Source organism: Meles meles, chromosome 1, assembly GCF_922984935.1.
Source record: "Meles meles chromosome 1, mMelMel3.1 paternal haplotype, whole genome shotgun sequence".
Taxonomy (NCBI): domain Eukaryota; kingdom Metazoa; phylum Chordata; class Mammalia; order Carnivora; family Mustelidae; genus Meles; species Meles meles.
Window position 1 is genome coordinate 188,025,670 of NC_060066.1, and position 139,215 is coordinate 188,164,884.

Below are 139,215 nucleotides of genomic sequence, written 5' to 3' on the forward strand. Positions count from 1 at the left end.
AGAAGGACCTCACCTCTACTTCGTGATGGACAAGTCTCTATTAATTCTTCAAGAGTTGGCCCCAAGGAAACCTTCTTCATGACTCCTTCCTTCTTTTTTTTTCGGGTTCACTCTTGCTAGGTCTTGTGGCTGCCAGCATTTACTTATTTGCAGGTCTGCCTGCGTCACTGAAAGATCAGTTTGGAGTGGTCAGGCAAGCCTCCCTCCATGTCCCCAGTGCTCACCAGGCACAGGATACTTGGGAGGGGTGTGGGGAGTTTTGGTTAAACAAGTGATATCAAAGGGTTGAGACCCCGTGCTGGGGCTGGAGGTCACACTGCCTCAAAGGAAGGCCAGGGTTTCCCAAACTCAGCATCACTGACATGTTGAACCAGGCAGCTTGTCGTGGGTCCCCCACCCCATGCCTTGTAGGATGTTTACCAGTACCCCCAACCTGTCTTCCCCAGATGCCGGCAACAACCTCTTCCCCAGGATGACTATCAGAAGCATCTCTAGATGTTGCCAGATATCCCCTGGGGAGCAAAATCATTTCCGGTTGAGACCACTGTTCCAGACCCAAGTTATTCCAGTTGCCCTCCTGTGTCCGAGCAGACAATCTTTTTCTCAGATAGTTTAACCCGTTGTCCTTCTTGACCTTAAAACTTTCCCAAGGGTAAAAAAAATCCCCTCCTTCCATACCTGAGGCTGAGCTTTTCTTCTTCTCAGGAGGGCTGGGGAAGGTTCCAGGAAAGGTACAGCTTCAGGAACTCCTCAGGGAATGGCTAAGGAAGCCTGGAGAGTGAGTCAGTGTTGTGCCTGGAGCCGGGGCAGACATTTCCGAGGGATGGGGGGGTCTCTTGTTTCGGACATCTGTTCCCTTGAGGGATGATGCTGGGAGGCTTGTCAAGCAGCCTTACAAGGAGTGGACATGCTAGCCTGTACTCTCTGAAAAGCACATTTGTCGTGTAGGATGAAACTCCAGTCTACTCGCTTCCCACCCTCGTGGGAGCCTGGGAAAGATGGAGGTCTCTCCTACAGCCGCCTTCTTACCCCTCTTCCACCCTTGCAGTCAGTGCGGAGGGGAGCCAGGCCTGTGCCAAAGGTTGTGAGCTCTGCTCTGAGGTCAACGGCTGCCTGAAGTGCTCGCCCAAGCTGTTCATCCTGCTGGAGAGGAACGACATTCGCCAGGTGGGCGTCTGCTTGCCTTCCTGCCCCCCAGGATACTTCGATGCCCGCAACCCCGACATGAACAAGTGCATCAGTGAGTGTGGGGAGGGCTGGAGAAGACTCTGGACACTGGGGGAGGGTGCTTTGAATGGTTGGTGGCCGGCAGGAGGAGGAGAGAGGACATGGAGGAGGGAAGATGAGGCTCTGATTCAAGTATCCCACAGCCAGCCCAATGTCTCAGGGAGTCCCTCCACCTTCCCAGCTCCATGTGTCCATATCAGAGCCATATCTCCCGCCTCCAAACCTGTACCCACCTGCACTGTTGCGGTGTCCTGGGCCACTCATGCCATCAACCCGAGAGCCAGCCTGTCATTCATGTCATCTCCCATCCATCTAATGACCAGATCGTGTCTGCTGCCTCTTGTTTCTGTCCTTACTGCTGTAGTCTCACCCGGGGTTCCTACTGCCTCTCTTCTGGACTATCTTAGTAGCCTGCTTCTCTGTCCTCCAGCGTTCATCCAGTTCCCTTGAGCCCTCCCTCCGCATGACAGCCAGAAAGATGCTTCTGAGACACATGTCCTGTCCCATCACACTACTGTTTGAAAACCACCCCGGCCCCATGACCGCAGGGAAATTCAAGCCCCTGCCAGCTTGTCTGTTCCCCGCACCCTCCTGCCCCGCCCCTGTGTCCAAGTCTTCTTGCTGGCTGGGCTGAGCTCCCCCACGCCACTGTAGCTCCACATGTTCGAAGGCACATGCTGCCCCACCTCTGTTCAGGCTCACTGTGACATACTGGGGGGCAGGCAGGGAACACACTCCAGTGAACAATGCCAGTGCCCCTCCCATTCACTCAGGACCTGGGAGATTAGAAGGCATTTCCGGTGTGTCCGTTGAGCCTCACAACAGCCTTTGGAGGGAGATGGGACCTAAGTGACAGGTGCCCTTTTTTTGGAGGCTGATAGCAATGAGGCCTGCTGGGGAAATGGCTGACCCGAGATCAGCCTTGGGTTCTAAGCTTAATTCTGCTTCTTTCTCGTTGTATAACTTCGGGTGTCTTGCAGCCTCTCAAAGCCTCATGTCTGAAATGAGAGTGCTAGTTTTCATCCTAGGGCTGTTGCCAGAGGCATATAGAAAGCCCTTAGTGGCTACCCTTACTGTATGTCCCCTGCAACCAGACCCAGGAGTCTGAGAAAGGAGAGAGGAGTGGAGGAGAAGGAGCCTCCAGGAGGCACAGAGGAGGGGTCGGGTGCGGTGGGGTGGGAAGCCTTTGAGGATGGAGGGGGGACCCTGGGGCTGCCCTCTTGGTCCTCAGGGTGTTTGGGGTAGGAGTTCCTGACTGAGCCAGCTCCCGCAAAACTGGCAGCCCCAGCAGCAGGTGCCAGAGACTGGGAAGAAGTCAGCCTTGCCCACGGTCTGGGAAGGGAGAGGTTGTGAAAGACTCTGCCTGCTTCCAGCCGGGGCCCTGTGACCCTCCCTCCCCCAACTTCCCCAGAGGAGGGAGAGCTGGCAAGAGGGGATCAGGGAGGGACCCAGGAGTCCAACCAAGGTGGTTCCTGGAACTGGGCCTTGCAGAGGGAGAGGAATTTGCCCTGAGATCTCTCCTTCCCCCTCCAAGCAGATTCTTTTCTTAGGGCAGGAGGGGAACCAGGGTTTGGGGTGTCACGGATGCCCAGCTATGGTGAGAGGAAACCATACAGCTGTGAGCGGGGATCATTGTATTCCTCAGTTCAACTCTGATTAGGTGGTCCTCTGGTGTGCCATGATGCGCTGGGACCCTTCTCCCCCCCGCCCCCCAACGAATCCCAGAGGGTCCCTCCCTGCTGCTCTGAAACCAGTTCTTCTGTGCCGCACCTTGGTTCCAGGGCCTGGGGTTGGGTTTGGGGTGGTGTTAGCTGACGGGCCCAGCCAGCCCTGAAGAGTGACCCCTTTGGCTTCCTCTGCTCACCCTGCCCTTGCCTTCCCTCCCTGCCAGGACTCTCCTGCGGTCATGCAGCTCAGGGCAGGGTCCTGTCCTCAGGGTTGGGGGGGCTGCCCTCAGGGTGGAGGGGCCTTGGGGATGGGGGTGAGCCAGAGGCCCCCAATCTGGCCCTCTCCTCAGAGTGCAAGATTGAGCACTGTGAGGCCTGCTTCAGCCACAACTTCTGCACCAAGTGTAAGGAAAGCTTGTACCTGCATAAGGGCCGTTGCTATCCAGCCTGTCCCGAGGGCTCTGCGGCTGCCAACGGCACCATGGAGTGCAGCAGTCCTGGTGAGTTTGCGGGGGTGCTACGGGCCAAGGGGGTTGGGCCCCAGGGAAGGGGCAGCGAGAGCCTGCTTATCCCCCACCTGCAACCCCTCCCCCAACAGCCCCGTGGGGTTCGTCCCAAGGTTTTTCTGGCCTCTGGACCAAAGATGCTTCCAGCCTCAAGCTCAGGCAGAGAGCAGATGGGAGGGGCTCCCTGGGGCATTCTGGGGTACCCAGAGGTGACCCCCTCCTCCCCTTCTTTCTCTCCCTCTTCCCTCCTTTCCTGCCAGCACAATGTGAAATGAGCGAGTGGTCCCCGTGGGGGCCGTGCTCTAAGAAGAAGAGGCTCTGTGGCTTCCGGAGGGGCTCCGAGGAGCGGACTCGGAGGGTGCTCCATGCCCCTGGGGGGGACCACACTAACTGCTCGGACACCAAGGAGACCCGCAGGTGCACAGTGCGGAGGACACCCTGTCCCGAGGGTGAGCTGTGTGTGGCCTGTTCTTCCCCGGGGGGCTGGGAGCCGGGGACAGCCATGGAGGTTTGATGACTTCTGCCTCCTGCCTGTCACCAGGGGAAAGGGCTGCAGGCTGGGGCCAGATGGGAACCTCCAGTTCAAGATGCCATGCTGGGGGAACCAGTGCCGGGTTCTGGCAGAGAGCAGTCCCCAGAACTCCGTGTGGTGGGAGCTGGAAGCTTTGGTGTCTGTGTCTCCAGTTTCCCCATTTCCTCCGAACCAGCACCTGTTGGCATTAGAGGAACCCTCAGAGGTCTGAGGGGTGCCACAGAAGCAGGTGCTAAGACTCAGAGAGGTGTAGCAATGTGACCAAGGTCACACAGCCTGTAGTTGGCCATGAGGTGGCAGCTGCCCCCAGAGGCAGTGGAGTGGGGCAGAGGAGCTGGGGGTTTTCCTGCTTGTCCTGAGAGCTGCACCAAACATCTTGGCCCAGTGGGGTTCAAGGTCTGTGAGAGACACAAGCAAGAGGAGGGTGTCTGGTTCATCGAGGGATGGGGGGAAAGGCTCCTGGGACCCCCGTCTCCATAACCATGTTACAGGGTCCCCTGAAGTGGCCACGAGTCAGAAGAGGCCTTGAGGGGGACCGCCACAGCCTAAAGGCAGTAACTCCACACACCCCCCCCACCCCCGCCCAACTTCCTCCCCACTCACCTCCTCGAGCCCCGGGCCATGCCTGGGGCCTCCTCGCTTGCTGCAGGACGTCCTTTGTTGACTCTTCCTGCTGTTGGGGTTGCAGGGCAGAAGAGGAGGAAAGGGGGCCAGGGCCGGCGGGAGAACGCCAACAGGAACCCTAGCAGGAAGGAGAGCAAGGAGGCCGGCGCCGGCTCTCGGAGACGCAAGGGCCACCAACAGCCGCAGCACCAAGGAACAGTGGGGCTGGTCACGCCTGCAGGGCCCACCTAGGGATGATGGTCCCCTCCAGGCCCACGCAGGAAGAGTCCAGCGCTGCTCTGTGTGATGGAAGCTTTACCGAACTGGAGCGCTGGGGGCAAAGCGTGTACGCGCTCTCCATGCATATATGGACACACAGACACACACAGGGCCCACGTCCAAACATGCAACCACCATACACGTACGTGCACACGTGCGTGCATGCACACACACACACACACACACCCCCAGGGCCACCGGAAGACACTTCTATCTCTCGGACATCACCACAGGAATAGGGTGGGGAGGTAGAGGGGGCCCCTTTGCCTGGTAGAGGGCCCAGTGGCACAGACTTGGCTTGCGATGCTCCCAAGGGACATGTCAGAGGGACCATTTCCCAGCATCCAAGCCCAAAGAGAGTGGATCCTTCTGGAGGAGCTGATAGGATCGGCCCAGCATGGCAGACAGGAGCCAGAGCTTGAGGACTGTTCAGCATTTCCAGCTGTGTGACTTTATCCTTGGAGAGTACTGTTACACGCCCTCGATCCGTATCAGGGCTGCCCCGACTCTGAAAACTGTTCACAGGTTTATTTCAAATTAAAAACAAAACCAAATGACAATGGTAGCCGCAGGCACCACATTCCTTCACAGGGTACAAGGATTGGTGGGTTACCTGGGAGCAGGACGGGACAGGGCCGAATTTCGAAAGACCCCCTCATGGGCCCCTAGGCAGAAGGCCCAGAGCAGGAAGAAAACTTCGAGGCTACTCTGAGGGTGATAACCAGGTTCTCTGCAGCCTTATTTGTCACTCAAAGTGTGGTTTGTGGACCAGCATCCACGTTATCCCCGGGCAGTTTAGAAGGGAGAGTCTCAGGTCCCATCTCAGACCTGATGAACCAGAGTCTGCATTACAATGAGGTCCCGGGTCACTGGCACGCGAGTTCAAGTTTAAGAAGCTCTGCTCTGATCACATCTATGGAGGGAACCAAGGTCCTGGCCAGCTTGTCACACGAGGGACGCTGGTCCCCCTGTTAAGGAAGACTTCCCATCCGGGAGAGGTAGAATCTGAGTCTTAGAGCACTGTAGTGACACCCTAAGGGGAGGGAGTGCGCAGGCTCTCCGAGACGGTTGGGGACTGTTGGATCCAAGGACAGGACCGTGGACAGCATGGCCTTCTGTGGCATTCTCAAGTGTCCACTGGCAACCATATATGCCATATGGGCCCTGGACTGAGGGGTTTCTAGGGGGAACCAGGCATGGGCCTTGCTCTCCTGGAGTTAGAAGTTGGTCAGGGTAACAGGCATGAAAAAAAGGATCATCCCAATAAATGTGTAATTACCGATGGGTAGGGTTAAGACCAGGCAACTACTGGCACATACACAGAGCTATAAAAGTAAATAAAAATAAGGCTTTATCTCAGGGAAGCTTTTCAGAGGAGGTGGTATTTGAGCCAAGCCCTGAAGGATGAGTAGGAGTTAGGACAAAGAGAGGGGATGGTGTTCTAGACCTGTGCTGTCTGATAGAAATACCAGATGAGCCACTGACGTAATTTAAAATTTTTCTAGTAGCCACATCTAACGAGTAAAAAAGCAACAGGTGAAGTTCATTTTAATTATAGCCATTTATTTAATTTAATTACTATTACACCAAGTATATGCTCAAATATTCTTTTTAACATGTAATCAATATAAAAATTATTAACGACATCTTTCACATTCCTTTTTTTTTTTTTCAAACTAAGTCTTCAACATTCTGTGTATTTTCGTACTTCACAGCATATCTTAATTTGGACACTAAATTTTCTTGACTTGTATTTAGATTTCACAAAAATGGAAAAGTAGACTCACATACTGAATTCCTGCTTCAGGAAGAGTTAACAGTTTTCCAACAATTTGAATTGACTATATTATAAATTTTAAATTTAATCATTAAAATTAGGTAAATTAACAATTTGGCTCTTTGGTTGTACCAGCCATGTTTCAAGGGCTCACTAGCTACATGTGGCTAGTGGCTACTGTGTTGGACAGCAGAGCTCTGTATAGATGGCATTGCACATGCAAATGTCCTGGGGCAGAAGGGAGATTGGTATTCAATGAACTGAAAGAAGACCAATATAGCTGGAAGGTCTGGAGGACAAATGAGGTGAGATGATTCTAGAAAGGTCTCCTGGATTTGGGTCTTTTTTTAAAAATTTTATTTCTTTATTTGACAGAGATCACAAGTAGGCAGAGAGGCAGGCAGAGAGAGAGAGAGAAGCAGGCTCCCTGCTGAGCAGAGAGCCCAATGTGGGGCTCAATCCCAGAACCCTGGGATCATGATCTGAGCTGAAGGCAGAGGCAACCCACTGAGCCACCCAGGCGCCCCTGGATTTGGGCCTTTATTCTCAGAGCCAGAGGAAGCTGCTAAAGAGTTTTAAGCAGCAGGCCAAGATGAACAGATTTGTATTTTTCAAATACAAATACAAATTCTGATGGCTGTAGTGTACAAGGCAGATTGAAGGGAAGCTGCGTCAGGGGCTATTGCTGTCATCCAGGCGAGAGGTGTTGCAGACACGACTAGGGTGGAAATGGAGAGAAGTGGATAAAATCACAAGGCATTTGGAGAATAAAGTTGGCAGAGTTTAGTGATAAACTGGAAGTGGAAAGAAGGGGAGGGAAAGGTCAAGGACAAAATCTCCATTTCTGGCTTGAACACCCCCAGGGTGGTGGTTCAGTGTTCTGAGATGGGGAACTGCTCAGGAAGACTGGTTTGGGAAGACAAGGTTTTGATCATGTTGAGTGCGAGGTGCCTTTGAGACATCCTGGTGACCATGGCGAGTAGATTGTGTGTAGACACAAGCGAAGGTCTAGCCTGCACAGGGCAAGTTGGAGCTGGAGCATGAACTGATGTAGATAAGGTAGGTAATTGAGCGTTTGGAAGAGATAGCTTAAAATGAGAGCTGGAGGAAGAGAAGGTGGGGACTCAGCTGTACGACCCTCCAGGTACAAATTTCCGAAGATGGGGATCAATCAGCAGAGAAGGCAGAGCAGGAGAGAGATCACGAGGGCCTAAGGTGCTCAGGGACCAAGTAAACAAAGACTGGAAATTGTCCTTCAGACTTATAACTCGTGTGCCAATGGTAACCTCAACAGGAGCCATTCAGAGCAGGCACGGTGGCCAAAATCAGTACGCACCATTCCTTCAGGAAGTTTAGCTGAGAAATGGGGAGAAGCCCAACAGGGGCTGGAGAGATGAGAGTGGAGAGAGTCTGTTTTCCTTCCTTTCCCTTGTCTTCCCCTCCCTTCCCTTCACATCCCCTTCCTTCCCTTCCCTCCCCTCCCCTTCCCTTCCTTTCCCTTTCCTTCCCTTCTCTTTCCTTTCTTTCTTTTTTTTTTTAAGGTGGGAAAGACTTGAAAATGTTTAAAACCCATTGGGAAGCGTCCAGTTTAGAGAAAGAGGTTGAATCCACGAGAGAGGAAAAGGGAAATCAGTAGTGGAAGGCTTCCAGGGGGGGGACAGCTAGATGGGAGCTAGGAGAGGCTGGTGCAGGTGAGGGAAGGATGGAGGTTTGGAAGGTGGGGGATCTCAGGTGTGTGCACTTGACCCTCTTTGGGGCTCTTCCCACGCATACCAGATAGCCCCCTCACTGCAGACCAGGATTTGGAGGCTGAGCTATATCCTGGGGGTCCGGCTGCCCACAGCCCCCTCTCCCTGACCCTGGCACTATCTTTGCCATCTCTTTGGTCATCTGTCTTCCATCTCCAGTTTTGGTCTCTGCCTCTGCCCCTCCCTGTTTCTCTGACTCTGTCCTCGTCTGTCCCTCTTTTCGCCATTGTGTCTTTCTCTTTTCCTACCTCAGCCTCTGATTCTAGTCTTTCTGTTGTTCTGCCTCTCTTCTGGGCATCAGCCTCAGCCCCTCCGCATCTTGGCTGCCTCTGGCTCTGATGTACCCTAATGTCCCAGATCCCCTAGGTCCTGGATACTCAGAGTGTGGCCGTGGATCGGCAACCTCAGAGCTTAAAAGTCCAGAATCTCACTCCCCTCCTCAACCTAAAGACTCTGAATCTGCCTCAGGTCCCCAAGTCCTTCACATGCATGTTAAGCATTTGAGAAACATTGCCTTAAGCTTTCCTCTAAAACAACATCAAAGCAAAAAATCAGAATCTTAGAACCTGGAATGATTTGAATCCTCCTGCATCTCCTGAGTCACCTTGGTGACACTCTAAGGCATTCACTTTCTCTGCTTCATCTCCTCGTGCCTTCTAGAGCTGCTTGTGAAGGTCTAGGCCACTGAGCAAGGGAACATAACGTGGGCTTCTGTGGGTCCTGAGTTTCCACGCCTGCAGAATTACTGGTGGGAGGGTAGTCTCCTGATACCAATATGCTAGGTGCTTCCCGGTGGGACTCCAGTCCCTCCTTGAAAAGTTAGGCCACCCAGACCTGTCTCACTCACCCCTGTTTCACTCTTATCTTTTCAACACTAAGAATGGGTTGCTTTTTGTATTTGTTTTTGTTTTTTTTTGAGCTGGCGACGAGGTATATGTTTCACGATGGGGTTCAGTTACCTGCACACAGCCCCCAAAGCAGCTCACCTGGGACTGGAGACCATACGGGTTGACCAGAAGTCCCACCTGGTGAGTTTTAGAGTGAGCAGGTGCTGGAGAGAGAGGGAGTCCTGTCCAGATTCCTAACCCTACTCCCCGGTTTAGGCAAACACGGCCCATGATTCGTATGTGGCCATTATGTTCCCACATTGTCACTTGGGAAGTGTTAGCTTTGCCCTCAACAGGGTTGCCTTTCTGCCTGGACTAAGACATTTCCGGCCACCTTACCCAGTGCCAGCTCTGGTATGTTTCAGACCAAGTCTCTAGAGCATGGATTTGTTTTCCACTTCAGTATTTTGAGTGATGGAGTTGTTTTCTGGATTTGTTTTTTTTAAGTGGTTATTTTCCCCTCTCTGGTTTGTTTGGTTTGGTTTGGTTTGGTTTGGAAGGACTGAGAGAGAATTTAGGAAAAGGGTCAACTTCCTGGGCCCCATTCAATCCTTTGAGCCAGGGCCAGTCACAGAGGTGCCGCCTTCGTGCCTCGACTCCTCCAGCCATGGTCCAGACCGGACTTACGCAGGCCGCTGGTGAAAACCCTCCTGAAGGTGGTAAGGAAGCGGAAAAACCACCAGAGAGCACAAGTGCCATTTTGGAGGATTGAAGAGATTCACCGCAAAGGGGTGAGAGCCCTGTCTGGCTAGTACAAGTGAGCGGGAACAAAAGCCTTGTTCTAGGAGAGTAGAGGAGATCTAAAGATTAGCTTCCCCCCGGGGTTGCTGAGGCCGAGCATACCAGAGCCGGGCGCACCTGCTTTGGTACCTCCTGGCTCTCCCGAGGGAAAGAAACGACACGGGGTGAAAAATAAACAGGTTTTGGCTGGAGGCTTGGTTGAGGCTCCTTCAGCATGGCTGCAGAGACCCTGCACGAGAAGCCGCGGACGGGGAAGGTGGGAGACCTGCAGAACTGGGACCCCCTTTCTCTGGCACCTCCAGCCTGCCACCAGGTCGGTGGTAAGAAGGATAAAAGACCCGGGCCAGTGGCTAGAGAAGGTGGCTTGGGTCCTACCCTAGAGCCTTCCAGAACTTAAGTAGGAAATTGCGAAACAGAGCTACATTTTGAAAGAGAAAGTATGTGAAATATGGCTCCTCCCTTGCCTGTTCGCTCTCCCGGAGCTTGGTGCAGGGAGGTGGGTGAGATGGATTCCTGGCTAGACTCAGGCTGGTGTGGGAAAGAAGGCAGAGCCAAGCCCCCCAGGGCCCCTCGGGCCAGGACACACCAGCTGCCAGCCTTTGATTATTGATTATTGTGATTGGGATGTACTTTCACCATCTGTTGAGCATCAGCCTGGCCCATGGAGAAGGCCAGCTCCTTCCTCTGGCCGAAAAGGCTGGCTTCTGAGGGCTTCCTCTGCAACCCAATATGTACCATGGGCTGCTGATTAAATACTTGGAATGTGTTCAGGTCGAGCCAGGCCTATCCATAAAATGGGAGGCATTTTGGCAGTTCCGAGGCCCCTGGCACCCAGTCTTGGCACTAGCCCGGCTGTCTTCTTCAAGGAGCTGGGGTGGGCTTCCCGCCAGCATGCTTCCCTGGGAAACATCGAAGTGAGTTAAAGTCAACAATGAGTTCATCTCCAAAAGGAATAAGCCGGCAGCCTTCAGGGCAGGGGAACAGGATTGGGGGGGGGGATCAGGGATTGGGGGCAGTGGAGGGGGTTAAGTGATGCTGGAACAGCCAGACCAGATCCAAGCCTGTCAAACAAGCTGACAGCTCCAGGAACAAAGAAAAGTGCTTTCCCAGGCCAGCCCTGGAAAGCTCACTTGGCAAAGGTGGTCACAATAAGGATGTTACAATCCCAGGGACCATGAGAAGTGTCCCGTCAAGGATCGGGAGCTGCAGCAAGACACCGACATGGAAAGAGGCTCGGGCGGTGGGGTGGGTGGATCCGTGAGTTCTGGGTCTGCTGGCCCCGCGCCTGTCCTGGGGGCACACAAGGATGGACACTTGGGCCGTTGAACTCCACCGTCTCATGCTGGAGGATGGACGCAGGAGTGCCTAGGTGTGAAGGCCACGTGAAGAGCTGGCTCACAATTGCAGAACCTGGCATTTTATTTTATTTAAAGATTTTATTTATTTATTTGACAGAGAGAAATCACAAGTAGGCAGAGCAGCAGGCAGAGAGAGAGCAGGAAGCAGATTCCCTGCTGAGCAGAGAGCCGGTTGCGAGGCTCCATCCCAAGACCCTGAGATCATGACCTGAGCTGAAGGCAGAGGCTTAACCCACTGAGCCACCCAGGCACCCCAGAACCTGGCATTTTAATCTGAACATCTCTATCACTGCATTTGTTTATCTCTGAGAGCTTTGCATTTGGATGATGGTTCCTGAGCTGAGCCAGCGGCTGGCTTCTGTGCTCTTTACCGCCAGGGGCATGAGGAAACCACACCCTTAATGGCACTGGGCTGCTCTGGGGCTCCCTGGATCCAAGGCACTGTGGGACAGGGAAGCCCGTGACAGAGCAAAGGCCAAAGTGAGCCGCACTCTGGGACTGGACGGAAGCCAGGGCCACCTTCCTCCGGGCACTGAATGGCGTTAGGGCCTGCCGGGGCCACCTCAAGTGCTGGGCTCCAAGTGGAGGGTGGGGAGCAGCGCCTGGGACACAAAAGCCTAATGACTGCCCAGCAGCAGCAGCAGCCTGTGCCAGCGAGATACAGACAACCCATCCCATCCCAGCACTCCTGGGATCCGCCCCGGGGGCTGGGAGCCTGGCAACAACCACCTCAAATCTATACTTGGTTTTTCTCCCAGGGGCAGGACCGCTGCCGATAGACTATGTTTGAATTCTCTCCTGCACTCTCGCTTGCTCTCACAAGGTACTTTATTGTACGAGGTATTTCCCTGCCACGCATATTTTTAATTCTTTTCCTGCCACCAAACCAACCAAATGTCCCCAGACATTACGGCTCGATTTCTCACAAGCACATTCTCATCATCGCATTCCTATGGCTTGCCCTTTGCCTAGTTCCCTCTTTAAAAATAAAAAGGAAGAAGGAAAGAAAAAAGAAAGCACAAACCAAACAACCTGTTCAACTTTCTGGTCCTCCTGATTGCTCTTCATGTCAGCCGAGTGGGCATTTCCACTCTCCAGAGAGCTTTCCTGGGGCCCTTCCCACCTTTCCTTTTGATGTTCTTTCCAGCCCGTATTTCCCCTGCGTTTTCCACCAATTGCATTTGGCCTCGATGTTTGTTGAATGAATGAAAAAAAAAGTGAATGGATGGGAAGGTCCCCCTTAAGTGGGTTTGTTGTCCTCTTATCCCCGGAGAGCATAATTATTGATCATGACTACTATTTTTTCCTTCTGGGAGAAAAAGTAAGGCCAAAAGCAAAGTTCCTGAGGACTCTGAACCAAAAGAAACCTGACCTTGATCTTTTGGTCATTTGGCTACCACCAGTGGGGACAACCCAACTTGCCAGTCATCACCAGTCAGTCCATTCCGGCTCCTGTCTACTGATCTACTCAGAACTACTCAGTGGGGCTGTACAAATGAACTTTCAGAGTTTTTTGGTCTGTGCTGTTCCCTCCCCCTAAAATGTGCTTTCCCCTGCTCTTATCTGTGGATCTTCTACTTATATCTCATACCCGGACCGAAGAATTGTGCAAAGATGTTCCCCTTGCGTCTATCTCCTCCCCTCTCTGTATGAAACACACCTACGTTGATGCCCCCAGCCACATGCCAGGTCCTGAGAGCAGGGACTATGCGATTCCTTGCTGCATTCCCTGCTCTTACCCACGTCCCAGCAAGGTGTGTGTGCTATGGGAAGCATACTAGTAATAATCACAGCAAATGTTTAAACAGCTCTGACACTACTCTCCGCCTTTTACTTGCATTGCCTCACTTAATCCTCAGCCCAGCCCTGCCAGGTGAATTCTGTGATCACGCCCATTTTGCCGATGAGGACACCAAGACATAAACTGGTGAAGGTATGTGACCGAGGGCACGCAGCTGGTGAATGGTGGAGCCAGGACCAGAACACAGGAAGTCTGGCTGGACGACCGCCCCGCGGGGTGAAAACTCACATTTTTTGCACATGCTCTTCCTCATGCTGTGATTCCCAGCCTGTTCAGATCTCACTTGTTTGTTGGGAAGAGGAATAGGATCCAGGGAACGGATCCCATGAGCTCACCACTAATGCCAGAGGGGCCTCACAACCGTCCTGCCAGGCTCTGCCTCTCTCCTTCGGCCCCTCACCAGGGTCCATTGCTCGTGAAGCTGTTCAAGAATGCCTTAGCATGGCTGCCACCCTGGGGGCCAGCGTCGGGCCACGGGGATGGGGACTGCCTCATGACACTCTGTTCCTACAGTCGCCTGCCCTAAGAGCAGCTCCTGAAGATTCCCAGATTCCAGAGTCACTTCGGGCCAAACTGAGAGTCTCTTCTCTACCTGTGTTATACTTGGCCTCAAGGTCACCAAAGGTGGTCCCATAAAGACCCTGGGCAAAGGGGCTCTTTGGATTTCTGGTTGAAGCTTCATTCTCTTTGGGGTCCAGAAAAAAACCCCCAGGGATCTGCCAGGGGACTGATAGACCCGTGCTGCTCGACCCAGACCCCCTTTCCCCCACACAAGGCTCCCTCTGCCCTCTCCCCAGGAAATGTAAACCTCTGTAGCGAGCCCTCTGCTAATCCGCTAAGGTATCACCTGCATTGGGGGGTGTAGCCAACCCCCTTGTTGGAATCCCCTGGTTAAGAAAAAACAAACAAACCTAAATGTACCTTCACATGCGGACAGACAGGGTTCACTCTCAGAGGGCAGTGGCAACTGACAGCCCGCTAGAGTCAGGTACATTGCTGCTCAATGCACAGAGCATACACCAGACCCCTCGCACGGGGTATGGGCAAGCTTTTCCTACAAAGAGCCAAGAGCTACTTGTCTCTGTCTTTGTCATGCAAAAAAGCAGGTGTAGACCACATGTAAATCAATGGTGGCACTGTGTTCCCATAAAACTTCATGAACGCTGGAACTTGCATTTCATGTCATCTTCACGTGTCACAAAACTTTATGTTTTTTAAGGAGGCGCCGCACCCAACGTGGGGCCCAATGTGGGGCTTGAACTCATGACCCCGAGGTGGAGACCTGAGCTGATGATCAAGGGTCAGAGGCTTAACCAAGTGAGCCACCCAGTTGACCCAAGAAAACAATATTCCTATTTTGATTCTTTCAACTATTTAAAAATGGAAAGATTATTCCTAGCTCGTGGGCCATAGAAAAAAGGCAGCTGGTAGGATTTGGTGGGCAGGCTGTGGTTTGCCTACTCCTTGGCTTATGCCTGGTATACCCGTGGAGTGGGCCGGGATGAGGGAGAAACCTGAGTTCCCGGGTCCTGGGCACATCGTGTCCCGGCAATCTGGGGCATTTTCCCCGCTCTGTTAGGAAGCAAAATGATCAACTCTGAAGTCTCTCAAAGGGAACTTTAAAGCATTTGGAATTTTCCTCCAACCTGGTTTTACACTGAGTCAGAAGGATTGCTCCCCCCTCCACCCCACCAAGGTGGGGGAGTGGCAGACTTGTCATTTTCTAATCAAGCCTCTATAAAGTTCCATAAATCAAGATTTTGATCTGTTCTTCCTCTGCTGCTTGAAAAGGTATTCATCCTCACTTTCTTCCACACCTCAGCCTTCGTCTCTACTTCGGGAGGCAGATTTTGTTTCCAGTCTAGACTAGACCAGACAAGGGGGCAAAAGGGTTGCAGGAGGCCATGGAAAACCTTAGTGTCTTGCCGGGCAGAAGTCGCCTCTAGGGCAAGAATGACCTTCTGACAGACAGAGGTCCTCTGACACACTGGTTTCAGGAGTTGACTTTTCAGATTCTTTAAGGTGACATTATTCTTCTGGAAACAATCCAAGGGACCTGGTTAACATTTTTAGAAGTGTTTTCCTAAGGAAAAGAGGGGAGGGAGGCAGGAGAAGAGGGGGTAAAGAATTACACACAGATTTAGTCTAACGGCTTAAAAATCAAAAGGATCATTGGACAGATAGATATCGAGTGTAATAGGAAACACACTGATCCTGGGGAGATGACTTAATATGGACCCTTCAGTCTCTTCGGAGCTTAAACAATTACCTACGATTTGGAATTACACTTTAAATTCCCACATCAGTGTGTGTTCTGGATCCATTTTTCAGGACGCGGCCAGCAATCTCGAGTTATCTAAACTAGGCCGAAAATTAGAAGCCATTAATAGCCTCTCATAAAATTGCTTCTCAGATTTTCATAAGCAGAATCTGCTGAGGGCCACAGGGAATCAGCGATAGGAAGGACCAAAATGCTGCTAGTTATTTTTCTGAGGCTTAATCTAGGATCTTTTTGAAGAGCTCCTTGCCCAGCAAGACAATGAACGCCAAGACCAATACAGACCATGTTTCTCCCACTTAGAAGTGGTGACCAGATACATCGCTCATGTGGAGAAGCTTCCTGAAGTTCCCAGAGGTGAGTCCCTCGGCCTACCAGCTAGCTGGATTCTTGTCCCCAAACTTCCCAGGCATCCTAGACTGAAAATGGTGGTCAACCTAGCCTACAAAACTCAAAGTTAACACGCCTTCTTTTTCTTGTATTCCTTTAGGAACTGTTGCGGTTATAGACTGAGGACTCTTTTTGTTTTGTACAGATGATACAAAACAACGAAACCCTGAACCATATCTTCCGAGGGCTTCTCTGTTTTTCCAGAGTCTCAGAGCCTCTGCTGGGGTTGAGGGGTGGGGGTGGGGGGATGCAGGGCCCAAGAACTCTTTCACACTGAGCAGCAGCCAGATAGGGGCCCAAGCATTGGCCCCAGCCGGTGGGGGCAATTCATCAGGGACTTGCCAGAGGACAGACACAGGGGACTGAATAGAGAAGCCTCCTCTCAGTTCAACTGGGAAGGATAAACCAACAAGCTGGCATTAATTAAGAGCTAATGGCCTTACAATGGAGTGTTGCCAAAGGATAACGACCCTCGGGCTACAGCATAAATATCAAGGCATTTGGGGCAGAGCCAAGACATATATTTTCAGAGTGCATTAGACACTGCAGCAGCCTTCCTCACCCTGGCTTTGCAAGAAAAAAGGATTTAAGGCAGGTGGGGAAGCAGGGTGTTGTGCTCCTAGGGTTGCCTTCTGGTCAGCTGTCAGAAAGCCTCAGGGTGACTTTGGGGAAAGCAATTGCTTTTCAGATCTGCTGTGTACCAGAATTACCTGAGGAGCTCATTAAAATGCATATCCTACCCCACCCCACCCCCTTTCCAGGTCCAGTGAGTTTGATTTCGGTAGCTCTGGGGGAAAACCCAGGAGTCTGCATTTGTAATCAGCTCTCCCGTGTGGTTCTGATGCTGGTGGTCTTCAGACCACACTTTGAAAAATATTACTGAGGAAGCTGCTGTTGTTACTTGCCCGTTAGATCCTAAAGAAAACGTTTTTACAGAACAAAGAAGAACGTGAGGTCAAGGAAGATTCTCCAGTTCCTGTGAACACGGCCGCCCCGTCTTTCCTATCAGAACTTGGCACGAGGCTGTATCAGAAAGGTGGCATCTCCAGCCAGTTCCTGTTGTGATCTTCTCATTCAGATCAACCTGTGGTTCCTGGGAGCAAGCTTCCAGGGATCTGGAGGCTCCAGAGCCAGGAAAGGAAGATCTAACCATAGGTCTGGAGGAAAAGATCAGACACAGCCCATATGCATGATGTGTAGCATGTCTGTAATGCTTTCATATACCATAATTCATATGACCACACTGTAACCTTTCAGGGTAGTTAAATAAATACATCTGTTTAAAAGTTGAGGAATCAGGGCACCTGGGTGGCTCAGTGGGTTAAGCCTCTGCCTTCAGCTCAGGTCATGATCTCAGGGTCCTGGGATCGAGCCCCGCATCGGGCTCTCTGCTCAGCAGGAAGCCTGCTTCCCCCACTCTCTCTGCCTGCCTCTCTGCCTACTTGTGATCTCTCTCTCTCTGTCAAATAAATAAATAAGATCTTTAAAAAAAAAAAAAAAGTTGAGGAATCACAGGCCAGGAGGTGCATCTTGCCTCCTCTGGTGACCATGACAGGACGAAGGAGGGTGAAAAATAGTCAATGTATTACAACTACATGAGCAGGGAAGGCAAACCAAACCAACAACTTTGGCCTGACCTTCATAGATCAAACGTATTATTGGCCAGCTGAACTGAGGTTGGTTGTTGGGATCGGCAAATACTTGTAAAAGGATTGATGGGTCAGATTATAAAAATAGATGGGAAGTTCATACGATAAATGCAGCTGAGTATGAGAACAGGAGAGAAACAACCCACCATATCATCTGGGAAAATGAAACTCCTTGGCAAGACTTCACAACAGCCTGATTCAAAATTTCATAATGAAATTATGTCTCTGATCAAAGCCTGAATGAGCTCATGGGCTGATTTTTGCCATTCGTGTTTATTCTGGTTCGAACCAAACTGAGGCATCAGAAACACATTATCCTAGTCTTTTCTCCAGGAGTGGGCTATTACACCCAAGTTTGGGGGGGCAAAGGGACAGTGTGAGGAAGAGGGGGACATCTTTGGATCCTCACAGGGGATGAGGTTGTTTCTGACTGGCTCTCAAACACTCCCTTGGAACACCACGTCTGGGTCAGGGCCTTTGCAGCAGTTGTGTTTAATCTCATGATACTCGTCCTTGAAGCAGTAAAAGGGAATCTCAAGGAAAAGGTCTTTCCCACTGCCGTCCAGGACGTAACCTGCCTTTGCTCTCCAAAGAATGTTTTTTGGTTTGTTTCAGACTCAGAAAACAAAGACTCGATCATCCCTCCACCCCCACCCCACAGAGTACTCGATTTATACCAAGTTGTTTGTTTTTAGGGCCCAAACTACACCGCTGGTGGGAATTCACCTTCCTCCTGCCTAACCACCTCTTTTCTGGCCTATCTGCAAGGCACAGCAATGGGCACTTTCTGACAACTTGAAGGGCGAAAAACAGAGGGAGGCCTTCTTGGCTGAAACACAAGCATCTAGAGATTTTCCGTATTTTGGCTGTAGAAGTAGCAACTGCTGGGTCTTACCTTCAGGGCAAGAAGCATTCCCGTCTGCTATTGACTAAATGTTTGTGTTCTCCTAAAATTCATCCACTGAAGCTCTAATTCCCAACAACAGGGCGTTGGCTTGTGGGAAGTAATTAGGTTTAGATGAGGTCCTGAGGGTGGAGCCCCTGTGATGGGATTAGTGCCCTTCTAAGAAGGGGAAAAAAGACCAGAGTCCTCCCCACTCCACTCTAACGACACAGCGAGAAGACCCCTGTGTGCAAGCTGGGGAGAGAGTTCTAGGAATGCACCCATGCGGGCACTCTGACTTTGGATTTCCCAGCCTCCAGAACTGTGACAAATGAATGCTTGTTGTTTAAGGCACTCGGTCCATGGTATTTTGTTACAACAGGCTGAGCTAAAAACACCATCTATTCATTCCTTCATTCTGTGAATATTTATGAAGTCATTACTGTACGTCAAGTGCTATTCTAAGTATTGAAGTTACAGTAGTAAAGAAATTTACAAGGTCTCTGCTCTCAAGAAACTTACATTCTAGTTTTGGGGAAGCTCAGATAAACCTGTATATAACATAATTTCAGCTAGTGATAAATGCCATGAAATAAATAAAACAGAATAACTGCTGAAGGGCAGAAGATGGCTGATTTGAAAGGTCAGACAGGAAAGTCTTCTTCCAGTAGAAAGGACTGCCAGATAAAATCCTGGATGCCCAGGTAATTGTGAATTTCAGATACACTATTACTTTTTTTTTAAAAGTAAAATTATGTCCCAAATAATGCATGGGACGTACTTACACTAAACATTATTATTTATCTGAAATTCAAATTTAACTGGGTATCCTGTATTTTTCTTTGTGAAATCTTGCAACCCTACCAGTAGGTGACATCCCAGTCGAGAACAGAATGACCACAAGGAACTTGCTATGAAAGGTTCAAGGAAGAGTGACTCAGGGGGACGGATCCAGTGTAAATGTCAGAATAATCAGAGGGAGGGAGGTCCAAATGAGGTCGGATAAAAAGGCAGGGGCCAGATCCTGCAGAATTCTGTAGGGATGGCTAGGAGTTTTGAGCTTCTCTCTCTCTTTAAGTGTGATGATGCGCGACTGGAGTTTTAAGAAGGGTGATGAGGTATGACTGATATTTGGCTGCTATATGGTCAGCCACTTTTGGAAGGGTTACAGGACAACCTCAGGAGATAATTGAACTTAATCTTGTGCTATTGACCTGGGAAGTGGGGGGTGGACCCACTAGGAGCTCGGGGCAGCGCGTGCCGGGCACCGAGGCAGCGGCTGGGAGGAGCGGCTTGGCGGTTGCTAGGCAGCGAGAGGGGCGGAGGCTTCACGCAGGGTGACGGCTAAGCGACGGGGACGGGGGCGGAGTCAGGAGAGCGGCGGCGCGCGCCGCGCGTTCGCAGGAAGTCGCGCAGGGGAAGCTAGGGGCGCGCGAGCGGAAGTGACGTCACCCGCGCCCACGTGGTAAAGCGTGGTTCTCGGGGGTCGCTTACGGCACGGCCTGGGAAGTTAGGAGCTCGTGTACTCGTCCAAGACCTGGCCTGGCGCTCCGGTTCCGGTCCCGTCGGCAAGATGGTGAAGCCCAAGTACAAAGGACGGAGCACCATCAACCCCTCCAAGGCCAGCACAAACCCTGGTACAGGCGGCGGGGCTCGCGGAGGGTGGAGCTTGGAGGAAGCTTGGTGGGGAGGGCTCGGAGGAGGTCGAGGGGGAAGGAGGGACACCCGGGCGGCGTTGCTTGGAGTGGCCTCGAGCCGAGCGGCTACTGGGGATGAGAAGGGAGAAGGTGGCTTTTTTTCATTCGGAGGCACTGAGGAGTGCTGACGTCTTGAATGCTTCTCAGGGCCAGGTGCCAGGCACCCTTTCTAACGTCGGGAAAAGTGAACACTTAGGCCTGGCATCCTTGGGGTATCCAGTTGTGAGGTGCGGAGACTGGGAAGCTCTGCGTTGGAAGGGACAGTGATCTTGACCTCCTCTTGTGTTCCTGTAATGTCAGCCCCTCCTCCAGCGTATTTCAGTCTTGTATGATTCCAGTTTTCCAGCAGTAAATTAGGTAAAATCAGATTACAAGTAGGTCGACCCAGTTGGCGTTCCACACTTGACCACACTTGCCAGCCACTCTTGCTTGGATCATTTAAATGAGAAAGGGATCCTACGCTAGACTCTTGGAGTCATCCCACCTGGTAAAGGGCACAGAAAACCCTGCAGATAGATAACTAATGAACATTTCAGTAAAGATATTTTTAGAGATGTTTATGAGTTTTCCTGAGTTTCCACCTGCAGGATGAACAAGATAGTCTTTGGGGGAGTCCTTTCTGTTGGGTTTAGTTACTGGAACTTTGCTTTAAAATATGGTTTAAAGTTTTTGAGGACTTGAACAAATCCCATGGAATGTTTTCTCTGGATTGCTGATAAATTATTCAATTGGTGTAGACTGGAATCTTAGACTGTTAGACCCAAAAGGGCCCTGAGAAGTTACGATATAGGTGAAGAGGTGGGGCCAGAATTGGGAAGTGGCTTATCACCGTTGGCGCACTTGGTGAGCAATAGAAGCACCAGTGCTTGTATTTCAGCCTGTTTTCTACTGTATCACTTCAGGCGTAGACTGGTGACTTGAAGATATCCCCAAAAGGAAAAGCTAGGCTAATATCAGCATGCTTATTTGTCCTTCTCTTTCTCTCCAAAATGTAAGGCAAAAATCCCTTCTTAGCTGTTGATTAAACTAAAACATTAAGAAATTAAGAAACTGGTACATAAGGAACACTTAAGTATCAAAACTGTGGTCTCGGTGATGCCCTGCATGTAGCAGGCTCAGCTGAGACCCACAGTTAGAACATAGATGGCGATCGAATGTTTTTGTTCAAATTCTGGCTCTGCCATTAGGTAGCTGTGTGATCGTGGGCAAGATGCCTGGCCGCCTGTGCCTCAGTTTCTTAGCCTGCAGAATGAGGATAATGTATCTCTCTTTATAGGATTATTCCATGGATTACGTGAGGTGATGGCTGTAAATGTGGGTCCCACAGTGCCAAGTTAATACTCAAAATGATTAACTCGTACCAAACACAGTCATACTGAGGATCAAAGATCAGGTCAGCTTTGTCAGAGCAGGTAGCGCCCAGTGATAAGAATTCTGTTGGAATGATATAGGGAGAGAGTAGACATTTTGCAGCAAGCGGCAGCGTGCCTACTTTGAGTGAATTAGTTGGTGTGCTTGAGGCAGCGACCATACTTAAACGTGGTGATCAGATAGTTTGTGGTCTACTTCTGTCTTTCCTAGATCGAGTGCAGGGAGCAGGAGGCCAAAACATGAGGGACCGGGCCACAATCCGGCGCCTGAATATGTACCGGCAAAAGGAGCGCAGGTGAGTATTCCACACTGCCATCCTCTCCTTTCCCTTGTGCCCTGGATTCCTACCTCAGACCTAATCCCCACCCCCTCTTCCCCCAGATAGGAATAGCATATTTTCAAATATCGTCTTATGGGGGTGCTGTTAAGATAAATGGCGAATTTTCGGTTCAAGACGTGGGTAGCGGGTGGTGAAGGTAATGATTGTGTCACAACACTATACGACCAAAGGAGGTTTCATTTCTCAATGGCCTCAGCCTGCACGATAGCGCATTAAATCTCAAGTTAAATATCCCTCAAGTAGAAATTTGGTTTTCTTTAACAAAGCATATAGGACTGTAGTTATGAAAGCAGCCAGAAAACTCGTTCTTTTTTTAATGCGAAACTTTAGATCACAACATTGTGGCACTTGGAAACTCATCACAACTGTGAGTTCTGCTGAGGCAGCCTCTACCATGGGGACTTGCTGAGCCTGGCATTTTGCTAGCTGGTCTTAATTTGTTTGGTAATTAGATTCTTCATCCGTTCTGAAAGATGTGTCTAAAACACAAACGTCAATGAACTTAATCTGCCTTAGTCACCTACTCTTCTGTTTGTTTTAGAATTTTGAGTTCCAGCATAAATCAACCTCTACTTAAAATTCATTTAAACCAGTCTTCAGATAATTACCCAAAAAACTCAAGTATGTGGTTTTTTTTTAAGACAAATAAACAATAAACAGATTTTTAAACATCAGCATTATTTGTTATTCATCCAGCAGAAATCATTACGTGCTCTGTTGCAAGAGGTTAAATGACTTTTGAACAATCTGTTTCAAATATAGAAGTACTTTTTGTTTACTGAAGTCTGTGTTTCATGATCATATAAAAACCAAAAAAAGAAAAAAGTTCCTTTTGATGGAAAGGGTGTTCTGGAAACCAAGCTTTGCTCTTGCCTTTCTTCTGTCATCAACCAGAATCTGTTACTTCCTCAATTTAGGAACAGTCGTGGCAAAGTGATTAAGCCTCTGCAGTATCAGTCCATGGTAGCTTCCGGCACGGTGGCGAGAGTGGAGCCAAATATTAAGTGGTTTGGTGAGTATCGGCCTCTGTCACTTGTGCTCTATTGAACACGTGCTGTATGGATAAAGGTAGGCTTAAAAGGTGTCTAAAGGGCAGAAGTTTGGGGGTGAGTCGAACTGTCAAGGATTATATGAGAAAGGGCTGAGAAGTGCCCGGAGTGGGAAGAGTGCTGAGAAAAGCAGTAGGCGGTGGATCCCATAAGCAGGTTCTTTTTGTAGAGCGCTCATCATTGTTAATTGTAAGTGAACCCTCTAAAACAGATGAACCCATCCTTTACATGTTAGTGACCAGCCTTCCCAGACCAGAGAACCCTCATCTCTGCCTTTCTGGTGGCCTGGAGAGCGTGGCTGTTTGAGAGTGGTCTTGGAGATAAGTTGGTAACTTTAACTCGAAGTGTAAGTGCATTCGCTGGCCATGGCTTTGAAACGTTTCTTAGTGGGGATTTGGACTATTAGTGGAAGGGTATCATGTTGGTCTTTCCCAAGAAAAACAGAATGGGATCAGGGCTTCTTTCTGGGAAACTCCACCCACACCTCAGTCTGGGCTTTCCCATAGTCCCTGCAAGGTGCGTGGGCCAGTCAGATGGTCAGACCCCATCATTGGCCCAGTGCTTGGCCTCTGTGGTTGGTGGCAGATGGCAGCTACCTTTCAGTGTGTCTTACATCTGTTGACAGGATACCCTCTAGGAAACTGCAACTCAGGAAAGCGTCAAAGAAAACTTTTTAGAGAGATGTTTAGCATGGTGGCTGTATATGATGACTAGGTCTAGTTCCAGACCTTCTGAATGTGAATCCTAGTTCTGCCATTTCTGTGACTGAGGGCAAGTTATTATATCTCTCTGTTCACTGGTTTCCTGTCTGTAAAATGAGGATAAAAACAGTCTGTTTCTTGGAACACTGCTGTGGGGATTATGTGGGTGAGCCCGTGTGCGGTGCTCAGGGCCGTGCACAGCAGGCTGTGAGCCCTGTGTCATCGGCACAGGCATCGTAGCCCTCACCACCTTGGGTTCTGCATTTGTGCTCCAGCGTGCCGTTCCGTTGCGCATGTGTTTCGGGCCTCCTCACTTACAAATTATTCTCCAGGTAGTGTTACGTAGCTTTATTTGGTTTCCTTTGTGTGGATTTATTGGCTAATTTAATAGTCCTCTCAAACCCTTATAACCATAAAAAGCAGCAGCTGCGACGCGGGTTCTGGGCTTCAGGATTCTCTCCGTAGACTGATAGATCAGCTCTGGTTGGCTCCAGATTTCTTTGCCAGATGTAGCAGAAAGTGTCGGACATTTGTCAAATCTCTGTTCCATTCAGTGATGTTGATTTTTCGGTTTCATCCAGTCAGGAAATTGGGCTTGGAAAACTCTTGAAACGCTTTGTGTGTCTGGGTTGGTGGATTAGTTCATAGTCTATGAGTGCAGGAGAAGCAGTTTTTTTGTTTTTGTTTTTTTCTCCCCTCTTTTAAGTTTGAAAATGGATATATGGGATGGACGTAGCAGGTGTTTGGGTGAAGCCAGGGTAATTTGGAGTCTTGCTTTTCCCTGTGCCATTGGGAAGAAGGATACAGAAGCAAAAAGGAGTTCTTCATTAAAAGGCAACATTCTTCTGTAAAACAGGAAACACACGTGTGATTAAACAGTCATCATTACAAAAATTTCAAGAGGAAATGGGCACAGTTCTGAAGGATCCATACAAAGTTGTCATGAAGCAAAGCAAGTTGCCCATGTCTCTTCTCCATGATCGGATCCAGCCTCATGTAAGTTGGAGGATATCCCTGGCAATGGAATTTCTTAGGCACAGTTGATGCCAGTCCCTTTGTACCTTCTTTGTCTTTTGTTCTTCCATAGAGAAGAGTGGCTTTGATGCAGTCCTGATAAGCTTTCCCCTCTGTCGGGGGTCTCGCCTTAGTAGGAACCTCATCGTGTCAGGAAGGTGTGGTACCTTGTGGCTCAGGGCCTTGGGAGTCAGGCCTGACTTAGTCTTTGCTCTCCTCCGACCTCGAGCCTTCGTCGGTTTCTCCATGCACCTTCACTTCCGTGGCTGTAGAGTCAAGAAAACCCGCCTTCTTGGGTGATCAGATGCACATGAGGCATTTGGGATATAATGAGAACATAGCACACCGCCTGATAGCTAAATAGACTGTGGCGACTAATACTACTAATACTACTGATACAACTAATACTAGTTGTACGGTGGTTTTTGGTTAGGCAAACTAGTTTAAGTGGTGACTCCAGCAGACTTCAGGGACACGGAGGGTGGGGATTGGGTTGGTAGGAGGGAGGCCTTTGGTGCTGTGTACTTTCAGCTTCTGTGAGACCCTTGGAAGTCTTTCCAGCAAAGGAAAGGGTGCTGGTCATACTGGTTCTTAATGATCGCTGGAGTTGAAGGACAGTAAGGACTGAATCCAGATTGAAGTGGAATGAGTTTCACCCAGAACCAAAGGAATGGCCTAATGTTTGCACGTTTCTACTCGTATTGAATAATAGTTCCCAGAAATGTAGCCAGTGTATAAGCCTCGGTTCCAATGTAAGGAGGGGAAGGAAACATTGACATGCATACATGGATTAAACAGTTCAAAGAAAATTGTTTACTCGCAGAACAAAATAAAAACCAAGGCCTGGTTATTGCCTCAGGTTTTGTCAATTATGCTTTGTTTTATGGCAGACTGGAAGAATGGCGCCTATTAGTGGAATGACTGTTTTCTTTCAGGGAAACACATGAGTGTAATTCACGAACCACAGACAAGTTGCTCATTTCCCTTGTTCTCTTTTGTCTGTTCTCCCTAAAGCCATCTTTTAACAAACTATTGAATCCTGTTTATGAGAAGAACTGAGAGGTTTTTTATTATGGATTTATTGCTTTGTTGCCCATCCCGGTTGTTCAGTGCTTCTAAAATTCAGACGTCAGTTGCTGGTCCGCAGGCCGAGGGGTCCACAGCTGCAGCGCTCAGCTGGGGTTTTGATGCAGCTAGGTGCTCAGGGTAAGGGAGGAGCTTGGAGCTTTGGCCTTGAAAAACCTTCCCTATTTATTTTAGTGCAGTATCTACTACTGGTTATAAAACTTAATTCTGAGATGGCCGCACAGTGCAGTCCAATCAGATACGCTTTAACTTTATAGCCCCGTGCGCATTACAGTCACTGATTCTGTAGCAATACAGCAAAAATACTGTAACTGATTTGATTTGCGTCCTTTATTGCCCGACTGCCTCTAACAGCGTGGCGCTTGTCAGTGTACAGCTTTCCACGCACACATCCTTGTGTGTACTGTGCTCTGTGTGCTGCATAGGTGACTTGTGAGATTTCCAAGGATAACTGTGATCACAGTTTTCACGGCGATGTTAATATCTAGTTCCAGTGTGAAACGCAACCTTCTGTTTGGGGATGTTCCCTTATGGGAAGGTAGCGGGTAAAACTGAACTAAGAGATGGGTCAGAGAATCTGAAAAGGTGACTGTAGTGGGATGCCTGGGTGGCTCTGTGGTTAAGCGTCTGCCTTCGGCTCAGGTCATGATCCCAAGGTCCTGGGATGGAGTTCCACATTGGGCTCCCAGCTCAGCGGGAAGCCTGCCTCTCCCTCTTCCTGCTGCTCTCCCTGCTTGTGCTCACTCGCTCTTTCTTTCTTTCTGACAAATAAATAAATAAGATCTTAAAAAAAAAAAAAAAAAGTGACCATAGCTTAAGGGTCTGGGAATTGAAGGGGGGAGGATCAAGGTCAGAAGCCACAGGGGAGGCTTCGTCATCTACATTTAGTAACTGATGCTTACAGAGGAGCTTTGTACTGAGGGGCAGAGGCCTTTTTTTTTTTGAGGGTATTCTCTGCCGGCTGTTAACATTCTGTTACGTGATAGATCCTAACTCAAACTTTGACTTTTATCCTGCTTCAAAAATTCCTATGCCCGTAACTCCTTTACAGGCACAGCAAGTTCTAGTTAGTGTCAGGTTCCTTTTATCACATCTGAACTATTATTTTGGACTCTGGCTAGATGTTTTTCATCTGAAGACTTTCCATGTGCATTTAATAAAAACGTTACCTAAATTAGGGAAAATGTTATCTGAAACTAAAATGCATCTTACAAAACAAGCAATTCCTTTTAGCCATGAAAGAAATTAACTTCCAAGAAAAAGTTGGCATTTACAGTTGGTTTAAAAAAACACACAAATTTGAGTATGATTGTCCTTGACAAAATCTGTGAATTTGGCGAATTTTATGCACTTGTCTGAAAGCTCAAAAAAAAAGTCAGAAAAGATAAGTTAATGTTCATCATTGTAGCCTTAATTACATTTGACTGAAGTTTATGATAAATGAAATAAAGCAGAGTTTTTGGCAAGTCTTACACAACTGTTCATACTTCCTTTGACTATTTATATTATTTTGTATTTCTCTAAGGAGTCTTCCAGAACTTCAGAATGAGGGAACCAGTGCTTTTGCGATCTCAGGCTGATATGAAACCAGGCTGCATCCATGTTGTAGTTTCTGGTATGGGTTGAGCTTTGGAAAGATAAAAGCAGAAAACCTTTCCTGGGTTGGTTTTTAACTTTTGCTTTTGCTCAGTGCCTTCCTTAACTTTATGAATAATTCTCTTTTCTTTTTAGAACTCGAAGGTGCACATTCTTGATACTGAAAGCTTTGAAACTACATTCGGCCCAAAGTCGCAGAGGAAGCGACCAAACTTAGTTGCTAGTGATATGCAGTCTCTTCTAGAAAATGCAGCAGTGTCCACTGAGAGCTACGACCAGGGCAAGGATCGTGACTTGGTCACTGAAGACACTGGTGTCAGGTACAGTTTGAACGTTCATACCGTTCTCATTTGCTCTTCTGCAACAAAACATTGTCTTTACCTTTATTTTACCTACATAAATACTGAGTTAAAGCTCAGTGCTTTAACTCCTTTTTTTTTTTTTAAGATTTTATTTATTTGACAGAGCATACAAGCAGGGGAACTGGCAGGGGGAGAAGAGGAAGCCGGCCTCCCTGGCGTCATGATCTGAGCCAAAGGCAGACACTTGACTGAGCCACCCAGGTGCCCTGGTGCTTTAATTCCTAGATGGAGAGTGTTCTTCTTCCCTTTGACTAGAAAAGTTTGTGAAGCTGGGGCCAGACTGAAAATAATTTGAGGTGACTGGTTTTTTCTAGGTCTCTTTTTTCATTCCCAAAATAAAAATAAACTTTTTTTTTCTTTGTTGTAACAGCAGTGAATCTAGGATAGACAATTTAGAATATAGGGTTAAATTAGAAATGCAGCACAAAGAAACTAAGAGCTCATAATCTCAGCGACCATGTTACTAACTTGTTAAAATTATGAATGTCAGGGGGCGCCTGGGTGGCTCAGTAGGTTAAAGCCTCTGCCTTCGTCTCAGGTCATGATCCCAGAGTCCTGGGATTGAGCCCCGCATCAGGCTCTCTGCTCAGCAGGGAGCCTGCTTCCCCCTCTCTCTCTGCCTGCCTCTCTGCCTACTTGTGATCTGTGTCTGTCAAATAAATAAAATCTTTAAAAAAAAATTATGAATGTCAGGGCTTCCTTAAACAGAGACTCTAGACCATGGGCTTTCACGGATGTCCTTTGAGTTTCCAGTGACCCTGCGAAGAGAACATGGAAAATGTATGTACATGCATAAAGGTGCTGGTGTTTTGTCAGTCCTATATTTGTTTTGGGGAAAGGGAGGAAAAGGATTGATAGCTTTGTCATATTCTCATAGGGATTCATACCCGAAAGAAGGTCAAGAATCAGTCACTGTTACATATATTATTCTAGATATTTTTTACATTCCATGTTCATTTACAAATACCTTAGGACTGTATTTTAATAATATTTATTTATTTATTTATTTATTTGACAGAGAGATCACAAGTAGGCAGAGGCAGGCAAAGAGAGAGGAGGAAGCAGGCTCCCCGCAGAGCAGAGAGCCCGATGCGAGGCTCGATCCCAGGACCCCAGGACCATGACCTGAGCTGAAGGCAGAGGCCCTGAGCCACCCAGGCGCCCCCTAAGACTGTATTTTAACTTGCCCTTTATATTTTTAAATATTTTATTTTATTTTTTTAAAGATTTTGTTCATTAGAGAGCAAGAGTGTGAGAGAGAGATAGAGATCATGAGCAGGGGGGCCAGTAGAGGGAGAAGCAGACTCCCCACAGAGCCGGGAGTCCAGTGTGAGACTCAGTCCCAGGACCCTAGGATGGTGACCTGATCTGAAGGTAGACGCTTAATGACTGAGCCACCCAGGTGCCCTTATGTTTTATTTTAGATAAATATTTAGAAAAAATATTTTTTTAAATTATTAACAATAGATTTCCATGTCAGTACTTAATCGACAGTCCCGCTGTAGGACATCTCTTTTCTTCCTTTGCTCATTTGTTTTGTTTCTTAAAATCCACACATGAGTGGCATCCTGTGGTATTTTTCTTTCTCTGAATGACTGATCTCACGTGGCATTATACTCTAGCTCCAACCATGCTGTTGCAAATGGCGCGATTTCACTCTTTCTGGTGGCTCAGTGATGTTCCATCGTGTGTGTATATTGCAACTTCTTTATCCATTCATCCGTTGATGGCTGCTTGGGCATCCATCTGGCTATTGGCTACTGCAAATAATGCTGCTGTAAACATAGAGTTGCCTATATCTTTCCAAAATTGGTGCTTTTGTGTTCTTTGGGTGATACCCAGGAGTGTATTTATTGGATCACGTGATAGTCCTATTTTTAACTTTATTATTATTAGCACATAATGTATTATTTGTGCCAGGAGTTCAGGTTTGTGATTTGTCAGTCTTACACATTTCACAGCATTCCTATTTTTAACTTTTTGAGGACCCTCTTTCCTGGTTTGCATTCCCACCAGCGGCGCATGAGGGTTCTCCTTTCTCCACGTCCTCGCCAACACCTGCTGTTTCTTGAGTCACTGCTGGTTTTTTTTTTTTTAATATTTTATTTATTTATTTGACAGACAGAGATCACAAGTAGGCAGAGAGGCAGGCAGAGAGAGGGGAAGGGAAGCAGGCCCCCTGCTGAGCAGAGAGCCCAGTGTGGGGGTCAGTCCCAGGACCCTGGGATCATGACCTGAGCCGAAGGCAGAGGCTTTAACCCACTGAGCCACCCAGGTACCCCTTGAGTCACTGTTTTTAAGTTAAGTCTTTCACTCTGGTGAACTGTACAAAGACATACCAGTTCAGTCCCTTGGAAGCCTGCACTGCAGTGGCACTGGGCACATCCATGTGGGTTTGCAGCCCTCACAGCTCCGTGTCTGCTTCCAGAACTATTCCATGTCGTCCTGAACCAAGAGTCTTCACCCGTAGATAGTAACTTCCTAGCGCTTGGCCGCCGCCCTTCTGCGGTCTGTCTCTTAGCAGTTCGACTGCTCTGCTGAGAGGCACTCCCTCCTACATGCAGTCCTGCAGTCTCTGTCCGTTCATGACCAGAATGTCGCTGGGGCCATCCAGGTTGTGGCCCGTGTCAGTACTGTGTTCTTCTTCGTTGCTGAGCAACAGTCCGTTGTGTATACTGCACATTTTTAACGCATCCCTCCTGATGGGCATTTGACTTTTTCAGTGAAATTTGCTTTTGCCCCATCTCCAAGTGGTTTTGATGTCCTTTTCCTGCAGGGCGTCATCAGCTCCTCCCTAAACATCCTTTTTATAGGGTTCACTTGCTCACTTGGAGTGTTTTCTTATTTAGAAATGAAGCCCAAGAAGAGATCTATAAGAAGGGACAGTCCAAAAGAATATGGGGTGAGCTCTACAAGGTAAGACTCTCAGTTCCTTCTTGTTGCAAGCTTCCTTTGGGTTTCATTATCTTATATGAGAAAACTGATCTTGATATATGGAAGCTCTTACAAATAAAGCACAAACTCCGTTGTTCGTTCCATCCTTATTCCCCTCCCAAACCAGGACAGATGTGGCTAAGCACATGCTACCATTGTTCTGGATAACTGCGCCTTTTTTTTTTTTTTTTTTTTTTTTTTAAATAATAATAAAAGCTACGTTCCATAGACTTTGGATTTATCATACATGGTTAGAGCTGCGTGGGGAGGTTTTAAGTTACTTAGCCTTGTCATTTGTAGATGAGAACATCCGTCTAGAAAGGTTGAGTACCTTACCCAGCTTACCCCACTGGTTTGTGGAGGAGCCTTCGTGTGTCCCGAGTCCTGGTTCATCTGGCTAAGTTTGATGTCTGAGTACTCGAGATAATTCTTGGTCACTAAAAGCTTTGAAGCACAATCTCATAATCCCACAGTAACCTAACAGGAGAGTATATGCTGACGGTAAACTAAATGTTCTAGTTTTTTGTAGAATACACAAAACCTGTGACAGTAGAAACTTGAAGTTTAAGAAGGGACTTCATTCAATAATGAACAGTAGTTGTGAAGTAATATGGGTTACATCTAAGTTAGTTTTCTTCTTTGAAATTCGACAAGTTTCTCCACTCACAGGATGGAAAAAGTTCCAATCACTGGGCACTGAGATTGGCGACAACCTACCCGTGTTTTAAAGTGCTCACTGTTTTATTTTTCCCAGGTTCCTTTAAATGTTCTCTGTCTCCCACTTCTCATCTGTACTAAAACAAATCCTTTTCGCCTCTTTGAATCACAGGTGATAGATTCCTCAGATGTTGTAGTTCAAGTTCTTGACGCTAGAGATCCGATGGGTACCCGTTCCCCTCACATTGAGACTTACTTGAAGAAGGAAAAACCCTGGAAACACCTAATTTTTGTTCTTAATAAATGTGATCTTGTTCCAACCTGGGCGACCGTAAGTACAGCTGCTTATCCAAAACAGACTTGCAGATGGAGGCTAAGCTTTCTGTCAATAAGGATGTTTCATTTCAAATGAGATCTGAGACCTTAAAGTACTGGACTTTTTGACCTAGTAGTCGTGGAAGCGTTCTCACTGGAAACAAAATGAAAATGTGCTTCACTGACCGAGGGTGGAGTTAATGTTTTACCCGCTGATGGTTGGCGAAGGGACAGCTGCGGGATCCCCAGGATGGGCGATATGGCCCCTTCGGGAGCAGAAGCTGCTGCAGCTGCTGGCCTGTTCCTCATTCTGTTACATTAGTTGAGTTCAGTCTCGATGAAGCCGTTTTTATAATTGTTCTATGTTTGTGAGACAAAAGAAAAAGCATTAATTGTCATTCTTTAAAAAAAATATATTTTAAAGAATTATAGCTAAGGTTTTCCTTAGACAGCTCTGTATGTGAAAAACAGCCTGTAACTCAAGCTCTGAGTTTTCTTGGCTTATGAATAAACAAGTGTCTTGTCTTTGCCTTTTAGAAACGTTGGGTGGCTGTCCTCTCCCAGGATTACCCAACCCTTGCCTTCCACGCAAGTCTCACCAACCCCTTTGGCAAAGGAGCCTTTATTCAGCTTCTCCGGCAGTTTGGAAAGGTACTGGGACCTGACCTGCCTCTCCTGGAGTGTGTAGCTGTGGGTCTGTGGGAGAATTTCTCTTGCCAGTTGTGTTAGGTTGCACACCTCAGTTCCGCCATCTTGGTAATAATAAGTGTGTGTCTGAGAGACGTAAAAACTCCTAGAGCCTTGGGGTTATAAGGGATTGTGGAGAGTGTCTTCTAGCTAAGGCGTAGCGCCTACCTTTTACAAACATTGCTTCCCTTCCTGCAGTATCCCTGGCTCCTGATGGTCCGTCCTCTGAGAACGGCCCCTCCCCCACACCCCCTGTGTTCCCCATCCTGCTTTGCAAGGCCTGCCGTACCTCCTCTGCCCTCAGGCCTGTGCAGTTTCTGAGGCTCCCCCCAGACCCCCTGCCCATCCCTGGTCTGATGCCCCTTTCTCTGGGAAGCCCTGCAACCAGGTTGCCCTCGCAGGTGTTCTCGGAGCTTCACATTCTGTACCTGCAGCTAGGTGTTGGCGTGTCTCATTCATTCTACCTGGCTTCAGACAAAGGACACACATCCTCTGCCCCACCCTTCCCCAGTTCCCGGAAGCAGACACTTCCAGCTTGTGGCTGTACGTTACCTCCCTTATTTTCTTCCATATTTTTAGTACCTACTTTTGATTGTATTTCTGATCTCCCCTACCTCACGCCCTCCCACTCCCTAGCACCTGCCATTTTGGACACTTGCTAAGTCTGTGCTGTGGAAAATGAGTATTAAGTTTCTTACAGCTGTCCTCTCCCCACACGTACTCCCCTCCCTCTGTTCTCACTCTGTTGTTACATGTCATCTGGCTAGATGATCATTTCCTTCAGCGTCTTCATTATTTTGACCCAGATCATCAGTCACAGCTCACCCACACGGTGCTGTGATTGTAATTCCTTTCTAATAGAACTTTCTGTCCTCTCTGGTGTTAATTAGCTCCTCGTCCTTTGTCACTAACGTGTCACCAAATCCACTGGCAGAGTGGGAGCTTTGAGAGTGTTGGGGCCCGTTCCTTCCAGTCGGGACTGGCTGCCCCCTGGGCTGGCTGCAGAGTTGTCCTCCTGGGATGTCCTTCACCATCATCCTGAGCATTCCTGTGGCTCTCTCCTGGGTTGGATATCTTGTTCATTGGGATCAAGGGATCCAACATGGGATCTTCTTTCTTGGTTTTTCTTCTTCCCTGGTTTACTTCTTCCTTTTAATGGAGTGTATTTTCCAAAAGCTTCTTAAGAAGCTGAGCTTAGAAGGGTACCTTTTTTGAGACCTTGTGTTTTGGAAATACCTTTATTCTGTCTTCATACTGTTCTCCCCGGAATGCTGAGAGCACCACTGTGTTGTCTTCTGGTGGCTTCTGGCGTGGCGTAGAGAAATCTGAGGCCGTTCTGACACCCAGTCTGTTGTGGCTGGGACCTCCTAAAAAATTCCCATTTTAAAGTTTCATAGTGACGTGGTTTAAGGTGAGGTTTAAGATGGTTTAAGGTGAGTCGCTGTCAGTGAGTTAGGCACTGGACGGGACTTTGTCAGATGTTGTCCTGTATTATTTCTTAGAGATTACTCACCCTCTAGCCCATCATCTGTTCTTGTTCAGGAAATTGGTTTTATCTCCTGGTTTAATTTTTGAATTTTCTTTGCTTTACTTTGGTGCCTTTGTGATGTTTTGCTATATATCGTGGGAAGTTTCTCTGACTTGATCATTAGCTGTTCTTTAGTAACATTTATTTTGCCTCTCACTTTTTTTTTCTTAAATTAAAGATTTTATTTATTTATTTGACAGACAGAGATTACAATCAGGCAGAGAGGCAGGCAGAGAGAGAGGAGGAAGCAGGCTCCCTGCTGAGCAGAGAGCCTGATGCGGGGCTCAATCCCAGGATCCTGGGATCATAACCCGAACGGAAGGCAGAGGCTTTAACCCACTGAGCCACCCAGGTGGCCCTGCCTCTCACTTTTAAGCATTGGCCTGCCTCTATTCTTGTGTCACAGATGAACTATCATCTGTTTCTGAGAAGGGTACTGATAATGTGTTTTGAAATTTTCCTTTCTTCCTGCGTTAACTCTATTTTCTGCCAGTTTTTTTGTGTTTTTCTGTCTTTTGTCCTAGTCACAGTTTAAATATCTGGTTATTGTTTACTTTTTGTTCGTATGTAAGGGTGAGCCACTAAAAACCCAATGAAAGTTTTATTTTTTCGGGTGGGGGGGATGACTGTTGATTAATAGACTTCACTGTAGGGTAACTAGGCCAGTATTTTGTTAGAGGGCACCCTCGTTGTCAGTGTCTGTAGGTCTTTACTCCTGTATCTGAGAGTTTCTCCGTAAAGGAATCTTCCAGTCTCCAGCTCAGGGATGTATACGCTTGACTGCTGGGGTTTTAGGAACTTAGCGGGAGGAAGGATGTCGATATTTAGATTTTCAGGTAATCACACTGGGAATGCCTGCCTTTAGCTGCTGTTATCCCTAAACATAGGTTCCCATTTAGGTCTAAAAATGAAAGATATTTTCGGAGATGCGTGCAGGGTTTCCAAAAAATCCATATCTGGAAAGGCAGTGGGGCACAGAAGCTGGGTGCCCGTGCTGGGGGTGGGAGAGGTAGGGTGGTGTCCCTGCTCCACAGACTTCTCGCTGGTCTTGATTTCAGAGCCCATGAGCGGTAGCTGTCTTGCCAGTTCCTGAGGGCATTTGTGATTCTTTGGCTCTATTTTTGCTGGGTTTTTAGTTTTCCTACCTTAGCTTTCATCTTTGTAGCAGGCCAAGTTAGATACTACTTTCTAGCCGCTAGTATTTTGCTAACATTGTCTGTTTGTTTTTATTGTCTCATTTCCAGTTCATTTTTTGGTTTTATATGCCTGGTTCCGTGGGTTCCCGTGTGTTCATTCTCATTGCTGTCCTCGTAGTGGAGTCTGCAGAGGGAATGAGGCCACTATGGGCATTCAGTCCGCCATCTTTAATCGGAAGCCCTCAGCCGGTTGCAGACTTCTTGTTGAGCTCTGGTCTCCTTGAGACTCTCATCCAGTGGTCTAACTTTTGCAGTTGCTTTCTTTTTCTTCTGTCATTTGTTTTTGGCAGTGAAAATGCAGAATGTATTGTGCAGAGAAAAGGAGGGATGGGTCTTGGGACTGCCAGTTGGTGTTATCTGTGGATGGTGTTAAACTGATGACTAACAAGTTCTTTCTCCCTTTGCTTTTCGACCTACATACTTTTAACCTTAAAACATTGAAGAACAATAGCACACGGACGACTGAGGAAATGAGTCACCTCTGATGGATTCATAAATGTGTGTATGTGCAGCCCACTCAGATGACATAGTTGGTGTGTGTCTAGGCTTTAGATCAAGTTCTAGTGACACTTTTGCCCTGAGTTCTTTGTTTTATGAGCAAAGTAACACAACCTGTTTTTCCCAGGAGATGTTCATGACCGGTGTGTATGTGGTGTGTATTCTCTTTAACAGCTGCACACTGACAAGAAGCAGATCAGTGTCGGGTTCATTGGCTATCCAAATGTTGGCAAGAGCTCTGTGATAAACACATTGCGCTCCAAGAAAGTTTGCAACGTGGCCCCCATTGCAGGTGAAACAAAGGTACGTCTGGCCGAAGAGGGCCTTATTTATGTCTCCATATTTTATTTTTACAGAGGGTGGTTGTTTAGGTCATGGAAATATCTATCTACTTCTCTTGAATGAAAGTTTAATCTCTATGTGATGGTTTGGAATGTACCAGAGTTGTTTCTACCCATTTGGGTAAGACTGAGAGTACTTTGTATGGCACTGTGTGCCTTTGGTATAATCGGGGAGGTACCATTCATTTTAAGTCTGTTTTATTATTATTTTTTTATTTTGTAAAGATTTTATTTATTAATTTGACAGAGCTCACAAGTAGGCAGAGAGCCTGATGTGGGGCTCGATCCCAGGACCCTGAGATCATGACCTGAGCTGAAGGCAGAGGCTTTAACCCCCTGAGCCACCCAGGCGCCCCTTTAAGTCCGTTTTAAATTGTTACTCCAGCCTCTCTTTGGCAAACAAAACTAACCCAAGAATATTGGTGCCTGGGTTATGAAAGAAAACTCAGTGTTACAGTAGATTCTGGCAGTTGGGGACAGACCCTGAAGCACAGAGTGTTTGGGGAGCAGCATGAGTTCTGCTGAAAGGAAGAGGAGTCAGTATTAAGCTTCGAAGAGTACTTTAAAAAATTAGGGAAAGATGGACTTCGCATGATCAGCCTTACTTTTAGACTCTTTGCCGGTGGAAACGGTAGTTGATACTCCGTGGAAGTGCCTCATTAGTGGCCCAAGTAGAGAAGAGCCTTTGTAGCTTTGTGAGATCAGACTGAGGGTTTGACCCAGGGGTCTCTGGCTTCCTGCCTTCAGGTCTGGCAGTATATCACCTTGATGCGTCGGATATTCCTTATCGACTGTCCAGGTGTGGTTTACCCCTCTGAGGACTCGGAGACAGACATTGTGCTGAAAGGCGTCGTGAGTACTTTTGGTCCCAACAGGCTCTTTGTTTGCTCTTTTCGGGGAGCAGTCTGGGGCGGGGGAGGGGGGAACCTTGGATACCTTTGCGTTTCACTCATTGGGGAGGCTGTTTGGGGTCTGCCCGTCTGAACAGACTTCAGGAACTCGATGCTCAGCAGGGCAGCCTCTCCATTCTGCTGTAGCCTGCTTGGGGAGTCTGGAGCCGCGGGCAGATCTGCTTAATGTCATCCCACAAAAGAGTCTGTAGTTTCTACGCGGGATCCGGAGGGAAGCAGGGCCTGTTTATGTTTAGTGATCATTCATCTTCGAGGGTTTATGGGCTGAGTCATTTTGGAACTCAAGCGTTTCCTCACTTCTTTCTGAATATGACCAAAACCTTTAAATGGCTTCACTTAACCTTAGGCAGGGCTGCTGGCCATACATCCTGAGCACATTCCTCCCACCCTTCTTAAACTATCGAATTCTCTCTGTGTCCTGGCATTGGCAGGCTTTTTGCCGTTTCTACAAGTGAGTAGCATGAGACGGTCCAACTTGAAACTGCTTGCAGAACCACAGTTAGTGTGTGGTGAACAGGGATCAGCGCCGAGTCCTAGGCTCTGTGGTGGTGGCCGGCATGCAGGGACCTTCTAACCAACTGCGGCTGGCCACCTCAGAGACCGGCCCTGCCAGGCTCCGCTTGCACAACGGTGTTGAAATCTATTTTCAGATATCATTACAAATTTGAACTTCACTGCTTCCATATAAAGTTTATAAAGCAGGAATTTTATAAAGTTTATAAAGCAGGAACCTGTTAACATGTAGGTTCAAGTTGAAAAAATAAAGACTCCCGAAGACCACATCAGTGCTGTACTTGAACGAGCGAAGCCAGAATACATCAGCAAGACCTACAAGATTGATTCTTGGGAGAATGCTGAGGACTTTCTTGAGAAGCTGGCATTCCGGACTGGGAAGTTACTGAAGGTGAGCGAGGTTCTGTGCGAATGTAGACCAGGACACGCGGCAGGGTGGGGAGGTGGAGGGGGGCGTGGGCGGGGGTAATGGGCTTTCTTTTGTTTTGTGGGGTTTTTTTGTTTTGTTTTTTGGGGTTTTTTTGTTTTAAAGATTTTATTTTTAAATGGGCCTTCTTTTGTTTTGGGTTTTTTTTTTGTTTTAGAGATTTTATTTTTAAGTAATCTACACCCAGCATGGGACTTAAGCTCACAAGCCCGAGACCAGGAGTCTCATGCTCCACCGACTGAGCCAGCCAGGCTCTGCTGGACGTTTTTTGTTGTGAACGGTACAGAACTTGGCAAGCAAATGGTGATGAATAACCAGGGCGGCTGCAGTGCCTCCACTCTGGGAGGTGGATTTGTTCTTGAATTTAACCGGGAGTCTTCCTGTGACATTTCAGGGTGGAGAGCCTGACTTGCAGACTGTGGGCAAGATGGTTCTCAATGACTGGCAGAGGGGCCGGATTCCTTTTTTTGTCAAGCCGCCCAATGCGGAGCCCCCTGCGGCCTCCCAGGTAAGAGACCAGGGTGGGCCCGCCTTCTGGAAAGTGTGGTTACTGACCTAGGCATAGTGTCATTGATTGCCTTCCTTTACGAAGCACCGGTTTTCTTTGAGGCGTTTCCCTCCACTGTCTCCTATCCCATAGAGCTGTCGTTATGATCTTCCTGGGGTGGGGGTGACGTTTGGAAACTAGAAAGTAGATTTGTGATAGAAGACCAAGTCTGAATACCAGCCTTTAGGGCCTACAACAAAGAGGGCTCTGCCTATAAGTGCTCTTCCGATCCTGTGTATTTCCTTATTCATGAGGAGCAGAGGCATTTCCAGGATTGGCTTTACATTTATCTGTTCGGCCTAGCCGTGTGCCTGGCACAGGGAATATAGGAATAAATAGCACAGCCCTTGCCTTAGGAAGCTCGTGATCAGGTGGGAAAGGAGAGTGGTACAGTTTGTAGCCAGGGAAAGAAGCCTTAGATTTGGGGCCTCTGGGCTGGATTGAGAAGCTTCCCTTCTGTTGCGTTTCCTTCCCCCTGGCAGTGGACTGCCGCAAGGCTCCAGCTGTGGCCCTTTGCTTTTCTATTTCTAGGCTCTTTTTCAGAGCTCTGCTAAGCCTTTGGAAGAGGTGGCTTTAGTTTCGCTTCCGTGCTGGTGCTTTCGGTTTCGTGTCATCCTGGTTCCCTCTTACCTGAACTCTGTTCCCAGAGTTTCAGTTATCAGCTAGAAACTTCCAATCGAATATATTCTCCAGCATTTCAGAATTGACATACCTGAAATGTATGCTAACTTTCTCCCTCTCCCCGCTGAGCCCCTCAAACAGCCAAAAAAGCCAAAACCCAGTCCTCTCCCATCTTCTTGGTTTGTTAAGGTGTTGGCTGATTGAGTCGTTCCGGCAGCACCAGCGTGCAGAGGATGTTCTGTGTGCTCCATACTCCGCTGGGCGCTTGCGGTGTTAGAGCGGAAGCAGATGGGTCGCCGCCTCATGCCCTTCCATATCTCTGGGCACTCTGATACCCGTACCAGCTCTGCAGCTCTGATTCCAGTTGAATATCCAGTAATTCAGTTCAGTTCTGACACTCGCTCTAAGAGTTAGCACAGACCTACAGGTGAAGGGTTTAGTCCCACAAAACGGCCCCCCGTTCAGAGGCCAGCTGCAGGTGGGGTTCTCAAGCTGCCCACGCTTCTGCCCAGCCAGCTACAAATTCAGAGCTTCTCAGGTTTGATAATTTGCTAAAACGACTCCTAGAACCCAGAAAAGTGGTTTATGATGGCTACCTTGTTGTAGAGGATATAGCTCAGGAACAGCCGAATGGAAGAGATGCCTAGGACCAGGTGTGGGGTTGTAGGTGGCATAGAATTCCCGTGCCCTTTCTGGGCCTGGTGCGCTCCCGGCACATCAGTTCATTCGACCCAGAAGCTCCCCAGACCCTACCCTTCAGGGCTTCCCATGGACGTTCCATTATATTGGCCATCAGTGATCGAACTCCCGTCTCTAGCCCTCTCATCAGGTGCTTGGGCCTTTTGGTGACCAGCCCCCATTCTGAAGAGAGGCTCCCCCGTGAGCATCTCATCAGCATAAACTCCTGGGTGGTGGAAAGGGGCTTGTTAGGAAGAATGACAGGCACCCTTTTTTTTACTTAGGGGATACCAAGGGGTTTAGAGCTCTTGTGCCAAGACCAAACATATATTCTGATACTATAGGCAGACAGACAGTAAACAGATAAGTAGAAGAATGTCAGGAAGCACTGCTTACTGTGAGGAAAACAAAACCAGGGTTGGGGCGTGGGAGATGGAGGAGTGTTCTTGTATGCGGGGTGGGCGATGGTGGCCTCTGAGGAAGTGGCATTTTGGCAGAGACCTTAATGGTGTGAGGTAGGAGCCGAGCAGCTGTCTTGTTGGGAGAGGGGACTGGCCGAAGGCGGGGGGCCTGCCTGCTGTGATCCATGTGCCGAGAGGAAGTCATGGGGCTGGACCACAGCAGCACAAGGCACAAGGGACTCTCAGTGGGTGGGGGGTGGGGCATGGTAGGAAGGAGGTGGGACAGGGTCTCTTGTCACCCTATGTGCATATCATAGGGTTATCTTGAGCACTTCCTCCATGTCTGGTCATTGAGTTTTAGATCATTATTTCCCCCAGTCTGCAATTTTCTTCTTTTTTTTCTCTTGGTAGTGGCTGAAACTCTTTCAGAATCAAAAAGCTAAAAACTTAGTTTCAGGAATAGGTATAAAAATGTACCTGCAAATTTTGTATACAATTTCCTGAATGTTCTGGATTCCTGATTTATTGAGCACTTTGTGTGTGACCACTCTTGCCTTCAGAAAAATCCCTGAAGGTTCGTGAATATCCGTTGAAAGGATAAAATGATACCACAGATGCGAGGTACCAGGATAAAGCCTGCCACACACTTCTCCTTTGCTGTTACCTCAGAGAGGTGGCTTGTTTTCCTGTACCCCAGTTCGCCTCCTCATGGCCTCTCCTCACCAGCTTCCCTTCTCTTGGTCGTCATACCTTTCCTCTGGGGGCTTCCCCGGCACCCCACCGCTTAGCGCTCTGCCTTCTGTCTGGGGCACTTGTGTGTCCTCGCCTTGGGTATGTGTCTCTACAGCCCCAGTCCTTACCTTCCTCTGGGAGGGAGGGAGGCGGACGCTCTGTGGGGCATGGCGGATGGTCTGAGTGGTTCGATACTCACAGTGGGCTCGTCCTTTGGAACCGCAGCTGAAGGCTTTGGGGCCGAGTCGTGGCTTCTGGGTGTAATGGAGCTTGGCCTGCGGTAGGTGAACGATGGGATCCAGTGGGCGGGTTTTCAGTTCTTTCCCTTAGTGCCGAGAAGAGGACTGCCTCCTTCGGGAGCAGGCTGTCAGTTCAGAAACGGTTTTTATTTTCTGATCCCATTTCTCTCCCTCGCCTGTCCCCCTTTTTGGCCTGAATAGCTCCCTTCCTCCTCATCTTTGGAAGTTGCCACAGAAACAAGCCAGAAGGACACTGAAGAGGAAGTCACCGCAACTGTAGGGGAAGCCTCAGAGCCTGTCAATGAGAAGGAAAACGAGAACAGTCGCTGTGACACGGACTCAGAAATGCAGCAGATTCTGGCACGGGTTCGGCAGAATTTCGGCAAAATCAATGTCGTGCCTCAGTTTTCCGGGGATGACCTGGTCCCTTTGGAGATGTCCGATATTGATGAAGAGCTTGAGAGCTTTTCTGGAGAGGAGGAGAAAGAGGAGGGGGAACAGGAACAACTGGAAGACGAGGAAGAGGAGTCTTGCCCGGAGTCCCAGGGAGAACACGCGGGCAATGACACCAAGGCTGTTATTAGAGCGCTGGATGAAAAGATTGCTAAATATCAGAAGTTTTTAAACAAAGCCAAAGCTAAGAAGTTTTCCGCAGTCAGGTAGTATCCTCGTCTTCTCACAAATTGTAGTTTGCTCGTTTCTTTCTGAGATGCTTGCCACGAGGACTGGAGCAGTATTTTTATGGGAGGTGGAAAGGAGTTAGTGCCATTTTTTTAAAAAGTGGGCTGGAGCTCCCTGAATTATGAGCGGCTTAGGTCAGCCTCTGCCCAAGGCCTGCTGAAACTGTGGGGCTTCGCTTCCTGCTGGTGGGCTGGGGTGGCAACCGCGGGAAGGAGAGTGGCTTTCTGCAGTCTGCGGGGTGGTCCCTGCACCCGGGTTGGCACATGATTTGGCAGCTGAGGGGAGTGCTGGGCAGCTGTGTTACTTGGCTTTTCTGTTGCAGAATATCCAAGGGACTAAGTGAAAAGGTTTTTACAAAATCTGAAGAACAAAGAGCAGCTGAAGAGGTTGCAGAAGACACAGGTAGAGTTAAATTCATCAAACCGCTTGGGTGCGGTGTGCATCCTTAGAACTGTGGAGATGCGACTTTCATCTCTACACTTGGGGGATTGTGCGGTTCCCTGCACAGGTGCTTGTCATTACAGGCAGGTGACCCTGTTCTGTATACTGTTTGTTACACAGCTTGGGTTATTTGCTTTTCATTCTGCACATTTCTTGGGATTAATTCAGGAGGCTTTCTGTAAAAAGAGACCATTAGTAACCTTACAGTCTAGGGGTGAGCCAGCCAGATTTTTTTTGTGGGAGGCGGGAGGGGTCAGGTATCTGTTCTTTACTCCATTGGACTCACAGCTTCTACGTGAACTTGTGTTTCCGTGGCATAAATGCAAACTCTGGTATGGCCTGCAAGGGTCCCCCTGACTTGGCACCCTCCCAGCCTCATCCTGCTTTCCTCTGCACTGAGCCCACCACACTCCATGCACACTGGCCTTCTTCCTCTAACACAATCAAGCTCATTCTCACGTTAGCATTCACAGACAGAGTTTTGAACAGAAAATTCCTGATTCTTTTCTGTATGTTCGTGTGTTATGTTTCCAGCACCTACCAAAAAGGGAAAGAAAAGGAAGGCACAGAGGGAAGAGGACCGTTCAAATAAGACTCGCAGGATGCTTACATCTAAGGAAGTATGTGTTTTTGATCTTAAACGTCACCCAGGAAGTAAAGAGGAACAGTCCATTTCCTAAGAGACATGCTTTCCAGAACTGCTGGTCTGGAGTTGAATTCTCAGAACCCCAGTCCTAAATGACCTACTTCAGATTAGTTCAATAGGATTAAGAGTTGGCCTAGTGGATGAAGGTTCTTGAGTTCTCGATCACTGTCCTCAGATAGGTGGGCTACCCTCTAGAAGGGTCCACTGGTTTTCTGTGGTGAGCAGAGCTGTTTTGGCAGACAGATTCCTGCCCTCAGCTCTGTTACTGGGCTCATCAGAGCTGGGGTGGCCCCCCTGGGGAGGGAAGAGCTTGTTACTAGAAGTGTTCACCCTTAGAGGACCACTTGTCAGGAGTGCGGTAGAAAATATTCCAGCATGGAGGACGGTTGGACCAAACTACTGTCTAGAACATGGCACGGTCACGAGTTACTGTGCAAGGGCACACTTGGGTCTGTGAGGGGCGTCCTTCCTTATTACTAGCGCTGCTTCTAGTACTTGGGGGAGCAGCATAGGAAGGGAGCACAGAAAAACAGAGGGGCTCTTCTGGGACTTTTCTACGATTGACTGGGGGTTTTTTTGGTCATTTTGGTTTTTTCCTTTCTTGCCATTGTTTATAGCGGAGGCGAGTGGCGCGGCAGCAGCAGTCCAGGAAAGTTGGTGTACGCTACTATGAAACACACAACGTGAAAAATAGGAACAGGAACAAAAAGAAGACCAATGACTCAGACGGACAGAAACACAAACACAAAAAATTCAAACATAAGCAGTAACATTTTAAGTTTATTAAATTATACAAAAGTATGCAATTAGAAACTGTGTTCCTTTTCTTCATGCCCAGTCGGCCTTTCTAAGGCCCTGATGTGTTCTGAGGTTTGACAGTTGAAACCCTTTACCAGTGCTGTTAAAAGAAAGTCCCTCCATCCCCAAGGCTTTAGATGATGGGGTCCAGGGGCACTTCTGAGACCTCCACAGGCCCTCAGTTCCTCCAGAGCGTTACCGTGGCATGCAGGTCTCTGACAGAAACGGGGATGAGGTCTACAGCATGGAAAAGGTGATATTTCTTTCATACCGGCAATTAGTTTGAAAGAGAAGTGTGAAAACAAAATCTCAAGGATGCAGTGTACATGGCCCAGGCTTTAAAATACGAAGGAAAAATGCCACTCGAGCTGTCCCTGAGTCTGTTAGATGGACGTGGTGAGGACATAGGTGCTTCACTGCCAAGGATTCCCGGGTCCAGCCCATCTCCGCGAGTGGAGCTCTTGCCCATGAAAATGGCAGCCCAGACAGGTGATTGTAGTGGCAGCTTAGAATGCCCGAGGACACGTGGACAGGGGTAAAAGCTGGCTTCTGATCTTAGAGGAGAGGGGCACTGGGCAGGTTTGACTTGGAACACAGCTCTTCCTGTCAGACTGCCCTTCCAGGGAGCCTTGGAGCCTTAAGAGAGATGATGTCGGGTCAGAGGTCCGCTACGGAGGGTCCCTCCTGGCACCTGAGGGCAATACTGAACCACTTGAGGCAGCGCAGCCAAACGGACACGCTCGTGCCCTCCTAGGTGTGTTCTCGTGCAGTCTGCACCTGCAGGAAGGAGGGAAGTCACTCTTGCTGCGCTAGCCTACTCTGGGCTGCCCTGAGCAAGAGATTTGTGTTGTTCACGTACTGTTCTGCCTATGGAACCAGGAGCCCTGGGCCTCTGAACTCTGGGTTGAACTTGGGAGGAGTAGTAAAATAGTCTCCAGGCCGCAGCCTCCTCATGAGTAGAGACCTGCGTGTGAGGTTTGGGTGCCTCTCCAGTTGTTCACTAAACACAGCTAGCTAGAGGGCTGTGGGGCCGGGGTGTGATTCCCTGCCGAGTAAGATGAACAAAGCAACTCAGGGCTTGTGGCTTGTGTTTCCTCCCAGTAGACGTTTACTTACTCAGAAGCCATGGCTTTGACTCTGCCATTTCTGCCTCACCTGGGCAGCCTGAGACTAGGGAAGAGGCTGTGGTGGGCATGGTGGGCAGGCGTAAAATGACATAGTATAAACGCACAGCTCCTGCAGCAGTCACTAGAACTGCACTGGGGTGGGGATGGTGAAAGAGGCCACAGCAGCCCAAGGTCAGGTACAAGATGCATCATGGACCAGAAATGGGACAGGGAGGCGGCCCATTTGGTTAGGAGTAGTTGGTAGGAGGGAGCAGTGGTGGGAAGGCAGTTGTTTCACCTGTAAGGGATATGGCAAAAGGCCTTACTTTCTGAGTTGGCAAATCCCAAGCCTGGCCACGTACAGAGACCGCCAGCTGCACTGCCTTCCACCGCCCAGCCAGGAGCCTGGCTGCCAGACCTGTGTTCCATGCCACTGGGGCAACGTGTGACTTCTGACAAAGGTAGGTGGGGGTTGGGGGGAGGGTATGGCCTGTTCACTCAGGAAACTAGCTTTTCTTTATTACAACGGGCTTAGGTTGGGGTAGCAGTGCTCGCCGAGACCCATGTGGAAATGATCACTTCTTTGGTGCAATAATGCCTTCCAGTTGGGCCTGAAAAATAAAGACAAACTCCATTAATATTTGAAGCTTGCAGCATTTAGCTGAGAGGTGAGAAAGAAAGTCCCTGGGAAGAAGAATTCAATGCCGCCCCGCCAAGTGTTTTTCCCTCCATTCCCAATTCCGTATTTCCTAGATTAGCTGGTTTCGGGCTTGGCATCCAGTCTTGCTGCAGGAGAAGAAACCAGAGCTGTCCTGGTTTCCATACGATAATGGCTCCGTGTAGAATATAAAGCATTGAAAAGGAAATTGAATAAAAGTTGTTGAAATAGTGGTTTTTCACGGCTCAGATTTCGGGCCTGAAATGCTAAGGTAAACATCTGGCTCTCTGGGTTGGGATCCTGGGAGCTCTGTGCTGGGACGAGAGGTTTGGGAAACAGCCATCTTTCAGCCACCGAGACAACTTGACACCCAATTAGAGGAAATTGCTACCAGTAAGTAGGGAGCTGTCCATCTTGTATGTAAAGCTTAACACACTTGGGAGTTATTTACTCTGCTCCTCCGGCAGCCAGTAAAATAATTTACTATCATGGTGTGTGGACAGCTTTTTAAGCAGGTCTATCTTGGGGACTACAGGCACTGCTTTATTTGCAGTGCAGCTTGGAGCCAATAAAAATAACTCACTTCTAAAGAGTCCTACACCCTGGGGATGACAAGGTTGCTTATAAATGTTAGAAGCCATGGTATTCCGCTGTGCTCCTGCTGCTGGTAACTGCAGGAGGAACTGAGGAACTTACGGGCTTATGGTGAAGGGAACACGGCAGATAAGGCACGCAGCTTCAGAAGCTGCTAAGTAAACAGATGCACGTCTGGCTGTGAAGTTTCTAGCTTTTCTTTGTTAAACTCAGCAACAGGAAGATCTGTCGTCCCGCACTAGTGGTTCATACAAGCCCGTCTTTATCTTAAGTGCCTGTCCTTGGTGGAGCCCCAAGAAGCCTGCCAATCCCAAGAATGTAAGCTTTCTGTGAGACTAAGGAGGAAAGGGAGACCGCATCCAGGGGCCCCCTGGCCAGGGCAATGGGAGACCACCACCAAACACGAACAGGTCCGCTGCCTAGAACAACGGTGTTCAAACTTCCTCTGTAGACCTTGTTAGGTTGTTGGACCCCAGCCCTGATGTTTCCGACTCAGTAGGTCTGGGATGGGCCCAGTGGTTTGTATTTCTAAAAGTTCCCGGGTGATGATGCTAGTCTGGGGCCCAGCTTTAGAGAAAGTTCAGATCCCACAGAGAACGTAGAATTTCAGGGGCCTGGCCCCACTTCAGCTCGGCTGGCAATGGGACTTGGAGGCAAAACACCTCCAGTTGCCTTCCCCTGACCATGCACCTGGGAAAGTTCCTAATTTGAAATGGGCCTTCCCTGTCCACCCCAAAGGCTATGCCTCAGAGGGGCCGCAGGCGGGAAAAGCCCTCCCAAGACAGCCTGCTGAAGAGATCCAGCCCATGCTGTCATGGGAGAGAAGTTCCACTTTCTACCATATCTGCCCCTCCCGGGGGATGGGCGACTTCTTTCCAAGGGGAAAACACCCTCCACTGGAGCGGCGGGCTGAGGTGGTGTGGGAATCCAGAGCCTGATGGCTAGAAAAGATACATAATGAATCTTCACTGTCCCCCCCGCCCCCACCGCTGCTTCCTTCACTCCTTGGCAGCGCATGGGCCTGGGGGAGGTGGGCCAGTGGGGGGCACCTTCAGCTGCTGGTTGGTCCGCTTGAGGAACTGAATCTCCTCGTTGTGCTTCTTCTCCTCTACCAGTCTCCTCTCAACCTCCCGCTTCTCGATGGCCTCACACTTGGCCTTCTGCTCATTCACTTGCCTCTCCAAATCTTTCTTTTCTGCTTCCAATTCTGCAATCTGAGGACAGAAATTTGGGTCATCCTGGGCTGCCACCAAAGGTCAGGATGGTGTGACTGGGTGGAGGGGACCTAGGCACAGCTGTCCAAGCTGACATTGTCAGGGTCTGTGCTGCCACCCAGTGGGGGGTTGGTGACTGGCACGGCACGTCCACGAGGAGAGGGATCTGCCGGCACCAGGCTGACCAGCCGCTCTGAACCCAAGGGTCCCTGTTGGCGGGATGGCCGGAGCCCCCCAGAGGCCAGAATTTCATCTGGAATGGCAACCCTGTGGCCCTGAGATTGACAGAAGAATTCACAGAGGGCTGAAACCTCATGGTCAACCCCACTCACTTTCCTCTCCATGTCTGACTTCCCCTGTTCAGCCTGCAGCGCCTTCCTCATGCCAAAGGCCACGCTGCTCTCATACAAGGTCTGGTAGGCGGCAATGGTCATGCGGATCTCGTCCCGGACTCGAAGCAACAGCAGCCCCCTCTCTGCACAGTTGATGGTCACCTCTCGGATCAGCTCGTCTTCCAAAGTGCATACACAATGAGTTCAGGAGGGCAGGCGGGAGGGAAACCTTGCCATGTCTATGGCTCACCACCCTTCCTACTGGGGACAGCGTAGCGTGTGTCCTCCCCACTTGGGGACCGAGGCCCCAGGAGCCTTGCCAGATATCCACTGCTCTGAATTTAGCACTTGGGAGGACAGGCAGTCGGCGAGCCCAGGGCAAAGGGAGACAGGAGCCCTTGGGTTTGCTTGTAGCCGGAAGGCCCCTCTTAGCCACCCTCAGAAAGAAAGCCCAAGGTACTAGTCCGAGAGATTTGACTTTTCAGTTTGAGGATGATGACTGCTTTAAAGCAGCTGGGAACTCTGCGTGCCCCTTTGGCTGGACCGGCTTGGGGCTGCAAACAGTAAGAATCCGAGCTTGCCCACCCATCTCTCCCACAGATGCTGACCTGGCCAGCAAACCCTAGTTACCCTCAGACTGAGGGGAGCCTGCTGGCCGCAGGGTGTGGCAGCAGTCTGAATGTCAGAGTCCACTCAGGCCAGGGAGTGTGGGCTGGGGGACAGCCATTTGACACTATCACTTCTCTTTGGTGACTGTTGATTAGTAACAAATCATCCTGAAATATTTTTCTGGGCCAAGGGCTGAATGTTGATGGGTAGATGTAAATATGGAACATTAATCTTTCTGATTAAAAAATTAACATGCTTAATATAAATTTTTTTTTTTAATTTAAAATGGAAGTTCTGATCTTTAACCATTTGCTAAGAGGTTAGGAACCAGATGTTCAGGTTGGCTGGAAGACGGGGGGATGGGAACGCCTTTAGCAGTTCCTGGGTTTGGGGGCAAGGAGGAGGAGACAAGACAATTCCAGGATGGGGTGGGCTTTGGCTCGGGGGTACTCGGAACTCGGGTCTGTGCTTACAGGGAAGGGCAGGAGGTGGGAGAGGACCATGTAGCCCCGCAACCGCAGCCCGCGCCAGGCCACTCACCGAAGCACTGTGAGTAGAGCTCCCTGCGCACGGGGCAGATGCCGGTCTCCCTGGCCTGCCGCTGCTGCAGCTTCAGGTCCAGCTGCTCCTGGAGATGCACCACATCCATCCTGGTGCTGGGGGTGCTGGACACCTGCTGGATCCACAGCTGCGTGTCCTCCACCCACTCCCTGTGGCACAGACACAGCCAGGCTGAGCAAACCCACAGCGAGAGGGGCCCTGGGGACCTGAGCAGGGCTGGCCTTTTGGGTCCTCTGCCTTGAGCAGGAAAAAGGGGCAGTTCTGTCACCAATCCACCAGAAGCTTCCATCCCTCTCTCTTCTCTGGGAAGTGTGGGGCTCCAAAGCCACACCCACTAAGCCACCTCCACGGGGCCTCTACCTGGGAGCTGGGCAATCTCTACCCTCCTGTGGCTCTCTGTGAAATCATCACCCATGTTCCAGATCTTACCCTCCTAATGAGCTGAGTGAGGGCAGCTTCATGGGCCTTGTTGCTTGATTAGAACAGAAAGGCCAGTGAGAATTCCCCACTGACTTGTGGGGTGGGACACACAGGGCACCATAAAACTTGTGCCAGCCAGAAAGAAGCAAATGTGTGCAGTGGAGAGCTTCCTGAAGGCCTATGTGGTCCCCTCCTCGCTCCCCCCACCGACCTGCCCCCCCAGTAAACCTTATGTCAGAGGCATGGCCAGGTTCCAGAATCACAAGAAGGAAGCCTGAGGGAAGAATCACCATGGGGAGAGGACTTCCATTTATTGACAGGAGGGAGTCACCTGAAAAATCTCCCCTCCCTTCTTTGACTTCCATCTTGGATGAGTCTCTTTTCATCACAGCCTTAGAAACTGTGCTGTTAACTTATTACATAAAAAAAGTCAACAGAGCATGTCAGATAAGGAGGGAGCAGGGTAAGGGCATAGTGAAGAAGGGAAAATGGTTTTTTTAAATAAGGATTCTCAAGGAAGCCTGCCTTGAGGCAATCACGTTTGAGCGAGACCCGGGTAAAGAGACGGAAGGGAACGAGGTGGACATCGGGGGAAGAATATCCTTGGCAGGAAGAACAGCAACTGTCAGAGCAGTGTCCAGAGACAGTGAGCAGAGGCCTCTGTGGCATCACCCCCCTGAACAGAAGGAGAATAATGGGAGACGAGATCACGGATATACGAGGGGCCAGATCATGCTGACTCTTGCAGGTCATTCTAAGGACTTTGGATTTTAGTTGGAGGGACATGGGAAGCCATTAAAGAGTTCCTGGCAGAAGACTGGCATGATCTGGCTTAGGATTTTGGGGCTGTTTGGAGAACAGATTGCAGGAGCAAAGAACGGAAGCAAGGTTTTCAGATAGGAGGCCAATGTAGATGACAAACAGTGATGAGGAACAGAACAGTGGAAGCAGAGGGGGCAGAAAGTGGTTGGATTTGGGATATAAATTTGAAGGTAGAGCCAAAATAATTTGATGAAGGATAGGACGTGTGACGTGAGAGACCAAAAGGAATGAAGGGTGGCCTTAAGCCACTAGGAGAAAGAAGACTGGGGGTGAGTAGTTTGGGAGAGGGGGACATCGTGATTTAGTTTGGACATGCTGAGTTTGAGACGCCCAGGAGACATCTTCATGAAGCTAATGAGGAAGCAGTAAAATATATGGGTCTGGAGTTTAGAGGAAAGAACAGGGCTGGAAAAACACATTTGGGAGTCATCAGCATATAGATGGTATTTAAAGCCATGAGCCTGGGTTTGAGCACTCAGGAAAACAGGACGATAGAGAAGAGGTCTCCCTGCCCCCCCCCCCACCCCGCCTTCCAGGATCCAGCCCTCTGCAAGCTCTAGGAGTGCTGGATTGCTGGGAGGAAATCCTGCCCAGGGGCAGAGACAGGGTCCCTCTTCCTACATCCCCAAGTTCTGGGATAGCAAAGCCTGGGCTTTCTCCTAGCCATTGCTCCTAAATTTTTACCTTGGGGGTAGGATGGCATTTAAGATTTCTTCTGCCTGCTTTGTAGGATCTGGGACAGAAGAAGTTGAGGGGAGCTTGGTCTTTGGTGGCTGTGGGACTGGACCGGAGGGTCCAGGCTGCTGGGGGCTGACTTTCAGTGGCCGTGCCTGAAAAAAATGGACAAGTTAGGGCAGACACTGAACTCCACATATCCAAGCCCTCTGGGTTGCCCCAGGTCTTCTAAACACCCTTCCCCTCTTCCCAGATCACTTTCTTCATCTGTCTTCTCAAAAGTTATGTCTCAGCTGAAGGAAGCCATGAAGAGGGCGCCTGGGTGGCTCAGTGGGTTAAAGCCTCTGCTGTCGGCTCAGGTCATGATCTCCTGGGATCGAGCCCCACACCTGGCTCTCTGCTCAGCAGGGAGTCTGCTTCTCCCTCTCTCTCTCTGCCTGCCTCTCTGCCTACTTGTGATCTCTGTCAAATAAATAAATAAATAAATCTTAAAAAAAAAAAAAAGGAAGCCATGAAGAGTCTCCGGTGCCACCCCAGTCCAAGACCTGTATCTCCTGGAACAAGTGTTTCCGGCAGGGGTGCTCAGCCCTCTAGTGATGGAGCGAGCAGTCACTACCAGATCTGTTCTTGGACCAGACAACTACGAAAAAGAATGAGCCCCATCCACCTCTCTGACTTCCTTTCTCACCCTAAATCTGCCCTCTGGGGTCACCCATCTGGGTTCCTTGTACCGCTTTCCCATCTTCTTTCCCCGTCCCAATTCCCTTTGCTCCCGGTTGCTGCAGCCCACGTCTCTCTGGACCCCGGACCCTCACCACAGGGATCTTTCCCTATCGGAGCTCCCGGGCTCCCCCGCCCCATGAGACCCGTCCTTACTTTGGGGCTCCGCTTTTCTGTATTCCGGCTCACCAACACCGGGGTGTCATACTTGAGCAGAGAGTCCGCAGGGGGAATCATGGCGGCGACGGGGATAGCAGCCCGACTGCGGCCCCTAGAGTGTGCGCCTTGTTTGCTGTCACCATGGAAACCTCCTCCCCCTTCCTCGTGGCCTGGGCGGGGCTTCGAAGTGGGGCGGGGCCAGCAGTCGTGAGTTTCCGCTCAGCCTTGGTGAAAAATTCTTCTTGTGCTTTACGTTATCAGGGTTCCCGATCACCGGGTCGCGCTTTTGGAAACGGGCAAGACAGGAGCTGGAGTCCCTGTGCTCCGTCTTGTTTGCAATTTGAATGAGATGGCAAGTCACCTTCGCTGATTCCCCCCCCCCCGTTTTATCGCCTGCAAATGGGAGTCACGTGACTCCTCAGCGAAGGCCTGGAGAAGATTCCCAGAGGAGGGCATCTGGAGCTCCAGTTTTCTGTTGTTGTTGTTTTTAAATTTGATTTATTTATTTGACAGAGAAAGACCACAGGTAGGCAGAGAGAGAGAGAGAGAGAGAAGCAGGCTCCCCGCTGAGCAGAGCGCCCGATCCGAGGGGCTCGATCCGGGGACCCTGAGATCATGACCGGAGCGGAAGGCAGTGGCTTAACCCACTGAGCCACCCAGGCGCCCCTGGAGGTCCAGGTTTTAAAAAAGTATTTGTTTTGGGGGCGCCAGGCTGGCTCAGTCGGTGAAGCGTGAGACTTTTAATCTGGAGGTGGTGAGTTCGAGCTTTACCGCTGGCTATAGAGATGACTTGAAAATAAAACATGTTTAAAAAGTGTTTGTTTTTAACTAGATGTTGAAATGACAGCATAACATAAAGTTCGAGAATAGAAGGGAACTACTAATGACTGGCCCACGGGCAGTACTGTGGTTCCATTTCCTCCTCTCTTAACTTCGTATTTCCAAACCTAAGTGTAATCACAGTTTGCGCACCATTATTGATCCCGCTTCTTTCGTTGAACGAAGCAGGGATTCCTCCCTCCGTCGCAGAGCTTGTAAACCGCGTTACGAACGGAGACAGACCATTCGTCAGTTGGCTAAACAATTTCCTACTGCTGGGCATTCAGATTGTCTCCGTATTTAGTAATTACTAATAACGTGGCAACAAACAGCCTCGAGGGGAGCTGTTTCCCTAAGTTTCTTTTTGACACTTAAAATTCCCGCCACCCGAGCGGGTCCCTATGGTCCCGCCAGCTGCGGAGGGGTTGTCACGTGCTTAGATCTCCACCGCGAGGGTTTCTGGGAGAACGCGCACCCGGAAGCGGAAGTCCAGGGGTCGGGGCCGTCATTTCCTTCAGCGAGAGGATCGCAACGGATCTGTTTTTCCTTCGCTCGGCTGGTATCTCAGCATGAAGGAGGTAAAGAGCGAGCGGGAGCGGGGGAGCCGGCGGAGGCACCGCGACGGGGACGTGGTGGCGGCGGCGGTGGTGGTGAAGGTGAAGCAGGAGCGCCTCAGCCCGGAAGCCGCGCCTCCCGCCCACCGCCGCCCAGATTCCTCCGGCGGTAGCGCGTCCCCGCCAGCCGGCGACCCGGGCCGCCCTGGTCACCGCGGGAACCGAGCCCGAGGAGGTAGCCGGTAAGTGGGAAGGCGCCCGGGATGGATTTGGGTCTGGCTCCTTGAGAAGAGACAGGGCTAGCGTCAGAAACACACCTTGAATGCCGCGCGCTGCAGCTTGGATTTAATCTTAAAGCGGTGGAAGTGAGCCTGCCGGGTTTGTGCTGAAGAATGTTTACTCTGGTACCTGTCACTTAGGTTAAGCGCCTGATGACTAATGGGTAGGATCCCACCCCTTCATCTCTGTGCCCAGCTCTTGGCCGAGTACGGGCCCAGCAGATAGCACTGATAGAATTGAAATAAAAGAGTTTTTCCCATCTGCCTGCAAATGGAGCGCCGGCTTTGGCTTTCCAGTTATCTGCCCCCAAAGTTTCCCACGTTGAGAGCTTAGGCGATCTACCTGGTAGAGATTTGGAAGGAAATTTGTCTCTTGCTGGACTCGTTGATTCATTCCTTCAACATAGTTTTTACTGCGTGCTAAAGAGTGTCCTAGGTACAGGGGCCTCAAGGGTGAGCTGGGGAAATTGATGCGCTCCACCTTGAGACAAATAGTAAGGAGATAAAGAAAATAGTTTCCGTTAGTAACAAGTATTAGGTTAAAGAAGAGGTTAAAACAGGCATGTGATGAAGTTCGAAGGGAAGTGAGAGAAGGGCTCCCTGAAAAGGTGCCATTTGAGTTGAGACACGAATGATAAGACTAATCCAGCCTCGTAAGGATCGGGCTGAGGAAACAATGCGCTCAAAGAACCTGAAGCAGAATTAATGTGATTGTTCTAGACATAGGGGGGAGATTGTCCAGTGATCAAAGAGAGTAGTAGGAGTGAGGTGGGAGAGGGAGGAGATAGAACCACAAGACTCACTGATGGATTAATGTGGCTGTGGGGGGAGGGAGTGGGGAGCTATTGGTGGTGAGGGAAAAAAAAGAGTTAAGGGCGTTTTCTAGGTTTTTGTCTTGAGCAGGGTGGAAGGTGGTTACTGAGATGGCAGAGACTGAGGGAGGAAAGGGTTTTGAGGGGTTGGAGAAAGCAAGAGTTATGCTCTGTGAGAAGGTTTAGTAGGTAGCCATGTATGTGGGTCTGGAACTCAAGGAAGACATCAGGGCTGGAGCGTGAAGTGCTCGCCTCCTTTAATGTGAAAAGCAGAGCCCTTCACAAATGTGCTGTTTGTGTTAGTAGGTTAGCCTGTTACTTGAAGTGAATTTATTTGGGGGAAGGGAAATTGAGATAAAACCCTGTGTGTACCATGCTCTGAAAAGGTCCCCAGCCAAAAAGAAAAACAAGTCCTCAGGGAGAAGAAGCAAGTCTCCTCGGAGTAAGAGAAGCCGAAGCCCTCACCACTCAACAGTCAAAGTGAAGCAGGTAAGTGGATTGAGATGTTTTGATACCAGGTCCAAATCTAGAGCCTCTTCCCATCCTGACAAACACGTAATCATGTGTGTTTACATGTACTGCAATGGATTTTTTTAGAAACTGGGTTTTTGTTTTCCTTGCTTGTTTTGTTAAACTTTTTTGGAGGTAATTGTTGATTTATGTTCAGTGGTTAAAAAGAAAAATACAGAGGTATACTCTTTACTGTTTTTCCCACTGGTGACGTCTTATAGGATTCCAGTACAGTATCACAGGTGACACTATTGTAGTCAAGATACAGAACATTTCCATCATCACGAGGATCCATTCATGTTGTCCTTGTGTAGTCTCACCCGCTTCTCTCTCACCCTTACCCCTCAAGTCCTGGCAACTTCTAATCTGTTCTCTGTATCAATAATGTTGTCACTTCAAGAACGTTATGTCAGGGGTGCCTGGGTGGCTCAGTGGGTTGAGCCTCCGCCTTCGGCTCCGTTCATGATCTCAGGGTCCTGGGATCGAGCCCTGCATCAGGCTCTCTGTTCTGCGGGAGCCTGCTATATATAAAGAATGTTATGTCAATAGAATCATACATGTATCCTTCAGAGATTGGCTTTTTTCACTCAGCATAATTTTTTGGAGATTCATTCAGGTTGTTCTATCTGTCAGTAGCTCATTTCTTTTTATTAAATCCAGTGACATGGATTTAACCATTTGCCCACTAAAGAACATCTGGGTTGTTTCCAGTTTGGGGTTATTACATGTAGGGTTGCTGAGTAACAGTTTTGTACAGGTTTTTGTGTGAACATATCTTCATTCTCTGCGGTAGATGCCCAGGAGTGCAGTTCTTAGGTTGTATGCTAGTGACTGTGGTAGTTTGCTAGGGCTTCCATAACAAAATATCATAGACTGGGTACCTTAAACAACAAATTAATTTTCTCACAACTCTGGAGGCTAAAGTCCCAGATGAAGATGTCAGCAGGTTTTGTTTCTCTTAAGGCTTCTTTCCTTGGCTTGCAAATGCTTCCTTCTTGTCTGTGACCTCACGTGGCCATTCCTCTGTGGGCTCATACCCTTGGTGTCTCTTCCTCTTCATACAAGGACATCAGTCATACTGGATTAGGGTTTTGCTGTCATCTTAACTTGATCATGTCTTTCAAGACCTTATCTCAATAAGAAGCAAAAAAAAAAAAAAGCTCCCCCCCAAATGGTTACATTCTGAGGATGGTGGTTGGGACTGCGACATATGAATTTTGGGGGCACACTGTTCAGTCCTTAACAGTGACTGTATCATCTTACGATTCCCACCTGTATTTTGCGTGAAGCAGTTTCTCTGCATCCTCACCAACATTTGGTGTTGACATTATTTTTTGTTTCAGCCATTCCAGTAGATTTGTAATGATATTTCATTGTGATTTTATTTATTTTTCATTTTATGTAGACTCCATGCCCATCCTGGGGTGTGAACTCTAGAGTCCCACGTTCTACCAGCTGAGCCAGCCAGGTGCCGGTCTCATTGTGATTTTACCTCATTGTGATTTTAATTTGCATTACCCGTGAGCATCTTTTCATCTCTTTGTTTGCCCTCTGTATATCCTCTCAGGTGAAATGTCTTTTCATAGGCTTTTTCTCTCTTTTTTAAAAGATTTTATTTATCTAACAGAGAGAGACACAGTGAGAGGGGGAACACAGACATGGGGAATAGGAGAGGGAGAAGCAGGCTTCCTGCCAAGCAGGGAGCCTGATGCGGGGCTGCATCCCAGGACCCCAGGATCATGACCTGGGCTGAAGGCAGATACCTAATGACTAAGCCACCCAGGTGCCTGCCCCTCTTCATAGTCTTTTGCTTATTTTTTACTTGTTTTTGCTTTCTTAAACTGTTGTGTTTGTAGAGTTCTATGCTACTAGACCTTTTTGGGTACATGGTTTGCAGATATTTCTCTCCAGTCTATAGCTTGTCTTTTCCTTCACTCAGCAGGGTTTTTCTCAGAGGAAAAATGTTAAATTGTCATGAAGTACAGTTTATCAACTTTTCCTTTTTTTAAAAAATTTTTTAAAAAATATATTTATTTGTCAGAGAGCAAGCAAGCACGTGCACAAGCTGGGGGAGTTGGCAGGCCAAGGAATAAGCAGGCTTCCCTGCTGAGTAGGGAGCCAGATGGGCTGGATCCTAGGATCCCAGGACGCTGGGATCGTGACCTGAGCCAAAGGGAGATGCTTCACCGACTGAGCCACCCAGGCACCCCTCCACTTTGCTTTTTATGGATTGTGCTTTTGGTGTCATGTCTAAGAACTTTTGCCTAGATCCCGAAGATAACATTTTTTTCCTCAAGTTTTACATTTAAGTCCATGATTTATTATGAGTTAATTTTGATATAAGGCACGAGCCTTGGGTTGAGGTTCATTTTTCTTTTTTTTTCTTTTTGCCTATGAATGTTCACTTGCTATGGCGCCATTTTTTTGAAAAGGCTGTCTTTCCTTGAATTGCTTTTGCTTTTTTATCAAAAATCAGTTGGGAATATGTGTGTGTGTTTATTTCTGCTTCTCTGTTCCATTGATCTCTGTCATTCTGCCAGTATGACACAGTCTTGATTACTGTCGCTATCTAGTAAGTCTTGAAATCTGAGAGACAGATTTTCTTGTTTTCTTCTTAAAAATTGTTTAGCTATACTAGTTCCTTTGTCTTTCCGTATAAATTTTAAGCCAATCTTGTCTATATAAGAAAAGGTCTTGCTAGAATTTGGGTAGAAACGGTAGGAAGTTGTATTTCGGGGAGAATTGGCCTTTTTTTTTTTTTTTTTTTAAAGATTTTATTTATTTATTTGACAGAACGAGAGAGCTTGCATGCACAGGCAGGGGGAGCAGCAGGCAGAGTGAGAGGAAGAAGCAGGCTTGCCACTGAGCAGGGAGCCTGATGTGGGGCTCTATCTCAGGACCCTGGGATCATGACCTGAAGCAAAGGCAGACACTTAACTGACTGAGTCACACAGGTGCCCGAAGAATTGGCTTTTTATCATATCGAATATTCCAGTCCATGAGCACTGTTTGAGTCATTTATTTACATCTTTGATTTTTTCTTCAACATTTATAGTTTTTAGCACTTACGTTCTGTGTATATTTTATTAGATTTACATGAAGTTTTTCTTTGTGGGAGTGATTGTAAGTGATATTTTTAAGTTTTGGTCCATGTGTTCATTGCTAATCTATAGAAGTATAATTTATTTTTAATTTTTCTTTGTTTTTCTTATATCCTGTGACTTCATTGATCTCAGCTGATTTAGTCCAGGAAGGTTTTTTGTAGATTTCTTGGGATTTTTTTTTTTTTTTTTTACATAGACAATCATATCTTCACATAAGGACAGTTTCATTTCTTCCATTATAATCTCTATGCATTGTATTTCCTTGTCTTGTCTTATTGTACTAAGTAGGACTTCCAGCACTCTGTCCAATGAGAGTAGTGAGAGGAGACACCCTTGCTTCGCCCTCAATCTTAAGAGACAAGCATTCTGTGTTTTTAAAAAGACTATGTTACAGTGTGCAAATAGACATTAAGAAAATGGATTTTCCTGTTACTTTGAGAGACTGTGGACCAGTTTCCTAGTATCTTAAAGATAGAAAGCCAGACAGCCTTGGTGGTGTGCCGTGTGAATTCATTAGGCCCGCTTTAGCTCTCTCAGAATGCAGTTCCCAGAGCCACACCACCAGGACGAGGCCTTTTGTTTTTTGTTTTTTTATTTTTTTCCACTGTACAACTGGCAGCTCCCTACCTGTGGTTTCTAAATGAACCTTTTACAGTAAGTTCTGGGACTTTTAGAAGAAGCTTTTTTCTTTTTTTTTTAAGATTTTATTTATTTGTCAGAGAGAGAGAAATAGCGAGCATAAGCAGGGGGAGCAGCAGGCAGAGGGAGAAGCAGGCTCTGCTGAGCAAAGAGCCTGATGCCAGAAGCCTAACGACTGAGCCACCCAGGCGTGCCTAAAATGGAACTTTTCTGTGTTATTATTATTGTTTTGATGTGTCTTCATTTGTTTTATCTATGTTAACTTCTCTCCTGACATTGAATTATCTCTTTAAAAGCTAATTTCTGTGTGTTAATCAGCTGGGAACTTGGAAATGGCTCTCAAACAAAAGGGCTTGACACTGAGTGACTTTCACATGGGTTAATCCTGGAGGAATGCACACAGCCTCTGACTTAAGCATGATTTGTGCTTGCAGGCATTCTCTTCTCCACACCTGAACCACCATTTAAAAAATAAATTTGAGTGCTCATTGTAATAACACAGAAGTATATAAAAGTATATAAAGTAAAAAGTGAGAGTATGGGATATGAAGTGTATGGTTACTTCTCCCATTATCCCCAAAGTTGCAGGCTCCCTCCTCCCTCCCAAAAAAGAAAAAGATCACCTAAGTCCCCAGAGGCAACCATGTTAATAGTTTGATATTTATATTTCACGGCTCTCTTGTACTTACATCCTCCTTTTTTCCTTTATGTTTTAGTATGTATCTGTGTGTTTTCCATGTAAAATTTTCAATTTAAAAAAAAAGAAATCATGGGGCACCTGGGTGGCTCAGTCAGTTAAGCATCTGCCTTTGGCTTGGGTCAGGATCCCAGGGTCTTGGGATCCAGCCCCGTGTTAGGAGTTCTGCTCAGCAGGGAGCCTCCTTTTCCCTCTGCCCCTCCCTGCTGCTTCTGCTTTCTCTCTCTCCCTCTCAAATAAATAAAATCTAAAAAAATTTTAAAAAGGTACCATATTGGGGAGCCTGGGTTGGGTGGCTCAGTGGGTTAAGCCTCCATCTTCAGCTCAGGTCATGATCTCAGGGTCCTGGGATCGAGCCCTACATTGGGCTTTCTGCTCAGTGGGGAGCCTGTTCCCCCCACCCTCTGCCTTCCTGTCTGCCTACTTGTGATCTCTCTCTCTCTCTCAAATAGATAATAAATAAATAAATAAATAATTTTTTTTTTTAAAGAAAAGGAACCATATTATATATATTATCCTACTTGCCAATAATTGAAATCTTAGTTATTTTGTGTCATCTGGCTATATAATTTGTCTTATCCTTTTCCACAGTTCTTACTAATTTTGCCTGGTCTACCCATCTTTATTTACCCTGTGTGACAGAGGTTGGGGGGCAGGCAGCGGGAGAGAGAATCTCCAGCAGACTTCCCACTGAGCATGGAGCCCGACATGGGCCTCAATTCTATGACCCTGAGATCATGACCTGAGCCAAAATCAGGAGTCGGGCGCTTTAACCAACTGAGCCACCCAAGCGCCACAGTCTGCGCCTCTTTAAAGTGAGGACTGAGGATTAATTGGTCATTGGAATAGTGGATATACAGAGCCTTATGGGGATTAGGATATAGGGGAGGTGGGGTGATGACCTGGAGTCTGTGGCTTCTTTTACTGACTCATTTCATCAGGGATAAAGGGCATAATGACATTAGTTCTGGTAGGTGGCGGTGGCAAGCTTGTGAGTACCTTAAGGTAGGAAGGATATGGATCTGAGGCTCCCTCTTGATGCTTGTCTTTGGAAGCTATGAAGTCTAAAAAAACTGAGTCCTGCTCTGAGTAAGCAGGCCTGCACTTGACCCCTGTGTGTGTAGCAGGGAGAAGGCCCTGGGAGTAAGGGAGGCGGTGAGATCTCAGTGCTCAGATCCTCTTTATCCTTTCTAGGTAGGTTGGACTTGCTCATAGCATGCAGGGCTCCCTTGATCTCTTATGTTTTGGTTATTAGTAAGGATAAGTTTATTATATTTGTATGTTCATTAGATACTTATTTCTTAGAAAAATTGTTAATATCCTTTGCCCATTTTTTTCTCTTGAATTGTCTTACCGATTTATTTTCTTATTGATAGATGTTATGTGTTGCAGTTTTTGCAAAGCTGATTTTCAATACTGTTTTTCAAGAAACCATGATATGTCTATTAATTTTTTTCAGATCTTAAAAAAATCAATACATTTTTACAAGTTTCTTCTTATATGTCTTATATACTTCTGAAGTATCTTCCTTGGTACTGAACACTTTTTGTTACTGTTGAAATGAGATACTTTAAAATTAATTACATTTTCATTTTTGTCGTAGGAGAAAACTAGCTGTTTTTCTTTATATGTTTATCTTATACATGACTACTTAATTCCATTAGTTCTGTTTTATGTGTATGCTTCCCTATGAGTGTGCCTATAGCTCCTCTAGTCTAGTTTCTAGGGCTCTGAACCTGGACTTGCAACGTTAGAGCTGTAGTCAGGTGTCTATGGAAATAGTGTGGGGAGCCTTGCAAGGGAATACAGCCACCACTGCTAACCTGATTTCTGTGGGACATTTTGCTCTGAAGGCCAAAGTCCAAATGGCTTTTTGAATGCATCGGTTGACAGAGTGTGTACTGCTTCTCATTTACTGGATCTGTTTGAATTTCAGGAACGTGAGGATCATACTCGGAGAGGACGGGAGGAACGGCAGCACCGGGAATCATCAGGCCAGGAACACAGGCGAGCTAGAAACAGTGACCGTGACAGACACCGGGGCCATTCTCACCAGAGGAGAAGCTCTAATGAGAGGCCCGGGAGTGGGCAGGCTCAGGGACGGGACCGAGACGTTCAGAATCTACAGGCTCAGGATGCAGAGCGGGAGTTTTGCAATGCCCGAAGACGGGAGAATCGCCAGAAGAATGAAGTTAGCGGTGGTGGTAATGAGTCTCAGGGGTCGGTTCCCCGACCTGGGGGCAACAATAAAGACAAAGAGGCACCCGTTAAAGAAAAGCCAAGCTTTGAACTCTCCGGGGCACTTCTCGAGGACACCAATACCTTCCGGGGTGTCGTCATTAAGTATAGTGAGCCCCCAGAAGCACGTATCCCCAAGAAACGATGGCGCCTCTACCCCTTTAAAAATGACGAGGTGCTTCCTGTCATGTACATCCATCGGCAGAGCGCCTACCTCTTAGGCCGGCACCGCCGCATAGCGGACATCCCGATCGATCATCCCTCCTGCTCAAAGCAGCACGCCGTCTTTCAGTATCGGTGAGTACATGTTTGCAGGAAGAACCAGAAGTGTGGGCAGAAGCCGAGAGTCTCAGGATTACTAACATTTGTGTACACGTGTGTGCAGAAGAATCCCATGCTCTGCAGATCTAATCTTCGTATTAAGTTTATGAATCTAACCGCCCTTTGAATTATCACTTACATGTGTCTAAAAGCATCACATTTGGTGTCAGAGATTCAGATTTTAAATCCTGCCACTGCCACTTCCAGGGGTTTGGCCTGGGGCAAGCCATTCTCTGTACCTCAGTTTCTCCCTACCTCAAAGGGCTGTTTGGAGAGTTAAAGGGAAGCGTACCTGAGAGTGGCTGGCGTGTGTGTTGGCTAAGCTGTGTTTGACTGGTTGTGTAGGACATCTGTTACTGTTCGATCATCACAGCACTCCTACGAGGAGGATAGGTCAGCTGTTAATATCCCCATTCGACGGGTGAGAAGATTGAAGCTCAGCAGAGCCTAGTAAATGATCTGGTTCAAAGACTCTGAAGTTAAAATCCACTGCTTTATTCCCATTGGGACAGGAGCTAAAATATGTTCAAATAGAGGTGAAAGAAGCATCATCTTGAATATAAACAACACAAAAATGTATTTTCTTAATCATGGCAAGAGGTCTTGGATTCTGACTTTAAGCTTTTGATCTATCATGAATTTCTCTCCTCTACTCCCTCAGGAACCAGTTCCCGCCTTTTCTTCTAAGTATATTTAACACTCCCAATCTCCAGATCCAAGCCATATCTTCTCCTTGCTTTCCTAGAGTTTGGATTTGAATTGCATTCAAGCCAGATAATTTACATCACATAGGCTGTGTTAGCAAAATGCCAGATGGTCCGAGGTGGGATTTTGCTCATAAATTTCTCTTTTATCTCTGCTAGGCTTGTGGAATATACCCGTGCTGATGGGACAGTTGGCCGAAGGGTGAGGCCCTACATCATTGACCTTGGCTCAGGCAATGGAACGTTCTTGAACAACAAACGCATTGAGCCACAGAGATACTATGAACTAAAGGAAAAAGATGTACTTAAATTTGGGTTCAGCAGCAGAGAGTATGTCCTGCTTCACGAGTCCTCTGACACCTCTGAAGTAGACAGGAAAGAAGATGAGGATGACGAGGAGGAGGAGGAAGTATCTGACAGCTAGCAAACTCGGAAGCATCCCAAACTCTCAAGAGACCTTTTCTTTCTTTAAAGGTTTTGGGATTGAGTCAGAGAGCACCACAGTGCTCTCTGTTTATGCCTCTTATTGCCTTAAGTCTTTGCTCTGTTGCTGACCACCTTATGTTATAGCATAAGAAAACTGACTTCTGTTTGGTTGAACTTTTTTCTGTGGCACATCAGCCCCTTGCCTGTGGGCATTTGTTTTCAGAACAGTCTCACCAACACATCGTGTTGCAGTAGAAGCATCGTGGCTGTCCTTGGTGCTTTCAGAACTGCTTCCTAGGAAACTACAGACCCTTGGCTCAAAGGGAATTGTGGCTTGTTCTCGTTGTACAGTTACTTTATTTATATAGGTGTTAAGCTTCGTGGACTGGGTTTGTTTTTGTTTTTTTATTTTTGGGGCAAACCCTGATACAGAGAATCTTACTAAGCTTTGGTTGTCACCAAAACAGCCTCCATTATATACCAAAGCTTTGACCTGGTTGAGCTCTTGAGTCACAGAAGTTGATTTTGCACTTCATTTTTGGGGGGTGGGAACTTACCACATGACCTCATTATTAACTGTTGGACTTAAACAGACGCTTTATGGGACGTGCTGAAGCTACGACTGGGCAGGAAGATCCTGGCTCCCGCCAGTGGGTGCTGATCTAACGTCACGAGAGGCTGAAATGTGTCATGGATCGGTTTCCTGTGAGAGAATTCCAATTTCTCCGTAAAGCATGTACATAACCATTTTGATCATCATATCTGTTCACTTTTGCATTTTTATTCAAATGTTCTCTCTTTCCTTCTTTGCAAAACAGTGTCGTTCATGTAGCACAGTCCTTGCTTTATTCTAACAACGTATGTATATGTGTAAAGGAGGTTGTACAGTTGACACGTTTCATCTTTTTAGAAAATGTTCAGAGAGGTTGTATTTACTTTCCCAAGGCCAGAAAGCAAGGGAGTTGCCCTGTTTCCTAATTTTCCACAGAGGAATATGTGTAAGTAGCAGAGTCGTAACTACTTACATACACTGTGTGTGTGTGGTGTGTGTGGGTGTGTGTGTGTATACATAAAAGTGTGAGTGAAAGAGCTGCATACTGATTTTCATATGAGAATGTTTTGTGATGTAAATGTGATACTACATTATAGGCAAAGGCCTCCCTGCATTTGAATAGCAGGTTTTCATTTATATGTATTTTTGGGATAAAAAAATAATAAAATTTGTAAATATAGCCCCATTTCAAAGGGTTATTCTTTCTTGGCAGAAGGACCTTGTGTTTATAGGTCTGTATGCAGCCACAGTCATCTTTGCGTCAGGACTTTGGAGGTAAACAGTAGTTTACCTAGTAAAAGCCTAGTAGTTGCAGAGGGTGTGCTGCGGTGAGACCAGGAAATAGTGAAGTTGGGGCCAGCAGCAGCTCTGGAAGCCAGACCCTCACACATCAGCGAGTGAGTCCTGGTCCTATGGCAGCAGCAGTGTTTGAATTGGCAGCAAAGGGGTTTTCCTAGTCTGTTGGGGCAGGTTCTACATAGCAGGTCTTGAACCAATGAATCCCTGTCCCTGCTGTGTTGCCTGCGGGGGGGTGGGTGGGGAGGGGGTGATGCTGCTCAGTGCTGCAGTCCACTGTTTGCTCCTCTTGGAAACTTGTGATGCTGTGAGATGGTCTCCCACCTACCCATGTGGACTCAGGACTAAGTGCTGACTAGTGTGGGGAGCGGCAGCTGACTAGTGTTTATGCCAAAAAAAGGAAAAGGTCCCCTTAAAGAGTGAATACTTAATGAGGTCAGTTAGACATAGGGAAGCTCTAATGTCAAGAGAGCAGTTAGCATCCCGCCCCCTCACCCCCCTGCCATGTGCTCCACAGTGGCCACGGTGACTGCTGTTTTCCTCATTTTTCTATCTGCCGTAGAGCCCCTATTGCATCTGTGTCTGATGGAAAGGTAGGTTTTGCTTTGATAGATCCCAGCCGATGGCTTTCTCTTGCTGGGATCAGGTGCTGATTTGGCCTCCAGGGCCTCCTGTTCAGTTTGTGCTCCTACTACTGCTCCAGGGAGCCTCCGGCTTTGCTGCAAATACCATCCTGCTAGGCAGCACACTAGTGTGACCCCTTGCCTACATGCTTCAGTAAAAGGTCCCAATTGTGAAGTAAACTTGCTTTAGTGGAGGAATAGCTTCTTGCATTAAAAGATTCATGCCAAACATCTGGGAAGGTGTCCCCCCTCCACCCTCCTCCAATACGCTAACATCCTTCCCCCCCGCCTTTTTTTTTAACGGAAGAGGGTCAGGACACCTGGGCAGCTCAGTCAGTTAAGCGTCATCTGACTTTGGTTCAGGTCATGATTGCAGGGTCCTGGGATCAAGCCCTGGGTCAGGGTCCTCACTCAGTACAGAGTCCGCTTGGCCCTCTTCCTTTATCCCCCTCCCTGCTTGTGCATGTGCTTGTGCTCTGTCATAAATAAATAAAATCTTTTTTTTTTTAAGATTTTACTTATTTGAGAGAGCACAAGCGGGAAGGGGCAGAGGGAGAGCTCTCCCCAACCCCCAGAGCAGGAAGCCAAATGTGGGGCTCGAACCCTGGACCCTGGGATCATGACCTGAGCCAAAGGCAGACGCCCAACTGACCAAGCCACCCAGGCACCCCATAAATAAATAAAATTAAAAAAAAAAAAAAAAAGAGGCTCAAAGAAAAGACACTACCCATCTCCAAAGCCAGATATCACTAGTGAACTTCTCATTTGAAGTTGACATAATCCTACAGCTTTGTTCTTGAATTCTTTGCTTGGTAACTCATGTTCCTCCTAGCCATTTGCAACTTCTTTATTCTCTACCTGTTCTCCCCACTGGCTGCAAAACATTGCTGTCAAAACCAAGCTATCTATAAAGCAGAGCTTAGTGTCTGAGCCTCTCTCCCAAAACCTCTGTGGTGATCTACAGTACTGCTGAAGTATAGGACGGAATCTTCAGGTTTTCCCCATCAAACCTCTTCCTAGTCACCTAGTTCTCTCATTCGGACATGGACAAAGGAGACCTCATTAAGAACAACTGGTGATGTAGCTTTCAAATACTTTTATTGTATTCCGGTGATAAGTAAAAGCAGAGTAATTTATTCAGATAATGAGATTTGTTTTGTTTAGTTTTTATCATTTTTGTATTAGTGTATGGAGTGTGCCAGTATACAATATAGCTTGGTTTCAAAAGGCTTAGAACTGAAATACATATTTCGGGTTGATTATTATTTGATACAGTGCACAGCGGGTTATGTATTTTAACATTCTTCCCTTTGTGGAAGTTAGTTGTGGATGTGAGGAATGAGGTGAAAGCATGTTAATGAAAGCCCAAGTGTGACTTACACACATCAATGAGCAGTGCCTGCTTGTGTGATGGTGTTCCGAACCCACAACATTCCTGGGTGTGTGTGTTTATGCAAGCAAGAAGCCTGCTTGACTTAAAGCTTTGGAATTTAAAGCTCCATCTGGTCTCTTTGGGTAAAGTTTCCATTTATCGAGTGGGAAACCATTGAAAAAGACAGTTGATTGGTTCACATTTAAAGTTCAAGTGAGTTATTCCAGCAAATGATTGTATAAGTTTACTGTGCTAACAGCTGAATTACAACTGTGAGTTAGAAATGGAGCAGTCATCTAGACGTGTACCCTGTGCAAGAGTTGGCATTTGTTGTATGCCTTAGAGAACAGGTTGGTTTTGAACCATTGGTAGAAGAGGGCATTGTTACAGACCGAGCAGTCCAGGGGACCACAGGAGTGGAGTGGGATATGTGGAAGGAATTCTGTAAAATGAAGCTATTTTCCTGAGGTCCCGCAGCAAGGCAGGCGTAGACCTAGGATGAAAAATCACCTCAGTCCTGGTTCAGTGGTCTTTGTTCTAGGCTATTCCCTCCCAGCAACCTGGCGGTCCTTAGTGGAAAGATGCGAGGGTGCATTAGGCTTCTTGATTCGTAGTGGGTTCAAAGAAATCACAGTGGATGGGCCATTCAGGGGTAGACAGTGGCTCAGGCCAATCACCTCATCAAGTCAGAGCTGCTTGGAAATTATCATGTTGATTCATAAAAGTATATAAACGTTCAATAACTTGTCAGGTGCCTGACAAGTGCTATGAGGTGAGACGTTGATAATAAAGTTGGCCAATACTTAGGAGAACTTTCTATGAATGGGCACAATTCTAACCATTTTTCATGAGCATTAACACAGCCTTGTATTATTCTGTTTTGCAGATGCAAAAACCGAGGCGCAAAGAAGTTAAGGTCACACCGGGATTCAAACTAAACTCTGGTTCCAGGTGCCACACTCTTACCCACTGCAATATATTGCCTCTTAAGTAATTGAGAGAAGTACAAGGTCTGGCCCTTACAGAGTAATGTAACTAGCAGCTATAGACAGTGCTGGGAAGGAGAAGCATTGGGGATTGTGGAAGCATGGAGAGATAGAATTTAACAAAGCCTCGGGAGTCAGAGAAGAATGAACAGCTAGCCAGAAGAGGTCAGTGAGGTATAGGAAAGAAATCATTATTTCTAGGCAGAGAGGCTAGCACTTAGAAATGCCCGAGGTGATGAACTAATGAGGTTTTGGAAGTGCTGGAAGTTCAATAGGGGAAACAGTGAGTGAGACTTCTGATTTCTCTTGATGGACTAAGTTATTTTGTCTGTGTGTGAATCCTCCTGCTGCAAGAAGCCAAAATTTCTGGATAAAATACAAGCAAAAAGATTTCTGGAAGCATTTAAGAACTGACAAATTACTAAAAATGTTATCAGGCCAAAAGCGAAGATAAACAAGAATTCAGGGAGAAATGGAGCACAGATGCCTGGAAACCACATTTGATCTAATGGCAAACCACATTTGATTCTAGCCAATCAGACCTTACCCTGTGCTGAATGGGACAGAATCAAAACCCAGAGCCCACATACAATGAATAGACTGTTAAATGTTTCCCATAAAAAGCTGGCGTGCCAAAGGGCTATCGTTTCCAGAGTAAAAGAGGTGATCAGAAATCAGATCCTTCCAGGGATTTGTAGCCTGGGAGCTCAGGAAAATTCAAGCCTTGAACCTGGCTTAAGATGATCCTGTACTAGGGGCGCCTGGGTGGCTCAGTGGGTTAAAGCCTCTGCCTTCGGCTCAGGTCATGATCCCAGGGTCCTGGGGTCGAGCTCCGCATTGGGCTCTCTGCTCAGCAGGGAGCCTGCTTCCTCCTCTCTCTCTGCCTGCCTCTCTGCCTAGTTGTGATTTCTCTCTGTCAAATAAATAAAATTAAAAAAAAAAAAGATGATCCTGTACTAATGATGCCTCCAGAATTATAATAGAAGTGAATGAAATTACTTTTTGTGGAGGCAGGGACTTTTTTTTTTTTTTTTTAAATCTCCCCTGTTACTTCTACATTTTTTTCCCCCGCAAAGATACAATTATTTTTTTAAAGCACACCAGAAAAGTTACTATAGGTGAGAACCAACAGGAATAACAAACTGATTCTCAAAGACTAGATACTTGAATTATAAGATACTATAAAATGTTCATGGTTACTATTCTCAAAGAAATGATAAACTTAAAAATAGAGGGAACAAGAAATGGCAGCAAGCAAAAGAACAGAAGCTTCAGAGAGAATTAGTGAACTGGAAGATAGAAATTATCCAGGCACATAAATTTAACAAATCGTCCAATTTCTCGAGAATCATAAACTACCAAAATTCACCTGATATGAGATAGATAATCTGAATAGTCCTATAATTATTTAAGAAACTAAATTTGTAATGGAGAAAGCTTCCAGGGGTGCCTGGGTAGCACAGTTGGTTATATGTTGGACTCTTGGTTTTGGCTTAGGTAGTGATCTCAGGGTCGTGAGATGGAGCCCCACGTCAGGCTCCATGCTCAGCCTGGAGTCCGCTTCAGGTTGTCTCTCCCTCTCCCTCTGCCCCTAGTGCTCTCTCTTTCTCTCTAAAATAATTAAAAATAAAAAGCTTCCAAAAAGAAATGTTTAGGTCCAAATGGTGATGGTTTCACTGAAAAAGCCTACCAAATTTTAAGAAGAATTAGCACTATTCTATACCATCTCTGCCAGAAATTAGAATATCAGGCAGTACCTTCTTAACTCATTTTATAAGGGCAGTATTACTTTGATATCAAAGCCAAATAGGATAGTACCCCCCCAAAAAAGGAGGAAGAAGAAACAACAACGAAAACCCTACAGACCAATATCCCAGAAATTTAGTCACAAAAATTCTGGAATTAGCAAATTGAATCCAGCATATATAAAAAGAATTAGGCAACATGACCAAGTGAGGTTTATTCCAGATATCCAAGACTGGTTTAACATATGGGAAGAAATTTATATAATCCACTATCCAAAGAGGCTAGAGAAAAAATGATGTCAATTGGTGTAGAAAAAAACATTTGACAAAATTCAATACACGTTCATGATAAAACCTATCAGTAAAACCAAAAGTAGAGGGGGAACTTCCTCAATAAAGAGCCATCTACAAAAATCCTACAGCTAATGTACTTAATGGTGAAAGACTAAATACTTTCCTTTTAAGATAGGGAAGGATTCAAGAATGTCTACTGTGACCATTATTCAATGTAGAACTGGAAGTCCTAGCCAGCACAGTAAGGCAAGAAAAAGAAATAAAAAGGATATAGATTGGAGGGGGGGGGGGGGGATGACTAAAACCAGCAACCCTTATTTGCAGATGAAATGATTGTCTATGTAAAAAATCCTAAGGAATCTGCAGTAAAACCCTTCTAGAATTAATAGGGGAGTTCAGCAAGATTTCAGGTTACAAGGACAATACACAAGAGAAATTATCCAGAATGCAGCAGAGAGACAAAAAGACGGGAAACAGTGGGTAAAAAAAATAATGTTCAATTTGAGTTCCAGGAGAGAGGAAAATGAGGCAGAGGAGTATCTGAAGAAAAAGCTGAAAATTTATCAGCTAGTGGAAGATACCAATCTACAGATTGTACAAACCCAAAGACTTCAAGCAAGGTGGGGAAAAAAATGAAATATGAAGAAAAAATCCCGCTCATGATCGTGGAATTACAGAAAGAGAAGTAACCAAGAGCCAAATGAAAACCAAGTTAAGGATGCTGGGCTTAATGATAAAAAACGAATGTTTGCACCATCCTTACTACTTGCCAAGCCTGCAGGCGAAGTGATTTACTCCTCAGGACAATTGTAGGTGTAAAAAGTACTGTTATTCCCTCCATTTTACAGATGAGGAAGTTGAGACGAATGAAATTCAGTTACTTGGCAAAATGGCACAGCGTAGCAATGGTAGAGGTAAGATTTTAAACAAGGTAGTTCCGGCTTCGGTTTGTGACCTTAACCGCTGCACAAACTTGTCTCAAGGGCAATGGGAAGCCACCTAAAGGTTTTAACCAGAGGAGTGACCCCACATTTGCTTTCCAAACACCAATCATCCCGGCTCCACTGTGAATAAGGATCAAATAGAGCCAAGGGTGGAAAGGGGGGGCTGTGGGAATAATGGAGCCCAAAATAGGGAGGGCCTGGACGAGGGGGGTGGTGGCAGACGAAAGCCAGGGGACTGCGGGCTGTTCCGGAGGCGAGTCCTCAGGACCTGGCTTTATGGGGGGGAGGAAAGCGACGATGATATTCCACATTTCTGACTCGGGCAATTCGGCAGACAGGTCAAGTCATTCACTGAGGTGACCTGGGAGGAGCCTGGTTTTGGACAGGGTGAATTTGGGGTGTCTGTGACGCACAGCCGGCCGCCTAGGAGCCACCAGCGGCTAGGACGCGGAGCTGGGCCCATCATCGGCCCGTCCACGAGGGGCGCGCGCGAACCCGAGGGCCTCCAGCGCTGCGCCGCGGCGCCCCGCTCCGGAACCGCGCGCGCAGGCGCAGTGCGGCGCGGGCGCCCCCTGGCGGGCGGTGCCGCACAGGGACCGCCCCCAGCCTGGCGCTGCCGCCGCCGCCGCCGCCGCCGCCGCCGCCGCCCGCCTCAGCCCAACATGGCGATGCACAACAAGGCGGCGCCGCCGCAGATCCCGGACACCCGGCGGGAGCTGGCGGAGCTCGTGAAGCGGAAGCAGGAGCTGGCGGTGAGGGGCCGAGCGCGGGGGCGCTCGGTGCGGGCTCCGCGCCCTTCCCTGCCTCCAGGCCTCGGCCCGATCGCGCCAGGCCGTTATTCCCCCGGCGCAACGCGGCGGCCGGGAGCCGGCGGCCTGAGGCCGGCTGCGCGTTCCGCGGCCCGCTGACCTCACGGTGCTGGCAGCGCAGCTCCGGAGCGGGGGAGTCAGGGCAGGGGCCCGGGTACGGGCCCGGGCCGGGGCGGGGGGCGGGGCACGGAGCGCGGGAGGGGAAAGGGGCCGGGGCCGGTGGGGGCGTGGAGGAGGGATGGCGCCTGGGGTGGGGGCTTCAGTATGGAAGCTCGAGGAAGGCGAGTGTCTCTGAGCTTTGGGAATGGGGGCGGTTGTGCCCTTGGCTTTTGCGGGGTGGATGAGGGCGGGCAGGTCTGTGGTCTTTGAGGGGTGGGTTCGGGAGTGTCTGGGGGGCCGTAAGCCACCTGTTCGGGCTTGCCAGTGGGCTGAGGGGGTGTGGTGGGGGGCGAGTGTGGGATGGGGACCCAGTCATCCAGTCCGGCCTTTGGAGGATGGAGGGGCGCATGTCCTTTTGAGGACTAGGAGATGCGTTGGATGGGGTTTTTGACGGGCATGGCTGTGATGTTTTGGGGAACATCTAGAAGGTGACAGGCGAGGGGAAAGGACTCAGTTCAGGGAACTGAGAACTGGGACATGCACCCAGGGTTCCAGGCACTCTGGTGGCCATCCCCTCCCCCCCGCGTTTAGGCTTGGGCACCGGGGAGAGCCATGTCACCTGAAGCTGCCCTTCCAGGTTTCCATGGCAACTGACAGCCCATTGCTGGCGTTCTCAGTACCTGCAGGGAGGGGAGCGAGTTGGCGCTGGAAGGCTGCTCACCCTTTCCTCTCCCCAGTAGCAGTACCTTGGTGCGTGGGAGTGGAGACTGCTCACGTTCTGCCTTAGCGGGGGTTCTTGACAGGCTTTTCCACGAGCCCTCCGAAGTATATGCAGAATTTTGCACATTTTTTCAGAGACAGGGCCTGTACCTTCCCTTCTATTCTCAAAGGACTCCAACAAGACAGGTCTAAGGTCTAGACTGTCTTAGCCTAAAATAGCCTTCCTCTCCCCATGTCTTGTCTTTCCAAAAGGGGTGGCTTAGTGTAGTGGAGCTTGAATGTCTAAGGCTGATATTCAGAGTTTGGTTTGGTCAGAGTTAACTTTTGCATTTAAAAGGCATTATCCATTTCCTTGTTTTTCATCTCCCAGGAAACACTGGCAAACTTGGAGAGACAGATCTATGCCTTTGAAGGAAGCTACCTGGAAGACACTCAGATGTATGGCAATATTATTCGTGGCTGGGATCGGTATCTGACCAACCAGAAGTGAGTGTCAGAAGCCTGTGGTGTTGGCATTGTGCCCTACTGATTGTTTTTTGGACTGTGTTCTTGCTAGCAACCTGGCAGGGGGCAGTAGTAGAGTGGTGGTGTAGAAAGTCGTGTGGGGTTCAGCTTGGACTCTGGCTCAGCCTCTGCCTCACAGAGTAACCGTGGACAAATCCTAACATCTGGGAAATGGGGAAAGTCGAGCCCCTGGAACAGGGTTGTGTGAGGCATAAACAAAGTGCAGCAAATGACAGTACCTGACATATCACTGTGTGTGTTTTCCATTTTTTTTTTACTCAGTCACAGGTTTGACCTTTATAAGATTCACCACACCTGTGTGCCAACCATAACACAATTTTATTTAGTAATAACTATTCTTGAAAACTGCCCAAGTTTTTCAAAAATTTTCAAATTTGAGACACTTCGAGTTGAAATAGTATTGTGCACACTTGATACCCTTCACCTGCATTCATCAGTTGTTACCATGTTGCCACATTTGCTTTCTCTCTAATGTATATAAACACACACACACCTGTAGCTCTACTTAAAATTTTTAGAGGCACCTGGGGGGGCTCTGTCCGTTAAGCGTCCATCTCTTGATTTCTGCTCATGTTCTCAGGGTTGTGGGATCGAGCCCCAAGTTGGGCTCTATACCGGGTATGGAGCCTCCTCAAGATTCTCTCTCTCTTTTCTGCCCCTCCCCTCTCCCATGTACCCGTCACCCAGTCTTCCCCAGTGGTTGGGTCTTATGTAACTGTAGTAGAATATCAAACTCAGGAAACTGACATTGGTACAAAGTGTATGTGTAGTTCTGCCACTGTGTATAGATTCCTGTAAGCACCACTGCAGTCAAGATTCAAAAGTGCTGGGGCGCCTGGGTGGCTCAGTTGTTAAGCGTCTGCCTTCGGCTCAGGTCATGGTCCCAGGGTCCTGGGATCAAGCCCCACATTGGGCTCCCTGCTTGGCGGGAAGCCTGCTTCTCCCTCTCCCACTCCCCCTGCTTATGTTCCCTCTCGCTGTGTGTCTCTCTATCAAATAAATAAAATCTTTAAAAAAAAAAAAAAAAGATACAGAAGTGTTTGATCACCACAAAGATTCCTGCCTACTACCCCTTTATAGTTATATTTTCCCTCCCCCCCCTTTTTTTTGCCAATCATTTAAGCAGAGAGCATCACACTTTGCCCATAATTATGTCAGCAGTTACCTCCTGAGAATATTTTTCTTACCTAACCACAATTATCACACATAGAAAATTAGCGTTACACTAATAGTATCACCTACTGTAGTCTATTCAATTTCCCCAAATTGTCCCCAACATTCTTTGCTGCCTTGTTTTGATCATCCGGTGTTCACGCATTGTATTTGGCTGTTACTACTCTTTCATCTCTTCATTTAGGAGAGTCTCCTACTCTTTTTGATGGCAAAGTTGTTCATGACATGGTCTTATAGAATGCCTCAATTCCAGATTTTTCTGTTTGTGGCCTCATGAGAGATCCTTTAAGGATTTTTGGCAAAAATGTTACATAAGTGACTTGTATGCCTGGTGTCTCATTTACCTCTATTTGATTGGGAGGCACATAATGTCATATTGTCCCATTACTGGTACGAAGTTTGAGCATATGATTTCTCCCTTGTAAAAATTCATTTTTTTCTCTTTGTGATTGGAGACTGTACTTTTAGACAGTGTGAATATATTGCTCCTCCAAGTTTTTATTCAGTGGTTTTAATATCCACTGTTGATTTTTACCTGACTCACTTAATATACTGCTGATTCTGATCCTTGTATGCGGACTACTGGCATTTGGAAGGAAGAATCTTCCCTTCATATCTTCTCTCCCTTTCGTTCTCTATCTCTGGCCCTCTCTTTTTAGTATCACTAGAGACCAGTGGATTAAAAAAAAAACACAGTGTGTTGGAATGTAGTGCTGTCACTTTTTTACTGTAGAGGCATATTTTTTACTCTGAACTTACTGAAATATACACAGAAATGTACACAGAAAAGTACGTACATCATAAACATACAGACTGGTGACCATCATTATCCTTTCAGTGCTTGGTTTGCCCTACATGTAGACAGAGGGATGTTCATTAAATTTTTCCAGTTAAGCTTATGTGACAAACATTTCATACCACTAGTCTCTGCTACTTGTTTTTAATAAGTATCAAAATAAATACATATTAAAAATAGAGTGACTGGGAACCAAGTAAGTGATGTCCAGTGGAGCCCCTGCCATGTATTGGAAACTGTTGGTGTCTGTGTAGGCGTTCAGCGTAAAGGTCTTTTTGGTCAGTCCAAACGGTGTTGGAGGCATTTCCGTCTGAAAGTTGGTAATTTAAAAAAGAGAGACAATGAGAGAGAGAGTTCCTTACATAGGCCTAGGCTGTCCTCAGCTTGAGCCATAGATACGGCTTGGTGCTTATGAGTTTCTTGTGTGTGTTTTAGAAACTCCAATAGCAAAAATGATCGAAGGAACCGGAAGTTTAAGGAAGCTGAGCGGCTCTTCAGTAAATCCTCAGTTACTTCAGCAGCTGTAAGTGAGGTGGGGGGAGCTCTGCTATGGCCCATCTCAGAGGAACACCTCAGTTAAATTTCTGCGAGTTTTCTCTTTCCCTGCTGTCTGAGTGCTCTCTGGAGGTCTGTGATAATTTTTCTAGTAACGGGTGTTTTTTTTCTTTTAGGCAGTAAGTGCGTTGGCAGGAGTTCAGGATCAGCTCATTGAAAAGAGTAAGTCTATTTTTTTACTTTTTTATTACTTTATTTTTAAGCCACAATAACCCTTATATTTAACTCCTATTCAGCCTAGAAGTTAGGAATCCTTTTGAGTCTCCTTAATCATGTCTTTTTTTCCTCTTTTTTTTTTTTTTTTTTTTTTTTGAGGAGGAAACCATGTCCCTCCTGCCTCATCTGTCATGAGAGGTTGACTCTAGCTGCTCAAAGACACAAAGATATGTCTTCCTTGCTGATAAGTGTTAGGGAGTTTTTTTGTTTTGTTTCATTTGTTTGTTTAATTTAAAAAGAAAACCTTTTATCATGGAAAATTTCAGACATATATGATAAATCTCCATGTCCCCAGTTTAATAATTCTTAGGAGAATCTCATCCTGGGAACAGAATGTACCTGTGTGTTTTTTTTTTTTTTTAAGATTTTATTTATTTGACAGACAGATCAGAAGTAGGCAGAGAGGCAGGCAGAGAGGGGAGGGGGAGAAGCAGGCTCCCTGCTGAGCAGAGAGCCCCATGTGGGACTCGATCCCAGGACCCCGGGATCATAACCCGAGCCAAAGGCAGTGGCTTAACCAACTGAGCCACCCAGGCGCCCCTGTACCTGTGTGTTCTTAAATATAAATATAAAACGCAGAGTAGATAGTATTTACTTTGTAAAGAAATTGTATCGTTCTCTGTAGGTAAGCCGTATAGTCTAATTCTATTCTAATGTTTAGTGATGGGATATAGATCTGTACATTTATTTCTCTGAGTCAGACTATGGAGCTATCTGTGTTGGACACTGCCTGTGCACTAGGCCACTCTGAAACATAACCCGCTGTTTGTATTGTGGCTGTGTGCTTCTTTCAGGTGTTTTTGTTTTTTTTAAGATTTTGTTTACTTGACAGAGGGATCACAAGTGGACAGAGAGGCAGGCAGAGAGAGGGAGAAGCAGGCTCCCTGCCAAGCAGAGAACCCAATGCGGGGCTCGATCCCAGAACCCTGAGATCATGATCAGGTGGTCTATCTTGTGGGATCCAGTTGTGTTTGCACTGGGCCAGTTATTTGAGGAAAATCCATTTTGGTAGTTTGAGAATTAGAACTACTCAGTGACTTTGATTTTTATCTCTGTGTACAGATTTCTAAATATCTAGAAAATTCTGGGAAATATCTTCTAGTCATTTCTGCTCAGATATTCAAGCTCATACATTTTATCTAAAACTGAATTGTTCTGTTTCTTTCAAAACTTGTCTGCTCAGTTTTTCTCTTATAGTACTTCTATTCTCCCTCATTCATCCCTGAAGACATCGTTGATTCCTTTCTGCCAACCAGTCAATTATACCGAGTCCTTTTGATTTTTCTTTTACTGTGGCTTAAATAAGTTAAATCTTATTTCTTTTCAGTTAATTGCCACTTGTAGAATGTAGCGCTAGTATTGTCTGCTTTCTGAAGTCATAAGACTGGTTAAGGAACACCCTGGACCTCGTTCGTGTGAGTTGAAATGGAATGATGTCTGACTCCTCACGAAAGCCCATAATCCTCCTCCTGTCCTGGTGGGTGGTTCAACATCTGGCTTTGGTCTTAACTACCCACACAGAATGGCTGCACCTAGATACTCGTGAGGAGATGAGTTTTAAAACCTCAGCTTGCAGAAGCTTGGCTGAGACAAGCACTTATGTATTGAAGGTTTTCTGAAGCAGGTGTAGGCCATCCATTCCCCTGAGATCTTCCCCTTGATTTGAGCCACGTCCCTGGCATATGTCAGAGTGGTATTTCTTGGTCTTCCCTATCACATTGCATTTGATGAATTACATTTTGGTCCTGTTAAATGTGCTACTGTATTTATTGTAAGAGAATGTTACAGGTGTTTACTGTCATTACTAATTATCATGATTTTTAGGAATAGTTGCTTTCCCTGAGGGGACTCTGAGTGGCTCAGTTGGTTGAGCCTCTGCCTCTTGATTTTGGCTCCGGTCATGATCTCGGGGTGGTGAGATCAAGCCCACTCAGCTGGGAGTCTGATTCTCTCCCTCTTCTCTCCCTATGTCCCGCCGTCCCCCCACTCACACACATGCACACTCTGTCTCTCTTCTCTCAAATAAATAAATAAATCTTAAAAAAAAAAAAAAAGGAATAGTTATTTTCCTTGAACAGCTGGTTGGTTTTTACTGAATATCTGGTAATGGCCTGTTTCTTTGTGCAGGTGCTTGAATGTTTAGTGGTTCTCCTCTAGCAAGCAAGTATAAATGTATAGCATGCATTTTGGGAATGAATCTTAGTGTTGCATCCAGCTTACTTAAGTCTTCTATTCCTCTTTGTTTTACTTGTCTCATTTTAAGTTGATTTTGTTATATGAATCTTGGTAAACTGCTTTGAATTCTTTTTAGAATAGAGAATTACATAAATATTGGAGTTTATCAGTTCAAATGGTCAGAACCCCTTTAAAGTAATTGTTGGGTTCTGTCTGTTCCATCTCACCACCTGTCATTACTGTTTTCTCCTGCTGTTCTTTTGGGAGGGGGACACAGAGGGAGAGAGAATCTCAAGCAGACTCCCTGCTGGGCACAGAGTCCAACATGGGGCTCTGTCTCAAGAACCTGAGATCATGACCTGAGCCAAAATCAAGGGTTGGATGCTTAACCGACTGAGCAACCCAGGTGCCCCCTTACTGCTATTTTTTTAGTTTATTTTCATTTTGATTTTCTGTAGTCACCTACAGTGTGTCTAAGTATGAAAGTATGATTTTTTTTTTTAAAGATTTTGTTTATTTGACAGAGAGATCACAAGTAGGCAAAGAGGCCGGGGGTGGGGGCGAGCTCCCTGCTGAGCAGAGAGCCCGATGTGGGGCTCGATCCCAGGACCCTGAGATCATGACCTGAGCCAAAGGCAGAGGCCTAACCCACTGAGCCACCCAGGAGCCCCTATGTATGAATTTCTTTGTAATTATCTGATTGGGTTTCATTGGACTTCTTGAAATGGTGCCTTGGTATTTTTCATCAGTTCTGGAAATTTCCCAGAAATTACCTCTTCATATATTGCATTTGCTCTGAGCTCTGTCCCATCTCTTCCACTTCTCTGCTTACATGTATGTTAAACTCTCTCCTTGTATCCTTTATGTCTTTTATTAGCCTTTCCATGTCTTGTCTTTGCCCTTGGGCCTCCCGCCAGTTCACAAATCTTTCATTTGAGTCTGATTTGCTGTTAAACCTTTCCTTGATTTTTTGGGGGCAACTGGGTGGCTCAGTTGGTTAAGCAGCTGCCTTTGGCTCAGGTTATGATCCTAGGGTTCTGGGATTGAGCCCCACATAGGGCTCCTTGCTCGGTAGGGAGCCTCCTTCTCCCCTGCCTGTTGTTCCCCCTGCTTGGCTTACTCTTTGTCTCTCTTTCTCGCTCACTGTCTCCATGTCAAATAAATAAATAAAATCTTTTTTAAAAAATCTTAAAAAAAAAACCAAAACTATTTTTAAACTTTATTTTAGGGCACCTGGGTGGCTCAGTTGGTTAAGCAACTGCCTTCGGCTCAGGTCATGATCCCGGAGTCCTGGGATCAAGACCCACATCGGGCTCCCAGCTCCATGGGGAGTCTGCTTCTCCCTCTGACCTTCTCCCTTCTCATGCTCTCTCTCACTGTCTCTCTCTCAAATAAATAAATTAAAAAAAAAAAAAAAAGTTTAAACTTTATTTTACTTCTTTAAGCAAAGTGAGCCCGGTTGTTGCATATTCTGTGTTTAATTTCAACCTCTGAAGTCCTTCAAGATGTTTGTGTTGTCTGTTGCTTCCACGGGTTATTTCTCATAAAGTCTAATTTTCCTGTTTATTTATTTATTAATATTATTTATATTATTTATTTATTCCTGGTTATTTTTGACTGTGTACTATTCATTGTAACCTCAAGTATTTATAGAATAACTTGAGGGTGAGGAAGAAGGTGCCATCTTTCAAAGACTTTATGTTTTCTTCTACTGGGTGTTTAGACATCTAAACCAAGTTGAGGGTCCCTGAAAGACCCAAGTGAATCAAACCAAGCTTTAATTCCATGAAGAGGAATGGTCTGCTTCACCTTTTGCTCTTTTTCCTTTGTACAGAATCTCTCCAATGTCTCAGAATTTCTGTATTAACAAATCTTGTGGAATGACTCCTGGTTCTTGATTTTTAATGGTGATGAAGTACGCATTCTTTTCTCTTAGAATTTTGAGTTACACATTCTTAGATCTCAAGGATTTTGGAGTTCAAACCATTCTGAAAACTTTTTTAAAAATGTATTACTTTCTGCTTCCTTTGACTTATGTACCTAAACTAGCATGATAGAGTAGATTAGCAGGATCCCCAAAGGGGAATTTTATGCAAATTACTGAAAGAAAAGCAAACAGCCAGATTTTATCCAGTTTCCTTTAAAGGATCAGCCTAGTTTCTACTGTTTGTTTTACCAGACTCCTCTGAAGTTTTCATCAAACCAGATCTTTCCTCAGCATTTAAATCATTCCAGTGGATAAATAAATGGCTGCATGAAGCATAGTTGGGATTCTTTCTTTCATCCTTTAAAGTTTTTGTGCTGATCAATATTAGTGCCTTGGCACTATTCAGTAGGTGTTTTGTAGTTGTTGTTGTTGTTGTTTAAATAATTAGAGTATCTCATTTGTAGGTGTATTACACTTAATCAAAATCTGGCATTCTTTACTCTAAAGCCAAGTAGCTTACTTACATGTCAGTGAGAAATGAAGTTACGTGTCTTTTCCTGGCGACAGCATCATAGGGTTGATTGACTCACTGCTGTACTTTGGGGTGTTGTAACCCACCCCTTTTGCTCTCACTTCCATGAGCCAAGAAAAGACAATTATTGGGGCACCTGGTTGGCTCAGTCGGTTAAGGTCTGCCTTCAGCTCGGGTCATGATCCTAGAGTCTCAGATTCGAGCCCTGCATCAGGCTTCCTGCTCAGCAGGGAGTTTGCTTCTCCCTCTGACCCTCCCCCTTCTTGTGTTCTGTCTCTTTTACTCTCTCTCTCAAATAAATAAATAAATAAATATTAAAATAAATAAAATGAAAATAGATAAATAAAAATAAATAAAATCTAAAAAAAAAAATTCTTTCTTTGTGGTCACGCTTTGTATTTTAACAGTGTTTAATGTGGTCTCCCTGGCTGCAGCCCCTCTTATAAACCACTTCGAGTCCAATAATCCTAAAACACAGGTTTGTATAGAGAACTCAGAAAACATTCGTCGTTTGATGTCACTTCTCTGTTTAGAAATACTCGATGACTTTATCTTATGTCCTGCTATCGACTATTTTACGGCAAATTATTTACTGTTGAGAATTTGACTTGCATGTTTGTAGATCTCAGGGATACTGAGACTTGAACACTTATGTGTTCTAGATACTACGCAGCCACTTGCATTGATCTCATTTATTCCTCAAAGCTACTTCTCGAAGGATAGATTATAGGCTTGAAAGTAGGGAGTATCGCTGTAGCTCCAGCGTTGACCGCAGTGCCTGGTCTCTAAGAGATTTTCAGTGTAGAGAAAGAGTTCCCATTTTATGGGTGGAGAAACAGGGTCTGAAAGGTTAAGCGACCAGTCAGTTCTTTTAACCATCATCTCACACTGTCTCTTTAGGTCAGATCCCTTAATCCGACACTCATGGCTCTTCCTTACCCTGTCGTGCTATTTCACTTCTCATTTCTCAAGCCATCTGCTTAAGAGATGTTGTTTCGTTCATTTGGCCCAAGTGTACCTGGTGTTTTCTTGTCTCTGCGCTTTCACTTGTGCTATTTTTTGTACTTATTTTGGCTTCTCATTTTCAGGGTCCAGCTTAAATTCCACCTCCTCCGTGAAGCTTTTCCTGAATAATTCACTCTTTTTTCTCTGGCTCCCGTGGTGCTTAATATCCGTATCTGTCCTTTGGGACACCGGTTACTGCCGGGGATGTTCTCTCTTCAGAGAAGTAACACAGGTGGATTCTCCATTCCCAGAGCTTTGATTCGATTTTACACTCTTTCGTATGTGTTTGCCCATGGGTGCCGCCAGAATATGACCGGCTCATCCATTTACTCAGTCCTCCCTTAGCAAGCGGGTCCGAAATGAGGAAACAGTTGGTTTGGTTCACTAATGTCATTTAACAGAATTGCAGTTAAGGCAGAAGTTGCTGTATCTAACTTACCTTTCTGACTTGTCTCCCGCCTTTTTAGCTCATCCTCTCTTCCTTTGCCCAGCCGCCTACTCAGTCCTGTGCCCCTTCTGTCACCCTGCCTATGATCCAAAGCGTTGGTGAGCTCATGCCCCATCAGCCTGTTCCCTCCCTCACCAGTGCCTTGCCATTTGCAGTTTTAGAGATGACATTTTTTTAACCTACATAAAAACAGGAGTGGCTATGGGAGGAGAAGACTGTCCTGATCATAGGTCTCCATTTTAGACTTATCTTTTTTTTTTTTTTTTTAAATATTTTATTTATTTATTTGGCAGAGAGAGAGATCACAAGCAGGCAGAAAGGCAGGCAGAGAGAGAGGAGGAAGCAGGCTCCCTGCGGAGCAGAGAGCCCGATGCGGGGCTCGATCCCAGGACCCTGAGATCATGACCTGAGCCGAAGGCAGCGGCTTAATCCACTGAGCCACCCAGGCGCCCCCATTTTAGACTTATCTTTTTATATTTTGTTAGAGTATTTTTTTTAATTAGGAAAGGATTATATTCTGATTTTATTCAGTCAGACTATTTAGAGGTGAATATGAAATAGGTTAATTACCTCGTGTTCTACTTCAGCCCCAACTTTCTGAGGTAACCAACATTAACAGCTTGATATCGTCCTAACACAGCCTCCTGCACATTCACACACCGCACACACACATACACACACACGCAGACACACAGAGTTAGGTTTTGGTTTTTTTTTTTTTCACTTGGAGGGTTTTTTTTTGTTGTTTGTTTATTCGTTTTTTGGGGGGGTTTTTTGTTTGTTTGTTTATTTATTCCAGGACTTTTTTAAGGGTTTTATTACTTAAAAAATGTTTTTATTAAGATATAACGTATTATTTTTTAGGGGTTCAGGTCTGTGATTCATCCGTCTTACACGATTCACAGCACTCACCATGGGGCATACCCTCCCCCATGTCCATCACCCAGCCACCCCATCCCTCCCACTGCCCTCCCCTCCAGCAACCCTGTTTGTTTCCTCAGATTAAGAGTCTCTTATGGTTTGTCTCCCTCTCTGATTTCATCTTGTTTCATTTTTCCTTCCTTTCCCCTATGATCCTCTGCCTTGTTTCTCAGATTCCTCATATCACTGAGATCATATAATTGTCTTTCTCTGATTGACTTAATTTTGCTTAGCATAATAACCTCTGGTTCCATCCATGTCGTTGCAAATGGCAAGATTTCATCTTTTGATGGCTGCATATTCCTCTGTGTGTGTGTGTGTGTGTGTGTGCGTGCTTGCGTGTGTGTGTGTATACACACACACACACCACATCTCCTTTATCCATTCAGCTATTGATGGACATCTAGGTTTTTTCCATAGTGTGGCTATTGTGGACATTGCTGCTATAAATATTGGGGTGCACGTGCCCCTTTAGATCACTACATTTGTGTCTTTAGGGTAAATACCCAATAGTGCGATTGCTGGGTCATAGGATAGCTCTATTTTCAACTTTTTGAGGAACCTCCATACAGTTTGCCAGAATAGCTGCACCAGCTTGCATTCTCACCAACAGTGTAGGAGGGTTCCTCTTTCTCCGCATCCTCACCAACATTTGCCATTTCCTGACTTGTTAATTTTAGCTGTTCTGACTAGTGTGAGGTGTTATCTCATTGAAGTTTTGATTTGTATTTCCCTGATGCCAAGTGATGTGGAGCACTTACATGTGTCTGTTGGCCATTTGGATGTCTTCTTTGCAGAAACGTCTGTTTGTGTCTCTGCCCATTTCTTACTTAGATTATTTATTCTTTGGGTGTTGAGTTTGATAAGTTCTTTATAGATTTTGGATACTAGCCCTTTATATGATATGTCATTTGTAAATATCTTCTCCCATTCAGTCAGTTGTCTTGATTCTGTTGACTGTTTCCTTTGCTGTGCAAAAGATTTTTGTAGTGATGACATCCCAATAGTTCATTTTTGCCCTTGCTTCCCTTTGCTTTGGTGTTGTTTCTAGGAAGAAGTTGCTGTGGGTGAGGTTGAAGAGGTTGCTGCCTGTGTTCTCCTCAAGGATTTTGATGGATTCCTGTCTCACATTTAGGTCTTTCATCCATTTTGAGTCTATTTGTGTGTGTGGTATAAGGAAATGGTCAGTTTCATTTTTCTGCATGTGGCTGTCCAATTTTCTGAACACCATATGTTGAAGAGACTCTTTTTTTTCCATTGTACATTCTTTCCTGCTTTGTCGAAGATTAGTTGACCATACAATTGAGGGTCCATTTCTGGGCTCTCTGTTCTGTTCCATTGATCTGTGTGTCTGTTTTTGTGCCAGTACCATACTATCTTGATGATTACAGCTTTGTAATAGAGCTTGAAGTCTGGAATTGTGATGCCACCAACTTTGGTTTTCTTTTTCAACATTCTTCTAGCTATTCAGGGTCTTTTCTGGTTCTATACAAATTTTGGGATTATTTGTTCCATTTCTTTGAAAAAAATTGATGGTATTTTGATAGAGATTGCATTAAATGAGTGGATTGCTCTAGGTAGCATAGACATTTTCACAATATTTGTTTCTCCAATCCATGAACATGGAACATTTTTCCATTTCTTTGTGTCTTCCTCAGTTTCTTTCATGAATACTTTATAGTTTTCTGAGTACAGATTCTTTGCCTCTTTGATTAGATTTATTCCTAAGTATCTTATGGTTTTGGGTGCAATTGTAATTGGAATCGACTCCTTAATTTCTCTTTCTTCTGTCTTGCTTTTGGTGTAGAGAAATGCAACTGATTTCTGTGCGTTGTGTTATATTCTCACACTTAACTGAATTCCTGTATGAGTTCTAGCAGTACTGGGGTAGAGTCTTTTGGGTTTTTCACATAAAGTATCATATCATCTGCAAAGAGTGAGAGTTTGACCTCTTCTTTGCTGATTCAGATGCCTTTTATTTCTTTTTGTTGTCTGATTGCTGAGGCTAGGACTTCTAGTACTATGTAGAATACCAGTGGTGATAGTGGACATCCCTGCAGTGTTCCTGACCTTAGGGGAAAAGCTCTTAGTTTTTCCCCAGTGAGAATGATAATTTGCTGTGGGTTTTTCATAGATGACTTTTATGATAGCGGGGTATTTACCCTCTGTCCCTACACTGTGAAGAGTTTTGATCAAGAAAGGATGCTGTAGGGGCGCTTGGGTCGCTAAGTGGGTTAAGGCCTCTGCCTTCGGCTCCGGTCATGATCCCAGGGTCCTGGGATCGAGCTCCGCATCGGGCTCTCTGCTTGGCAGGGAACCTGCTTCCCCCCCGCCCCCTCTCTGCCTGCCTCTCTGCCTACTTGTGATCTCTGTCTGTCAAATAAATAAAATCTTTAGAAAAAAAAAAAGAAAAGAAAAGAAAGGATGCTGTACTTTGTCAGATGCTTTTCTGCATCTATTGAGATTTTCCTTTTTTAAAAGAAAGGCATTGGATCCAGCAGTACATTTTATCTGCTTTTCACCTATGCCCCTGCAGGTTGAACGCATCTAGATAGAAGTGTATAGAGTACTGATGAAGAGCATGGGCTTTGGAGCCAAACTGTCTTTAACTATGAATCCCGACTCTTTCCCTTATTAGCTGTGTGACCTCGGGCAGATTTCTTAAACTCCATCCTCCTCGGTTCCCTTGTCTGTAAGTGGTCATCATAGTTGCAGAGGTTTCTGTGAGGGCTTTAGGCATGATCTATGTAAAGGGTATAGAACAGGCCAGGCTTCTATTTAGGACTCTGTTAGTTATTTTTACAACCTCACATTGTTATCAGATGCTGAAAATACCCAGCAGTCTGGTTGTGCCTCCTCCCCCTTGGTGCAAATTCACACTCTCCACTTTCCCCACTATAAACAATGTTGCAGGAAACTTCCTCGTACACTAACTTGTTTGTAATGGGCTTTTTTTTTTTTTTTTTTAAGATTTTATTTATTTATTTGACAGAGATCACAAGTAAGCAGAGAGGCAGGCAGAGAGAGAGGAGGAAGCAGGCTCCCTGCAGAGCAGAGAGCCCGATGCGGGGCTCGATCCCAGGACCCTGAGATCATGACCTGAGCCGAAGGCAGCGGCTTAATCCACTGAGCCACCCAGGCGCCCCTGTAATGGGCTTTTTATTTCTATAGGATGGTGTCCCGGAAGTGGCATTATTGTGTCAAAGGGTGATTTTGATAAATACAGCACAGTTACTTTCTGTGGTGTGGTGGGAAATACGTATTAGGTCTTTGTCCCCTGCTCTGGCACACAGCTCCTAAAACCCTTGGAATCTCCAGAGTGATAAGAATGACTAGTATTCACTGCATACAGAAGAAATTGTTGAACTAATGGAGATGACTGAGAACTGGGGGCCCCTAGAGAGTGCGAAGGATGGGGGCTTAGAACTCTCAGCCCTATCCCAAAACTCAGGGGAGGAGGGCTAGTGACTGAGTTAATCACCAGTAGCCAATGACTTAATCATGACTGCATAATGAAACTTCCTTAAAAACCTCTAAACTATGGGGCGCAGTCGGTTAAGCATCTGTCTTTGGCTCAGGTCATGATTTCAGGGTCCTGGGATTGAGCCGTGCCTCAGCCTCCCTGCTGAGTGGACAGTCTGTGCTTCCCTCTTCCGCCCCCGCCCTGCCGTGAGCATGCGTGTATGCTCTCTCTCTAATAAATAAACAAAATCTTAAAAAAAAAAATAAAAACTGAAACCCTAAACTGTGGAGCTTTTATTGGTGAACGAAGTGAGGTGCTAGGAAGGTGGTGTGCCCAGAGAAGGTATGGCAGCTTCCCGCCCCTCCCCATACCTTGCCCTATGTATTTAGCTGTTGCTGAGTTGTAGCCTTTATAATAGACCATGAAATAGTAAATAAATCATATTCCTGAGTTCTTGGGGCTATTGTAGAAATTATGAAACCTGAAGAGGGAGTTTAGGGTACCCCCTGATTTAATAGCTCATTGGTCAGAAGTGTGAGAGGCCTGGGACTTGGGACTGGTATTTGAAGTGAGGGAGGCATGCTCGTGGGACTGAGCCCTTAACCTGTGTGTCTGCCCTAACTCCAGTAATAAGTGTCAGAGTGGAATCAAATTGTTGGTGTCTGGAGAATTAGGGAACTGGTTTTTGGTTTTTGGAAAACACCCTAGACTTTCCAAAAAGGGTATCACCACTTATAGTCCTTGGGAGGGCCTGTTATAGATATCGAAATAAACTACAGGGAAAAGCGAATAATACTTTTTAACTCTTTATTAAAGTGAGTTTTTGAATCTATGCAAATAAGGTAAAAAAACAAACCGCTGTACCCATTACACTGCCCCAAATCCCAGAGCATGCTCCGTGCTCCGTCCATACCCCTACTGTCACTTCCACCTTCTGCGTTACATGGAAAATTCTAGACACCATACCATTTTCTTGTATGCATGTTTCTTATGTCTCTCCAAACGATAGGCTTTTTAAACTGTGGTAAAAACACTAAAAACAGGTGTGCCTGGATGGCTCAGTCGGTTAAGCATCTGCCTTCGGTTCAGGTCATGATTTCAGGGTCCTGGGATTGAGGCCCACATCGGGCTGTCTGCTCAACAGCGAGTCACCTTCTCCTTTTCCCTCTGTAATATCTCTCAAATAAATAAATAAAATCTTAAAAAAAAAAAAGTTAAAAACGAGTTCACAGATTTTTTTTTTTTTTTTTGAGTAGGCTCCACATTCAGTGTGGGGCTTGAACTCACAACCTGAGATTAAGAGTTGTGTGCCCTTACGACTCAGCCAGCCAGGTCCCCCGACTTCTACAGATTTTTAAGTACCCTCTATAGTATTGTTAACTACCCAGTACAGTGTTGTATGGCAGATCTCTAGAGCCTGTTCATGTGTAACTGAAACTTTCTACTCTTCATTTCTCCTTCCCCTTGGCAGCCACCATTCTACTCTCTGCTTCCCTGAGTGTGGCTATTGTAGCTACCTTACATAAACAGAATCATGCGGTATTTGTTCTTCTGCTACTGGTTTATTTCATTCAGCGTGATCTCCTGATTCATCCGTGTTGTAACGTATGACAAGATTTCCTTCCTTTTTTTCTTTTTTTTGAGACTTTTTAATTCATTCCACTATATTTATATACCACATTTTCTCTATCCATTCATCCATTGATGGGTGTCATGTGGTTTTCACACTTGGGGTAATGTGAATAATGAATGCTTCAGTGGACATGGGAGTGCAGGTGTCTCTTCAAAAATCCCAATTTCAGTTCTTTTGGATAAATACCCACAAATAGGATTGCTGCGTGTTACGGTAGTTCTATAAACGATAGGCTCTTACCACTATAATCACACCAAGGAAAAATAAAAAGCCCTAAACAAAACATGTATTACTATTACATTTCTTTTTAAAGCTGAATAGTACTCCATTGTAGGGATATACCATATTTTATTTATGTATTCATCGGTTAGTGGTCATTTGGCTACTAGGTTTAATACTGCTGTGGATATTCATGACAAGTTTGGTGTGAACCTGTTTTCATTCTTCTTGGATATATACCTGGGAGTGGAATTGGAGGATCATTTGGTAAGTCTGTCTTTAGGCTTTGAGGTACTGCCAAGCAGTTTCCAGGTGGCTGTACCATTTTCTGTTCCCATCAGCAATGTGTGGGAGTGCCAGTTTCTTCACATACTTGTGTGTTTTTTCTTGTTAGGCTGCCTTCTGTGCTCATACCTAAGAAACCATTTACCTAATCAAGTGGGTTCTAAGAGTTTTATGTTTTTAGCTCTTACATTTAGGCCTCTGATACATTTTGAATTCATTTTTGTGTGTGGTGTGAGATAGGGGTCAGACTTCATTCTGACCCCTATGAGGATGTCCACTTGTCCCAGCCTTATTTATCGAAAATACGATTCATTGAATTGTCTCGTCACCCTTCGAAGCCATTTGACCGTAACTGTAAAGGTTTTATCTGGACTTCGAATTCTGTTGATCTATGTCTCTTCTTACCTGCAGTCTTGGTTACTCTAGTTTTGGGTACTAAGTTTTGAAGTTTGTTTTCCAATTTTTATATGAAATTGGTTTAGGAGCAGGAGTCATCAGCATACTTTTTCTAGCTTCATAGCCGTAGAGCTCCCTCTTCTGTTGCTCTTGTGACATGTTAAAAAATACGGTCTTGTGATTTCTGAGATCTGGTTCCACTGCTTCCTTCTGCTTTTTGGGGGCTGTCTCTTTCTTTTACTCTTGTGCCCATGTGTGACTCAACTTGAAATCCCCTCCCAGCACTTTATAATACAAAAATAGAAGAAGAAGAAAACTGGTCCCTGGTCCTGTTGTCCACATAACCCCTTTTGATAGTTTTTAGAAACTGATAGTGTACAAAAAGTAAATAAAAAGAAAAAGAAACCATGTACATATTTGGGCTCCTTCAGTAGTTGAGTCAAGTGAAAGTATTCTTCCATCCTTATCTATTATGGTTTTAAGAAATTCCTTTCAGGAAAATATAGGTATACCTTTACTAGAATATATGTAATTATTCTTTTTTTTTTTTTTAAGATTTTATTTATTTATTTGACAGACAGGGATCACAAGTAGGCAGAGAGAGGAAGGGAAGCAGGCTCCCTGCTGAGCAGAGAGCCCAATGTGGCGCTCGATCCCAGGACTCTGGGATCATGATCTGAGCCGAAGGCAGAGGCTTTAACCCACTGAGCCACCTAGGTGCCCCTCTTTTTTTTTTTTTTTTAAAAGATTTTATTTATTTGATAGCGAGAAAGGGACCACAAGCAGGGAGAGGGGGAGGAGGAGAGGGAGAAGCAGACTTCCCATGGAGCAGGGAGTCCCATGTGGGGCTCATGACCTAAGTGGAAGGCAGATGCTTAACGACTGAGCCACCCAGGCACTCCTATGTAATTATTCTTAAAAATACATATTTATGTAAATTGTTTTTGAATTTGCTTGATATATATAAAGAATTTTAAAACTGGGAATGTATGTCCGCTGAAGAGTATTACTACCACTTTTTAAGTACTTTTTTTTTTTCTTTTAAGATTTTTATTCATTTACTTGATAGAAAAATAGTGCAGGCAGGGGGAGAGGGAGAAGCAGTCACCCCGCCGAGCTGGGAGCCCAATGCAGGGCTCAATGCCAGGACCCTGGGATCATGACTGAAGGCAGATGCTTACGGACTGAGCCATCCAGCCATCCCTTAAATACTATTCTTAAGACTTTTCAGAATAATGAGGCTCCTGTCCTCTTGAGCTCCCCCTCGATAGGATTTCTTTACCATTTGGGAAAGGAACCCAGGCTTCTTGTATAATCATTAATCGCATTAGTGTATTTGCTGTTTAAGTGACCTTTATGCAGCCGAGAGGAGGGACTCCTGCTTGTATGGTCCCATCCCCCATCTGTCCTTAGGTAGGTAGCTTCTGGTTACACTGTTTCAGGTTCCTTGAGTTTCTGGAACTCTAGTAACTTTGATGCTTTGACTGCACATATCTTCTTTGACAGCAAGTATTTTCCTGTCCGTTATAATGTATGGTCCTGGAAGATGGGAAGTCATCACTTTTTTTATCTGTTAGTGCTGAACAACATCTTGCCCAGCTGACGGACAGACTGCCTGAGGAGTGCTGCTGATGCTTCTGGGACTTGTGTTTATTCCCTCCAGGAGAGCCAGGAAGTGGGACGGAAAGTGATACTTCTCCAGACTTCCACAATCAGGAGAATGAGCCCAGCCAGGAGGACCCTGAGGATCTGGACGGATCTGTGCAGGGAGTGAAGCCTCAGAAGGCTGCTTCTTCTACTTCCTCAGGGAGTCATCACAGCAGCCATAAAAAACGAAAGAATAAAAACCGACACAGGTCAGTGGCAGGGACCTCCCCCGCCCCGCTGCCCCTACTCCCCTGCCCAGAGCAGCCATGATCATTGCTGCGAAGGGGCTTTACTAGGGTGAAAACTCATCAGGCTTGGTGCCGTCTTTTTGTTGCAGGTGGGGAGAAATTGCTTTGGTCCAAATGAGACAGGCAAAGTTTTCTCCAGTGGAGGACTGGGTGGGCATTAGGGTGACAGTGAAGGAAGACAGCCTTCTCACTGTTTTGGTGTAAAGAATTTCATTCCATATTGAATCTGAGGAGGAAAAGGGGAAGTCTGTAGAATAGGACTTAGAATATGGCACTCGCACATGTTGGGAAGCTGCCAAGTGGGAGAGAGTCTTTTACTCCTAATCCTGGCCCTGCTTACACTTACTCCCTTGTGGGTAGACAGAGCTGATCTCTGACACGCCTTTTTTTCTTTTTAAATGTAAGTGTTTGATTGCTTATGATTTCTTTGTTTTATACAACTCTATAATTGCTGATTTCAGATATCAGAGAGGATTAATATAAAGTCTATAAGATATGAGAGTACCTTTCTAGATAATGTTTGTCCACTGTGTGTGTTTTTGTTTTTTACAGTGTGTAATGAGATAGGAATGACATCAGTGGACAGAGAGGTCAGGTGTCACCCAGAGAGGATTTTAGCATTACACTCTGCCTGGGGTTTGTATGATAATGCCAGGGCCTATTAACTCATAATTGTACAGCTGTACTCAGGGGGATGCATAGCTTCTAGAATGAGCAGTCTTTCCCTGACCTCAAACTGTCTTCTGGCAGGCGTGAAAACCAGGTGTCCATAGGCTGGCTTTTGTCCTGCTCCTCTTGGGAGCTTACATACTGAGGTGAAAGGATGCAAGCAAGGAGTGGCGGGGTTCCCTGTCCTCCAGTACCCTTCGGGTTGGGTTGCTCTACAGACCTATGGGATATTCCTTCACACACCCAAGGCATTCACATTGTTAGCTTCGTGGTTATGGCACATGGTGGTAATATAGAACGAACTTGAACTGGTTTAAGCCTTCTAGGCATCAGCAGATTCTCTAGTTTTTTAAAGAATTTTTCTTGTCGGTGGTGGCAGTGGTTTTTAGACTGCAGAAATAGTATTTCCTCCAAAGAGTGACTCAAGATCACTGTTTAATACTTTCCTGCAAACCAAAAATCACTATGCCAATCTCATGACTGCAGTAAGAAATAGCAAGATCTTAAGATTAGTAAGGTTATAGGCTATTTGATCACTGTGGTAGGACTAATGCTAGCTCATCACAAGCAATAGCAGGGAGCTAGACTCTTAAATTATTTTTTTAAATTGTTAAGGTAATTTAAATGTCATGTTCTGTGTTGCTTTTATTAAATTTACTCCAGTGCTATTTTAAAGTAATGGTTCTTTTCCTATTTCACAGTGTCTAGAGTAGGGGGACAATTCCTTGAAAGTTTCTGGGACATTTTTTCCATTAGTGATTCAATAGGTAGCTACTGTTTATTGTAGGTGATACTTCCCCCTTTTTTAATGCCATGATCAGCTGACTGATAAAAGAGAATTAGACATGAACTTAACTTCCTCCTGTGGGTTTCTAGTAGGTTTCCATAGGAACACTGCTCCTTCCTACCCTTTTTTCCTCTGGCTCCTAGAGCTAACTCCTTCCAGAAATATAGAAGGATTTATAAAGATCTGGGGTATTATTTATTGCTTTCACAAATGGTGTTTTCTGTTTGGAAAGCAGGATCCTTTTGTCATCCCTCTGGTGTAATACCTGACTGGCCTTTTCCATTGGCCGTAGGCGCCTACATGCTCCAAGGGAGCAGAGTCGAGCTGATTTGCCTTCTTTCTGTATAAAAACATTCAGTGCACCAGAGTGGCACCTCAGGGGCCAGTGAAGGTTCTCTGACCATCTTCAGTCAGGAACTGTCCAAACTCCTTGTCCCCGAATCCTGTCTTTGTAGAAAGGTGGAGAGTGGAGCACTTCGTTCACACACACGTGTACATTTGCATTCAGTACCCTACTTGTTTCTCCTCCCAACTTGCCATGCCCCAGATACTCTCAGAAAGTCGACAGTGAATTATTTCAACAGATGTCTGAATGTCTGCTATGTGCCAGGCATTGTGTGGGGGTGAGTAAAGCAAAGTAGAAGTGAATACTGTACTGTAGCAAAAAGGAGTAACTTTCGGGTTTGTCCTCTTGAGGAATATGAATATATGTCAAATAATTTTTAGCATTCATAAATGATCACAGTGTTCTGAATTCGTATATTTTATATGCTATCTGAATAATAAGTCCCAGTGACTTTAAAGAAAAAAGTAGAAACAATAACTTATAGCTGCTCTTAGAGGTTTTTACTAATACACAGAACTCTAGAATTCTAGGTAGTTTGTGACATTTTCATTAAGTAGGTACAGTCTCACTTGTGAACAAATTTAGGTTAGGCTGAAAATTAAATTTTTTTGGAGTTTTATTTACTTGAAGTAATCCCCACACCCACTGTGGGGCTCGAACTCACGACCCCGAGATCAGGAGTCTCTTCCGGCTCTTTCATCTGAGCCAGCCAGGTGTCCTGAAAAGTTAAATTTTTGATGGTTCCTGGTTTGTATGCTGCGTACTCTTCCACAAATGACTTAAGTGAGGCGGTTGCCTAAGAGATACTGAAGTTACGCTTTCTTCCAGCTTCACTCTTGCAAACATGGGCCAGGAGGAAAATAGAGCATTTTGCATATTGTTTCAGCACCTGTCTACAGTGTGAAAGGTGTTGGAGCCAGCCAAAGAGCTGGAGTCATGCTCAGGGTTAATGTTTGCTTTGGAGGTCTGCCCAGACCATGGCCTGTTAGCAGTGATGCCCTGTTTACAGCCTCCTCCCCTGCACTGTTCCTTCCAGATCCCTGAGGCTCAGGTGCTTGTGGATGTCGGCTCTCTTTTGTCTTAGGGGGTGGGGGGGGGTTGCTGTAGATTTGGGTGTTCTTAATCCTAGCCCTGACATAAACAGTTACCTGCCATCACCAGTTCAGGGGCAAAGTGATGGGACTGTGCAGTCCTCTGGAACAAGACTGTCACCAAAGTTTATTCATTTGACCCTTGGCTTTCTAGGATAAATGCTCTAGAAAAAGAGTACCATGTTCCCTGGACATTCTTAGAACTTAGGACTTGGGTTAAAAGTTGCCGAATGTTTTCTTTTAAAAAATGTATAATGTTTTTATCTTTCATGTTAGTCGAAGTGTATTGTGCTGAATTGTTAGTACTATCTTCAAAGCACCCTTTCATTATATGACTAAACCCTTCTTTCTCTATTTCTTCTAATGTGCTGTTTATATTTTTCACTACAATTATGTATTTTAAAAGTTCTAACTCTGAATCTGGGAGCTAATAGACGGCCTGCAGGTACCTCGTTTTCTAATGCAATAACTTTTCCTTTCTTGGTCTGTTCTTCTGATATGAAATCCAGTGAGGGAAGGGACTCTCCCAACCACAGAATCTTTGGTGCTTTGATGTTTGAAACTTTATGGCTTAAGATTCTTAAAGCTGATTTTGTTTCTGTGAATCTTGCTAGGGTGGCTAATCGACTAATTTATTCAATTAGTATATTAATTTCTATTGCTTTCTTCCTTTCAAATGCTGCCCCTCAGCCCGTCTGGCATGTTTGATTATGACTTTGAGTAAGTTTGATTTGAATTAGTATTTGTGCTGTGTTGTTTAGTGTGTAGAGACCAATATGCCTTTTTGAGACCTTTCTAACCCATAGTTTATCTGTTTAATTGTAGGTATGTATATTAGGTTAGGCTGGGAAGTTTTTTTTAAAAACAGAAAAACGTGATGGAGGTAACATTTTATTTAATAACTTAAGCAAAATTAAGTAAACTTCACTTTTATGCATCTTAATTTCTTTAAAAATAGATAACCTTTAATTCACATTTAAATTGATTTTCTGGCTTTGCTTCATAAGGAGATTAATAGTTTAAGATCTTGATATTTTGCTTTGGAAAGATTTAAAAATTGAAATTTATTTAATTTCTTTTGTGTTTCATGTGCAGAAATACAAACTCCTAGTCTCTTTCCTGTTCTTAATCATTATGTGTCTCAGTGATTATCAGTGATATAGTTACAAAACTAACACGTTAACACAGAGCATGCCCTCTTAATCCAATCTCTTTAATGCGTAGTTTTGAATATAGTTTTTAAATGATATGGCTTTCATAACTGCTGTATATTTCTTTCTGTCATCTAAGTTTGCCTTGTGGCGAAAGTATCTGCTTATGTTTTTAAATACTTGCTTAATGATATCTGGGTAAACAACTAAATATGACATAGTCTAATGAAGAATGTGGGTTTTACTTAACCAAATAGTCTTTGTTATAGCTTGTGCCCTATGCAGTAGCTGATTCCTGGCCCCTCTTTTTGTAAATTAAAATGCAAATATGTTTTATCTTTTCTATCACAGGATTGATCTGAAGTTAAACAAAAAACCACGAGCTGTAAGTATCAGCCAGACCATTTCAGAGAGGCTGGTGATTTTGTAGATGATTAGAAAAATGTGTTCTCGTCAGAGCTGAGTGTTCTAATCTCAGGTTACAACTCTCCATTTTAAAGGCTGGGGTATCCAATTGGATATACTTCAACTTTTAAGTGTTAGTGGTTTTTTTGCTTTTTTTGTTGTTGTTGTTTGGTTGGTTCTTGTTTTGTTTTGTTTTTTGATTAGAGAGAGGGGTCACACATTCTTACTGAAGAAAAATTCCCTTTGATTAAAGAATGAGTTGTTAATACTAGTTGTTTTTATTTTTGTTTTGTTTTGGATTAGTGAGCTCAGGGAGCCTAATAAGGGCAGAATTAGTGTTTCAGATGTGAAATTGTCTGTTATATTTGAACTAGAATCTTTGGCAATAGAACAATCCCCTAGCAGGGCTGTTGATGGATTATTTTCTTAGGTTCCAACTAGTGTTCTGAGAGTAAGTTGGGACTCTCTCTTTCTCTCTTCAGGACTATTAGAAGACTCATTAGTGCAGAAGCTTCCAGGCTGTAGAGCCCTGCTTCCTTCCTCCAACCTCACAAAGATACATATCCCTCACCTGAGTGCGCAGCCATCCACCTCTGCTTTCCCAGACCCAGTGCCTGTGACGCTGAATAGTTTGTTCTGAAACGTGGTGACAAGTCATTTCTGTAAGACCACATTGGATCATTTACTGTGTGTCATTTTTAGTAACAGAACTGCAAGAAGACCAAGACATGGTTATAATTCCAGCAAGTTGCTAACTCTGCATTTCTCCCTTCTTGGAATGAATGTGTCCCCCCCCCCCCCCCAAACTGGCTGGCACCAGCTTCATCTGTGATACCCATCAAGAAATGTTCTCTGGTTTTGTTTTATGCTGAAGGTAGAACGTAGGTCACGTTTCAGAGGGAGGCTGTAAATATCGGGCATTTTCTTATTTTGTTTGTGTTTTATTATTTTTCTATTGTTTTTACCATCTTCTTTTCTTTGGGGACTTTTTGTAATGCCGTTGTACAGCTCATACCTTCCTGCCAGCGTATCTGATTATCTACTTTGTGCAGTTGCCAGCATTCTTAACTGAAAAGAATCTGGTTTACCATAAAGAAAATGGGGAACTTGGCTCTGTGTTTTTGCAGAGGGAAGGTAAAGAGGGTTTATTTAATAATTACCTATCTTAAATTTTCTGCGTTGGAAGCAGTTTCATGTTCAAGGAACAGGAAAAGCTGAAAAACCTAAGTTTAAATCAATCCTTTTAAAATAGATATTTTTATTCTTTTATATAAATAAAATTTCACAGGTGTTGACTTCTCATGCTTTACTTTTAAACCTGAGATTGTTTTTTCACTTATTTATTCGTATCATGCCTTATGGAAATTTCTTCCTTTTTCCATTTTTCTTTCTTTGCTGGTATCTGCCTGATTAAAATTGCTCTAAAAATCACTAAGGTATATGGAAAGGCTCAGCATCACCCCCAGAGCTGGTAACATTTGGAATTCTTGAGGAGAGTGAGAGAGAGGACCTGCGAGAGCTAGCGATGCCCAGCAGACCCCCTACCTCACAGGGCTGCTCGGGTTGGGGAGCTTGCCAGTTTATTGAGCTATTACCTGCCTCTGGAGTGGGGCTTGACCTCGGCTGCTCACGGGAATCACCTGGGAAGCTTAAGGACCCGCTGGTGCCTGGGTCCCACCCCCAGAGACTCCGACTGGGGTGCAGTCTAGTGGCTGGGATTTCCTTCCAAAGAGTCCCTGGGATTCTGATAAGAAGCCAGCTTGAGAACCACTGCATGAGGCGTGTTTAATTGAAATCCTATGTTGTGAATCGGTCTAGGAGATAAGATTTGGGGCCCCACCTTTCCTTCGATGCTGTCTAGTCATAGTCCTTGACTTAGGCCCATATCTTTGTTAGAACAAGTATGTTCCTTTGTGATAGTATTGGTAGAGCTGAATACAGATGGCATCTGTGAGCAGAATGAGTCTGCCTTGTCAGATGTGCAAAAGCTTTCACTCTTGTTCTCAAATAAACTCTTTTTTTTTTTTTTTTTGACTCTGTGGCTAATTAGATGTCTTTGGTAGCAAGAACTCCAATGTTAATGTTTTTATGAAAATAGTTTCTTATATTTAGATTGATCCTTAAAAAAAGAAAAAAAAATTATAAAGTTTAAAACCATGGGGACCAGAAGATTTCTATACCTTCCTTTGTCCGTTTCTCTCCTTTCCTGGGAGAGAAAAGTGGGGCTTCCTGTGGTCTCCGTGGCCCAGAGGAGAGTACACAGCAAACCTGAGAGTATTTCTCTCATAGTTTTGACATTTGCTTGAGATCTGGTGGGATTGCTCTTAAAAAGTTGTATTATGTAAAAACATACCTGTGTATATGAATACACACGTATGTATGTGATCATGGTTAGGGGTAGGCTGCTTGCTTTATACTTGTTTTCTCTGTAAAGTTTTCAGTCATTGATTAGGGGACCTCCCAAGTTTTCCTGTAAGCTGGCCAAAGACTAAATATATTTAAGTCACGAGGGAGTGCTTATGTTCTCTAAATTGGAGACATTTCGGCAGAAGCCCCAAGAGATGCCTACCATGCTTGTGATATTTGTCGCTTTGGTTATTAATTAAGTTTGTCTGAAAGACTCAGACCTGACCAGTGACCCTGCCAGACTGGCTGCCAGCACCCATGAGAGGGACTTCCTTCTAGGCAGGCCTTTACCGCATTATCAGGGTCTGGAATAGTATTTTGCTTTAGGCCCTTAGGCTTCTTACCTTCACAACAGGAAGAAGTTGCCTTTAGCTCCTGTTTGAGGTTATAAGACACTGAAAAAAAATCCAGACCCGTGGTAGGTCTATTTCATGTCTTCTCCTGGGAGTATGGTGTCTGTACACAGCTCCCAAGGGAGTCTCAAGTATGCTTGCTTTTCCCAGGGCTGAGAAATTGTTTATTTTGTTGAAACTCCGCATGTTCTAAATCGCGTCAGACCCTTCAGGCTGAAGATGGAGAGCAGGGACGACCCACAGAGAGGACCGCTTGTTCTGTGGGGCCAGCGGGAGGGCCTGAGGGAAGTGCCGGGAGTCGGACGGGGTTGGCAGGCTGAGGGCACCGGGAGTTCAGAGCTGCTGTCCGCGTCTTGAGGGCCTCTGGAATGCTTTGGGAAATGGAGCCTTTGGGGGCTAGAGAATACTCTGTAAGTATTCTACAAGGAGGACTGTTGATACCGCAACCTGTGTGGTGAAGAAGAGAATGGAAACAAGTATTTAAATGGCCTAACTTTGCAAGGAGTAAATATGCTGTTTTGAAACACTCTGCGACCTAGTTTTTGCCTTTATTCTGACTTGTCTGCCCCTCATGCTCGCTCCCAACTCCTGAGGCATGACTGCACCACGTAAAAATCCCCGTCTGAAGCCCACTGCCAGGGCTGCTGCAACGGGGCCGCGTGGAATGTGAGCGTGAGCATGTGTGTTGTACACGTGGACCTCTCCGGGCTGCTGTCCTGCTCCGGGCCTGGGAAGGTGACTAAGGAGAAGGCATTGGGATTCTCCTGTGTCCATGTAAATGTTACCGTGTCTGAATTTTCTAAGTGGTAATCTTCAGGATTGGAAACAGTTTTCACTTTGGAAAACTTCTGTAGAGTAAAATCACAGTAAAATCGTCACTGCCAAGATGGGCTGTGGTGTTGATTCCGACCCCCACCTCAGCACAGGGCGGTGATCCCCAAGGAGGAGGGTATGGAGGATGGCCTGTGGCTGGGGGGGGGGGGGGGGTTGGAAGGGTACATTTCAGGCCTTCAATGTGTATTTATTTTCTGGCTCAGCCTTTTTTAGTTGTCACTTTGAATGTGGTATATAATAACATGTAAAAATATTCATTAGTACATGGAGATAATTGGTGAATAAACGTTAGGTTGAACCACAAAGTAGCTGCACTTCAGCCATCCTGATCTTCAGAACGGGCAGTTATCCTGTGTAACACCACCTACGTGTGGGGAGTGTGTGTGTGCTCTAAGCGTTTACTGTCCGTGGACAAGAATAACCTTTGGAGACCCCGGGCCGACAGAACCCTCCTCAGATCCCCATCCCCATAACTTATTTCTGTACCCTAAGGAGGTGTTAAAAGATTTAATTTGAATAAATAATAACATGCAAATGGCATATATTCACATAGTACAGGAGTATGGTCAATGAAAAAAAAGTCCACCCATCCCTCAGCAACCATCTTTCCTTCCCAGAAGCAGTTCCTTGCGGACCCTTCCGGAGGAGCTTTGTACACGAATGAGCGATATGCACACAGCCCTGTGCCTAGTACCAAATGGTAACTAGTCATACAGCTTAGAAAGTGTTCTATGAATGCAGCTTGTGAACCTCATTATTGTCGGCTCTTTGGCATTCCTTTATGTGTGTAGACCACAGTTTATTGAACCAGTCCGCTGCTGATGACATTAATGCAGTTTTTCATCTTTTGTCATTTTGGGCAGTGTCGGAGTGCCTTATGTGTTGCAAATACGATCCTTAGTGGTGGGATTGCTGAGCCACTGTGTCAAAGAGTAAAAACACAGATTTCCCTGTGACTTTATTGCCCAAATCACTTTTTAAATGTGAATACATGCCTTTTTTCCTCCTTTTTCATTCCTTCTTATTCCTCCACTTTCTGAGGATTTTTCTTGGTTGATTTGTTACCCATAGGGTAACAAAAGGGCAGTCCATAGAGTGGGCGACTCTTGATCTCAGGGTCGTGAGTTCAAGCTCCACACTGGGCACAGAGCTTACGTTTTTAAAAAAAAAAAACAGCAAAGAAAAAAGAATTCCCACTTTGCCTTAGCACTTTCTACATTATTCCCCTTAGAGTCTTGTTTTCGGCTCCTACTGGAGATGCTTGTCTCTGGGCACTTGGTTTGGGCCTGTTGGCTCAGCGACCCCCTGCCACACAGACAGTCATACCAAGAGGCGCCAGCAGGTGGCAGGCAGAGCCCCACAAGCACCCCTGGCCTTTAGTGGGGCGCCAATCTGGAGAGCCACCATAATCAGAGCCCTTGGACCCTTCCCAGACCCAGCAACATGCCCAGCCCAGGTTGGGGTGGGGTGGGTTGCCTGATCCTTCCCTTCTACCGAATTTGCAGCCATTTCTTAAATGGGTGAGCAATTTAAGATGGCCAGTACCTGCCTTGAGATGTCCTTCAAAAGGCCATATCCCAGGATGACAGCCCGAGGCCACCTCCCCATCCAGGAACTAGCTGGAAGGATTTACATACCATGGCCTGGGATGGCCTGTGTTCCCTTAATTGTAGGGCTCTACTTCCTGTCTCTTTTCAGCCAAATCTCCCACACCCTTCCCATGAACGAGGAGGTCCTCAGAACAGGCTCTTACTCACCACCCTCTACTCCACCCACTCTGCTATGGTCTAGGGGAAAAAAATGAACCAGAGGTTTGAGAAGCCCTGGAGCAGAAGTGCTAGGATCCCAGGACTGCCTTATTTGGGGGCAGGAGCCTCTGGGGACCAGCGAGGCCCAGGGTGTGAGGTGCCGGCTCCTGGATTTGTGTCCCACTGAATCCCAGTTTCCCTGATGGAGACCTGCCCAGCCTCACCTTGAGGGCAGGGGTCTTGCCCTTCTGTGTAGGGGAGGAAGTGGCCGCACAGGGGGCGGTGTCAGTGGTGGCCTCTTCCCAGTCACTGCCCCACACCAGCCGCCCTTCCGGAGACCAGGGATGTGTGAAGGCTGGCAGCACTGGGGATATGGGGCCTGGGAGGGCTGCTTCCCCAGCCTCAGCGCTCTCGGGCTCCTTGCTGAAATGCCCCAGACATTTAGGGACCGCTGGGTTTTCCTCAGGGTAGTGGAGTCAGATGGGGACAGAGTGGGTGGGGACATCCAAGGAAGGGAGCTTCATCCATTTGGGGCCAGTTTGTTCTTTGCCAGGGAGGCTGAGGTTTCCGGAGCCCTCCTACGCCCCCCGTAGGGTTAACCCACCGTTGAGACTGAACTCAGGGTCAGGCCCCTGCTGCTGAGAGCCTCAGGGTGAGGCTGGGGTGGGGGGGAACCTGCGGAGGTGGGGAGGGGCTGGCACCAGGCCATCCTCTGGGAGCTCCCCGGGATCATTTCCCAACAATGCGGGGATTTGCATACTCACTGGTTTCCTAATCAGCTTCTGGGCTCCTGGAACCAGGAAGGCAGAGGAGGAAAGGGCAGGCAGGGCCACAGCCATCTGAGTCCCAACCCCTTAGAGCCTTGGCAGCTGGAAGCTGGGTCTTGGGATGGTTCCAACCCTGCCACTCTCGCCTTCCCTCGAGCCCTGGGGGGGACCTCACACCTCTTTTGTGAGGCAAGCCAGGAAGCTGGGGCTTTAGGAGGGTAAGTGAGTTGCGTAGGGCCCCCCCAGCCAGGACCCTTCCCTCTCAGGCTGGACCCCCACAAACTGAGGAGTCTTCCTGTCCATCTAGAGCGATGCAGGGTTCACTGTGTCTGTTGGATGGGTGGGAAGCATCGAGGCCCTGTGAGGGAAGGGGCTTCAGTGGGTGGGGCAGGAGCTGGTCAGGAGAACTTCACTCTTAAAACCCACGTCCTGGGGAGGACACATACATCTGGGTCTTTGGGCCTGGCAGTCAAGTTGAGGAAGAGGCCCAGAGGAGCGGCTCCAGGTCCTGGAGGGCCGGCGCAGCACAGGGGATGAGCTCAGGCCCGCAAGGGCCGACTGGAGCTTCCCCAGAGCCTGGCCTCAGCTGGCACCTGCCGCGTGGACTCGGCCGCCCTTGTGGACTCCCATCAGCCAGCCAGTGGAGCTGCACGCAGCCTGGGCCTGTCGCCCGCTTCCTACCTGCCAGGAGGGTCCTTCCCCCGCACCCCAAACACAGAAACAGCAAATGACCCAGAGCTCAGCTCTGGTCAGGGGCCAAATGTGAGCCCTCGAATTCTTGGGCAGCCGGCTGGTGGGATGGGAAGAGGCGCAGGCACCTTACTGCTCCTTCCAGGCCGCTCCTGAGGCCTCGTGGCCTCTGCCTCCCACATGGTGTGCAGATAGAGGGAGGCTTGGTGGGTTTGGCTGCTGGGATGCCCACTGCTCAGTGGGGGTGGGGGTGATCCTTTCAGGCTGGAGGGATTCTTTGTGGTGGCTGTATACCCAACAGGGTTGGGAGGTGCCGGCTGAGGGCACCCCCTGCCTCCCTCCTTCTCAGGCCTGAGAGTTGTTGCAAAGCAGCGCCTGGGGTCCTTCCTTCTGGTGTGTGGAGCCGGGGCCCCAAACCCGAGGGCCTGCTCCAGCCTGCCCTCGTCTCTGGGACCTCAGGCAAACCACTCAGCCTGGCGTTGCCAGTGGCCTTCCTTTGCCAGGCCAGTAGCTGATAATGAACTGGACAGTCTGGTCTTTTAGCTTCCTGTCCCATAAAAACAAACAAAGACCCACAAATAGCCTTGTAATCTGGAATACAGTACTTGACTGGAGAAAATATTTTATAAGGCAGGCAATGACTTTTCTTGGTGCAGATAGAACCTTCCAAGGAGGCTGGAAGCAACGGGCATGCGGTGCCTTCAAGAGCACACGTGGAGGCTTCGAGATAACGTTTGCTGAGATCATTCCCACTTTGCATCTGCTTCCTGCTTTAAATGCAGGCCTCTAAAGAACGTCTGGGGTGAGGTGCCTGGGGTCGGGGGGCTCAGTCGGTTGAGCATCCAACTCTTGATTTTAGCTCAGGCCATGATCTCAGGGTTGTGGGATCGAGCCCCACATCAGACTCCCCGCTCAGCAGGGGAGCCTTCTCCTCCCTCTCCCTCTCCCCACAACTCACTCCTTCCCTCTCTCAAAATAAATAAATAAATAAATCTTAAAAAAAAAAGAGGAGTGCAGTTGGGGCCCAGTGTGAGGGGAGATGGCCACACCAGCATTTTCCTCAATGCAATGCACAGATGTTCTGTGGTAAAGCAGTTTCTAAAAAAAAAAAAAAAAAAAAAAATACAGATACTATAAAAGCTTCACAAACAATAAGTACAGATTAGGTGACATGTTCAGCTATAGAGTTATTAAAACTGTATTTTTTGTTTTCTTCTGCTGATGGTGTTTTGTTTGGGGACCATGTTTGGTAGCCCAGCTTTTCACTTAAAATCTTTAACATTTGTATCTCATTTTTTTATTGGAGAAAAGTGTTTTCCTTCCTGGCTGCCTTCCTTCTAGGGGCAGCTGAGAAGGTTGAGATGGTGAGGTGAACATAGCCCACAAAGAACGACACCAGAGGCCCCTGAGATGAGCACTTACTATGTGCCAGGCCCTAGGTCATGTGGCCAAACACATGCTTTCACGTCCTCCGTACAATCCTGTGAGGTAGCTACCATTAGTATCTCCACTTCACAGATGAGGAAACTGAGGCCCAGGGAGGGGCAGTCACTTGCCCCGGGTGAATCCGGTGGCAGAGCCAGTTCCTGAGTTTGGGACCAGAATCCCTACCCTCCCGCGTGGAGGCTACCCTGGCGTCGCCTCTCCACCTGCTTCCATGCCCTCTGCTTCACTCGGCAGCTCTGCGTCTAGAACACTGTAGTGTCTGGGAGGGTGGGGCCAGAGCCTGGCACCTTAGGGCTCCCCCACCACCCTCTCTCCTCAACTATCCCGAAAGCCCTCTTCTCAGCCAGGTGGTTTTCTGTCCTCAGCTCTGGGCACAGGGCAGAAAAAGGGAACAGCTGAATCCCAACCCCCACCCCCTGCCACCCCTTGCCACCCCACTGCCTCAGGACCGACTTCAACTCCCCAACCTTCCCCCACCCCTGCCTGTGAGTCCCCCCCACCTCCTCTCAAGGCCTGGCCCATGGCCTGTTAGGAAGGCCCTGCTCCCAAGGGACAAAGCACTTTGGGTCGAGTAGACACCTGCTGACCTTCCGCTGTGCAAAGGCCTGCTCAACCCCCAAGCACAACCCAGACCATCATCTCCTTAAAGGGGCTCACATTGTACTTTATTGACGTGTTCAGGGAGGCAGGGACTTACAAAGAATTTAACGTTATGCCTGTACACATACATATATGCGTTCCCACTCTTGCGGAAGGGAGAGAGGACTTGGAGTACAGAGGAGAGGAAGAGAGGGTGGGGGCAAGGAGACAGGCGAAGAGAGTGGGACAGAAGGTGGGTTCTTAAGAAGCATCTTGCTTACTAACATGAAGCCTGGTGCCCCGCAAGAGCACGGATGAGGCCTCATTGGCGTACAGGAGGGGCCCTTGGAGGGCAGGCACATAGTGCCTAACTAGCCAGCCGAGGCCGGCATCCCAGGGACGGGGCAGAGGTGGGGGGCCGTGCACAGGGCCCCCAGACCAGGCCTCTGCTCCCCACCACCTCCCTCCCCGCCCGCTGAGAGAAAGGAGGGTTTGGGCTTCAGCCACGGACTGATGCCTTTACGGCAGCGTCTCCTTAACTACAGATACAATGTGCATCAACAGGGTGATCGCTCCTGCCCCACGCGGCAGCTGGCTGCAGGCGCCGGGTGGACCAGAACCAATCCTACAGTATCTTTGGTTTGCAGGTTCCCTTCCCTACTTTACTCCTCCCGCAGACCAGCCTTGGGGGCGGCTGGCTCACTCGTTGGGGTGCCGGGGCTGGTAGGAAAGAATCTCAGCAGCCAGCCGCTGGGGGTCCAGGAGCTGCGGGAAGCGCCCCATCACGGCTTCTACCAGGTGTGGGGGGAAGACCCCGCACAGCTTGGTGTACACGCTGGCTCGCTCCTTGGTCAGGCTGCCGGTCCCGCCCCACGGGCTCCTGTCAGCACCCGGGCCTGGCACCTGCTGGTCCTGCAGGAGTGGGGTGGGCGGGGGCAGCTGGTACGGCTCAGACCAGTACTCTCGAGGTGGAAAAGCCGCCGGCGGGGGGGCGTAGTCGGCAGGGACACTGAAGTGGCCGGCACCCACGGCCCCTCCAAAGGCAGAGAAGGCCCGAGGGGTCGGGAGCTCGGCCCCGTAGGGGCTGTAGCCAGCGTAAGGACCCCGAGGAGGGCCGGGCTCACCGGGGCCCCCTCCACGAACCCCCCACAGTTCTGACATCTGGCTCTCCAGGGAGCCGATGCCCGAGTCCAGACACTCTTGGGAGGTGTACGGAAGAGAATCTGGTGTCTGGGAGAATGGGTCTGTGGGCCCAAAGCTGCTGCCGCTGCCCCCACTAGGGGGCACGATCCTGCCTGCTGGGGCGAAGGACTGGGTCAGACCCTCTCGGTGCGGCCCTGGGGATGCCTGGGCTCCCATCTTCTTCCCATCCAGGCTGCACTGCTCATGCTCTGTGGGCACAGAGCCAGGCTGGGATGAGGGTGAAGCCCGCTGGCCACTTTTGTCCTTGGCCGGGGCCCTAGCGGGTGGGAGGAGGGCATTGGCGCGGAGCTCGTCAGCCACAGAGCGCTGCGGGCGGCTCGGCCGCTCCGGGTGGAAGAATCGGCACTTGATCCCGTAGGTGCATTTCCTCCCTGCAAGACAGTGAGGACAGCTCTGAGCTGGGGGGCAGGAGGCTCCAGGACCGGGGATGGGAGGTTCCAGGAAACTTGGGAGTTGGGAAACTTGGGAGTTGGGAAACTTGGAGGCATGGGAAACTTGGGGTTGGGTCATCTCTGAGAGGAAGAGCTCTGGGCCCAGGTCTCTTACCGTAGGGACACGGCTGCTTCCTGTGCTCCGCTGTGAGTGGCTTCTTACGTAGGAAGTTGTCCAGGCTTGGCCCGTGACGGCCCAGAGGGTCATCGGGCGGCATGAACCTGCAGAGGTGGGAGGCATGAAGGCAACTTCCTGGGGCTGAGTGGAGAGGGGGGCTGGACAGAGAGCCTCACAAGGAAGAACAAGAGGGACAGCAGCTCCTAAAACTGGTGAGCATCCTGCATGACATCCCTGGGCCCCTGGGTGGGACTGCCAAGGGAGGGGAGGAGGCCCCCGTTGGAGAGGCCATTAGAGCAGCTCTCCAAGGCCATGGGAAGCCAGCAACCTGAAAATCCGAATCAAAGGCTGCATCCATCCACTGGCTGCTGATCAGGGGCTGAGAGCCAGGAACCACTAACTATAAACTATAACGGCTGCTTCTGCCCCACCCTCCACATTTAGCCCCTCCCACCCTGCCCCCTTATCCCCAGCCTGACCTTCCTACCTGGTGCCAGATCTCTCTCACTCCCAAAGCTGCCTGGATGCAAGGCCGTGGCCCCAGCAGAGCTCCCCCTAGCCACCCCCAACGCCCAAGGACACATCTGGCTTCCCCTCTCCACGCTGGGACCCCAGACCATACTTGACCCTGACCCCCAAGGACCGGGACCATACTTGTCGTTGACGAAGGAATACATGAGCAGCCGCTCCTCAATGAAGCGCTTCCACTCCTGCCGCTCACTCTGGAGGTCCCGGTACGTGTCGTTGGAGACCACCACCCCGTCAGACTCGAAAGCTAGCTTCACGATGAAGCGGTCATCATAGCACACCACGCGCTTGCCACCCACGCGCCGCGACGGGGTGAACACCAGGATCTTCTTCTTCTCCAGCTCCCGCAGGATATGCTGGTCTGCGAGACAGTGGCAGCACAGGTCAGGGCTGCCGCAGCCCCGGAGCTCCTGCTGGCCAGGCACAGGGGCTCTGAACCCCAGGTGCCCAGCAGGAGGGGCTGAGTGCAGAGGAAGCTGGGGAAAGCAATGCTGGTCCCTGCTTGAGGCCTAGAAGCGGCCGTCACACCCAAAGGGTCTCTCCTGGGGAGAAGCCCCACGGCGGGGGGAGGGGGGGTGCGGGACAGCCTCTGCCCCTCACCCCCCCCTCAGAGGTGCCACCCACCTGTGATGGGCACATCGGGCCGAGGCTGCTCCTTTCTCCAGGATGGCACAAATACTGTGATGTCTGTGTGGCCCCGCTCCAGAAACCAGTTCACTGCCAGGAGGATGCCCCGGCAGGAGAACACTTCCTTGTTCCCGTGGCTGGGAAGGAGAAGAGGGGCAGAGTCAGCCTGCAAGGGTGGCTGGCCCACTCTCCCCTAGCCCCAAGCACGAAGGCCTTGCTCCCCAGCTCCTGGCCTGGCCTGGGTGGTGGGGCGGTCAGGCTCAGCCCACTGCCCTCTGGCCTAAGGCCTGCATTCCCTGCTGGTTCCCACAGCGTCCGGGATGGCCTGACCAGGGACTTTCCCTGACGTTCCATCTCCCGACAGTGAGGAGCCGCCCAGGAATCTGGTGGCACCCGCTCCCCATGTGGGGGAGGGTCAGGCTGCTTGCAACACACCTGGGGGTGGGGGAAAGGCTTCAGGAGCCTTCTGGTTCCTGCCCCACCCGGGGGTGCTGGGACCACGGGGACACGGATATACACAGGCACACTGAGTCACCAGTCCTCCCTCACCCCGCTGGGTGGTGCTGTGGGTGGGGGTGGGCAGGGACAAGCCCCAGCTAACTGGAGAGAAACCAGATTGCTCCGGATTAAACCTGGATTAAAGTTCAGTCCCACACAGGCCCCAGGGCTGGGACTGAGAAGGCCGAAGGGGAAGGAGGCACAATCCACTGTCCCACACAGGGCAGCTGCTGACCCAGTGGGAGAGGCACGTAGAAGCCTTTCAGTCTGAAAGTGAAAGAGCCTTTCCTCCCAAGACTGCCAATTCCCCCAAATGCCTAGACTGCTCTGTGCTCTCCTAACCCCTCCTCGGAGGGCGGGAGCAGAGGCAGAAAGGCCACCTGGAAGCCACCAGGGGACTCTGTCAGGAGAGATGGGAGGTGGGACATCCCCCAGCTGTGGTCTGACAATGTCACCCCCTCCAAAGGTGGCTGGATCCAGAAACAAGCCTGGATGGGCTGCTGGCTTGCTCTGGCTCAGTTTCCCTAGCTGAAAAACGGGCCTGGCAGTCTGCAGGGCCCATGTCAGTGGCATCACTTTCATGTTTGCTTGAGGCCAGAGACAGTCCAGCAAAGGGAGGTTCCAGCTGGCTTCCTGGGAGGGCTGAGGAGTGGGAGCTCCTGGGGAACCAGTGGGTGTTGTAGAATGCCTCCAAGCCCAGCCTGGGGGCCCTGGACGAGGCCAGCTACAGCTCCCTCCCCAACAGCCCCCGCCCCTCAGACACTCATATTTGGCAAATAAAACAGAATAAACGTTACACAAAAGAGGCAAGTCCATGGGCAACCACATCCTGTGGGTGTCTGGGGAAGGGGGAGGCCGGTAGCTGGAGTCCCAAGAGAAGGCAGAGATGGGAGTAGGGCAGCTGGGGGCATGGAGGCTGTCTGGGGGAGAGGCTGGGGCTCCCAGTCTGAAGGTCTCCATAAATTGTAGGGGAGGCAAAGTCCAGGTGAAGGCAGTGCTCATGCCCACCAATTGATGGGGCCTCCCCACTGTCCACCAGCCTGCTTATAATGAAAGTTAACATTTACTGAGAGCAGGGAGCCCAGCCCTGATCTAAGTGCTTAGCAGGGAATCATCAGCAAGCATCAGCAAGCCTCTGAGAAGGGTCCTATCATTAAAGGCCCCTCTCCCCTCCATTCCCATGAGAAAACCAATCCACGGAGCACAACTAGTTGCAGGGACTGTGGACCAGAGAGGCAGCCCAGAGCCTGTGCTCATTCTCAGGCACAAAGCACCGATCCTGGCTGGGGGAGGGGGGCAGATAGGGCTGAGTGGGCACCAAGCTCCTTCTGGAGGCCTGATGGGTCCCACACCTGCTTTCGTCATCCTTACATGGCCGCAGTGAAGGCAACTGGGGATCCACAACTCATCTAAGGCTCCCTGGCTAGTGGGAAGGGGCAGAACTTGAACCCACATCTGGGGCCCCTGGCTTGCCTTCCTAGTCCTAACAGCAAGACCTGAAGTTTGTGCAGCGGAAAGAAAAGCTCCCCAATGTGAGCCTGAACAAAGTGTTAGGAGGTAGGGACAGGCTGGGAACAGGAGACAGGGATGCATCTGGCCAACTCCAGCTCTTTCTTCAGGACCCACGAGAAACGGCACTGCCTCTGAGAAGCCTTCTAGGACCTTCCAGGATAGCTCAGATCCCTGGTTTCCCTTCAAATGCCCAGTGCTTCTCCTGTCACATTCCATCCCCCACCCCCACCCCACTCCCTGAGCCTCTGCTGCCTCCCCACGACCATGGGAACGTGATCATCCCGGGCTTGGCTCCCCGGCTCAGGAGAGCAGCTGGCGCACACACACCCACCGTCCCCACGTCTGTACACACATGTGTGCGTGCACATGCCCCATCCTAGCTAGCATCTGCAAGCTTGGGGATTTAATCCAGGAGAGTGTACTGCCTCTGGGCATGAAAATCCTGTGCTGGGGACAAGTCTGCTTGCAGCTGTCCTAGCCCCTAAAATACTCCCCAGGCAGGTAGTCAGAGTCCTGCTCTTGGAAGGAGCTGAACCCACAAGGCAGTTCCCTAGGTCGAGCCAGGCCAGGAGTGCCTCACTAGAGCTAACTTTAGTCCCTCTTGCTGCAGTGGAGGAAGCTCTGCTGGCACAGGAAAACCAGACATCCTCCCTCCCCACCGCAGTCCTGTTTGCCTAGAAGCTCAGGCACCCCCCAGTCGCTAACTAGACACTGGCTAAGTTGTGGGAGGACGTAGGGCACTCTGGCTGGGCTGCTCCCACCCCAGGACAGAGGGCAGGGCCAGGCCAGGCTAGGCAGGTGAAGAGATCTGCCTGGGCTGGGCCCAGCTAAAGGAGAAAAATTCCCTTAGAAGGAAACGGAGGTGAATTTCCCCACGATTTGCATACGCCGGGGGCTGGCCTGCCTGCCCTTAGAGGGGGAGGGGGCAGCAGGGCAGGAACCCAGCGGCAGCTGAGACAGGAAGTCTGAGGCTGGAATTCCCCTCCTGCTACAGCCCCAGCTCAGAAACCCCCCGCGGCTGTGCCTCTCCGGGCTGGCTCCTCCGGCCAACCCCCTCCTCCCGTCAGGATACAAACACACAGAGCACATGGCTGTCCCAGGGGCGGGGGGTGTGTGTGGCGGGAGATGGTCAGCGCAGCCTGCCCAAGGCTCAAGGGGAAGAAGAAACAGACCCGCGAGGCTCCTGGGCCAGCCACAAGCTGCTGGAGCCAGAGAGGGGACCCCTCTCAAAGCACAGGTTGTGACCAGCTGCCGCTAGCATGCAGGAGCCAGCTTTATCTAACTTCCCACGGAGGCTCAGCCCATTTCAGAGGCAGGAAGACTGATCCCAAGGTGGCGGAACAGGGCCCCCTGCACAACGGCTTAGCTGGGCCAAGCCGGGACCAGCCTGACAGCTGACTTGACCCAGCTGGGTTGGGAGTGGGCGGGGCCAAGGGCATTGAAGCCTTAAGCAGCCCCAAACCCCTCCCAAGGAGACCCCCTCAAGGCAGCCATGGAAGGAGCCCTCCCCAGGCCCCCAACCAGGGGCGGGGCAGGGGGAAAGGCAGGGAGGAGTCCCTGACCACGCCCACCGGAACTTTTCCCGGTCGACGACCCACCCAGCCCTGACCCAGAGGGCGGGGCCTGGACTGAAGGGAGTTCTGGGCTCCCTAGGTTCAGCCCCGGCCGGCCGAGGCTTCACCTGACCCCATTCCCTGTAACAGTCTTGGCGAAGAGGGGAGGACTGCTGGGGTGGAGTCCTGGCTCTGGCCTGGCGGGGGGTTCGGGGGGCTAGGCCCAGTCTAGCACAGGTAAACCAGGCTGTAGCAGAGGTGACCCAAGTCACAGCTGACCTGCCCCTGCCCCCATGTAAGCCAGATCCTGGGGGTCACTCTTGGTCACAGCGACAAAGGTCCCAGTACCCGGGCCTGCTGCCACAGGAGTCCAGGTCTGGCACAACAAGGCCTCAGAGGCCCCAGACCCCGAAGTTAACAGTGGTAACAGCTAGCTAGTGCTTACTTAGCTTGGGTGTCTGCAGGCTCGGTGCCTCCTCTCCTCACAATGTCACCTCAGTAGGGGTTAGCTGGGTCTTACTGATAAGGCCAGAAAGCTCCAAGACATTAAGTGACCAGTTCCTACACGGGAGAACTGGCCCCACAGTATAATCCCTTACACCATACTGCTTCGTGTCGCAGGAGAGGAACTGAGACTGAGTGCTGGTCTTTAAGGGAGAGACGAAAAGCCCAGGGTGAACACCAGAAACAGAGGGACCTGAGTTCGAATCCCCGCTCTACCACTTACCAGTGGTGTGTGCCCACGGTCACATCTTCGAGCCCCTGTCCTCAATCCCTAAAGCATTCCTAACAAACCCACATCCAAGAAACCATAAGTATTAAGGGAGAGCCTTGGTAAGAGCTTTCCCTTCCTCTCGATCCGTCTGTGAGAACAGTTCAAACGCTTTCCTGAAGGCCCCTCTACCAGAGATGCACAAACATAAGGCCACCACGCCCCACCACAGGCCCTGGCCTTGGCCGGGGAAGTGACATGTACCTCATGGCCACGTTGCTCCCGTCGATGACCACAGGTCTCAGGTCACTGCCCTCCTTGTTCTCCTCTGGGGCCGAGGGTTCCAGGGTGGGAGCCTTGGGAGTGCCCCCACCCCGGGGGACCAGTGGGGGCTGAGTGGAGGGGTCTGGGGAGGCCTGGCGCTCCCGCTCGGCTGCTGACCCATGTTTGACCAGCTCGCCCAGCACTGTGTTGGTGTCAGCCTGCACCCCCAGTTTCTCCAGGACACTGTGGATCTCAGCAGATGAGTAGCCAAGCTTCCGGAAGAAATCAACCTTCATCTGCAGTTCCACAGCCGATGTCTCCTCGGTGCTGGGCTCCTGAGCCGGCCTGGGGGAACTCCGTTCCCACAGACTCATGGTGGGCTGGCTTTCTGAGTGGACCTCTCTCCACCTGCCACTCACAGTTCACACGGGTGGAAGGCACCTGTCACAGCTCCTGTGGGACAACCGTAAGAATTAGAGATGGATGGGAGTGGCACTCTCTCCCACTCCTCTCCAGCCCCTACCCACCCAATAGGTTGAGGCTACACTGACTGGTGGCACCAGGCAAAGCCATCTGCGTGTGTCACCTCTCCTACTCTCTCAAAAGCTGTCCTGGCTAGGAGTCATCATTATCACTATATAAAGGATGAAACTGAGCCACAGACTTCAAGAACTTAATGTCACCCAGCTGTTAGCTGGTGGCGCAAAGACTTGAACTTAAGCAGTTTGGCTCCACCTCCTACCCCGCCCCCAGCCCCACGGCAACCCAGGGGACCCAGCAGTCCTGGGAGGCGTCGCAGGACGTCGCCGCGCCCCCACAGCTGCTGGGCGGGGCTCTCGGATGGAAACCCGAGGTTGGAAGTGCGCTCAGGGAGGGGGGAGGGGGTGCCGGGGGCTTCCCCACTGAGGCCATCGCCTCCGCTCGCCCCGCGCTCCGAGCCCAGGCCCAGGAGGCGCAGGGCCCGCGGCCGGACTCGCGGGCCGGGAAGGAGGAAGTTTCCGGGGAGACCCACCGCGAGAAAAGTTGCTGGGAAACTCTGGTTGGCCGCGGGGCGCGGGTGACGCGGAGGCTGTCCCGGCCCCGAGCCCCGCGCTCTCTCGGCTCCCCTCTGGACCTTGCCTCTCCCTCAGACTCCCCCAACTTGAACTAAGTTGGCGGGGTTCCTGGGGACCGGCGAGATCGGAGGGGACCCGCCCCACGTCCCTCCCCTCCGGCCGGTCTTAGCCGGAGCCCTCCCCGCGCCGCCCGCCCTTCCCCGGGGCCCGCGCCCCCGCCCCGCCGCGCGCCTCACCCCGCCGAGCGCCAGCCTCGGCCCGCGGCGTCTCCATCGGGCCGAGTCCTGGGGGCGAGGCCGGCGGCGCCTTTATACGGAGCGCGCAGGTGGCGTCCGGCACCGTGACGCGGAAGCCGGGCAGGGGAGGCGGTAGCCGGCCTGGGCGGTAGGGGGCGGAGCGGCCACCGCCCCTTCCTGCTCCGCCCCCGCGCCGCCCCGCCCCACCCTTGGCCCCGCCCCCGCGGCCGGAGCACGGCTGCCGGCCGGCCCAGAACTGGGGGTGGGCAGGGACGCGCGGGCTGCCACGGAGGCAGCGCCTCCGCGTGCCCGGCAGCAGCGCATCTCCCCACAGGCGTCAGCGAGGCGCGGGCCGAGCCAGGTGCACACGGCTACGCGGGACCGGGTCGGCCGCGCACGTTCAGACCCAGGACTGACAAGTACACCCCGACTGAGCCCGGTACAGTCACGGTCGCGCTGAGTGAATCAAGTCTCCAGAGGTCGATCCACCCACCGTTGGAGGTAGGTCCTTAGTTGCAAAGACGGGCACCTTTCAGACCGAGCCAGGAGCACTCAACAGGTACACCGTGACTGGAACAGGGACACACAGGTGGGGCCGTGGTGAGGACACTTAGCAGGATAGGAAAGTACAACCAGGAAGTACACAGTGGCCGAGGCGGAAAACCAGGCAAAGAGGTTCGTTTACACCAGTCACCAGGAATGTTCACACAGTATTCTCTCGTGCAGCTCACGGATGCACCCCACCCCGCCCCCCGCCGTGAGGATGCTCTTAGGCCCCAGGCCAGGCAGTCATGGTCTCCCACTGCAGCACAGCCCTTTCCACTATTTACCCGTGACCTTAGGTGAGGAAGACAGATTGCTAGGCCCATTTTACCCTCGAGAAATTCAGAAAAGGGTTAATTGCTCTGTCTGGAAAGGACTGGAAGGAGGACCAGGGGCTTCCATGCCAGGGCCCCAGGAGCCACCTTTGCCATTTTTGAAACCACCAGTGACCTGGGGCCGAGGGGAGACTTTTTGGTGAGAAGATCGGGCCGGACACCTGCCCTCAAGTGTGTGTGTGTGTGTGTATGTGTTTAAAAGGGGAACACAGAACCCTCAAGCTAGAGGATGAAGCCTCAGCAGTATCACTCGCTCTCTTTGAAGATGGGGAAACTGAGGCTTAGAGAGCCAAAGCCCTCAAAACTGAGAGCTGACTGTGTACTGGTACTTTAATTTTCTCTGTCTTATCGTAGGCATGCATCCTATAAGGTAAGTATTAGTGTGACAACCATAAAGTTTGATGGTAAAAGACACTGTATATGCTGTACAGGTACGGCTTCATGGATCATAGTAGTAACAAAAAAATATCCATGTGTCCACGAGCTAGTTGAAAAACTAGACCCATACCAGTAGCTTCGAGACCCTCACATGCCTCCACTGCAGCCTTCGCCCTTCATCCTGAAGGACCACTTTCCTGAATTTTGTTCTAATTGTGCTAATCACTTCCTTGATTTTCCCTTGGTTTTACCACTTTAGTATAAATCCCTAAACATCATATTGTTTAGTTTAGTTTTGCTTTTTTTGTGTGCACATGGAATCATTCTATAGTTATGTGACTCCCTATTTTCACACAGAATTGTTGTTGTTGTTGTTTTTTTAAGATTTATTTTTAACTAGTCTCTGCACCCAATGTGGGGCTTGAACCCACAACCCCAAGATCAAGAGTTGCACATTCCACCGACCGAGCCAGTGAGGTTCCCCCGACATAAAAAAGAAATGTTTTTTAAAATACATTTCTGTTGTCGCTGTCCCTATAAGTTATTTATTTTACGATTGAATAATATTCCATTTTAGGACTGTACCACTAGTTATTTGTCCGTTCTGTTATCAGATGTGATTTCTGGGATTTGTTACTTATTTACATAGGTAGCTGTTACCAGGCATGTGCTTTGAAAATTCTCGTACCTATCTTAATGCGCTTGTAGAATTTAAGCAACAAAAACTCAGAGTTTCAGAAACGTGAAGTCGTTTGCCCAGGGCCCGTAGAGTTGGGATTCGCAGAGCTCCTTCGGAGGTACCCATCTCCAGTACCTTCCTGTTTTAAGAGGCCACAGAAGACCCAAGGAGGAGGGAGCATTCATTTCTAGCCAGGCCAGGAAGCTCTTTCTTGGGACTTGCCTGACCCTGTCTACCCAGGTCCCTGCCTTGTTGCCTCTCAACTTTAAAGACCCCAGAATGTTCCCTCCTATGCCCCCCAGGGGAGGGCCGCCAGCCAAGGAGAGAGGCAGAACAAGGCCCCTTTCCATGCCCCCCCAGACCCCCCGCTGGTCTCAGCTACTCTAACTGAGCGCTGCTGATGCCGCACCCCTGATTTTCAGCACCACCCTTTTATAGGAAGGAAGAGCTCAGTGCCATTAGGCATTTATTCATTGCAGGAACTAACTTTAAGATAAGAAAAATACTAAGAAACAAGCCCAGGTTAATCGCTGTGATGATGGTAAGTCAGCTGCAGCGATAACGCCTCACATTTAAGGACTGCTCACCAGGCTGCAGGCACTGGGCCAGTGCTTTGCATCTGCTTCTTCCCTGGCGGGGAGTGCCCTCCCCTCCTTCCCTCGGACTGCCACCGGACCAATTCCATTCATCTTTTTGATGATGTCACCTCCTCTGGCCCACCCAGACTCTTCAAACGCCACTCTGCTTCCTCCCTCCTACTCCCACAGCACCCGGCCTGTGTCCCTACGTGCCGGATTGTGATTGCCTGCCCGGGACCTCCTCTGGGAGGTCCAGTGCTGTGCCAGTTGTAGCCGGCAAGACCGGTGATGAGTCACGCAGCTCTGTCCCCTCCCCAAGTGAACAAAGTCTCACTCTCTTCCGACTCTTGAAGGCGGCTCTTTCCTGAGAAGCTGACTCTTCTGCAGACTCCAGGGCTGCTCTGGGGAACCCCTGCTCCACTTACAGCTGGATTTTGCAAACGTTGGCCCTAATTCCCAGGAGCACTCTGGATGGAATGGTGCCCAGCCCATGCCTGTCTGTCTGGGCTCGCCAGCTTCCTTCCTGGACCTTGCCTGCTTTCTTGCCACCTGGCCAGCCTGGGTGAGGTCTGCAGAGGTCCAGGACTGGTCACCCACTTGGTGGGGGATGGGGGACTTGGAGAGAGAAAGATTGCAGGAATCACCTTGGCCTTTGATAGCTCCACTGGGCCACTCAGAATGGGGAGGACCCAGAAGCTAGATCACATCCGTAGGAAGGGTGGGCAGGCTGGACCCCAAGCCTTAGCAGAGTAGCCACAGAGGTTAAATTCATCAAAGACTTCGAGAATTGGAGAAAAGATCAGTTCCCTCCCACGTCTTAACGTTCCTAGTATATTTTATTTTAAGTTATTTTTAACTTTTTTTAACCTATGTAATCTCTACCTGGGGCTCAAATTCACAACCCCGAGATCGAGTCACGTGCTCCTCTGACTGAGCCAGGCAGGTGCCCCGTCTCCTAGTATGTTTTAAAAAGACATCACAGTAGAGCTACAAAAAGAAACCAACCAAACAAACAAATTGAGGTAGGTTTGAAACAGTAATTGAACAAAATAACTTTTTTCATCATGTATTCAAATGCAGTGGACTACTGACAAGATAGTAATTGGGGGATTGGTCTTAAAAATACATCATTTCCTTGGAGTAATGGCTGACTGTAGGGCAGGGTCAAGGAAAAGGTGAGTTGGGAGCACCAGGAGACACCAGAGTTGGAAAGCGCTCAAAACGCAAAAGGATGGAGTGTGTCCCAAGGACCCAGGAGCTAAATTGCTCCAGTGGCCACAGCAGCAACCATTCGAGCAATAAAAGAAATAACAGAGTATTAGATTGTAACCCAAAGTATAAAATGTATATCCATGAGTCCACACTGGCAGAAATAACTTATTGCATAAATTGCTAACCCGGAAAGAAGAAATAAATCTTCCTTACTGGAGAATTCCAAGTAATCTACGTAGATGCTCCCTTCCGGGATCTGGAGTTCATGAGCCCCCCCACCCCACTACTTCTGACAAGAGAGCAGGAAATGGGAAAACAGTAACCTTAGGGTGGAGAAGTCTGGCAGTTACTACCTTGACCAAGTGCTCAAGGTTACTTCGTCAGGAGTGAGTGGAGTGGCTGTTGTGCGAGCCTGATATCACGTGATGAGAAGGGCACGTTCCTTCTATGATTCTTCTTCCCCAAACCCATGACCCCAGAGAATGCCTCAGACGAGCACCAACTGAAGGACATTTTACAAAACACTTGACAGGGGTGCCTTCAGACTAAAAAGCACAGAGAGGCGCGTGGCTGGTTTCTTCTGGGAAGCGTGCCATTCTTGATTTTGGTTCAGGTCATGATCCCAGGATCGTGAGCTCAAGCCCTGCGTCAGGCTCTGTGCTCAACGAAGAGCCTGCTCGAGATTCTCTCCTCCTTCTCCCCAAATAAATACATAAATCTTCCCCCCCCCAAAATGAAAAGTATGGAAAGACAGAAACAGTCACAGCCTAGAGGACGCCTGTAAACAAGCCAAGTGGAAGCAATGTGGTTCCCTGGGTTGGTTCCCGGTTCAGAGCGAGGGTTGATGGAAAAGCTGGTTAAGTCCACAAAAGGTTGGACTTCAGCAACAAAGATGTAGCAATGTTGAGTGGTTGTAGCTTTCACAAATGGGCCACTGTGGTGTGAGATGACAGATGACAACATCAGAGAAACTGAAATGGGGTGAGGGGTGTATGGAAACTCTGTATCTCTTTCCAGCTCTTCTATAAATCCAACGTCAACTCCAAAAGTAAAAAAGTTGATGTAAAAAAAATCTGTGTATGTATATAAAATGTCATGGGCCTTAGAGGCGGTGTGTTTTGGCAAGGGGGCTGATGTCTTTGTTCATTTCCATGGGTGTGTGTGTGCGTGGTGACCAAGTGTATTTCCATTTGGAGACAGTGTCCTAAGTCTACACTTGGGGCCTTTTTGTCTCTGGGGCCCTGGCCAGATGGCCCTCCTGCCTCCCCTCCTTAGATCCCACCTACCCCCTCTCTCCCTCTACCCAGGTACCCCTGCTCCCTCTCTTCTGAACCTTGAATTCTGCTCACATTCTGCATGGTTAGAGCTGGAAAGCCCCAGAGAGACTTCACTAGCCTGGAGTCTTTGTTTTATAGATGGGGAGATGGACAGGGAAAGGGACTTGCCCCCGGCCACACAGCAAGTTAATTCAGGCACAGCTGAGAACGGGACTGGCCGGGCTTTCTCCATCACTGGCCTCCGTGGCCCCATTTGTGGCAGCCCTGAGGTTCAGATCCACGCAAGTGCTCAGAAGGCCTGGTGACTCACTCAGGGCAGTGCCTAACCCGAAGGAATGGTCATATCTCAAGTGTCCGTTAAAGGGGGTGGGTGCAGCCATGCTTTGCCCTTTGGCCCCGCTGTGTACCCCCTTGCCCGGTGAACCCCACCTGGTTTTGGAGATCCAGGAAGACATGGAGGCTGAAGCGGGGGTGGGGCAGGAGTCCTCCAGCTCCTGCCCCAGAGCTACTACACTGAAGGGGCCCAAGAGAATTCTGTAAAGCGTTAAGGGTGTGCACAGGGGTCGGGTCCCCAGTTTTGGGTTGAATGCCCCCTCATCTACACACAGGGGAACACAACCTTGGTGATATCCTGGGGGCTCCCAGACAGGCCCCTGGGGTTCCCTAGGGCCTGGAGAGTAAGGGCTGGGCCAAGGTGGCGTTGCTGCAGAGTGTGCTGGGCTGGCCAGTCATGCCTTCTACCCTGGATGCCCACTGTTCCCTATACTATGTTCCCACATTTAACTGTGATGGTCTGGGACACCCCCCCACCCCCCGCCGGCTCCCCACCACTGTGGCTCCCTAGGACGGGATCTGGCATGCACCGATGTCGGTAGATGCATGTTGAGTTAATGTGTGAGTGAGCTCGAGGGATGCCAGCTGTGTTTGGCATTAGGCTTCTGCGTTGTACCCTCTTTGCCAAGTGCAGCTCATACATGTCCCTTCTGAAAATGGCAGTCCTAGGCCTCTCCAACTGAGCCACCTGTGAAGGTTCAGATGGGAGTGGAGAAATGGAAGCTGGACATGGATGAAGCTGTATCTAGGCCAGATCTAACCCCAGAGTCGGGAGCCCGCTGCTACCCATGCTGACGTCAGCTCACGTGGTTCATGTGCCCGCCCACAGACCGGGTTGTCATCTCCGCCAGCTCACAAGATCCCAGAGGTCATCAGTGTGTAGCTCACATGCGGGTCAGAAAGGGTAATAATGGGCTGTTTGAGATATCACTGGCTGATACCCACGGGGCAGGAAGCTTGCTGGTGGTCTCCACAGCACCCTTGCCCCGTTCCCCCTCCTGACAGTACTGGGAATTTCCCAGCCTCGTGATCTGGCCAGAAATGACCCCATTGCAAGTCAGAGGAGCTCAGCCTCCAGGCTCTAGTAATTGGTCAGGAAAAGGCACATGACCCAAATCAGGCCAATCAGGGTTAACAAGTCTCAATTCTAGGGCTTTTCTTTGAGCTAACTGTGAAGCAAGCGCTCTGATTTTTGCCAATCACAAATGAGTAAAGCAAGTAGTGCCAGTAGCTCCTGGAAGCCACCTTGTGACCATCACAGGAGACAGAGCCAAGAGACTGAAAGAACATAGATCCTTGGTAACAGCTGCCAGATCAAGCCTTGCCTGAAGCTATTCCTAGCTCTACGCCTTAACTTCTGTCACTCACAATGGAAAATATCCTTTATATTGGTCACAACAATTACTTAATACTTATTAAGTATGTAATAATTACCTAAATACAGCATCGGGGATAAAATCTTACAAAATAGGAGCTCTGTGGGGATGTTTGGAAATAATAGAACTGACTCTTAGTGGTGAAAAGGCCAGCAAACTGCAGATCTGATTCACCATCTGCTGTTTGGCACATGGTAAGGCCCAGAGAAGTCACAAGACTTGTTTGAGATTTTATAGCTGCTCAGTAGGCCCTCTGGCTCTCAGTCCACTAATTCTTGATGTTTCATGATAATGATAATGATAATGATTGGAATGCTTGAATTTGTATGCATTTACTGTGAAATCATCCCTACCTGTCTTTCCCCCTCTTGTCTGTTTTCCCACAAGGCAGAGACAAGAATGGCAGTAATCCTCTTCATATTGCAGAACAAGGAGGCAGAGGCCCAGAGAGGCTTAAAAGATTTGCTAACATCACACAGAAAGGTGGTGGCAGAGCTGGTCCTGGAGTCCACATGTCCTGAATGTCACTCAAAGTTCAGCCCCCTCTACCTTGTCGCTTGTGCTTACCACCTCTGCCTCCACGAGGGTGGGAGTAAAGATTCGGGGCGTGGTGGGGTCCCTTCTTCTGGCCAAGTGAATACAGAGGGCTTTGAGTTGTATGGTCTAAGGAAGTGATGGTAGGCCCAGCAAATGGTCCTGTCCCACTCCCCCAGCCTTAGGAAAACCAAGTTATGAGGCTCAGAGAAAACTTAGGCCAGAGACTCCAAAAAGGAGGTCAGTCTAGAGAGGTAGGAAGCTGTGTGCTTGAGAGTCTGGCTTCATAGTCCACGTGGCCCCAGCTCTGACACCTCCCTCCCCAAAAGTCTTCCACGGCTCCCCAACATTTTCAGTAGTCATGGGACGGATAGAGGCACAGCTGCATAGGTGGTGCACTGCCCAACTTAGATTATGATCTGAATGGCACCCCCTGAAGTCATGTAGTTCACAGCTTGTACAACCATACACAGTGAGCCTACGTTTCATTTCTCAACATGTTTGAACACTCAGACTGGTTTCACAGCCATCAATGACCCTGCAAACACTTTTTGAATAAAAAAAAATTTCAACTTTCTTTGCAAGGTAAAGAAAATATTTGGAGAAAATTTATTTTATTTTACATCAGTCTGATCCCAGAGATTGTATGAAGAAGTTTCTATCCATTAAGATTCCTTTTTTTTACAGGTGACTTTTGACCCTTTCCTATTTAGTAAGTAAGGCCCACTGTTTAGCAGAATTTAAATTAATTTTATGAGGAAGAGTACGATTTATAGACAACTGAATTAAACATATTTTGTCAGGCTTGGTTTGAGGCTGAATGTATGCTGAAATTATCATAATAGATTGAAATGTACATGCTGTGAATTTTAAAAAATAGATAGACTTTGCTCTCACTACATGTGATTTCGGAATTCTTGCATTCTGCACTTCATTTCTATGATTTATTTAGTTATTTTAAAAACAAATTTTGTGCTTTGATTCTAAAAGAAGAGATAAGAGAGGAGATACGATCTCCTCAAATAACCCATTTCGGGGACGAATGGCTGTTATTTCCAAAAGATGAAAAGCCAAAATGGCTCTATTTTCTCTTTTTAGTGTGGGTTTTTGAAGTCCTAGAGCCATTTTGACGTTCACATAAGTTTTTTTTTTTTTTTTTTGAACAGGTGATACATAAACAACGTCAAAAGTTCAAAAGGTACAGGTGTGTTTCTAGTAGAAACAAAGCCTCCTCTCCTTGGTTCTTTTTTTTTTTTTTTTTTTTTTTTTTTTTTTTTTTTTAAAGATTTTATTTATTTATTTGACAGAGAGAGATCACAAGTAGGCAAAGAGGCAGGCAGAGAGAGAGAGAGGGAAGCAGGCTCCCCGCTGAGCAGAGAGCCCGATGCGGGACTCGATCCCAGGACCCCGAGATCATGACCTGAGCCGAAGGCAGCGGCTTAATCCACTGAGCCACCCAGGCGCCCCCTCTCCTTGGTTCTTAAAGGGGTTCTGTTCGCGGAGAACAACCCAAGTTAGCAGTTTATTGTGTATCTGTGCATCTACAAGGGAATATTTACATATATACTGTGCAATCTGCTAGGTTTCTCCTTATTTCTATTCAAACAAGGCCCTCGCACCTTGCTTTGCTCACTTCCTAATAAACCTTTGTGATAATCCCTATCACTGTGTGTTGTGCTGCCTCATTACCGAAAAATATTCTGCCGAAAAATATTCCATTGTAAGGACGCATCATAATTTGTTTAGGCCTTTTTGCCTGATAGATATTTGGGCGTTTCTAATCGTTAGCTATTATTGGCAAGCAATACTACAGTGTAGACCCTGGTCTACCTAGCACTTGGCAACCAAGCAAATATAGAGCAGGATAAATTCGTCTTGTTGAGCCAAAGGCTGTCTTGGTTTGCAAGGGCTGCCATAACCAAGTCCTGTACACTGGGTGGTTAAACAACAGAAGTGTATTATTTCACACTTCTGGAGGCTGGGAAGTCCAAGGTCAATGTTCTGGGTGGGGTTGGTTCATTCTGAGAGTTGCGAAGGTAAATATGCCTTCTGGTGGTTTGGCTTGTAAACCGGTCACCCTATCTCCACCTTGATGTTCACAAGGCATGCTCCCTATGTGTCTGTGTCCAAATTTCCTCTTTTAATAAGGACATCAGTCCTATTGGACTAGGGGCTCACGCCATTTCCGAGATGACACGAACCGAAATCAAGAGTCAGATGCTTAACCCACGGTGCCACCCAGTTGCCCCCAATTCGTGTTTTTTTTGGTGGCCAGTTGGCCTGTTTTTCTATTGGGTAGGTGGTCTCTTATCCCTTACTGATTTGTAGGAGCTCTTTAAAGATAAGGGAAATTAACTCTTTTTAAATTTCACCTATTTTCTTTTCCTATGAGTTGATTGTTATTTGACTTTGTATGTGAGTTTCTTTTTTCTTCTCTTTTTCCTTTATGGGGGGGTCTTTCAGTTTAATGTATATGGACAGATTATTTTCTGTTTATGGTTTGGGGATTTCTGTGATACTTAGGAAGGTTTTCTCCACTCTAAGATGATGATGCAAATTCTCCCATTTTTTTTTTCCCTGACACACTTATGGCTCCTTTTTTTTTTTTTTTTTTAAGATTTTACTTATTTATTAGGGAGAGAACATGAGTGGGGGGGAGGAGCAGAGGGAGAGAGACAAACAGACTCCCTGCTGAGCAGGCAGTAGCTATGGGCTTGATCTCAGGATCCAGAGGTCATGACCTGAGCTGAAGTCAGATGCTTAACTGACTGAGCCATCCAGGCGCCCCTATGGTTTCATTTTTTAATGCATACAGTTTATTTATTTATTTTTAAAGATTTTATTTATTTATTTGACAGAAAGAGACACAGCAAGAGAAGGAACATAAACAGGGTATATTTTTTTAAACTATATACACGGGGCACCTGGGTGGCTCTGTCGTTAAGCATCTGCCTTTGGCTCAGGTCATGATCCTGGCATCATGGGATTGAGCCCCATATCAGGCTCCCTGCGTGGCGGGAAGCCTGCTTCTCCCTCTCTCACTCCCCCTGCTTGTATTCCCTCTCTCGCTGTGTCTCTCTCTGTCAAGTAAATAAATAAAATCTTAAAAAAAAAAAACTGTGACATACACTAAATTATTAAAAAAAATAATAAAAATAAAAATCATTCAAAAATAGTTTCATAGGCACACCTAGCAGTATTCAGCCACGAGAAAAGGGCTGAGTAACTGTGAATGCCTGCTCAGTAAGCACTCCTAAGTTTCTCAAACGGTTCCCTTTTAAAAATTAGTGAATATTTATTAATTGATTGTAAGATAGAAGTAGCAGATGCTAGTAGTGCATTTAAAGATGTGAATCCCCTGGGAGAACCCCTCAGAACGCTTGGGAGCTAAGAGTTCCCTCAGAACCAGAGGGAGCTAAGAGTTCAAATCCCGACTTTACCACCTGTAGACCCTGCCTCCCCCGCGAACTTGCTTGACCTCTCCGTGCCATATTTTCTGCCATCTATAAAATAGGGATAGGAATAAGGGTAGGTTTTGTGGGGCCTGAAGCTTCTGCAATTTGGGGGAGCCCTCTTAAAATTTACAAATGCGGGGTGCCTGGGTGGCTCCGTCATTTAAGTTCTGCCTTTGGCTCAGGTCATGATCCCAGGGTCCTGGGATCAAGCCCCATGTTGGGCTCCCTGCTCAGCCGGGAGCCTGCTTCTCCCTCTCCCTCTGCCAGCTGCTCCCCTGCTGCTCCCCCTGCTTATGATCTCTTTCTGCCAGATAAATAAATAAAGTCTTTAAAAAACAAACAAACCACTTACAAATGGAAAGCTAAGCAACTCCTCCCCCCTCCCCGCCCCCACTGCAGGATCTGGGAAGGGCCTCTCCCCTATAGATTAAACTTTATTGCCTTCCCCCTGGACTGATCTCTGAAAAGAGTAGCTTCTTCACAGGACTCTTGGGAGTTCCGAGTGAGCCCGAGTGAGCGTACATGGTCTGCACCCAGGCAGGGGCGGGCTGGGTCTGACTCCAGGACTGCACACTCAGGCGTGTGAGAAGCCTGGGCTTCTTTCCACACTGAAACCAGCCTGAAGCTCTGACGCCAAGTCTGCGGCTCCCCGGAGGGGGCCAACGCCTTCCCTTCTGTAGCCCTTGAAGTTTTTAACCTGCCTTGCTCTGAAGAAGAATCAGGCATGGGGGAAGAGAAGGGTTTCCATTTTTCTATGGTCATTATTTGTCTCTGATCATCTGTTCACACGTGCACACGCATGCGCACGCACACACCTGTCATGGTTGAGGCATCCGGTGTTCTTTCTGAAGCCCCTGGAAGTCCTCCGCTCTCCACAGCTTCTGATCCAGGCGTGGGACTTGGAGGTCTTTGAGGGGTGCCCAAGGAACACCGTTTAGCAGCTTGCAGGAAGATGACTCCTCGTGGGCCCAATTCTAGGCCATACTGATGCTGGCCAGTGGCTAAAGTCGTTGTGCCGAAAAGCATGGATTGGGTGCCAGACAGAACTGGGTTCAAATCTGCAAGTCTCGGTTTTCCTCACCTGGGGAATGAGGAGGAGGAGAATTCCTCCATCAGAGAATTGATGTGAAGAACTAAATGTCAGGATGTTAACATGGTGTCTGACTCACAGTGCACAAGCTCTGTTAACAGGGCTCACCTCTTCACTCTTGTCTGTTATTGATGGGGAAACTCGGGTCCCAGGACACCGGCTGACTGGGTCAAGAACCCCATGCAACATGTCTGTCACTAGCTGGAGTAAAGAAACAAGAGGTATGCTTATTCGCTTTGCAGAAGACCTAAGACTAGATGCAGGGGCTGGTATATTAAATGATCAAACCAGGGTTCAAAGAAATCTGAAACAGATGACAGGATGGACTGACTCCCCTGAAATAAAATGGAACAGGGATGGGTGTAAAGTGCAAAGATTTTTCATGAAAAGGTTTCTGCTAAAGGTTCAGTATAATCCCACGTTAAATGGCTGCCCCGAACTAATGTGGTGCCAGGTTGTATCTGTAGAGGTATAAGGTTGAGGATAAGGGAGGTGATTGCTGGAGGGTTGGGTTCAATTCTGGTTGTCCTACTTTTGAGGGGACAGAGAGAGGCTGGAGTCCAGGCTGTGGAGAAGGGCAAAGGACTGTGAAGAACTGGGGACACTGACCTTGGAAAGAAGACCCCAGCACGGAGGTAGGAGCGGAAGTATACCCCTGCTCCAGGGCTCCAGGGAAGAAATGAGAACCCACTCCGTGTCTGTCAGGAACAGGTGCAAATCAGGTCAGGAGAGGATCCTGCTTTGGGCCCTCAGAGTCTCAACAAAAACACTGGGCCCTACTGATTTAAAAAAACAAAAAAAAAATCCTTGGCTCTATATACACATCTTACAGTTAAGAAATATGTACTCCATATTTCCCCTATTCTAAAATATTCTTAAAAGTGAATATTACTGAAACTGGGACTGTCTTACAATCCATATGTATATTTAATGCATCTTTCTTTTCTGAAAAGTCATTACTTAAGCATTGTTGAATCAGCAAAGTGTGCAGTTGGGAGCTTTTGGACAATCTGTATTTCTTGTGTCTCTTGTCCTGTTAGAATGCATGTCTTGAGTTAAATCTACCTAAATAAATAACACATTAAAAAAAAAACAATTAAAAAAACCAAAAAACAAACAAAAAACCCCAGCATTCTCTTCTTAGTGAAGCCATACCCAATCTATTGAATCCATCAGCGGGTGACATTCACCCTGTCGCTGGCGTCCTGGCATCTCAAGTGGGATGGAGAGAGGCTATTAAATCGGTTTTAAAACATTCAGAGCAGCAGGTCCTTGGCTGGGAGGAAAAAAAAAAAAAGCACTTCTCAAGAGATGTTATTCCTTCAAAGAGAACTTCCTTCTTCATAAAGAGAATTTGGAGAGCTTTTTGTGCTGCGGGGACAACGTCTGGTTTGGAATATGTCCATGCTCAAAAGGAGATTTTTCATAATGGACCGAACTCCAACCACTCAGAGCCCAAGGACTCGCGAGCTTTCAGGAGAGCCTCGCGGAGCCGTCGGAAGGCCCTCGTGTGCCGCCGGCGCGCTCGCGGGGTCCGAGCAGGGCCGGCAGGAGGGCAGCGCTCCGCGGCTGGAACGGAAGGAGCCCACCCCCTTCCACTCACACCCCTCCCCGGTTCATTTCAAAACACGTGTGTGGTTTCAAGAGGCTCTTTTTGAAAGATACAGCCGCCAAGGACAGCTTAGTATGAAAGACCATTTTCGAGCCAGGAAGAAGGACGCGAGGGCAAGGCCGCGGGTTGGTCAAGGGCGCTGCGCGGCGCCCGATCACCTGCGGACCGTGCCCGCGGACACCGGGCCGGGTCCGGATCCCCTGGCGTGCCGGGCTCTTCCGGCGCGACCTTGGGGAGGTTGTGTAACCTCTGGGCCCCGCGACGCCCTTTCCTGGAGCCCGGAGCTGGAACGAAGCCCCTCGAAGGCCTGACATCAGGGATGACGCGACCTCGCAGGCAATGACTAGGCAGAACGCGATGCCACTCCTTTTCCCGTGTCCCGGCGGGCGCGGAGGTGTGTCGTTCTGCCTCCCCCCTGCTCCCCCCGCTCCCCAGGTGGCTTGGCTTCTCCAGCCGCTGGCCAGCTGCCCCGCCCCCAGCTCTCCCAGGGCCCGCCCGAACCCCACTGGCTCTCGGTCTCCCGGCCCGGTTTTCCGCTGGCGTGGGCTGGCCTGGGGCGCCCCCTCCTGGTGACCGCGGGGAGGCCGGCCACCGGGACGCCGTGCCTCTTCGCTGAACTGGTGGAAGTCCTTACTACTGTCTAACCTGGATCTCCCCTGAGGCCTTCAGAAGCCCGATAGGGCAGCGGAGGATAGCTTGCTCTCCCTGCCTCTGCTTTACAAAATCAGGTTGCATGGAGTCCAAACAGTTATTTTCCTGGGCTGGCTGGACTACCTTGAGGCCCAAATGGAAGGGACCACCTGGGGTGGGCCCTCTGCAGGATTTCGGTGCTAAAAGGCCATCTGGGGAGTTAGGGTGTCCTCGGTGAGTGGGGCTCTCACCGGGGTGTGGGAAGGGCAGAGTGGCCCCCAAAGGAAGGATGTATATTAGGGCTTTTAAGGGAGAAATAAGGATGGTTACGGAGCCTCTGCCTGAAGGAGGGTTTTGGTACAGACCCTAGCACACCGACCGGATGGATTTTCCCCCCACGGCCTGGTGGCACAGATTATCAGCACTTCTGTGCTGGTAGTGGCAAAGGGCCTTCAGCGAGCCACTTGTCTTCAGAACAGAGGGCGCAGGAAAGTTTTGAGCAGAACACCAGGCAGGACTTCTCAGTTATGAGGGATGTCGGACCTCAGGGAGGAAGGCTGAGCTGGGACCTTCCCATCCGGGAGAGCTCCAGGGCAAGTGAGGTCTGGACAGACAGGCGGATGGTCCTGAAGCTCCCTGTCTGTCCCGAGGGGCCTGTCACTAGGGTGTAGTCCTTGGGGTCCCAGGATTGAAAGGCCTTTTGTGAGGTGCTTGGCCGCTGTGGTCTTTGAGGATGGGATAAACTAGGCAGGTGAGGATGGGGAGGGGAAGAAGCCAGGTCCAGGGTCATTGCCACCCTCGTCCTGCAAACTTGTCTTCCCATACTGCCTCTCAGCTCACCTCCTCTCTGGACAGCTCCTGATCCCCCATGAGAGGATACGCCATCCTCTTCCACACTCCCACCCCTCCCCTTCATGAATGCCGGCTCCACGTCTGGCCTCCCTGCTGGGAGGTAAGCCTTAGCCTGGGCTCTCCCCAGCACCAGGCACACTGCCGGGCCCATCAGTGGTGCTCAGGGAATGGGTGGGCACTTCGGTTGATTTGGGAAGGGGTCCCAGGTCTTCCCTGGCTTTAGAAGGGGTTTGGGCAGGCAGAGAAGGAGGCCAGCCCCAAGGCTTGACTGGTGAGGGACCTGGGCAGTCCCTCCTCCCTCTGCATCCTCGACTCCTCAGGCTCTGATCTCCCAGGTGGGGCTCCCCTCCCCTCCATTCAGACAGCCCCTCACTCTGGGTTGGCCCACATATGGACCCCTCCTCATCCAAGTCAGCCTCTGATTTTCCATCCCAGGCCCATCCATCCAGTGTGGCTACCCTCCTTACCTCCACCCAGCTCTGACACCCGCTCCAGGCGGCTGCTGTGTGTGTGTGTGTGTGTGTGTGTGTGTGTGTGTGTGTGTGTGTGTGTGCATGTGCCCCCTCAGCTCGTTTGTACTCCAAACCCCCAGGCCAGGCTGCCCCTTTGTGACAGATGCTCTCCTCACTCGGCTGGGACTCTGACACCTCGTGCTGGGCTGCCTCCCACATGGAGCCCTCCTCACCCGGCTCTGATACTCTGTTCTGGTACTTTATGCACCCCCTTCCCAAGCTGGTGTCTCCCTTGCTCTGCTGAACCTTAGGGTTTTAGGACAGATGGGTCAGGAAGGAAGGAAGGGAAGGAGGGAGGAGGAAAGGGAGGAAGGGAGGGTGGGGGGAGGGAAGAGAAGGAACAGAGCAGTATATTCTTATATATAAGAATATAGAATATACTTAGAAAAGAATATTCTAACAGTGGAAACTTTTGTGCAAGCAGTATCTTGGATCATCTAAAATAGAGATGCTCTGGCTAAAGGCGGAGAGAGGAGAGAGAGGGGGAGGGAGAGAGGAGAGGAAGCTTGTGAGTACATCTGGAACCCTACCCACTTGGTCCAGCTCTCTCAGAACTGTCACCAAGTCCTAGGGGTGCCTTGGTGTACACTTTGGGAACCCTGGAGAAGAAACCTGCCCAGAAGAAATGGATGCAGCTCTGTTGCCACTAAGGTGTTCTCTTGAGGCTTTTCAGAGAATCAGCTCTCGAGGCTGCTGGCTTCTTCTCCACACTTTCACAGGATGGAGCCGGGGGGCCCACAGCGGCTCCCGCCTGGAGGAGGTGTCTCTGAGGAGTCCTGGGCAGTTATGGGGGGCCTGAGGGATGAGGGTCAGGGTCTGCAGGGCCTAGGCTGTGAGTGACGGGACTTGCCTGTGCTGAGGTGTGGGGCAGACCACCCCTTCTGTGACTGACTGTGTCCCCATCTCAGTTTATGGCCGGAACAGAGCCGAGGAGTTCTGCTCTGCCGGCTGGAGCAGGTTGCGCTCGGACTGGGAGCGGCCCTTCGCGGTTTCCAAGCCTTTCACATCTCTGTGCAGATTTGGTTTCAGCTTTGCAGCCACTGGTGACATACTCCATTTACTAATCCACGCCCCCACCCGCCCAGGAGAGAAGAGGAAGTCAGGGTCAGAGGTTGCAGAGAGGGCCCTCTGGCATGCAGAGGCCAGGAACCCCAACGCACTCCAATCCCAGCACCTTCCCCAAACCCGAGGTCTTTCCCTGGGCTTCTCCCCAACTGTGTGAACCAAATGTGAGGTTAGGGCTTAGGGTGTGGACTCAGTAGTCAGGCAGAAGACAGGTCAAGGGTCAGAACCCTTTCCCAGTTCCCGAGGGCAAGCTCTGAGGCCCCTCACTGGGGTGGGGGATTTGAAATAGGGTGACCAGATAATGATTCATCCAGGTTGGGACACTTTTGAGAATGAAAGGGAGTGCCGTTACTAATGACCCTGTGGCAACAGCCGAGAAACAGGAGGTAAGGTCACCCTATTATGGAACCAGCCTCCCCTTCCCTTCTCCACCCCCACAGCCTCAGACCCCCAGATGGGATGAGAAGAGCAGCTACTCACTGGACACTCTGCAGAGCTCGTTTCGTTGGCCCTTCATGGCAACGTGTGGCTGATCCGGTTTTTGTTCCCATTTTATTGACGGGGAGACTGAGGCCCAAAAGCTCTTGCCCGAGAACACATAGCTGGTCATTGAAGTGGGATTTGAATGCAGGGAGACTGGCTTTCCCCAGAAGGATTATGATAAAAAAAATTTTTTTAAAAGACTTTATTTATTTGATAGAGAGAGAGACAGTGGGAGAGGAAACACAAGCAATGGAAGAGGGAAAGGGAGAAGCAGGCTTCCCATGGAGCAGGGAGTCTGATGCGGGGCTTGATCTCAGGACCCTGGAATCATGACCTAAGCCGAAGGCAGATGCTTAATGGCTGAGCCACACAGGTGCTCTGGATTATAATAAAATTTTAATGAATTAGTTTGGGCCACAGGGATAAGACTGTGGAATGGGGTCTCCATGAGCCTCTACTCAGACCTTCCCCAATCTCTCTAAGCTGTCTTTAGCTCAGGGACATCATTAAAAGGACAACACTGAGGGGCGCCTGGGTGGCTCAGTGGGTTAAGCCTCTTCCTCTGCTCAGGTCATGATCTCAGGGTCCTGGGATCGAGTCCCGCATCTGGCTCTCTGCTTGGCGGGGAGCCTGCTTCCTCCTCTCTCTCTCTGCCTGCCTCTCTGTCTACTTGTGATCTCTGTCTGTCAAGTGAATAAATAAAATCTTAAAAAAAAAAAGGACAACACTGAGTGGCGAGGGGATGTGTAGATGAGGGAGGCAGGCAGGTACACTCAGCAGAGGGAAACGTGTTAGGAGCATGGAGTAGAAGGGTAGCGGCAGGATGAGAATAATAAAAGGTAACATTTATTAAGCACTTATTGTATCCCAGGTTCTGCTGTGTTTTCAAGGTGTTAACCTACATTAGCCTCGTAACATTAGCCTCATAACAACCCTGTACACTAAGTAATATTATTATTCCCATTTTACAGATGAGAAAACTGAGGTCACTGGCAAGCAGTAGAGTCAAGGTCACATAGTTGGCATACCCATCATGCAGTTTGTACCTAAGGAAGAGGACGCCGCAGGCCCTGGGGTTGGGGCGGGGGACTGAGTCCCTTTAGCCTGCTTCCTCAAGGATACCAGGCCATAGATTTTCATGGAGGAGTGAATCCACGCCTCAGCCTTCTGGAAGCGCTGGCTGCGGCTGTCCACTGATGCCCCCTCCAGCTCCTGTCTCCATGCAGGAGTGCAGTCTGCGGAGGTGGGCCGCGCTCCCTGCCGCCCTCTGCGGCAGCTCATTTTCCTCCATTGTCTTTAAACGCTTCTCTCTCTCTCTTTTTAAATCTAATTTTTCAGCTTCTTTTTTATCTTCACTCAAGTTGCTTTAATGAAACGAAAATGTGTCTGTTTCCCTCTGCTGGAGCTGCCCGGGGAATTTCAATATAAAACAAACAAGTTGGCTTTTAAAATTAAAATTTTATGGGTGGCATTTCCTCATTTAATGGGAGGCACAAAAGGCTGGAGTAAAACCAATTAACACGGGGTTGGGACTCGGTGTTCAGCAAAATTAAACATCAGCAGCGCGGTGTGCAGGGAGCTGCTGGTGCGGGGCTGGGGGAGGTGTGCTGTCGGGCTGCCTGTCACCCAGCACTCAGCACCCAGCACCCAGTGCACAGTCAAAAGGCAGGTGGTTGTGGGGCGAACAAACAGGGTGGCTGTTTCCGATTCCTGGGGCCCTGGGCACCAGAGTTTGGAGAGGTAGCTGGGAATAGCTAAGACCACTACGAGGGCCAGAATTCACTGGATAATTCTCTTCAGGGACGGTCTGAGTCCCATCCATGAAGGTGGGGGCCTGGGCTTGATCATGGCTGTGCCCCAGGTCCCGGACAGCGCCAGGAGTGTGGTAGGAGCTCCGCAAATACCCAGTGACTGAGCAATGACTTCATGTGAGCAAGCAACAGTAAAAGGGAACCCCGCAGTGAATCACTCATGGTGCATCTCAGCCAGTGCGTTATCTTGTTGGGGTTTTTTGGTAGAAAAGGGGCAAATGCCACACCAGATCTGAGGAGGGAGGGGGGGTGCTGGTGGGAGGCCCCCACAGGAGCATGGCTCTGTGAACCCCACAAGGGCAGAGTGACCCACCGCCAGAGGAACAGGTAGCCAGTGGCCAGGGGGCTGGCGGGAGAAAGGTGTGGTGGTGGGAAGAGGAGGGGCTGAGTCTGGTCTGGAGGAAGAGTGTGTGTGTGTGTGTGTGTGTGTGTGTGTGTGTGTGCGCGCGCGCGCGCGTGCACGCTCGCGCTCACAAGAGGTGATTCTGGAAAGGTCCCTGGGGACCAGACTGTGACTCACAGGAGGTGGGGCTTTCTTCCACTGTATCTCCAGGGTGGAGGGGATCCTTGGAAAGTCCAAAGCAGACTGATATGATCAGAGGTGGTTTCTGGAAAACTGATTCTGGAGGCTGGTGGGAGGGAAAGGAGGAGTCAGCAAGGTATGGTGGCTTTTGTCCAGGCTGAGCGGCAGAGGGCCTCAGGCTGGAGGTCCAGCTGGCCTCACTCAGACTGCTGGGGGACGGGAAAGAAGGCTTGGGGCATTGGGAGCACCCTCCTCTGAGCTGGGGAGCCCTGGAGGAGGAGCATGAGGGAAGGTGAGGAATTCTCTGTAAGGCAACAGCAGCCAACTCCCAGGTATAGACGCGATTGTGTTGCGGATGATTGTGTTGCGGACACAGGATGTGGATTTCACATAGACAGTCCCGACCAGATCCTGTAAGTACTCGGTAAAAAGTTGGTGCTGCAGCCCCAGGCAGCCCCCAGAGAAAGGACCTGGACTACCCCTTCTGATCCCTTCACCTCCCTCCTTGCCCCTAATGACTCTCTCTGAACACCACTGGGACAGCTTTCTCCCCACCTCTTCTGCCCTCTGAGCCCTGATTCTATGGAGAGGACACTCTGGTTACTAGAATCCCCCCAAGCAGCGATAAGATGGGGGAGGCCAAGTGCCATACCTGCTCTGAGTCTGGAAATCGAGCTGAAAACCACCAGTATCCTCTGTCCTCCCCAGCCAGGACTTTGGACCCAATAAAACACCCCAGAATCCCGTAGGCCCCGGACAGACATTCCACAGGGGTGTGGACAGTGGGTGCCAGGTTCTGGCTCTTTGGGGGAGGGTGTCCTTGAGGGAATCCGAGATCAGAGGACCAGGTTTCCTAATGCAGGTCTGTGCTCCGATCCAGGCCTATTGAAGGGTCCATCCAGGGTCTATCTGAGGATCCAGGTGAGGGTCTCTTTGAGACCAATTTGAGAACCTGTCTGAGGTTTATTTGTAAGTCTCTTTGAGGTCCATTTAAAGGCCCAAAGATGGCCTGGATTGGCCTGAGGGCCAGTAGCATAAAAACAATAAAAATGGTTTAAAGGCTGACATTGACCCTTCTCCCTCCATACAACAAAGAGAGAAAACCTGGCTAAGCTGGACTCACGTTCTTATGGCCAGGGGGCTGGGAGAGTGGCCGGTGTCTTTCTTTGGGTGATGGATGAAGTTTACCCCAAACCGCCAAGCTGTTGGCTAGACCCCACATTCCATCCCAACACCCAGGTGGCTCACCTTGAGAAATCTGGCAAAGACAATAGTTTTTGAGGACCACACCAACCTGCCCCTCTTTCTGGGGAGAAAGACATGATGGGTCTTATCTGAAATGGGCTTTGAAGTATGAGTAGGAGTTCACCTGGTGAACAAGGCAGGAATAGTGTGGGCTGACACCAGTAAGTAGAGAGAAATGTCCAGCTATTCTCTGGGGACTTGCAAGAGAACTACTTGCAAGTACATCAGTTTTCTTGGAGTTCAGGATTTATGAGAGCCAGATGTACCAGTACCACACAAAATAATGTAAGAGAAAGGGCCTTGCAAACTACGCGGAGCTACACAAATTGAGGCATCGCTCAGCCATCTCTCCTGTTTGTTGTGGGAGCCAAATGAGTCAAGATGTGTGAAGATGTATTGTAAACTGGAAAAGTGTTTATAAAAATGTTAATTAATATATTTAGAGAGTAGGTAGATCAAGTGTGAGGATGTGGAAATGGAGTAGACAATTAAAATAGCTGCTAATTTCTCTCTTGAATTCACATTTTAGGAAATGTTTATAAACCGAGAATTCTAATTACTCCCCCACCTCACACCTTTTCTCAGATGAATACACTGTAAGAGAATTGTAGGATCTATTAAAAAATATCATCAATTTCCTGGTGTACCAGCTGGGGCTCTTCACAGAGAAAATTATAGAGCACCCACAGCAAACTGGCTTAACCAGGAAAGGAAGATAGAGTGTATGGGATTTGGAAGCCCACGGGTAGTATGAGCCTGGATAGGTCTGATCCAAAGTGCATTACACCTGATGCTCAGGCCAGCTTCTCTATGTTGGGTGCCAGTGGCTTCTAGGTTTCTTCCTTCACATTCTGGGAAAGAGAGGGGCTGCCTTTTCACCAACTATCCAACCTATAGAATTCCTGAGCTTTGCTTCTGATTGGACCAACTTGGGTCATGTGATGGGGAACACTGGGGCGGGGCCTGTTTAATGTGAGTCTGGATCAAGTGCCCATTCCTAAAATAATCACTGTGGTAGGGAGGAAGGTGGAATGGATGCCGGTGGTACCTGGTCGCTCAGGTGGGCCGCTGGGCTTCGGGTGTGCAGGTCTAAAGTTCTGTCTGGTTTCTGCCCTAGCTGCTGATTCATCATCTAAACTTTCTCTTCCTCTTCCCTTGCTTTCATGATACTGGTCCAGGCCTCGTCCCACCTCCTCACACAATTTCCTGCGATCTTTTCTGTGTTTTTTGTTTGTTTGTTTATTTTGTGTTTTTTAGCTGCTAACTTAGTCCTTAGCCTCCTTACTCACCAATAAATTTTGCTCAAAAGCTATACACAAAATAGCTCAACACATTTAATCATAGCAAAGCACACGTATTACAGCCGATGTGATCAGACAGAAAACATGATTACAAAATTTAGCTGTGGGAAAATGATCATCATTTTATCACAATTTTATCACTGGAAAACCCAATAAAATTAACTCAAAACAATTAATTATGGTTAATAAAAGGGTTTAGTAAGACATCAGACACAAAATCATAAAAAGAAGAAAAAGAACTTTCTATAATAACAATAATCAGTTCTAAACTATTGTAACAGGTTATCTGTAGGAGAATATATTTATTTATTTTTAAAGATGATGAGGAAGCTCATTTGGGGATAGCTGGTTTTTGGAGGTGTAGATACATGTGACCTTGAATGAGATGGCTACTCCCCATCCCCCACCCCACCCCTGCTTTTTAAGAAAATCAACAGGATGGAGTCCTTCACATAGTAAGGCAAATACTACCTGTTTTTCTAGCAAGAGCTCGAAGAAGAAATCTAAATATAGGAAGGCAAATTGAGATGGTGAATCCTCGGTTTTGTAATGACCACATTTCAAACAGGACTGTGGATGTGACCTGGTTTTATTGCCTGCGGTAGAAGGCGAGGAGAACAGGGATTTTCAGATGAGTAAGAGAGAGGTAGGCAGGGGAGGCAAGTCTGATGAAGGAGCATTAAGGCAGGGAGGTGACAAAAGTAGCCCGAGGACTGTATCTGGGACACATGAGCACCTGCCCAGTTTCCCCAGAGGCCAAAGTATAACTCTCAAAGTGTTAAAAACAGAATTCTCATGCAATACCTAGCGAGCACAATCAAATTATTATTTAACTCAATGAGAGAATCTTCCAACAAAGCTGTTTCAAAGGATTTTATGGAAACTCATCTGAAAAACAATGATGCAATAAGATTACTAAATCAGATACAAAACCGGTTAATATCCTATAAGGCAACACCCTCCCCCCCCAAACTTTGGCGTTATTTATGGGATGGAAACCATCTGTACCCTATCAGTTTTCCAAAAGTGAACATCTAACTCCATAGAGGGTGGGACCTAATCGATGGTAATGAGAGTATCAGACAAAGCTGCGTGTGGCCAAGCCAGCGGACTCTACACGGTCCTGTTGGCCGATTCAGCGATGTGGAGAGGACTCATAGCCATCCAAAGTTTTTTTTTTTTTTTTTTAAGATTTTATTTATTTATTTGACAGACAGAGATGACAAGTAGGCTGAGAGGCGGGCAGAGAGAGAGGAGGAAGCAGTCTCCCTGCTGAGCAGAGAGCCTGATGTGGGGCTCAATCCCAGGATCCTGGGATCATGACCCAAGCAGAAGGCCGAGCCTTTAACCCACTGAGCCACTCGGGCGCCCTCATCCAAAGTTGACCAGAACAAGGGGAAAGGAAATTCATAGAGGGATATTTCATGTAGTTTGACTTCTGGGAGCTCAGAGTCCTTATAGATGGACCCTGAAAAGAAATATGATCCAAACTGGATCCCAACAAGGTGAAGTGTGGCATATGAAAGTAGGGTCACTTGGTGCCAAGGGCTTGGAGGGCTCACGTTGTGGGGAAAGATGTCCTGTACCCATCTTCCTGTCATGCTTTGGAGCAACTCTCCTCAGACTCTGAGTAACCCCAACCTTGTTATTTTCTGTTTTATTTTTCCACTTAAAATTTTTAAAAAAAATTTAATTTTTTATTGTGGTAAAATATGCATATTCATAATATAAACATTACAATTTTAATGCAGTGTACGGTTCATTGTTAAGTACATTCACCCTGCTGTGCAGCCATGGACACCATCCATGTCCAGAAATTTTTCATCTTCCTGAACTGAAACTCTGTCCTCATGAAACACCAACTTCCTCTTCCCCCCTCCTCCTACTTCCTGGCACCCACCATTCTACTTTCTCTGAATTTGACTATGTTAGGTACTTTATATAAGTGGAATCACCCTGTGTTGACCCCTTTGTGACTAGCTTATATTGTATTTTTTAAAAAGATCTTATTCATTTATTTGAGAGAGAGCATGAGTGAGGTGAGGGGCAGAGGGACAGGGAGACTCAGACTCTCTGCTGAGCAGGGAGCCTGACACAGGGCTCCATCCCAGAAGCCCAAGATCATGACCTGAGCTGAAGTCAGAGGCTTAACCTCCTGAGCCACCCAGGCGCCCCAATGACTAGTTTACTTCAGGTAGCATTGTGTCTTTGAGGTTCACCCATGTTGTAGCTGTAAGGGCCTATTTAGCCAGAGCGATTCCATCCGGTTAAACAGTGATTTTGTTGTTTATGCAGTAAAACTTAAACTGACCCTGCCCCCCCCCCCCCCCCAGGGGACTTACTTAAAAGCAAGTCCGGGAAACCAGTAGAATGTGGTTGACCAGTCCCAGGTAACAGAGCCCAAATACAAGGGCAGGTCAGGCCAGATGGAGACATCCAATCAGTGGAGCAGTATACTGTCTCCCTAGCTACCAAGGAGTGTGGGCCCCACCTTTTGGGCGTCAATTCTGACCACGGTGATAGCCTAGTTTAAATAGCTACTATGGGGTGAATTGTAGTTCAATTGGCCACCCGTTTGTGACCTAGCATGACAGTGCAGCTTTCTCTGTGTGTTGCAATCTCATTGGCCACCTGTGCGTGGCCAGGCTCAACCACATGGCCTTTGCTCTATAAAAGTTAGTCTGTGAGGCTCGGGGTGGCCGCCCTCTCTGTAAGAGGTGGCCCCGAACAATTGTTTTGATTCTGGATGCTTGGCACGCAATAAAGCTTTGCTTGACCTTTGTTATATCAGTCTCACTCCTTTGATTACGGACCTAACAGTAGCACGTATCAGGGTGCCATTCCTTTTGAAGGCTGAATACTATTCCACTATATGTACAGACGTATTTTGCTTATTTTTCCATTCACTGACGGACACTCGGACTCGGGCTACGTCTACCTTTTGGTTGTGCATAAGGCTACTGTGAACACTGGTGTACAAACGTCTGTTCGAATCCCTGCTTTCCATTCTCTGGGATGCGTACCTAGACGGGCTGCTGCTGGACCACACCATTATTCTGTTTGAGTTTTCCAGGAACCACTCTAGGGTTTTCTGCAGCTGCAGCTCCGTTTTGTGTTCCCACCACCACTGCCTGAGAGTTCAGTTCCTCTAGGTTTTGGCCCACACTTGTTATTTGGTTGTTGTTTCTTAAGTAATAACCATCCTACTGGATGTGAACTTTCAGTTTTAAAATAATTGCTCCGGGCCACCTTCTTACAAGAAATCCCAGGGGAGAACCTCTCCCTATCTCTGGATTGTCCAGGAATCCCCGGCTCATGCGGAGGAAATGACGTCATCCAGCCTCCGGGACCACGCCCCTTGCTGTTGCTTCTTCTAGGCACACGGTGCGCTGTTGAAGACTGGTCCCGCCCAGTCCCATCAGCGATCTGGGTTCCTTATCCACTGCCTGTGCCCACGTCTCTGATGACGTCAATAAACAAGTAAATTGCAAAGCATGTAAAAAGGTGTGAGGCACAGTGGGAGAATGGAAAAGTAAAACAGGGCAAGGGGGTTGGGGTGTGTGATGGGAGGCAGGCGAGAGCTGTATCATTGGGAAGACATTGGGCAAAGTCCTGGAAGAGGTGAGTTGCATCTGGAATTAAGGGTCCTCGCGTGGTGGGCCAGCCCTGGGGTAGGACTGTGTTAGATATGTTTGCGGTGCGAGCCCAGAGAGGAATGCGGCCTTGGAGACCATTGTAAGGACTTTGGCTTTTACTCTGAGTAACATGGGGATCCATTTCGGGATTCTGAGCAGAGAAGTATATATATATATATATGTAAGTATTTATTACTTTCTTGGGGGGCAATGTAAAGACTTTACTTTTTAGAGCAGTTTGAGGGTCACAGCAAAATTGAGAGGCAGATACAGAGATTTCTTGTATACCTCTTCCCCCTGACCCCCTACGTGTGCAGCCTCCTCCGTCATCAATGTCCCCCACCAGAGTAGTACATTTGTTTCAACTGATGAACCTCCACTGATACCTCATTATCACCCAAAGACCGTAAAAACCAGGGTTCATTCCTGGTGTACATTTTACGGGTTTGGACAAATGCGTGACGACATGTACCCATCATTAGAGTACCCTACGCAGTATTCGCATTGCCCGAAAAATCATCCGTGCTCTATGACTTATGCTTTGAAAGATTCCCTTTGGCTTATGTGTTGAGTATTAATTGAAGGGCAGGAGGCAGGGACAGAGCAGGGAGACCAGGTGGGAGGCTATGGCCATAAGCCTGGGTCAGAGTCATCATGGTTTATAAAACCATCCCAGCCCAGAGCCTGGCCCTCCCCAACTCCTTCTGCTTTCCCAGCCGTTCTCTGCTTTGGAGGGGCTTTGAAGGGAACCACTGCTGATTGAGGACCCACTATGTGCCAGGCATGGTTTTAGGTGCTTCCTGATGATCATCTCATGTAATCTTCAAAGGCTTATGAAGAAGGGATTATTTCAAAGACAATTCAAAGCCCATGCTTTGGATAGAATTGTGTCCCCCCTCCTCAAATTCATATGTTGGAGCTCTAAACCCCAATTCCCAATGTAGTGGTATTTGGAGATGGGGACATTGGGAAGTAATGAGGTTTAGCAGAGGACGTGGGGGTGGGGCCCCCATGATGGAATTGTTGTCCTTCCAAGGAGAGACGCCCCTGAGCTTGCTTCCTTCCTCTTTCCCTCTCCCTCTCCCCCTACTGCAAGTGCTCTAATCCAGGAACGAGATGGGAGCCCATGGGAAGAAGGCAGCCATCTCAAAGCCAGAGGGAGGACTCTCACAGGGGACTGAGTTCATCAGCACCTTGATCTTGGACTTCCCAGCCTCCAGAACTGCAAGAACTGTTGTTTAAGACCTCCATCTGTGGTGTATTATAGCAGATCAAGCAGAACAGACAGCCCATTTTATAGACAAGGAAACTGAAACTCTGGGGTTTAGGTGACCCAGTCCCTCAGCTGGGTGTGGCAGAGCATAGGGCCAGGCTCTTGTGGGAGACTGAAGACCAGAGGGCACAGGGCTGGGGTGGGGTGCCCCTTGTCAGGGAGGTGGGGGGGGTTGGCACTGGTGGGCTTCTCCCTGGGAGGGGCACCTTCTCGGTGCAGTATCTCAGGGGGCCTGGCTCTGGCTTTTCCAGGCACATTGGGGGCTAGGGGTGGGGGTTGCCTGGGTTCCCACTGAGGCCCTTCCTTGTGGCTTTCCTGCCTTGCTGGGGCTTGGGCTGTCCAGGCTGGTGCTCCTGGAGGTGGCAGGTGGTGGCAGGGATGGTGGGGGGGGGGGGCGGCTGCAAAATGAGGAGGGGAAGGCACCCGGGGTCCAATCACGACTCCCTGGGGCCTGTTGGCTGCTCATTCTCAGAAAAGGTGGTGAAGAGGGCAGAGTGTTAATGACAGTAATTGCTTTAATTATTTTTTTGGTTTGGAGAGTCATAAAATGAGGCAGCTTGCTCAGTGCTAATCATGGTAATTAGCAGGGGCTGGGGCCTTGCCTGGACGGCAGGCAGTCGTTAACCAGGGGGAAGCATCAGGCTGCAGACACACAGAGAGTGAAATGAACGAACCTTTTCTCTTCTGCCTCCCCTTTCCTCCGTTCCATCTCCCTCCTAGGACTTTGAGCTCCTCACCCCCCACCCGGCTTCCTTCTTCTCCTTCTGCTCTGCGCCCTTCCGAGGGAGTCCTCCTAGATGGTGACTCTGGGAAGCGGGCAGTGGCTGTGGCAGGTCTCAGGGACTGGCCTCAGGGCTGAGGAGAGCAGCTGTCTGGGGAAAAAGAGAGAGTTCAGCTACCAGCAGAGGTCTGTGTCTGGTCTGGGCACCCCGCTGTGATGCTTCTCCAGATCTGGGCAGCTCTGGACCATCTGCTTTGGACCAGGCACCTTGACCCTTACAGATGAGCCAGGAGAGAGCGCAGAGCTGCAGCCCTGAATTAAGCTGGAGGAAGCCTCAGGGAATG

General features: G+C 48.3%; 6 protein-coding genes across 12 annotated transcripts in view; 4 read left to right on the top strand and 2 right to left on the bottom strand.

Annotated features, from left to right (window-relative positions):
• Window positions 1-5,341, top strand: part of RSPO1 (R-spondin 1) — an 18,174-nt gene extending 12,833 nt beyond the window's left edge. The window contains exons 3-6 of the mRNA XM_046020909.1: window positions 1,049-1,240; window positions 3,245-3,394; window positions 3,661-3,849; window positions 4,621-5,341. Of these exons, the coding sequence (XP_045876865.1) occupies window positions 1,049-1,240; window positions 3,245-3,394; window positions 3,661-3,849; window positions 4,621-4,787 (698 nt within the window). The 3' untranslated portion in view covers window positions 4,788-5,341. The remainder of the gene's footprint in view (window positions 1-1,048; window positions 1,241-3,244; window positions 3,395-3,660; window positions 3,850-4,620) is intronic.
• Window positions 5,342-19,785: 14,444 nt separating this feature from the next.
• On the top strand, window positions 19,786-43,348 carry GNL2 (G protein nucleolar 2). Its single transcript, XM_046024787.1, has 16 exons — window positions 19,786-19,963; window positions 21,605-21,689; window positions 22,652-22,746; window positions 24,341-24,480; window positions 27,316-27,500; window positions 30,392-30,458; window positions 31,306-31,464; window positions 31,986-32,099; window positions 35,532-35,660; window positions 36,446-36,550; window positions 37,355-37,513; window positions 37,944-38,057; window positions 40,969-41,426; window positions 41,771-41,850; window positions 42,424-42,509; window positions 43,153-43,348. The coding sequence occupies exons 1-16, from the start codon at window positions 19,900-19,902 to the stop codon at window positions 43,303-43,305; spliced, it is 2,193 nt and encodes a 730-aa protein (XP_045880743.1). The 5' UTR covers window positions 19,786-19,899; the 3' UTR covers window positions 43,306-43,348.
• A 123-nt stretch (window positions 43,349-43,471) lies between these two features.
• Window positions 43,472-51,327, bottom strand: DNALI1 (dynein axonemal light intermediate chain 1). Its single transcript, XM_046024802.1, has 6 exons — window positions 51,201-51,327; window positions 50,334-50,479; window positions 48,387-48,556; window positions 47,238-47,416; window positions 46,741-46,905; window positions 43,472-45,050 (listed from the first exon to the last, which is right to left on the bottom strand). The coding sequence occupies exons 1-6, from the start codon at window positions 51,279-51,281 to the stop codon at window positions 45,015-45,017; spliced, it is 777 nt and encodes a 258-aa protein (XP_045880758.1). The 5' UTR covers window positions 51,282-51,327; the 3' UTR covers window positions 43,472-45,014.
• Window positions 51,328-52,540: 1,213 nt separating this feature from the next.
• On the top strand, window positions 52,541-69,555 carry SNIP1 (Smad nuclear interacting protein 1). Of its 3 annotated transcripts, XR_006821324.1 has the most exons (6): window positions 52,541-52,818; window positions 54,053-54,155; window positions 60,553-61,151; window positions 62,039-63,041; window positions 66,535-66,599; window positions 69,186-69,555. XR_006821324.1 is itself a non-coding variant. In XM_046028016.1 (4 exons), exons 1-4 carry the CDS (start codon window positions 52,592-52,594, stop codon window positions 62,301-62,303), a joined length of 1,194 nt encoding a protein of 397 aa, XP_045883972.1. In that variant the 5' UTR covers window positions 52,541-52,591; the 3' UTR covers window positions 62,304-63,543. The 3 variants fall into 3 exon arrangements, 1 of the variants encoding a protein (XP_045883972.1); XR_006821322.1 differs by lacking the exon at window positions 69,186-69,555 and having other exon boundaries at window positions 66,535-67,509; XM_046028016.1 differs by lacking the exons at window positions 66,535-66,599; window positions 69,186-69,555 and having other exon boundaries at window positions 62,039-63,543.
• A 660-nt stretch (window positions 69,556-70,215) lies between these two features.
• Window positions 70,216-95,153, top strand: MEAF6 (MYST/Esa1 associated factor 6). Of its 5 annotated transcripts, none has more exons than XM_046020392.1 (8): window positions 70,216-70,369; window positions 71,616-71,731; window positions 74,175-74,262; window positions 74,411-74,456; window positions 89,178-89,370; window positions 92,993-93,022; window positions 93,805-93,838; window positions 94,341-95,153. In XM_046020392.1, the coding sequence occupies exons 1-8, from the start codon at window positions 70,280-70,282 to the stop codon at window positions 94,347-94,349; spliced, it is 606 nt and encodes a 201-aa protein (XP_045876348.1). In that variant the 5' UTR covers window positions 70,216-70,279; the 3' UTR covers window positions 94,350-95,153. The 5 variants fall into 5 exon arrangements, 4 of the variants coding, with proteins under 4 accessions (XP_045876348.1, XP_045876362.1, XP_045876339.1 ...); XR_006820481.1 differs by lacking the exon at window positions 92,993-93,022 and adding an exon at window positions 93,128-93,185 and having other exon boundaries at window positions 70,221-70,396; XM_046020383.1 differs by having other exon boundaries at window positions 70,221-70,396.
• A 7,607-nt stretch (window positions 95,154-102,760) lies between these two features.
• On the bottom strand, window positions 102,761-111,518 carry ZC3H12A (zinc finger CCCH-type containing 12A). The gene is made up of 6 exons (XM_045981251.1): window positions 111,419-111,518; window positions 110,128-110,580; window positions 105,586-105,725; window positions 105,088-105,322; window positions 104,431-104,537; window positions 102,761-104,255 (listed from the first exon to the last, which is right to left on the bottom strand). The coding sequence occupies exons 2-6, from the start codon at window positions 110,499-110,501 to the stop codon at window positions 103,381-103,383; spliced, it is 1,731 nt and encodes a 576-aa protein (XP_045837207.1). The 5' UTR covers window positions 110,502-110,580; window positions 111,419-111,518; the 3' UTR covers window positions 102,761-103,380.
• Between the last annotated feature and the right edge of the window lie 27,697 nt (window positions 111,519-139,215).

Coding starts and splice junctions, on each gene's coding strand:
- DNALI1 (XM_046024802.1), bottom strand. CDS start 51,281: ATGATTCCCCCTGCGGACTCTCTGCTCAAGTATGACACCCCGGTGTTG. Junction 46,906..47,237: donor AGTCAGACATGGAGAGGAAA/GTGAGTGGGGTT, acceptor TTCTGTCCTCAG/ATTGCAGAATTGGAAGCAGA. Junction 45,051..46,740: donor GGACCAACCAGCAGCTGAAG/GTGCCCCCCACT, acceptor TTTATTTTTCAG/GCCCAACTGGAAGGCATTAT.
- ZC3H12A (XM_045981251.1), bottom strand. CDS start 110,501: ATGAGTCTGTGGGAACGGAGTTCCCCCAGGCCGGCTCAGGAGCCCAGC. Junction 105,323..105,585: donor GCCCGATGTGCCCATCACAG/GTGGGTGGCACC, acceptor ACTGTCTCGCAG/ACCAGCATATCCTGCGGGAG. Junction 104,256..104,430: donor GAAGCAGCCGTGTCCCTACG/GTAAGAGACCTG, acceptor ACTGTCTTGCAG/GGAGGAAATGCACCTACGGG.
- SNIP1 (XM_046028016.1), top strand. CDS start 52,592: ATGAAGGAGGTAAAGAGCGAGCGGGAGCGGGGGAGCCGGCGGAGGCAC. Junction 52,819..54,052: donor CGAGCCCGAGGAGGTAGCCG/GTAAGTGGGAAG, acceptor TGCTCTGAAAAG/GTCCCCAGCCAAAAAGAAAA. Junction 54,156..60,552: donor CAACAGTCAAAGTGAAGCAG/GTAAGTGGATTG, acceptor TTTGAATTTCAG/GAACGTGAGGATCATACTCG.
- MEAF6 (XM_046020383.1), top strand. CDS start 70,280: ATGGCGATGCACAACAAGGCGGCGCCGCCGCAGATCCCGGACACCCGG. Junction 70,397..71,615: donor GCCGAGCGCGGGGGCGCTCG/GTGCGGGCTCCG, acceptor TTCATCTCCCAG/GAAACACTGGCAAACTTGGA. Junction 89,371..92,992: donor AAGAATAAAAACCGACACAG/GTCAGTGGCAGG, acceptor GCTGCCCCTCAG/CCCGTCTGGCATGTTTGATT.
- GNL2 (XM_046024787.1), top strand. CDS start 19,900: ATGGTGAAGCCCAAGTACAAAGGACGGAGCACCATCAACCCCTCCAAG. Junction 36,551..37,354: donor ACATTGTGCTGAAAGGCGTC/GTGAGTACTTTT, acceptor GTTAACATGTAG/GTTCAAGTTGAAAAAATAAA. Junction 41,851..42,423: donor AGAGGTTGCAGAAGACACAG/GTAGAGTTAAAT, acceptor TTATGTTTCCAG/CACCTACCAAAAAGGGAAAG.